Source organism: Nannobrachium achirus, assembly GCF_963921795.1.
Source record: "Nannobrachium achirus genome assembly, chromosome: 2".
NCBI lineage: Eukaryota > Metazoa > Chordata > Actinopteri > Myctophiformes > Myctophidae > Nannobrachium > Nannobrachium achirus.
The window spans coordinates 54,666,177-54,810,355 of NC_137811.1; the positions used below are offsets into that span (position 1 = coordinate 54,666,177).

At 42.5% G+C, this 144,179-nt stretch overlaps 6 protein-coding genes across 7 annotated transcripts; 3 read left to right on the forward strand and 3 right to left on the reverse strand.

Moving 5' to 3' along the window:
- Positions 1-1,730: 1,730 nt before the first annotated feature.
- On the reverse strand, positions 1,731-11,749 carry coq3 (coenzyme Q3 methyltransferase). The gene is made up of 6 exons (XM_080754263.1): positions 11,390-11,749; positions 10,287-10,424; positions 8,297-8,393; positions 6,511-6,759; positions 5,607-5,766; positions 1,731-2,300 (listed from the first exon to the last, which is right to left on the reverse strand). Exons 1-6 carry the CDS (start codon positions 11,590-11,592, stop codon positions 2,113-2,115), a joined length of 1,035 nt encoding a protein of 344 aa, XP_080610389.1. The 5' UTR covers positions 11,593-11,749; the 3' UTR covers positions 1,731-2,112.
- A 1,277-nt stretch (positions 11,750-13,026) lies between these two features.
- On the reverse strand, positions 13,027-21,591 carry pnisr (PNN-interacting serine/arginine-rich protein). Of its 2 annotated transcripts, none has more exons than XM_080754174.1 (12): positions 21,478-21,591; positions 20,837-20,943; positions 20,060-20,236; positions 18,985-19,220; positions 18,431-18,596; positions 17,050-17,246; positions 16,796-16,936; positions 16,574-16,673; positions 15,890-15,943; positions 15,370-15,567; positions 13,983-15,084; positions 13,027-13,395 (listed from the first exon to the last, which is right to left on the reverse strand). In XM_080754174.1, the coding sequence occupies exons 2-12, from the start codon at positions 20,925-20,927 to the stop codon at positions 13,362-13,364; spliced, it is 2,496 nt and encodes an 831-aa protein (XP_080610300.1). In that variant the 5' UTR covers positions 20,928-20,943; positions 21,478-21,591; the 3' UTR covers positions 13,027-13,361. The 2 variants fall into 2 exon arrangements, with proteins under 2 accessions (XP_080610300.1, XP_080610299.1); XM_080754173.1 differs by having other exon boundaries at positions 17,050-17,267.
- A 4,640-nt stretch (positions 21,592-26,231) lies between these two features.
- On the reverse strand, positions 26,232-90,722 carry usp45 (ubiquitin specific peptidase 45). The gene is made up of 18 exons (XM_080754192.1): positions 90,455-90,722; positions 89,152-89,260; positions 86,533-86,702; positions 85,712-85,812; positions 84,553-84,653; positions 60,896-61,047; positions 58,507-58,602; positions 58,070-58,200; positions 39,865-39,952; positions 36,305-36,386; positions 35,041-35,132; positions 34,643-34,699; positions 33,302-33,433; positions 32,195-32,864; positions 31,536-31,633; positions 31,319-31,405; positions 30,893-31,037; positions 26,232-27,994 (listed from the first exon to the last, which is right to left on the reverse strand). The coding sequence occupies exons 2-18, from the start codon at positions 89,252-89,254 to the stop codon at positions 27,864-27,866; spliced, it is 2,436 nt and encodes an 811-aa protein (XP_080610318.1). The 5' UTR covers positions 89,255-89,260; positions 90,455-90,722; the 3' UTR covers positions 26,232-27,863.
- An 830-nt stretch (positions 90,723-91,552) lies between these two features.
- tstd3 (thiosulfate sulfurtransferase like domain containing 3) lies at positions 91,553-97,257 on the forward strand. The gene is made up of 4 exons (XM_080754296.1): positions 91,553-91,838; positions 92,524-92,706; positions 94,146-94,305; positions 96,632-97,257. The coding sequence occupies exons 1-4, from the start codon at positions 91,688-91,690 to the stop codon at positions 96,687-96,689; spliced, it is 552 nt and encodes a 183-aa protein (XP_080610422.1). The 5' UTR covers positions 91,553-91,687; the 3' UTR covers positions 96,690-97,257.
- Positions 97,258-100,339: 3,082 nt separating this feature from the next.
- On the forward strand, positions 100,340-106,021 carry LOC308308151 (uncharacterized protein; the record flags this gene model as incomplete). Its single annotated transcript, XM_080753516.1, has 11 exons — positions 100,340-100,560; positions 101,401-101,560; positions 101,763-101,912; positions 102,359-102,478; positions 102,574-102,669; positions 102,755-102,889; positions 103,080-103,190; positions 103,281-103,391; positions 103,543-103,667; positions 103,767-105,221; positions 105,931-106,021. 11 exons carry the CDS (start codon positions 100,340-100,342, stop codon positions 106,019-106,021), a joined length of 2,775 nt encoding a protein of 924 aa, XP_080609642.1.
- An 8,182-nt stretch (positions 106,022-114,203) lies between these two features.
- prdm13 (PR domain containing 13) lies at positions 114,204-119,540 on the forward strand (the record flags this gene model as incomplete). Its single annotated transcript, XM_080738039.1, has 4 exons — positions 114,204-114,377; positions 115,751-115,882; positions 116,375-116,495; positions 118,033-119,540. The coding sequence occupies 4 exons, from the start codon at positions 114,204-114,206 to the stop codon at positions 119,538-119,540; spliced, it is 1,935 nt and encodes a 644-aa protein (XP_080594165.1).
- Positions 119,541-144,179: the final 24,639 nt, after the last annotated feature.

The window sequence follows — 144,179 nt, forward strand, 5'->3', positions numbered from 1 at the left end:
AAAATATTGACAGAGGTCGGGTTTTTAATAACAGCTTGGCCACAATATCAGACTTAGGTCTATATTCAAAACGACCAAATTAGGCTACTTTGGCGCACTTGCAACAGTTTGGTTTGCCGTTTGCGTAGGCTAAGATTGGCCAAGGGCACATTAATTATAGACTCACCAGGCCAACAAATTCTGTGGATAATAATGCACAAATACATATAGGCCTCGCTAATCAATAAGTAGATGTGGAAAGCAACAGCACAGGTAGGTATAACAAGTGACATGCCTACTCAGTTGGTAACAGATTCTGAGATTCACTTGAGTAAATCATTAATATTTATGAACATATCCACATTATACTTTTGGTATTGTTGATCATTACTCACTATGAATAACTCAATAGTGAAAATGAAGATTTAAGATTTAAGGCCTGTTGCATCACAGTTAACACATCAGTGCCTTCAGTGGTACCTTGTGCCCTTGCTTGCATCTGTGTGCTAGACCAGGGGTTCTCAAAGTGGGGTCCGGTCCAGGGACCTTCTAGGTTCCTAGAGGGGGTTCCAAATGGACCCTTGAAGATCTTCTCTAGAGTGTACAAATGCAACTAAATTAAATGGAACCCTATGGGTCCATTTGTGCACTCGCAAGAGTTATACTTATAGGGTTCCTTGAAATGAAAATGTTTGAGTACCACTGTGATAAACCAAGGCTAGTTCCTTTTGGGACAGCTGCAGACATGCATCAGTCAAGACCTCGCGTTTTCAGGCCTGGGCCACAGAGTAGTGGTCCAGGCACCTAGGCTGGTAATCCAGCCTGACAGCATGTTGCGGGTTCGAGTCCGGACCCCAACGACCTTTGCTGCATGTCACCTTTCTCGTCAACCTACTACCTATCAATAAAGGCAGAAAAGGCCCACCAAAAAAGAACTAGCACATTTTCAGATATATTAAAGCAGTATACTGCCATTACTACTACTGAATCGCAGACTGGGTAAAAGGGATTTCACCATTGGTATGTGACAATGTTTTCTTTTCCTCAGGCAATTGGTTGGACAGGAGCATATAATAATAATAATAATAATAATAGTTACCTACTCCTCCCACGAGGGAAATTCAGATATCGTAGCCCAACCCAGCTGCTTTTTTTTTATCAGCTTTAACCCAGCTGAACTCAACCCAGTGATGCTCATAAGGAGCGCAAGGGGGAAGGGGAGCAGTGATAGCTGAAGCGGGGAATCGTACCTGCGACCTCTGGGGCCTCCGGAGTCCTAGGTATGGACACTAACCACTCAGCTATCACTGCTCTATACTCAGTAAGAATTCAACATTTTAAAATGGACACAAATAACTTTAAATGATCGCGCATCCAGTAGAGGCAAATGCATGTGTCCCTGGAAAGCTCAAAACCACTAGTCTCTTTGATGTCAGGCAGTAATGATGTACAGTAAGTCAGAGGCACGTGTTGGGTTATGCAATACATTCATCAACATTAGACCAATTATAAACTCAGTACAGTGTCAGCGCCAGAGACCATTGCCTTCATGTAATTAAATGGGTGGACAACATCTGAAGGCCTTAGCATCCTAAAATGGCCCGAGGACTCCAGCCAATCACACAATGAACTCAAGTTTGAAAGCTTTCTTATTCTGGTGTCATATTAGAGAATCTGAAGAGATTTTACTTGGCAAGAAGCACAATATTCGAAGAGCACAAAACATACAATAACCTTTTAGATGTCCTTGCTTCTTTAGGACAATGATCATCCAAAACTGAAAAGCAAAATGATAATTATGATGGCCAAGTACAATTTTAGAACAAGTGCATTGGTTTTAGACAATCTTTTGACACAGAACAGTTAGCACAATGCTTAATGGTGCTGAAATAGCTCGAGAGACCATATGTCATCTGTCTGTCAACTCGAACAAGCAAGATGTTGACAAAACCAACTTTCATAATGCTCAGGAGAGCTTTATAACAACTTAACATCTTCTCTTCTTCACAGCTTTTCAGTGCTACTGTAAGTGTGTAAGGTCCATTCTTTCACTACAAAGTCTCATAACGCTGCATCACAGCTGGCTTCTAGGAAGCAGAGATTCCCTCTCTTCTACTGGTTCAGTGGTTTAGGTCAGTGGTGAGTGGCCGAAGCTTGGTGTTGGGGGTCGGGGCGGTCTGCCTCGGCCGTGTCCGTCTGCGGCTCCTCACTCAGCTTGACGGCATGCAGAGCGTAGTTGATGGCCGTACTGTCTGTCCAGCTCCACTCTCCTGACACTGGGTTGTAGAGCATACCCCGCACAGACTGCACCGAAAAACCGTCTGTGAAGAGGAGAGGGGAGAGTGGAGAGAGAGAGAGAGAGAGAGAGAACAGGGTCGGCAGAAGGAAGGTGGGAGGGAAAAATAGATGCGAGGGAGGGACAGAGGGAATGTGAGTCACAGAAGAGAGAGAAAGTTAACATCGTGCTTCACTAAAGTTCACTCTGGTAGAAGTTTTTTTTTTTTCTCTCACCTTTTCATGATGAAAAACTAACAGTAACTTTGTGTTTGGTTTTTGAATTAGTCTCTTTATGAATAAGGATTGAGAGATAAAAATCATGCATTTGGATGCTAGCCTGCACAGTGGCTTTAGTTTAATGAAACACATTTTCTCCAGAATAACAGGTATAGTCAAAACAACCTCCACTATAACCTCAATAAAACAAAGTAAATGGTGTTTGTCTTTTGGGTGCCATGTCATTATTTCCACTCTCCATTACTCCACATCCTGTTGGTCTGACTGGCCCCATTATAACTAACCCTCTGCCTAACAATAACCTAACAATCAGAAAAATGGGAAGTCGGAATTATGAACAGACCCCCATTCTGTAACCTCTGGAAATTCAAGACAAGCTTAATAGAGTAGTGTGGCTCTTTTACGTTTTTTGGCCCTGTCATTGCTAATTTATTTAAATGAGAAATAAATAGAGATGAAATTCTAAGCAAAGCTCAATGAATGATTTTCAACGTAAGAAACATGGTGCACCGTTTCTATTACAATACTATTGTGATAGAAACTAATATATACTGAATACAAATTTGTATTTCCTTTTGTCAATAATTCATTTACATACAGTTACAAAATTCGGCACAAAAATATATCAACGAGTTTACAAAATTCATTATCTTAATTTCCTTTCATGTCAAAACCCCAACCCCACCTAGTACAAAGATCTAACAATGCATGATTCTCTTCTCACAAATATTTGCATAACAAGCATGAACAAATAAATGACAGACTACTATTGAATCTGTCTTTAACCTTTTCTATCGTGGTCTGTAACAGCTCACTACAGCTTAAAAGCCTAGATAGAATATAGTAAGGGAAAGTTAGCCGAGTATTAAACCAATCTGGGAACTAAATCTAAATCAATATCTTTCTTCACAAATGTGTTCATAAAGGTGTCTACTATCACCAATGAACTTTCTCAATCACAACTCCCTTGGGGAACTTTGTGGGAACCAATCAAAGTCGGGGGTATCGGGATACCTGGGCCTGGGATTAAAGGGGATTACACACCTCACACGCACATATTGGCCATTTTTTATTTTTCCCCCTTTAATCCCAGGCCCTCGGGATACCCCCAACTTTGATTGGCTCCCACAAAGTTTCCGAAGGGAGTTGTGATTGAGAAAGTTCAGAGGTGATAGTAGACAACTTTATGAACACATTTGTGAAGAAAGATATTGATTTAGATTTAGTTCCCAGATTGGTTTAATACTCGGCTAACTTTCCCTTATTAATATCATATATGAACCCTGGCTCCCACCCTGCCAGTTCCCTCTTCCCTCTGGGAAAATATTCAGATCCATTAACACAAGACTAGATTCTAAAAGCAACCTTTAGAGTCTGTGCTGTTCTTGACACCCACCTGAAACCACACACTTATCTCCCGTAAGCTAGGCCCATTACTCCCCACCACAAAGGGTATTAAAATCAATGCGGAGACCACCGTAGAAAGGTTAAGACAGGAGATTGAGTACCTCCATCTCCAGTATGTCCTGCTATCAGCAATGTGGATAGATCCCGCAGACCAGGAAGGCTTTGAGAGAGAGCGGACACTATACCACTCCCAACTCTAACTTAGCCTGGTATAACCAGCCTAGATACTAATGCAGCTAGCTACCTAACTGCAGTATCATCCCCTCCTTGTTTTAACATGGGTGGATGATGGTATAGCTGAGCTAGGCTAACTCTGACTATTGGTTCCTTTTGGTTCATGCTCTTGCTGATTTCAAAATCTTTCTTTTGGCAGGTTTTATTCATTTTATTATTTTAATCTTCCATTTTTTGTTTCCATTTTGTTCCATGCATTAATCATTTTTAATTTGGTTGCTGTTTTAAGTCTAAAGAAACGTTCTGAAAAACAATGTTAAGTGTGAAAATAAACCTTGAACCCTTAAATATGGCCAGTTTCTGCCTCAGTGTATATTAGGCTTAGGAGAAAAAACTAAAATACTGACACACATAAAAATGAAATGAAAAATGTATTGCTCGTGAATAGAGAAGGATCATCATGCATCATCTTGCAGAGCAGGGGTGTGCAACTTTGATGATGGAGAGGGCCACTATTATTTTCACACTCCAGTCCAGAGGGCCACAATGCATAATAAAGGCAAACATATCAAAAATAGCCGATCTACAAGCTCAAAACACGTCGCACTGTGACGCGTTTTGAGCTTGTAGATCTGCTATTTTTTGATAATTTTGAATTGGAATCCTGAATTATTTTTCGCTATTCTTGAATTGGAATCCTGAAAAGTAAACATTTTATTTAATTTCAAATGCATTTAATTGTTCTTATGTTAAATTTATGAACTTAAATACATTGGCAATAAGAAATACTAGTAGTAGTAGTCATTAAGCTACTAATATAGACTGAAGTAGTCTAATTAAAGCAGGTCATGTTTGCATGTTTGGAATGGTAACAGCTGAAATCAATAATATACTATTATAGTATTACGATATTAACCTGAGGGCTAGCATTAACTCATACCCTGCCAAAAAAGACGTTTTCTATAATAAAAACGTCTTTTTAACTATGGACCTCCCTGCCAGACGTCTTCTGGACGTCCTTTTTTTTTTTTTTTTATAAAAACAATATATTTTTTTTGGGAAATCTTTTTTTGAAAAAATAAATAAATTTGGACCTCCAACAGTGTACTAGCCATGATCGCGATCGCGAAATTGCATGTTTAACCCCCATACCAACCCCATCTTTCAAACATGGCAGCCATGTTTGTTTACATTTGAAGAAAACATAAGGGCTGCCTTCTCCTGAATGCCTGAACGGATTTCCAAGCGGATTTTTTTGTTTGAAAGCTGTGAAAAGCATGCACACATGCATAGTGCATGATCTGTGCACGAATGTGTGCACCAGCGTGCCGTGCACACTATTTTCTTAACCCTTTGTTGGCGAACCGGCAATATAAGAGGTCCCACTTTAAATATGGCACGAAGAAGTTAAGTGAAGGTGGGGGACGCATGTGGCCCTTGGGCCGCCAGTTGCCCATGTATGTTGTAGAGGTATATGAGAAAGAGGAGGTCTGAGAAGGAAGGATGGGGTTGTGATGAGAAACCAGACTTACTGGACTCCAGCAGGCGCTCCAGCTCCTCAGGGCTGACAAACTTTTCCCAGTCGTGTGTCCCCATGGGAACAATGCGCAGCAGCTGTTCTGCTGCTACAATAGCCAGTGCATAGGACAGGTTGGTCTTATTGATGGTGGTGATGAAAAGCGAACCGCCCGGCTGTAAGCGCACATCCACACACACATTTCAGATTGGAAAATGTGAAGGGAAAAAAATAATAATTATATATATATATATAATAATTATATATCGCGCGCACACACACACACACACACACACACACACACACACACACACACACACACACACACACACACACACACACACACACACACACACACACACACACACACACACACACACACACACACACACACACACACACACACACACGATCAAAAGGTACTAATGGTTTTCCAAGAGTTGCTCCCTCAAGAGTCCATATACTGTATGTGGCTTTTACCTCTAGAGGGCGAAGTGTGGGCAAAATATAACAAGGAAAACCTCACCACGACTCATAATTATGTATATGCATACGATCGCATAATGCGAAATAAAGTTACCACATCGTTGTCAGGTAGAAACCTTGTATCTCCATATTTCAGTATCTCAGCTGTTTTTTCATTAATTCATTCCCACCTTTGACATACAAGTGTCACACAAAAGTACTGCAAATAGCAGATCTACAAGCTCAAAACGTGTCACGATCGATTTTCAACATTTTAATTAAGAATAAATAATTAAAAAAGGAACGGTTTTGGACATACTAAGGTGTCCACCCGACACCTTTGACATGCATGCAAATATGCACAAACAAAATCCTTCCGCAAGCTGTCTGAGAACAGACCACAAAGTGTGTACTTACAGTGATTGAGTGAAAGCTGAAGTGGTCCTGTTACCCACCTTGAGCACATGGCTGCAGCAGTAAGCGAATGTTTCCAGGTCGGCCAGATGTTCCACCACCTCCGAGGCCACCACAGCATCAAACTCGTCATCCTCCTCCCCTTCACCGGTGAGGTCTTCCAGAGTGCAGGCCTGGTACTGGACCCGGTCACGGAGGTCCGGGTCGCGGGACGAGTGGAGCCTCGCCGTGCCAATGCTGTCCTCTACGGGATCAATGCCTAACACACGGGCACCCAGACGACCCAGGGGCTGGTGTTGGAAAGAGAGGTAAGGGGTGCGAAGAGGAGAGACATTCTTAGAGGAACAAACATAATTGTTTTAACAAAGTATTTTTTTATTTTTTTACATCTTACATCTCTACAATGTGACTGACTGGTTAAATTTGCCATAGCTCACTCTTTGCAATTTCATTATTGTACATGACATTTGTACATTCATTGCAATGTTCATGCTGAAACAATACTGTATATTGTGCCAAATTAGCACAGATGTACTGTACAGTACATAAAACTGGTAGAGCTGGCTTGTGAAATTCAGTGCCCTCTGCTGGAGAACTGCTGTGAATACACAACAAAACACATGTGTGGTGGGAGGGAGGGAGGGTGTGTGTGTGTGTGTGTGTGTGTGTGTGTGTGTGTGTGTAGTTGGTTTGTCGCCTAAAGGCGAATTTCCATTCTCCCACAGTTGATTTCTTCCGAGGGGAATAGTCATAGGGGCAGTATTTTGAAAGACACACAGAATTCAAATGCTCACCGACATTGCATGTGTGTGTCTATGTGAGAATGAGAGAGACGGAGAGAAAAGAATCTCTGTCTATATGCGTTTTGGGCACACGTCTGTGCGCATGGATAAATGTGCCAGTGTGTGCAACAGAGACATCTCATACAAGACCTGATTTTGTCTACTCGGATCACACCAGACTGCTGGTATTTGTTCACTTCAAATGAAGGCCGAGACAAGAGCCCTGTCCTCTGACATCTAACTATCAAAACCCACTAACAGATAAACAACCACCTGACTGTCTTCTCCACCAAACCATGACCAGCCAAATCCACAAGACAGTGAAGACACAACGTGACTTCAGCTGACACTTACATACACTGTATGCTAAAGCACTGGTACACATGTGAAAGGGCTAGTATCAGAGCACAGTCAGCACACCACAAGCAGAATCGTATTCATACAGATTACGATTCTGCAAGGGACCACAGACATCTGATTTGAACAGCAGCAATTCAAACAATTGGCGGACCTCATGGCGGGTGCGTCAAACAAGGCTGATGTCCATGGGCTTTCCACACACAGGCAGGCACTAAGTTGAGTGAGAGTTGTGTGGGGGAGGCGGGGGGCAGAGACAGCACAATGCATTCCGGATGGAAGTCTAGTGGTTTGAAGTCTAGTGAGAGTCCTGTGGTTGCACAGAGCACCATCCAACAAGCACACAACACGCACTAGACTTCAAACCACTAGACTTCCATCCGGAATGCATTGTGCTGTCTCTGCCCCCCGCCTCCCCCACACAACTCTCACACAACTTAGTGCGTTCCAGTGAGAGTGCAGCCATGAGATTCACAACTGGCTTATAGCCTGTATATTTATTTAGGACACACACACACACACACACACACACACACACACACACACACACACACACACACACACACACACACACACACACACACACACACACACACACACACACACACACACACACACACACACACACACACACACACACACACACACACACACACACACACACACACACACACACACACACACTTACCTCTGTGAGCAGGCCACCTCCACAGCCAACATCTAGGATCTTCAGTCCTGCGAGGGGGTTCCCTGGCTTCCCTCCATGCACATTGAACAGATTGTCCCTGAGCACATGGACAAGACATAAGTCACATTTAAAGCCTCCTTCCACAGCACCATCTCACCAGTCAAATATTTTAGGAGGATATAATGCAGGCTTAGGACAGGGAATGTAATCTTAAAGGGAAATTAAAAACACCTTAAATATTGTATTTCGTCTAGAAATAGCTAATCTTTTACTCAATAGGGGAAATACCTGTCGCAAGTTGATGATGTCATAAAACCATGTGTGGTCTATCCCTATGGAATTTATGGCATATGCATGTGAAAATAAAAACAAACATAATACTTCCTATGGTTAATATGAGCATTAAATCAATATTTCAAATGTGTGTGTGTTGTTTTTCTTTTGCACATGCAAGGGATAGACCACACATGGTTTTATGACATCATCAACTTGTGACAGGCATTTCCCCTATTGAGTGAAAGATTAGCTATTTCTCATGGGGCTCTTTGGGATAAGAATGTTGTTGGTTGGTTCCCCCAGAAAATCCCGACTTCACCCTGTGACACCCACCTTTCACTGTCACAACCAAGTCACCATCGTCCTAAACAATGCTCAACATCAATTATCCTCTGGAGGCTAGCTGCCAATTCCCTCTTAGACCATTTGTTTATCTCTCCACCTCCTCTCTTTTTTTCACTCCCTTCCCAAGCTATCTGACAGCTGTCTCCCTTAGGCACAAGGCACACATAGGAGGCAGAGATCCGTCCATATACAGTATGTCCCTCATTAAAGTCCAGCTGTGGTGCAATAATGTTGGCACAAGCAGTGAGGCAGCCAAGTTCATAAGCAGATTGTCCAAGACTGACTGATAGACTACTGCTGCCCCAACACTTGTGTAATGGTATGTCCCCCGATAACAATCCACTAAACATGGAAATTAACTACTCAATCTAGTCTGAATAAAGTTTAAATAAAAATACGTCATGAGATTTAAAAGGTACACTGGGGAGCACAAGCAGTTATAACAAAATATGATAAAGCAGCAACAAGGGCAGTGTGTTGTCACATTGCCTCATTTAAACACAGCCAGAGGGCAGAGTGGTATCAGACCCATCCTGTGCCAGATTCAACCTACAGTGGCAGTAGATGTCACACTGCTACTGTAAGGACTCGTCATCTCTGAGACGACAGAGGGGGAAGGGGAGAAAGATGACCGGCTACACACACATACATGGATAATGCAATGATCTTCAATAGCAAAACGTATCAATCAAAATATTATCCCCCCAACCAGCTCCCCAAAACATGCACACGTAGAGTACATAGAGCTGTTTCCAGTGAGAATTCACTTGCTTATTATTGGTTGGGAATGTGTTCCGAGTGTATATGCTGGCATATCATTTTGTTCTACTCCCTTCAGTTCCTTCAGTTCCTTGGCATGTGTTTGGCCACGGTACACTCCCCTTCTGGACATTTCTTGAGTAATCAACCTGATAGTTGATCGTTGACCTGATAGTGAATATATGCATGCACTAGGGATGGGACGATACGCAATATTATCGTTTCTCGCGATAAAAAAAACACTCATGATAATCGTATCGTGGAGATTTAATTCATCGTGATATTGTCCTCCGTCATGCACTGGGATCAATTCACTTTTTATTTGCAGAGCTGCATATCCAGTACCACTTAAACCCTCTATAATTGGTAAAAGGTACTTATAATATACGTACTTGATACAGTATTTTTTTCACTCTCTATCAAATGTCTTTGCCAAAAAATAGCCGAGCTTGTAGATCTGCTATTTTTTGGCAAATGTTCCGCCCAGGATAATGGATTTTGATTATCGCGATAATATCGTAAATCGTAAATTTCTTTTGGCACAATAATCGTGATATGACATTTTCATATCGTCCCATCCCTAGCATGCACTCTAATAGCCTCTACACACCGTATAAAGGGCACTCTCAAGTCATTCATGGCATGCAGAGCAGCAAATTCTCCTTGTTCATCCCACCACTTGCTGGCCAGGGACTGGAACCTCTTCAGCTCATTGGGGTCCACTGTGGTTTGGGAGGCTGATCGCACACTTGAGAAGATAAACAATTTAATTATAAAAGGGAAATATTAGTGATTCACAGTAAATAGCCTGTGTTGATGTATCCATTTGCCATAATGACATTCCATTATCATGTGGCAAACCCATGCTAGTCTCAGTAACAAAAGGTACGTGAAACAGGAAGAGTGGGCACCTCAATGTAAAATTGGTCATTTGGTCCAAAAAATGTAATATTTGGAAAATGGAATGGAAAATTAGGATAAGAAAATGCTTGAACATTTGACAATTACTACACAACCCGTATAGCCTGTCATTTTGGGCATATACCATAAACAAGAAATGTAAGGGTTAATTTAAGTCAGTGGTTCTCAACCTGTGGGGCAAAATTATTTTGGGGGGTCCCCAGATGATTAGATTAATGTGCAATATTTGTTTTATCACTCAACAGTAAACAAACCAACATATTAATGTTTAAGTGTATAGGGTATAAGCTATGAACATTTCTAAAGTGACAATGTAAAGTCTTTTTAATACCTCTAAAATGTCAAATATTAGAGGCATAAATTTTGAAAATAGCAGATTTACATGCTCACGACTCGCGTTGTGAGCATGTAGATCTGCTATTTTTACAATAGAACAGTGTTAAACAAAATGTAATGCCTCAGCTCATTTATTTTGGGGGTCGTGGCCTGAAAAGGTTGAGAACCACTGCTTTACACATGACATGAAGTCAAGACCTCTTTTTTGGGGGGGCAAAATAATTTATTTTACATCGAGCCGACCACTCTTCTTGTAATGTGTGGAAACACTAGTAAAGGTGCCTTGTTTTTGGTTGTATGTTTATTAATGGATGGGTTTGAATCTGAAGGTAAATAGTAGTGGCATGATTGTACTGCCATCATGAAAACTATACAATATCCTCTGATTGATCGATAAGGGTCTATCAATTTAATATTATACCTATAATCTAAATGATAAGCAAGCCTCAAACCTACCTGACATGACAGTGCAGGGCATTTTGATGGACATCCACACAAGTGGTCCTCTGCAACAGCTGTGTGCGGTGTTTACACACAGAGCTCCAGCTGAATACACTCCGTCCTGAAGGACTCTTCAGCTGCAGCACATTCTTCACGTTTGCTTTTGGACGAGTGCAAACTAGTCCAAGCATTAGATTCCCAAACTTCTTGGAATACATGTTGATAAACGTGAAATGTTTGCGTTTACGCGCAAGTGTTTAGCCATAAGAGTATGGTTAGCCCTAGCCAGATAGCAAAAGTGACCGTAACGGACCGTAACTTCCACACGCTTCTTGGGCTTAATGGGCTCGGGTAGAAACGTCCCTCTCCTTATAGTTCCTAGTACTGTTCAGAACAGGACGCAACCGACGCATTGATTGATTTTTTATTGATTGAAGAATTTATTAGGAGTTTGCAATAGAAAAAAGTACAGTTTCATGACAGTACAAATCACTGGTACAAGGTCAACTAAAATGAGATCCTAGAGAGCCGAGGCTTATTTCCACGGGAACCACACTTTAAGTATCTCATATAACATTGAAAGACAGACGGATAGAACATAGTACTTTTATCTAGGTCAGGATAATATCAGTTTCAAAAGCATAACATCAAATACAAAGGCAGAAAAAGGGTGGGGGGGGGGGCATGGGGGCTTAGTCTATTTAGTCACGGGTAGCAGCCGCCTGAAGGTGACTTTTCATACCAATTTTGAAGGAGGCTAGGGATTTGCTCTCCTTTAAGGCTTGAGGAGAACGAGTTAGAGCCTTGTTTAGTGTTAAATCTACGTTGAGACGGTTGCCTCCGCGATTTGGTCAAATGCTCCCAGCATACATTCAGAGATTGTGGAATAGAATGACCGATGCGATGGGCCTTAGTTTAAGTCATAAATATAAAAACACAAAATAAATGTAATAGATTTAATTGATCTCATTTTATCTTTCGGAAATAAAAAACATGTGTAATATGTATTTTTGTCTTCTAGGTTAGCGTTTAATATCCTTTTCACCAGAATGACCGGTGCCATAGGCCTTAATTTAATAAACATAAAAACAAAATAAATGTAATAGATTTCATTGATCTCATTTTATCTTTCAGAAATAAAAAACATATACCATGTAATATTTATTTTTATGTTATCTAGGTTAGCCAAATGGTTGTTCTTACAGTTAATTCCACAGCCAGTCCAAGGACATCATACCTGTGGTTCAATCAGCATCGATTTCATCCTCCAGTCCAAAGATCCCATAAACAGTGAAAGTTACAGGTCCTTTAGTTGAAATATATCACAAATCCATGTGCAAGCTAAAGTTGATGCTTTGTGAATACAGACATTTCTAAGTCTTGTTGGAATATTCAAAAGATATTTGTTTATAGTATTCAAATCATCATAGAGGCACAAACTGTACTATCAAATGTTGCTCAAAATACTTATTTATATTCCAAGGGCACGTGCCCTTGGAATATAAATAAGTATTTTGAGCAACATTTGATAGTTTGATATTGATTGTTATTTATGTTATTTACGTGAAAATTGATTAGTAGCACACTGCAGACAAATTAGTAGCAATTCCTTATTTTGAACTTTTATAGCAAGCATCATGAAAGAAAAAAGCCATGGTACAATCAGTTTATTGGACAATTTACACGATTTGGATACGGTCACTCCTGTTATGGGTTTTAAAACGATACAACTTCAGAGCTTTAAATGTCCACAAATGTTACAAGCAAAAAAAGAAAGAAACAAAAAACAACTAGCATTCAAAGTGTCCTTTCTTTCCGCAGTATTCCGTTTTAAAAAATAACATATTTACAAAGATGAACAGGGGAGAGGGGGAGTACGGGGGTAGGAGTGGCATTTTCACCTACACCGTTGCCTCTATAATGAGACAAGCCTGTTTAAACTCATGGAATTTAAAAAGCGCACAGTTCAGGAGGCACTCCGTGCTCCTCAGCGCCTGCTGCGGCGGGAAGCAGACGTGGACCTGAAAGAGAGTCGTTGGACAAACTTTAGTAATGCACTAGTTACAACTAGCCACGCAGACACAAACACATGCATACAAGCGGTCTCCCCCCCGCATCCACCCCCCAACACACAAACCTAGTTCATTAGTACTTGTGGATAATTAACGCAGCCAAAGCACTTATAAACAGTGCTAGTAATATTCCTTGGCAGATATCCATGATTTATGTTCATTATTTAAACATTTAAATAATGTCCACTGCAGGCAGCCAGATAAACATAAACACATATGTAATGAACTAAAACCGAAGGCTCCACAAAGGCAATAAACTGATTATGATTTTTTTAGGGTAAGAAATCATGTATACAACCTCTCATGTATACAAAATATATTAACATCAGACTTGAGACCTAATAATGCTTATCTAATTGTTAGAGGAAATAGCTGTAATTGCATTTAATATAAGATATGGATAAGCTGCATGAAATTACATCTTTCCTTGGGTTTTAGAATTCATTATAAGCTAGAATTTCTCTAATCAATCATACAGAGACATACACCAATTACATTATACTACAGAAAAAGAAAGAGAAAAGAACGAATACTACCTTGATCGTGACTTAGACTTGTGTTTGCGGCTTGCCTTCTTACCAGACTTGTGAGATTTTTCCGTGGATCTTGAACGACTACGTTTTGATTTCTTAGATTTCTTTTCCTTGCTAACTTCAGGGGTTGGGGATCTACTAGATTCAGAATCGGAGCGCTTCTTGCTAGATTTGGCGGAGCCCTTCCTGCTGGCCTTGCTGTCCTGTCTGGAGTGCTTGTCACTCTGAGAGTCTGTGTGAGAGTCGCTCTCTTTCCTCTTCTTTGACTTGCCATTCTCCTCGGCCACAGCACTGCTTCCCTTCTCCTTTTCCCTCTCCCTTTCTTTCTCTTTAGGTTTTGCCTTGTCTTTCTTCTTATCAGACTCTTTCTCCTTCTCCCTCTCCCTGTCTTTATCCTTCTTTTTCTTCTCTTTGTCGTGGCTGCGGCTCCGGTCTTTCCTCCTCTCTCTGTCCTTGCTGGAGACCCTCTGCTTGTGTTTGCTAGTCCGACTATGACTGCTGTCCCTCCGTTCCCTACTCCTCTTCCTCTCCCGGTCTCTCTCTCTGCTGCGGCTACGGCTCTCTCTGGCCCTGCCCCTGTCCCTGGATCTACTCCTGTGGTTCCTACGTTCCCTGGAAACGCTGCGGCCGTTCTTGTGCCGTCCAGAGCGTTCCACGCTGCTGCGCCTTCTGTCCCTGACCTTCTCACTACGGTCGCTGTGGCGCCTGTGAGAGCTGCGGCTGCGACTACGCCGGCCGCGAGCCTTGTGGGAGGATGAGCGACTGCGCCTCCTCTTCCTGCGTGGAGTAGAGGACCGAGACGAGCTACGGGAGGAGCTTGAGGATGAGGAGGAAGGGGAAGAGGAGCGACTGGTGCTCCGACTTGAGCTGGACCGGGAACTACTGCTGTGGCCGTTGGCCGGGGACTCACTGCCACCTCGCCCTGCCTTGTCCTTCCCTCGCCCCGAGTGCCGGCCCTCGCTGCCCTCCTTCTCGCTACGGGACCTACGCCTCTCTACCACAGGCTCCGCCTCCCTCTCCCTAGCTTCCTGTTTGTGTAAGCTCTCTGCCTGAACCTCGTCATAATCCCCACTTTCTCTGCTCAATCTCTCCTTCGACAGCTCTTCTGTGAACACAAGAAAACAAACTGGTTAGAGGCAAATATATACTGTCCAAAGTTACATTTAAAAGATTCTCATAATAGGAGGCATCACTGTGACTAAAAGGTACATTTCCAGTTTTATTTTGGTAATATTTTCCCCTATTTTATGTTGGTTGTGTCTGCATTTCCACTTAATTTTAAGTGCATTGTTTTGCATTTGTATGAAATGAGCTATGTAAATCAAGTTTAAATTGAACGACTTGATATCAATCCATTGAACATGCTGAGAAACCAACATCCAACTCTCACCACGTGCAAGCATCGAAGCCTCCTGGGCTTGTCTCTCTTGTAGCTGCTGCATCTCCCTCTCTTTACGGCGGAAGGCATCCTGCTTCTCACGGATGCGGTGATGCAACTCCTCCTCGTCTGTATCGGACGACTCAGACCCCCGGGCGCTATGGTCATCCTCATCCTCGCTCTCGTCTGAACCGTAATCACCAAGCCCGCCTGCCACAACAGAGCCCCCCGATTGAGATAAGAAGGGACCAAAATCATATACTCACATGCACGCTAATTACCCTCCCTCTCAAACAGAGCTGTGCATATTTCTAATTCATCAACCCTAAAAATAGACATCTACTTCCCAATATTTCTATAAGAGAGCATGCTTCTATCAGTCAAGTCCAAAAACCCAGCGGAATCATTGACGTTGTCAACTCTGCCCCAATCTACCAAACTACAGCTGCAACGCTAATTTTCAACCATTCTTACCCACCCACCCATTGTCCAACCCTCGTGCCCTTCCCAGTAAAAGAAATGGGATACTCACTGAGACCAGTCAGAGAAGCCAATGCACTTGACCGTGCCAGCTGTTTTGCAGGAGCTTTGATTCACATCAACAACAGGAACAACATGTTAAAACACATACAGCCACCACTTTCTCAAAGGCAAGAGAGTCGCTAGAGTAGGGGGTCACAGACAACGCACTATTCACAAGAGCTGTCTTTGATAACAAGAGAAAAAAATGGAGAGAAGAGAGAGAGTTAACAAACAAGCGGTTTGCCACACAATCCAAGTCAAACAGTCGGACAGGAGGGATAGAAACCACTCTGTACTAATGCACTGTCACTTCAACGGAGCAAGAACCTGTGTGTCTATAGGCGGTAGGTGATCATACAGTCCCTGGTGAGATGCTGGTAAGACTTACAGCCAGTCAACTGGTCCCATAAAGCCAAGGAACCAAAAGGACCTTTTCCCCCTTTTTTTCATTGTGCTCTTAAAAACACCCTGCTCTGCTCTTTCCTTCCGATGCATTAGCAGAGAATGGTTGAGAAAGCATACCATAATTAGACATGATATTCCCAAGTGTGCCTCTCAATTAGCCTGGTTAACAGGTCACAATTGAGTCAATTTTAGAGACTAAGAAACACAGAATGGATTCTCTTCAGACTTAAACACAATGTCTTGGTGTCAGGCACAGATGATGGATGAGCTGGAGAAAACAAGAGCAGACCTTTGGTGGCCTTGCGGTGCGTCTCTCTGGCCACATGCTGGATCTCTTCATTTGTGACTTCTAGCAAGATTTCCGTTAGCAGCGTTTTAGTCAGGAACATCTGGTGGGGGTGGGGGGAAAGAGAGAAACTCAGCACAGTGCTTTTAATCATTCAAGGCAAAACAACGGCCACAACAAGTATAAAACAGGATGAGCCATTTGCTCAAAGACAGGGACACTGACCAGTTGGAACTCCCTTTCCTCCTCGGTCATCTCTGGTTCGCTGTCCTCCAAGGGAGGAGATGGGCTCCGGCTGGCAAACTCCTTCCTAAGGGAGGTCTTTTCCTCGTTTTCTTCTTCATTCCCCTCCTCATCGTCACTGTCCTATTGCAAAAAAAAAAAAAAAAAAAACATTCAATGAAATATGTAGGCACACAGAATTTGTAAAAGTAAGTAGCTATAGTGACATAAATACTGGATGGCCTTGGGTAACTTACAAATTTACTCCTGCGGGGTACACGGGGCTCACCCCCTCCATCATCCTCATCATCCTGCTCATCGAGGCCTTCATCTTTCCCCGATATGATGCGTTCCTTCGCCATTCTTTCTTGCTCAAGTTTCTTCTGCTTCTCTCTGTCCATTTTCTCAAGGCCCTCTCGTATCCATGCAGGCAGTGTGCGCCTTTTCACAGCATCTGAACTCAAAAGTAAGAGATCTACATTTTGGTGTAGGGTTTAATTGTCAACACAGAGGAAAAGGTTTCTTATAGACTGCCACCTTTATTTAAACAATACGTTTTATCATGATGACCCACTTTCTAACCACCTGGATGTTTTCCCACCATGTTTACAGGTACTAGGATACCTACTTTTCATAATAACCACTTTCAAGCTGGCATTACAATTAGGGCTGGGACTGATTCATTTTGATTAATTAATTACAGAAAATTAACGGGATTAAAACAATTAACACATTTTAATCGCACTTAAGTTTTTGCACCACGAAACCTTCAGTGTCGAGCGTACCGATCATAGCGGTGCACCAACCAAGAGACGACAAAACCCAGTGCATGCAATGGGAGAAGAAGCCGATGAGAGCGCTTTGCTTGGCCCAGTGGATGCGAAATTTAGATTTAAAAACGTACTCATTGATTCACTCGTATACCAACATCTGTTTTACTTTTTTTTTTAATGCTTCTCGGGTAAAATATGTATATTCGATTCCCAGCCCTAGTTACAATATTGGGCTTGTCATTATAGGATCAATATTTTATTCAAAAATAGAATTGCTGATCTACAAGCTCACATTGCTCTGAGTCTGCAATGTGTTCTGAACAAAAACATATATACAATTTAGGGAATTGCACGAGAAATAATTATTTAAGAGTTAAATGGTATTTCACTTTTAAACACTTCTGAGATCATTTTAACATCTACCCTGGCTATAGTGTGCTGTGTGTACCCAGGCCCCGACAGTTTTTAAGTTGCTTGTTTCAATATTTGATATTGAGTTGACCAGACCCACCCCCTTCTATATAAGCCCAATCAATTCATTTTAAACACACATTCCTAGTTCTGGTGACTGATATTGTCCTTCTAATTGTGTAATGTTTCTATTTCTTTATGTTCTAATATTAAAATAAAATAATAAAAGATTGTTATCATTTCCTCATGCATTACTAGTACAATCTCAGTCACCAGAACCACGACAGTGTGTTTTCAATTCATCCAACAAGGTTAACGTGGAGTCTGAAGTTGAATGGGCTTAAACAAAGAATTAAAGTGAAATACCAATGTAAGAATAACAAACCGAGTGGAAAAAACAGAAAGACAGTTACTATAGGCCATTACCCCGACGGTTAAAAGAGGGCACACTCACCTAGTGTTGCTGGGGCCTCCTGTTTGACAGGGAGCTGGATAGGGGATCTGGGCCGGTCCCTGAATCCAGGAGCTCTGTTGTCTCGTCTATTCTGACTGGGGATATTCTGCCAGTATGGGGGATGGAAGCCAGCGGGACCGGGGCCATAATTTGCAGCAGCGCCATGCTGTAGAATGGTAGAACACACATTTAAAGTTAACATTTAAACCAATAACACAACTGACCCTGCAAATTGCCACCTAATGGCATTTACAGGATTTGGTGATGTTGGCGTCTTTTCAAGAAGAAGTCAGGTAATATTTATCCAATCCACAATTGTCTTAAGAATTAAAATGTGACAAAGCAAAGATTAACTGATAAAAAATCATACCAAACCATGCTGGATCTTCAACAATCGAACATTCTCTGCAAGGCATCAAGAAAGCACTGACTGTTCTAGAAGGCGCCTAGATTCTGGCAATCAGCACAGTTTCTATGGATCCCACCTTCTCCTTTTACTTGGTCGGCACACTTAAAAACGCAAACCAACAAATCCTACTGTGACATCTGCATACCTGATAATCAAACTGGTTCATGGCCAAGGGGGCCATGGCGTAGCTGTCGGGCTGAGCCCCATACCCATGGCTGTTCGGGGGGTAAACCCCATGGAGGGTGTCAGCGGTGAAATCTATGCTGTCCTGGCTGTTGCTGTCCTCGTTGGGGTTCACCACATCCATCGGTACCGACGCAGGTGGGATCCAGGCCTGGTCCGGGGGAGGTGGAGGCGGCGGTTGGCCGTGCATTCCCCATTCTGTGGATGATGGACGAAAGCCAAAATTTGTCAAAAGGCTCATTCATGTTTTTCCGTGAGAACGGAAGTTCAAGTTAATAATACTGAATGTCATTGGAAGTAAGAATGCTGCCGAACAAGCCTCGGATCAAGACTATCACAGATGTATTTTATCGAGTCCGACCTTTACTTTAGTAAAAAGAAAATCAGTCTGTCAGAAGTTCCCTGTATTCCTCAGTGGGTGGTAGTGGCGGGGCGCATCAGGTGAAAGCCGGCATTATTCTCGATGTAAACAGAATGTAAACAACAAAATAAAATGGCCTTCAGGTACATACAGGATTAAGACGCATATCGAAAAATATGGACCAATACAGTGCACACAGGTTCCTAATGTCGAGTTAATCAACCGCCACAAAACCCCACGAAGAAGAAGAATGTCGAGTTAACATCCACAGGATCAGCTTTTTTTGTACGTGTATGTACAGTGCTTTCTAATACAAGCTTTCTGTGTGGATGTCCTCACTATTGGGGGGTAGAGAGAGACCAACACTAAAGCAAACATCAACATCTATGATAGTCTCTTGATCCAAGGCTATTATTGCCTAACAAATGATTTCGGTTGTTGATTTAAGCCTGATTTACACTGCAGCCAAATCCAGCCTGAATCTGATCTGTGTCACGTCCAGATTGGAATCTGATTGGTTTAAATGGTCACATGGTCATATGAAACCAATCAGATGTCAATCTGGAAGTGACACAGATCTGATTCAGGCTGAATTTGGCTCCAGTGTAAATCAGGCCTAGATATCTAAACCAGAGCGACTAATAGATCACTGTTTAATTTCTATATAATTGTGTACCAGGCTGCCACATTCTGCCAAAAGATGGGTCACCCGGGAAGGCTCCATGGTTGTTCTGTGGAACAGGGTCTAGGCCTGGGATATCTTGACCATTGGGTTGCAGGCTCTGCTGTTCAGGTCCCGTCGACTCCTTTTGTGCAATCCATGCCTGAGCCAGTGCAGCCCAGTCCACTTGACCTGGCGTAAGAGAAGTTAAGAAACATGTCGAACGGGTTTAGAACTGCAACTATTTTTGCTATTGTTATCAAAGGCTGGCTATGATGCCTCAAACCAGATCTGATTAAGGAGGGGAAAAGTATCTAACTCAGGGGTCTTCAACGTTTTCAGACCAAGGACCCCTTAGCTGAGAGAGAGATGAAGCTGGGACCCTCACTACTTAACCTAAAAAATTGTGTTGCAGATTTAAAATGTTCATGGATTTCTTATACAGCTTAGACTTGTTTGACAGCACTATCATCTGTTGGATAAATATATTCAACCACTCGAACTGTCAATACCTACTAGTCTGATCTTTTCCCTCTACACCAAACCGCAGAGCCAAAAAATAGCCGATCTACAATGTGAGCTTGTAGATTAGCTTTTTTTTTTTTTTTAGCTCATGTTCCACTAAGAATCAAGTGATTCATGTAAAAAAACATGATCCTATCACACAAAGATTTGGCGACACCACTGTAGTAACTCTGATGACCACTTAGGGGCCCCGGACGCCCTGTTGAAGACCTCTGATCTAACTGAAGTGAAATACGAGAGCGGATCTGATCTGTTATTCACACGGACCTGGATCTTGCTGGTGTGAAAAAGACTGCATCCACTGCTGCTGGCTGAGAGGCCACTGCGGCCAGGGATGTCCTCCTCCCTGGTCCCACATCTCTGTCTCTGCAGCCCTGCAAAAAAAACACACACACACACACACACACACACACACACACACACACAACAAAACAACACGGTCTTTATTTTTAACACACAACGTCGAAGCAAGAGTACAGCTGCCGCTAGATTTTGCAGCAGCTTTAACAACAACAACAACAAATGAAATCAAACAGAAATGTAGCCGACACTAGCCTAGCAGCTAACAGCTAACATTAGCAGCCATGTCCGTCAGCCTCTGAAACCCACTGTGGGAACCACCGCACGAAGCATTGGGTTAAATGTGGTTAAATGTTGATAATGTGTGCGTTCGCATTGGGCCTCCTGTAGACAAAATATCCGGGCCTCGAACCCGCTGTTTCCGACCTGGAAGGAAGGGGATGGCTAATCTAAATGCTAAAGCTACAGAATAAAACATCTCGCGTTGGTCTCAGCCAGCTAGCTTAAAGAGCTTGGAAGACCGATGTTCAACGACGACATGTTAAACGGCGTCACTTCTTACGAGGTTAGGAACAAAGTCAGGTTTAAATATTCCCTGTTATTCCCACCTTTTGGCTTTTGCGTCTTTCCCAGAAAGCAGCTTTCTTTCCACCGTTTTTCTGACTAGCAGTCAGACAATCAAAATGGCTTCAACAGGGAACTGGCCGCTAGCCACCACCACGGGCACGAGCTGCGAGACGACACGTGCGTGGTGTCGGGGGCGCGTTGTGCACGCGAGCCATGTTGGAGGCGTATGATTGGAGGAAGACTTTCTTTCTCTCACTCTTTTTTTAAACCATAAATAATACATCATGATTCGTGGTAAATAAATAGTAACAATACGGAAGAAAAATCACCTTCAAACACACTAACCTAATGGTTTGTTTGATTGATTGAAGACTTTATTAGAAGTTTGCATAGGAAAAGGTACAGTTCACTGGTACAAAGGTCTACTAAAAGGAGATCCTAGAAAAGACTACGTTTTTTCCACAGGAAACCATTTACGTATCTTTGATTTATCAAACTTTATTAAAACATTTCATGAGAGATCATGACATTGAGGGAGAAACCAAGATTAGGACACATATTTAACATATAACAAGAACAACAAAGACACAATCAGATAATCTGTTATAATAATGGAATGTCGGACTGGGATTGAGCAGTGTTTAGGCCTTAGGGCATTTCGTAGCTAAAATAGATAACAGTAGGCTACCTCAAACTGAGCTCAAACCGTTTCAACAAAACAGAAAAAAAACACGTGACCTACTGTAGCATATAAATTATGTTAAACGTCTGCGCGTGACATCACAGTAGCCTACTGTGTTTTATTTGTCTGTCATTCAATGTTATGAGTTTTCAATAAGCCCAAAAGCTTTCTTGAGATGTTTATCCATTGGCTTTTAGCTAATCTTGTATCAGTGAACTGTATAGGCCTTACTGTCATGAAACGGAACCTTTTCCTAAACCTCTAATAAAGGCTTCAATCAATCAATCAATCAATCAATCAAGTATAGCCTATGCATAAACCTCTTCAAACTAATACATCAAGTAAAGGCCAGCCCAGCCTACACCAATGCAACTCCTTGCAATTATGCCTAGGGTGATTCATACTCATAGTAGATGCAACTATGCCTAGGCCCTAGGGTGATTCATACTCATAGTAGATCGGGTGCAGGCAGCCAGTGTTGCAAGGTCTGGCCTTGTTGTTTTGTTGCAAGGAATTGCAACTATGTTGCATTAGTCATTAGTGTGGTCTGGCCTTAAAGGAGTAGTTCACCCCCAAAATGACTTTTTTTTTCTCCTGTTGATTACTCCATGCCATGGAGACTTGATTTCAATAATATGTTTTGTTTTTTGTCGCATTCCTAAGACAAAAATGTTATTACGAGAAATGTACCCCCATTGATTCTGGATAGGGACCCAAATGTATTCGGTCCCCATCCAGAATCAAAGGGGGGTAAATTTACAATAGGCTAATCACATTTTTGTCTTAGGAACGCAACAAATACAAAAAAATATTATTGAACTCAAGTGTCCATGGTGTGAGTAATCAACAGAAGAAAAGTCATTTTGGGGTGAACTACTCTTTTAAGTCTTCCAAAAAGAATGTCAAGGTCCCCTTTTACACAAATCCCTACCACTGAGGCCAAATCCACTAGTTACACTATTAGTTTACCTGGTTACACCCCGCCATTCCGAAACACCGCTATTCCGAACGTTGACTTCTAACCCTAACCCTACCCCTAACCCTAACCCTAACCCTAACCCTTACCCTAACCCTAACTAACCCTAACCCTACCCCTAACCCTAACCCTAACCCTAAACCTAACCCTAACCCTGCTTCGGAATAGCGGTGTTTCGGAATGGCGGACCGTTGCCAGTTTACCTCTAGTAAGATGCCTCATGGCGCATGCGACCTCGCCCTAAAATTCTTGGCCATCTGGGCAGTGATGTACTATATCGGACCATTTACCCATATATGGAGACCGGAGACCCCTGCATGATAGTCAACAATGTTATGTCAAAACATGCCCATATATGGGCATTACCATACTTTTGTGTATAGTAAAAAATGGATTGACTGATTGAATATTTTATTAGACAGAAATGTAGAACAGCACTTGGTACTAGGGTTTTCCGATTAATCGATTTTTAATCGAAATCGGGATTTTTTTTCCTTTGGACGATTTAAAAAATAAGAAATCGTAAAATAAATTTTCACTTTAATTATGGTAATTCTTACTCATTGGAGCCTTGCACGGGGCAAAAAGTGCACAGCCCGGTCCTCCTAAAGCAGGACGACAAGGTCCGACACCAAATTAATACTACTTTATCTCTGATGTGTAATTTCTTTGATGCACGTGCAGCGCACGTCAGACTGGGCAGGGCTCACCACATTAGATTTTGCTATTTGGCTATATAAAAAATTTAAAAAATAAAACAATAATAAAAAAAAATCATGTCCTTGCATTTTTTAAATGAAAACAACATAGTTGAAACAATGTATTATTCTTTTACCAAAAAATCGAAATCGGAATCGAAAATCGACTTTTCTGAGAAATAAATCGAGATTTTATTTTTAGGCCACATCGAACAACCCTACTTGGTACAATAACACATCAAAGCTAAAAGGGAAAAAAACAACAAATGTTTTGGGATGTCCAGTGGTTGATTTCATTAATAGGCCTAGGCCTATACAAGCTCTGAAGCTCATTCAAATGACTGAATGAGGTGAAGAATGACACTAAGGACAGAGCTTGTTGGTACCCAGAGGCAGTGCTGTAAAAAGTACTGGTAAATGTTATAAGTTAAAGTACAATGTAGAAATACTCAATTACAAAGTCTGAAATGTAAAATATACAAAAGTATTGGCAAAGTACCGAAGAATTCCCATTTCAAGATTTCAAAAGGTTACAATCTTTTGAAAATATACTATCTACAACCTGTGAGCTTGTAGATCTGCTATTTCCAAATAGTCAATACGGTATATAGAGAGCCTAAGTGGTTAATGTCTATGTTTAGTAATAGAAAAGAAGAGTCCCGCACACTGTCTTCACTCACAATAGATTTAATACAACGTTTCGGTCGTTCAGACCTTCATCAGGCATGCCTGATGCCTGATGAAGGTCTGAACGACCGAAACGTTGTATTAAATCTATTGTGAGTGAAGACAGTGTGCGGGACTCTTCTTTTCCATTCATCATTGTCACCGTTCCAACGCACCTGTCCCTGTAGGTGTGCATAAGGCCTTCTCCTCTATGTTTAGTAATACAAATGGTGGAGTAGAAGTAACAGTATTGAAATTGGAAATGCTCTACTAAAGTAAAAAATACATCAAAATTGTACTTAAAGGATCCCAGCACAATTCTTTTCTATTCAGTCTGGGTCTCATAGGAGAGCTGTCAAATCCTTCTACCGGTGGCATCATCGTTTGACAAAAAGAAATTAAATAATATTTTTGAAAAAAAATATTTAGATTTTTATTATCACGAGAACAATGGCTTCCACTTTTAACATTGCAACTTTTTCAGGAATAGAAAGCCTGCAGTTTCTATTAGCTTGCATTTCCCATTGATGATGTCACCGGTAGAAGGATTTGACCAACCCACAGCTCTCCTATGAGACCCAAACTGAGTAGAAAAGAATTGTGATATTTTATCATGAACATTAGTGAGGACCTATTATATGAAGACAGGTTGAAAAGTGGTGGAGTGCCCCTTTAAGTACTTTCCACCACTGCCCAAAGGGAGTATTTATAGATTAAAGAGCAGTGGACTAAGAACTAACCCTTGTTGGTCCACAAGGAAATGTTGACTTCTCCAGATTTGTCCAATCTTTTTAAGACATGAGGAAGACAGTACATGGCCAGAACATCAACTACCATAGCGGATATAGAATATACTGTAGATATACCCTTATAAAAACATATTTTCATGCTGAAACCAAAACAAAGAAGCAGAAAAAGATTATAAAATTACTACATTGTGTTATTTCAATTAGAGCACTCAATATGCATATATCTATTTTATGTCGAAAGTATGTTATTCGTGTCTTGTATCTGCTGCAATTGCTGTCACTGTGTCATGCAATTTTGGTTGCTACATTGTTTCCGGTGTGTCCAAATATTGTGGTGCCGAAAATGGTTTATTGGTCTGGTAAATGACACGCATGCCAAAGCACAGTGAAATGTAACCTTCACCTACTGGTAGATTTGAGCGTTGAGTTTACCATCACACTCTTGTTTGGTTTTGTGGCCATTTAACAGGAGTGCTGGGAGCCTTTCATTAACTGGGATTAAAATCACAGTTAATCCTGAATCAGCAGCATATCCCCAAGCAAAAAGCAGCAGCCTCCTCCTGTTAAAAATAGACTAATACATTTCAAAAAGATTTGCTGTTATGTTGGTGGTGGCTTGACAACCTGTTTTCATGTCGCAACAGTGTGATCCAGATGTCATACTGTGTCGGAACAAGAGGACGGGTACGCTGATAGTTTTAGACGTTGCCCTTTCCAAGCTTCCACACCCACCTCCTCTTCACCAGCTTGCGACATGTTCCGAAACAGCGCTGCTTTGCACCCGTCAGGGCACATAGTCACCAACGACAGAGTGAATATGGATGTACTGTATCTGCAGTGACAAGCCAGGACTTGGCCGTCTTCTACAGATGCCTTGCATTGCGCTTTTGGTTTGTTCAAAATCATTATAATTATCTTTTCCAAGTCACCCCTTTGTACAAGGATGTGCCAAGAAAGACAATAGCCTTTAAGAGTATACAGTTCATAAATTAGATTTATTGTTTTTTTGTATATATAGGCCTATCTGATATACTGTACATATCCTAACAGTTTTAAACAGTTTATAACTGAAATCCAAACTTCCAAAGTCATTTTCAGGAAACGAACCAGAAATGTCAGCCTGGAAGAAAAACCCTGCAAGCCTGAGGCACCATACATACATGTTATATCGTTTCCCCAATAGAGATGAAATTCTTTTGTATTTACTTTTGCATACAGAAGGCTATACCATACATAAATATGCCACACATTCCCCATTGCATTTATTCAATCTGAAGCACACATGTAGGCACTGGAAATTAGCTTGTTTTTGAAACATTAAACCTATTTATCCTAATGTACAGAAAACTCTTCACCTCATTGAATATTTTGGCAATTGTCAGACAAGCAACGAAAGCAACATTATTTTCATTTAAAATATTTTCATATAAAAAGATAAATAACTCACAAGACAGGGGAATAAGAGTAGGCAATAAAAATAGTAGGCATTCACTATACTATTAGCCCATGCAATTTTCATGTAAGATGTTTTTGGTCAGGCTTGGAGTCTTAATAGGTCTTCTCTTTTCTTCTTCTCTAAAAAATCCGATCAACATTATTGATGGTATCGAGAAAATAAATAAAAGAAAGTTGTCTGATTCCCGACATCAAAGTGAGTCATATGTTGCGGTTGCATGTCTAGAACTATAGTTGAAATATAGAGTGAATTGTTGTTCTGTTAATCACATAAGTACTTTAACTGTAATGTTGCAACACTCAAGAACCTCAGTGATGAACTTGACAAAGGAAATATCCAAGAAACTCAATATGAATTAGGAAACACCTTGAGGTGTTTAATTTATAAATTCTGCTAGGACTTTCAATTGCCAAACGCTTCTTTGGCTATCATATAAATCAGCAATAGATATACATTCATGTATTCTGGTATAAAGGAAAAAAAACGACATTCCATTCCACAACAGCAGGTTGCGAATAACTTAGCTTTTTCCTAATTTGTGCTAATCTTTAAGCATGTTCTTTTCTCTGCTGCACACACGTACACGTACACGCACACGTACACGCACCCACACGCACGCACACACACAGACAAAAAGATTACGGCCTTTCAGAAAACAGAAAGACAGCAGAAAATGACCGTCTTCAACCATTCAGTGCTGAGCACAGTCCAACATGCGTTATGTCTTGCTTGTTTCTTGTTGACTAGCAAATCCCTTCATGCAGTGTGCAGCTCAGGCCCAGGTGAGCTGTTAGAGGTACAGTATAAGAAAGGCTTCTCACTCTCTCTCTCGCTCTTCAAATGCTTCAATGACTCGCTCATCTGTCTCTGATGTCCGATGTCCTTGGTGAGCACTTTTTAAAAACATGCTGAAGTGAAAAAAATATACTAAAGCAGCACACTCGAATCACTTCAGCAGTAATTAATGTAAAATGCCAACTTTTCATTGATCTATGTAGTCGGATATAAAGTGCCAATCTCAAATCAAGGAACTGTAAGCAAACGACAACAGCTACATGAAAAGCCCATCTGGCCAAAACTGTGAAACATCTCTTGGTTGTTCTCACACCTCTTATTTATAGATACTAGTATTAAGGATAGTAGGCGCTCTAAAGAGCAGACAAAAGAATGACATCATTAACAGAATGCTCTGCAGTTGGACTACAGCATTTCCTCGTAGAACAGCAGGTATGCCTGAGAGTTGAGGACCCTGGACTCCGGTACGGTCTGAACAGTGGTGTCGCTGACATAGACCCACTGGCCCAGGGAGCTTCCGCTGGCTTCCCTCGTACCTGGAGCACACATACACACAGCAGGGAGTCATTAAGACTTCTTAGAGCAGTGGTTCTCAACCTTTTTTTAATGCCAAGAACCCCCCAAAATTAACGCACACGCACCCACAATATATACAGTACATACATAGAAAATAATTCTAAATAAAGCTTGTAGATGAGCCATTGTCAAATAATCTACTGCAGGGTTAATGTACTTTAGTACATTATATAATAAACTAATCTTGCAGGGGCAGCCTGGAGCCTTCTCAAGGACCCCTGGGGGTCCCTGAATCCCACTTTGAGAACAACTGGCTTAGAAAATGGGAACAACAATCTGATGACCATAATAAACAGGTATATTGTTATTGTAAATAAGGCAGGTATGCAAACAGGGAATTGACAAAGAATTGGTTGGGTCTATAATGCGTTATAACCACATTTATAATGCATTATAATGCACGTATAAGGCATTATTACACTTGTTATAAATGTTTATAATTATGCATAACAACTTATGATAAGGTTTATGGTATATTATAACTATAATAGCATAATTTACTGGGAAGACGCCACAGGGCGACATGCGACGTTCGCCAAATTCTTGGCAATCTGGACAGTGATGTATATCGGACCAGTTACCCATATATGGAGACCCTGTACCCATATATGGAGATCCATGTACTGTATATGGTGTGAGAGCCCAAACATGCTTGCTCAGTTATTCGTTATGTGAAAGTCCTATGACGTCTATGACATCTGACATCAAACCCTTTTATGCCCATACATGGAGATCCCTGTCTGTAGAACCACACAGATATGGGCTGTCTTGGTCAACTGTCTTGACCATATATGGATTCTGTTAGTGTGGTATGTGGCCGATGTGGACTCCATATATGGGCATTCCCATATGAAGTCCTGTTAGATATGTGCTTAATATTGATAACATCAGGGAACTTCATATATGGGCATAAAAGGGATTCTGTTAGTGTGACATCACAGTGAAGCCAGAGCGTGATGTCAGAGCGGCAAACCCATTCTGTTAAGAGTGGTTCCCCTGACATCACAGTGACATCCGAGCATGATGTCAGAGCGACAAACCCATAGAACCACAGTGTCAGGCGTGACAGACAGAGATGCACATACGGACAAGCTGTGACCGTTCACATACTAATCTGCGAACTACGGTCACAATAAGTGCTGGTCATAATGCATTATAAACTCAGTGGAACAGCACATTATAACTACAAGGTAACACTTTACGTACGTTATAAGCATTGTTAGTAATACATGATTATAAACATTAATAATAATTGTTAAAATGTCTTATAAGCACATTATAAATGTGATTATAATGCATTCTAGATCCGACCTCTAAGTAAAGTGTTACCAAATGAACACTCAAGTTTGCAAAAAGCTGAAAAGGGTGATGAGGGCAGATTAAATTTGTCTCTTTAGCTTTGTTCTGTTGTGAAACGATAACATGTCAACAGTGATGGCAGTGGTATGTGTGACCCCTCTGTCACCACCAAGCTGCGGTTTCCTAATAATTTCATGTGAAACTCTACTCTAGCTATTTACGAACAAGGACCACCATCTCCTAGTTCCCCAATCCCCACCATACAAAGTATTTCAATGACATTTCAGCACTAGCTTGAAAAGCAGCAATTCTCCTTGAGAGGTATACAAAAACATACAATAAAAAAAAATCCATCCATTATGTTGTAGCTAACAATGTCATCCTCAAGGTTACAAGGAGTGAATTACTTTTTTTAAATTAATCGAATAATCGAGAAACGCATTTTTGGATAATTGTTAAATAAATAAATACACAAACACACAGTATACTGTATATACAGTATATATCAACGATTATCGTATCGATTCAGAGGTGAACGATACCCATCCCTATCAACGATTTTCTTTTTATAAAGACGATCTTGGGCAAATCGATTTGTCGGATTAAAGGACAACTCCTCCCTAAATCACTTCTTGGCTAATTTTCCTACTTATATTGATCCCAAAAGACTGTCCATGGGGTCTATAAGGCAAAAATGCCCCTGTTGTCCAGTTTCCCCAGCAGAACCCAGCAGCTGCCATAGCAGCTTTTACACTTTTTGTTGTGGTCAAAAGTGATTTTCTTTTTCATGAATGTGTTACTAGTTGTCATTACGAACACATCCATGTCTTGGTTGTCCCACAACAAGTAGGTTGGGAGTGGCTTATTGTCGGTATCAGCCGGTAACACGCGGGAGTCTGTCCCCGTTACAATGCGCTAGACCCCTGGGAGATGGACTGCTGAGGTGGAGCGCCAAACCTACCATCAGCTCCCAGTACTTGCCGCACAGCTTGCCAAGCCGTGCATACGCTGAGTTGGAGGTGCTCGGAATCGAACCCATGAACTTGTGGTCCAAAGGCGAGAGCTCTACCGACTGAGCTACCCGGGCACTTGTTGTCCCACACAAGCCACCACAATCTCATAAATCATGTTTTGGGGTGAGCATTCGGCACAAGTGCCAATCAAAGTCACTGTACTGGCCAATCACAGTGCATCTTTTCCGGGACTTAGCAAAACACATAAAAGCATAACATCTGTTTAGCAGAGTGTGATGGCTTGTGTGGGACAATGATGACATGGATGTGTTTGTAATGATAACTAGTAACACATTCATGAAAAATAAAAAACACTTTTGACCACCACAAATAGTTTAAAAGTGATAGGCTTATAGGCTCCACTCTATGCTATGAGAGCTGCTGGGTTCTGCTTTGGAAACTGGACAACAGGGGCATTTCTGCCTAATAGACCCCATGGACAGTCTTTTTGGATCAATATAAGTAGGAAAATGAGCCTAGAAGTGATTTAGGGAGGAGTTGTCCTTTAACCAGAATTGTGAATGTAGCTTAGAGACGGATCCTTACCTGGCACGTTCCTGCGCTGTGGCTCTGCTCTCCTCAGGGGAGCACGGACTTTGACGTATGCTGTGTAGTGGCCTCCACGCATGGAGCCACTGTGCTCAACAATCCCATAGAGGCTGTAGAGGACTCGATCAGCAGCAGCCAGGTTCTACCAAATAATTAGGATTTTGCATGAGTCGACACAGGTTCACAAAGATAAATGTATGTATATATATATATATGTGTGTGTGTGTGTGTGTGTGTGTGTGTGTGTGTGTGTGTGTGTGTGTGTGTGTGTGTGTGTGTGTGTGTATTAACAGTAATATCAGAAGGTTATTTCATCTAATTTTAAATGGTTGTAAAATATAAACTAAACTAGTTTTATTTTCAATTTTAAAGCTGATACTGCAGTAAAGACTGTGTCTGCTAACAGCAGTAAAGCAGGGATACCTTGCAGGTTGCAGAGCAGAATGGGGAAAGATCCAGGACTAAAGGAAAGTCAACATGGCGGTTCACCTTCCGTAGGTTCATCCCTGCCTTAAGAAAGCAAAACCCCAACACACATTACAACACAGTAGGACACAGCCTGAACGGACTGTAAAATAATTTACATTACATAACATTGTGCATTAATTATGTTGGATTTACAAAGCTTCAAAGTGCTAACCTGGTGGAAGCGTTTGAGATGCAACGTGACAACAGGGGGCAGTGAGGAGATCAGCATCTGCTTCCTAGCACTTGTGTACACCTTATCTGCCCTCTTATCTGTGCAGACAACACATGTACCCCAAGTTCAAGTCCAAACACTGGTGACAGCATTTTATTAGTCTTGAGAAAATGTCACAACAATGTCATCAGAGCCTGTGAACAATTGGAGCAGTCGTTTGAATTTTTGCTTCAATTTGGTGTTTGGGTTTTTATCTAATCTAAGGCCATGAGTTCATTACTGTCAATGCGTACAATTCAAACTAGGGATGCACCAGGGAAATTCTAGACTGATGTTAAAATAACAATTTGACCGACAGCCGATACCAATGTTCGTTTATTTTAGTTTTGTGGTAATTCATTCCCTCTCTTGTGCCACAGAAAATATTCACATAATGGATGTAATCCGAATCTGCAGCTTGGTAGACTGCAAATAGCCAACATTTAGCCAGTGTAAAATTGATTGGCCATCCGAACATCGGCCAATGCCAACTGTGAACGTCAATTTATTTGCCGACATGCCAATGGGAGACAACGGGACGAATATCAGGCGATAACGATATACGGCTGACATATCAGGACACCAACAACACTCCTGGCAAACATATGCAGTTCTCTCACCGGTTGAGCCGCTTTTGCGGAGCTGCTTCTGCCTGCGCTCGGTGCAGTTCTCGCACAGTAGCTTGTTGTTGCCCATCAACAGCTCCACAGAGGTGAACTGATGGAGGCAGGACTGGACGGAGCACTCCTTGGAGCAGGGGGTGTAACTGTGGGAGAGTGCCTGGAAGGCCCCCTGGTGGTGCTGATGATGATGGTGGGACTGCTGAGGCTGCGTCTCTCCCGGGTCCTCAGGAGAACAGTGCATTGTGGGTGAACAGTCCGCAGAGGTAGGGCTCAGGTTCATTTTAGAGACGGCGCTAACCAGCTGCTCCACGGCGCCGCCCTGCCTGGGAGAAGGGGACGGCGAGGGGGATGGGGTGGAGATGGCTGTGGGGGAGGGCGTGAGGGTTGCGGTGGAGGTCGGGGTGGAGCCTCGCAAGTGGCTCTGGCCAGAGGAGGGGGGCCGCGGGGTCCATTCGCTCTCCGAGGCCTCGCTGTCGGCGTCGTTGCTGCTGTCCTGAGGGCCAGAGTCTTTCTCGCTGCCGTCCGAAAGGCTGCCTGCGGCAGCCATCCTGCACACAGAGACGCCGCGGGCCGCTCCACTGGCCACCACCTCCTCCTCTGGTCTGTCCACTCCGCAGACTGGTACCCGCTCCTCCACAGAACACGGAGATCGCTTGCTCTGCAGCTTCTGGCAGGACAGAGTATCAACATGCCGTAAGGATGGGGTAAAAACAATACTCTAAAGCAGGGGTCTTCAACAGGGGGTCCTCAGAGTTACCACAGGGGGGCCGCCAAATCTTTGTGTGATATGGTCATGTTTTTTTACATTAACCACTCGAACCCTAGCATCCCTATTTTGAGTGGAACATTAGCCAAAAATAGCAGATCTATAACCTGTTTAAGAAATCTATGATTTTTTTTTTTATTTGCAACACAATTATAGGCTCTAGTGGGGGTCCCTGCTTCATCTCTCTCTCAGCTAAGGGGTCCTTGGACTTCCTGCTCTAAAGCCCTGAGCAGTGAACAAATTCAACGGAATGAAGAACGTAAAAAGAACATAACACTGTCAACTTTCAAAAAATCCTGTGTGTGTGTGTGTGTGTGTGTGTGTGTGTGTAAACACACCTGGCCACTGAGCTTCCTTGTGTTCCTATTGTGAGAGTGTGCTGCAGCGACCATCTCATCAGTGTGAGACGCATGGCCTTCCTGCTCCCGGGGGATCTTACCCAGCCTTCCAGGGTTGCAGGGTTTGGATATCTGACCATGAAGTACATGAAAAAATTAAGGAAAAAGAAAAGACAACAGCATTTCAATGAAGAAACCCAAAAGATCTGTATACAGTAGTAGAATGTATTTTTCTGTTGATGAAATGGTCTCGTGACCATTCATCATCAATCAACCTAGTAGTTCACCTATTTTTGACATAAAGATGTGTGAAATACTTGCCATTAAAACAGTGGTTAAAAATGTATTAATTGATTATCAGAGTCCCGTGGTCAGAGTTCTGGTCAGTTTTAGATGAATATTAAGTAGTTCCAATGGGGTGGGGGCCATTTGGCGTGGCCCAATCATTGAAAATAGATTAATCCACAAAACTAGCGTCATTTGTATTGTTGGCCTATTTCTACCATATAGAGCGAGGTTTTGTTCTGATCAGCTGACTGCAAAGCACCTTGTTTTGGGGAAATACGTTGCAGCGGCGTAGTGATACTGGACACAAAAAATAGTACCATGTGACAGAGGGGTCAAAGTTGAACGAAAGTTGGTCTATTTGGTAGAAATAGGTCAACAATACAAATGACGCTAGTTTTGTGGATTCATCTATTTTTAATGATTGGGCCATGAGCCCCTGCCAAATCACCGGAACTACTTTATATTCATCTAAAACTGACCAGAACTCTGACCACAGGACTCTGGTAATGGATTAATACATTTGTAACCACTATTTTAATGGCAAGTATTTCACACAGCTTCATGTCAAAAATAGGTGAACTATCACTTTAAGGCCATTCACACAGAGCACTATTAACTTATAGTTACCAGTAAGACTCCGGGACTTATCGGGAGATAAGTGACCATCAGGTCACAATTGTATACACAAATAGGTCCAAAGATGTGTTTGAAAAAATCGACCTGATGCTGGCGCTAAATGGGACAGATCCATGTTGATGACATGACTGTAGACATACTGTGTACCGCTTTGCGTGATTTTTGGGCAGAATCTGTAGGAGCAGTGTCCAAAAATTAGTTTTGCAATAAACGATCACAATAAATATAGATTTAAAGTCAAGTGGATGGCAGAGTTCACACAAACTATTAAAAAAAATACAATGGTGAAAGATATTGTTATAGTTATCTTTATAGTGCTCAGTGTGAATGCCGCTTTAGTCTTTTATTGTCTGTACTGTCTGGCATGAATGTTAGTGGTTATACAGTACTGTAAGTCACTGTCATATAAAGGCTTACCCTCTCCTCTATAATAGGTAGAGAGATGTCTATGAATGCCTCCTTCACAGTGGAAATCTAAGAGGGAGGGAGAGAGAGAGAGAGAGAGAGAGAGAGAGAGAGAGAGAGAGAGAGAGACAGAGAGAGACATTATATACTGTAGGATTCATAATTCCTGCCCTTGCCAGGAACACATACAGCACTGGTAGTAGAACACCTAACCACACACAACCACACCTCGTCTATTTAGGGAGAATGTATTCTCATATTACTAAACGGACGCTGGCGACAGAATTTCAAAGATTAGAATGCCAACAGATATGCGTTTGCAAAAACAAAACAAAAACAGAACCTGGATTAAAGATTTTATAGGTTTATGTTTTTGTTTTTTTATTGTGCTCACATACACAACCACTTACGTGCTCACACTCTTCACACATAATTGTGTTGGTCAGCTCCCCTACAAAGATGCGATCAACAAAGTTCATCTTGACGCCTTCCTTCCCATAAGCTGTTGGAAAAATCAAGAGATTTGTGTAAGCATTTCTGGCTTATAAATGAAAGTTTCATCAGTCAGCATAAAACACAGATCGAACATATTCCATTCCAATTAGTACTCTGACTTCAGTCAAACTACTAGACACTTGTAGATGAATGAGCACTGGAATAGCCTTATTTATTGTAACAGACTCCACGAGAGGTAATTTGCACTGGTCAAGACTAGAGGTTACCAACACTCGAAGGTTTTAGAGAACTGGCAAACACAGAAACATTAACACAACCCCTTTCAAATGAACAAGCATTTATTTTTGGCTTACAGTTGAAGTCTGCAATTAACAAGAAACATTTATTTTATTTTAAAAAATCACACCCGTGTGAAGTGGAGCTGTGTGTGTGTGTGTGTGTGTGTGTGTGTGTGTGTGTGTGTGTGTGTGTGTGTGTGGATCATGTGTACCGATTTTTGTGACATTTGAAGAAAATATGTAGGAAAAGGAGGAAAAAGGGTGTTTTGGAGAAAATTCAAGATGGCGGAAAATCTATCATGGCGCATGGGCGTGGCCTATATGGGGAGATGCGTCATGACCCAAGGAATCCAGGGAAAAAATATTTTTAATTTTCCGACCTACGGTTCAAGAGTTACAGGCCAAAACGTAAAGTGGGGTGTTATGGCGCCACCATGCGGCCAAATGACACAATTATTTTTTATTTAATCCTTGAAATCATTATGAACCTCCTCTCCAAGTCTTGAAACTCTAGCCCCTATGGTTTGCGAGAGACAAATAATTGAATGTGAGTTTTTGCGATTCCCATTATAAGTCAATGGGGAAAATTAATTCACTAATAAATTAATATCAATTAAACTATTGAACCTTTCTCTTAGCAAGTTACTAGCCCACGATTCCCGAGTAAGCCGGTCGATTTGACATATGGCGCGAGTGTGTGGTGGCAAAACTGTGGGACTAGTAGCGTGCCGAAGTTTAGGAAGTTCAGGCTACATACACACAGACACACAGACACACAGACAGACAGACAGACACACAGACCCACACAGCCACGTATAGGGAGCCTGTGCTTCACACAGCTCCAAAAAGGGGGACCAGATTCCCTGCTGCTTGAAATGACCTGAGGTGTATTCCAACATATGCCACAAGATGGGGCTATTGATCCAGAGTGTGTTCGAACCTTTCACTTGGCGTTTGGTCTCCTCATCTGCTGTCTTCTCTGTGGGGTTGTTGAAGGCTTTCAGGATGCTGGCTTTCACTCTCTGGCAAAAGTCACACACAAAAATACACATTGATGCAGACAGAGAATTTAACCTAAATTACTTGGCTTCAAGAGTGGGGAGAAGAAAATGTGTATAAGTGGATTCATTATCTGTGTTACGTCAATTAGCTAAATGTAATTTTAGATAATGGTCAGTTTGACAGGTACACATATTAGAGGCATCATTAAGATGAAGCAATCACTGTAATTGTCTAGTAACATTAGCATTGCAGATCTGTCTGTGAATGTGTGTGCACAGCACAGTATAATCCTTAGTGTAAATATTAACTAGAAACAAATGGAACCGTAGGCGTCCATTTGGTTGCATTTGTACACTCTTCTGAGTTTAGTTAACACTGGGATTTTACTCTGTGTGTGTGTGTGCGTGTGTGTGTGTGTGTGTGTGTGTGTGTGTGTGTGTGTGTGTGTGTGTGTGTGTGTGTGTGTGTGTGTGTGTGTGTGTCATCTCCATAGGCTCCTCTTATTGAAGGTGACATGGTCAGTGAGTTTGTTGGTGAGAGAGTTGTGAAGAGGCACCCCGCCACAGTAAAGCACCAATCAATAGATAATTGGCCGTGGTCTGTGTCTGTGGACCCGACCAGTCGTCCCCCATTCTCCCGGCACCCACGCACTGGAATGACTATTTAGGTCAAAAAAACCTTGTTAATCCCATCCCAGCCCTGGCCGGCCCGCAACCCACTCAGCCAACACAGTCAGGCCACGCAGAGAGGCTCGGCTACTAATTAATTACCAGCACCCCCAACCCCCCCCCCCACCACCACCACCACCAACAGCGCTGTTTGTCCCACACAGAACAGAGAGGGGGGACGAGGGGGGAGGGAGGTCGGGGTGGGGTGTAGTGGAGATGGTTGGTTGGTGGTGGAAGCTAAAAAGAAGATGGGTTGAAGAAGGACAGGCCATGCCCTGAGAGAGTAATACCTACCGTCTCAGCTAATCGACGATAATTGGCTGTGTTTAAAATTAGCATATTTAGACCTCCCATGCTAATGGCCCATCAACACAAACACTTAGGGGCTCAAAGGTTGGCGACACCCTCCGTAGTGCGGACCAGTGATACGGCACGTGCAAGAGGTCGCGTGGGTAATTGCGTGCATATTTACTTTGCGATTTAAGAAAATGAATGAGACAAGACGAGTTTACGTTCACAATGTATCCAAAATGTACTGTTGGCCTAATTGAATTAAACGTGCGTGTATGTGTGCAGAATATTATTTGTACTTGTGTCTCAGATATTTTTGAGCACTACAATGCACTGTGGGAACCTCCATAAGGCATACCGTCCTTCATTTTAAGAATAAAAACATAGGGTAGTAAGTTACTGTATCTGTGCTTGGCTGTATACTTGAGTGTGTCTGAAGTGGATGAAGAGAGCAGGCTTAACCCTGTACCCTGTAACCCCCCCAACCACCCCCTTTTTCTGTTGCCTTGATTAGTTCGGGGAGGGGGGGTGTGTGTGTGTGTGTGTGTGTGTGTGTGTGTGAGTGAGTGAGCGGGAGGGGGACGTGGGTGACCCTCTAGCACAATGGGCCGGCCCCGCAGCTCATTCACCAGCTGTGGGTTTCCCAAGATCACACAATGATGCCGGTCGTGCCACTTGCAAGTCCCCAAGTGGCACAACTGTCTGCGTTCACAAGTTTGAATGGGACCAGGGGAGGCCCTGCCTGTGCCCCCTCCCAGGCCCCGGGGTGACCACTCCACGCACCCGCTCCTCTTACTCCTCCTGGGCTCACTGAGCTTGCTGGTGGGGCTGAGGGGGGCCGGCTCAGCCCTGCGAACGGGGTCCTCTGTGGGGTCCTCCTCTAATTGCCCCGCACGGGGAGGAACACTCTTCACTTGCCAGAAAACATGGCACCATAAGGTTGAAATACAAAGAAAGGCTTGCTGGAAAAAAGGAGAGCGGACATTGTGTGTCTGTACAAATTGTCTCAATGTCCCACATGACGGTTTTCTCACTAGTCTTGAATAACTTTGTGTGAGCAGTGAGCACTGAGCAGATCAGTCGTGATCCAAATGACTGAGATTTGGTCTCAGGTGTGTTTGGATACTAATCCCAGTGAAGCACACCATTACGTGTGTGTCTAGCATAAAATGCTGGATGAGTGAGAACTTTCTCAAAGTAAATGAGGACAAGACAGAAGTTCTCATAATTGGTTCTACTGCGCAGAGAGAATCAATAATAAGTAGACTTGGTAACCTGTCTAAAGAAAGTAACACTTCTGTAAAGAACCTGGGAGTGATCATTGACGCTGAATTGAATTTTAATACACACATTAATCATGTCACCAAGATTGCCTTCTTTCACCTTAGAAATATTGCGCGAATTAGAGCATCATTGGACGATGCAAAAACGCTGATCCACGCTTTTGTTTTCTCTCGGCTTGATTACTGCAACGCACTTCTCTCTGGTCTGCCAAAGAAAACAACTGACAGTTTGCAACTTGTTCAAAATGCGGCAGCCAGAGTTTTAACTAAAGCTAAGATGAGAGAACATATTACTCCAGTCTTAGCGTCGCTACACTGGCTCCCGGTTGTTTTTAGGATTGATTTTAAAATTATTTTACTTGTTTATAAAGCTCTAAATGGTCTGGCACCTTCGTACCTCTATGACTGCCTGCATAGATACGTTCCAAACCGCCCACTCAGGTCTTCTAGTGCTGACCTACTCGATGTGCCTAAAATGAAATATAAAAAATATGGTGAAGCAGCTTTCTGCTTCTACGGACCGACAGTTTGGAATAAACTCCCACTACACCTAAGACAGGCAGCCTCTGTGGATAGCTTTAAAGCACAGCTCAAGACCTATTTCTTTACTCTTGCTTTTAGCTGAATTATTTTTTTATCTCCTTGATGCTATTGACGTCCACACTGTTCTGAAATTGTTCTTCAATGTTTTATGTTTTTATTGTTCTGCTTTATTGTATTCATGTGTATTTTATTTTTTCTGTTAAGTAACTGTGCTTCATTTTCTGCTCTGTAAAGCACTTTGAGCTGCATTTCATGTCATGAAAGGTGCTATACAAATAAAGCTTTATTATTATTATTATTATTATTATTAATGCCACATAAACGTCTGCTGTGTGCTTTCTAGTCCTGATTCGACTGCAATGACTGCTTCTGTCTACAGCATGCACAGAATCAGCATGGATGGTTGTGGTATCATTGTTACATTGATTGTAGTAATTTGTCTGTTCAATTTGTCAATACAGAAAGAAATCTATAGAATGGATATTATTCTTGTACCTATACATATTTTCAGCAATCCAACTGAAAATGTTAAAAGACAACTTCATAGCCAAACTCATAATTCCGAGTCAGATATTAAAGTTAGCAACAAAGCAGTGTCCGTCGCAATAACGACCACCTTTGGGGACATCCGTGGACATGCAATCTGATGCAGGTCTCAGCACTGGCTGAGGATTGAGGCCACTGATGATTATCCAGTGTGTATCCAAGCTCACCTTGGTTTCTTCTACTCGTATGGAGTCCAGTAAGTAGTGCAGCAGTTCCTGGCTGTCCTGCTGCTGGTAGCCCTTGAAGCGTGGAGCCCTAAAGAAGGAGATGAGGGACATGAATAAGAACGAGTGACACTCCTAAACAGCGCTATTCAACCTGCGGCCCGTGCAGCATGTCTAAGCGGCCCGCCATGGTCATAATAATTGAAATATATATCTTTTCAGTGTGGACAAATCATTTCTGATCATTTTTCAGTTACTCTCCAAAACCACCAAGAAACAATTTTTGTCTTGTTTTACACAAGACTTTTTTTTGCCATTTTGTTTGTTCCAAAAGAAGAAACTTCATCATTTCAATAAGCAAGGCAATACAACAATCAATCATTTCAATAAGCAAGGCAATACAACAATCAATGTGATTAGTCATGAGAGTAGCGTTCATCTTATGGATGGCTGACACTTCTCATGGGACTCAATCAACATCAATACATCAAGTGCATAGAGATATCAATCCAGAACAAAGAAACTCAGGTAGACCAAGCACCCAATCAGCAAAAAATCGTATATACCTATAAGAACGCTATCTAGCTTTGTTACTTTGGGTAAGACATAGGACTCAACTAGTGAATAACCCAACCCTAACCATATCTAAGAAAACTAATATTGTACCACTCTTCCCGTTTATTTAAAGAACTATGTACTCTGGACAGTGCACACAGAACAAGTTGGTGAAATAACATTCATGGTGGTGGGTCGTCCCTTTACATTATGCACACCTTTTTAGTTCCTTAGCACAAACTATGATTCCGTTGTTGTGTTTCAAATTACTGAACCCATCATTTACGTTACCAATAAACATGAACATTTACCACCCTCAAACATCAGTACCTAAACAACCTCATAGCAGAAATCACGATGAGAGTGAATTCACGGATATCCATCCATAGGGGGACAATACTTGCCCACAGAAGTAAAAAGGAAAGCAATTAACAGCATTCAATCAAATCGAATGCAGACTACTAAACAATCAATAAGAAAATGGACATTGTTTTCTCAAGGACTTTCAACAAATGCATTTTTCCCCTGGTGCCGGCCACAGTAAGCAGCGCTGTACCAATAGTTGTTGTGAGGCACGCAAATGAACATTGTTACTAGTAGACACGTGCCATAAGGCTGAAAGAATGGCCACACCACTGCACCATGGGCTGCAATGTATTCATGCTTATTAAATGCCTCCCTGCTTTCTCAGGTTTGTGCAGCTTATAAACACTCACTGATGCATTTAATGTGCTTTAGTTAAACCAGTGAGGATGACGTGCCCTGTAATCGCACGATTCGCGCCAAACATCCCCACTCACAGGCATTAACACATAATTGTAGCACTTAGAATGAGTCTAAGTTGAATTTAGGCATTAGTTGGAGGTTTAATTAAGTTTGAGTTTAAGTACTGGCAAAATGCTTGGGTTAAGGAAGTTAAGGAAAGGGAGTGGGGTCAGTTATAGAGATTGTGTTTCATTCAGCAACGCATGCTAGATCCTGCAAACCAATCAACTCTGCTGCCTACCTAGCACTGGTCCATCGCGTCACCTCCATTGACGCTCTGACAGACCCGTCTGCAAATGAATAGACCGTGTTTTCTCAGACCTTACCAGCGCTCAACTTGAGTCAAAATAAACTAAACTACTTCACTACTCACCAAACCAAAGGTAGTTTTGCGTTGTTGAAAGTCTATTCTCCGCAGTGGTGAGCCCCTCAGCACCCCACCTACTCTGTAAAATACATTATTTTTAAAATAAAACGCACCCACCTCGAGCCACCCAGCGGCCACCGCAGATACAACGGTTCACAACCCGGAAATAAGCGGCGGTCGAGTTGGATGCACTTTATTTCATGCCAAAAATAGTGTATTTTACAGAGTGGGTTGTGTGCTGAGAGGTTCACCACCGCGGAGAATAGACTTTCAACAACGCAAAACTACCTTTGGTTTGGTGAGTAGTGAAGTAGTTTAGTTTATTTTGACTCAAGTTGAGCGCTGGTAGGGGCTGAGAAAACGCGGTCTATTCATTTGCCGACGGGTCTGTCAGATGGACCAGAGCTACTGCCTACCCACAGAGAAATTGTAGATGGTCCAAGCCTTAGTGAGTCAACAATGGCATCAAAGAGATATGCAAATCATATAGCCCGATATCAGACTGAATCAATAGCTTCAGGATGTCATTGCACTGATTGCAGTAAAGAGTGTGCCAACTACATACAAATTGGGTGCTCTTAGAATTGCCTCTCCTTGAGTATGTTGCTGGCCCCACACAGTGAGACAGATGTTTGGGGCAGATGGGCACCGCTGGCCAGAGCTATAGCAACCTGTTGGCCAGTACAGACCCCACAGCCACAGAAAAGTACTAGAAATGTTCTGATACCCTGTTTTCCTTTCCGATATATAGATTACCAATCTGATACCAATGCATAATTTAAAATAAATCTAAGAACAGATTCCATTAATAATTGTTAAAGTGCCGCCACAAGTCAGTAAATTGATAATGGACAGTTATGTGTTGCAAAACCGTTTTAGTCATGCGCGCGAGCACACACACACACACACACACACACACACACACACACACACACACACACACACACACACACACACACACACACACACACACACACACACACACACACACACACACACACACACACACACACACACACACACACACACACACACACACACACAGCCTTTTTGTTCTCATGTACCCATTTTCTACCAGCATGGAATGGACGCTTGCCTAATTTAGAACCGGTTGGGAGTGTTTTGACAATTGCAAAGATGGCAAGCATCTTTAACGGAATGTCCCATGTTAAATATGCACAGGTTTTGGTAGGTTTAAAGTCATTTTCAAACAATGAATGATCAAAACGTATGGATTAGCTTTTTGCAAGTTGATTTTGCAAGTTGAGCTTTTACGCTCTGATGCAAGGATGCTCAATTTAACATTGCTTGTTCAAGAATTTGAACACAGAAATAATGTTGTACTGGTACCCATTCAGCAAACAGAAATAACAGGCCCTTGACAAGCAACACAGTGTGCTTGTAGCAAGACGAGATTCATGAGTGAGTGAGAGAGAGAGACGTTGAGAAACAGAGCAAGAGAGTGAGACAAAAAAAGAGAGAAGTAGAGAGAAGCTCCAATGTGATCAGTGGGAATGTGCCAGTCTTGAAGCTCATCCCAGTGGAAGAGAGGCAGAAGGGCCCTGTAGCACTGCTCCCAATCTGGCCCGGGCCCATGCAAACAGCTGCGCTGCAAACACGATTAATAGCCGGATGACTTGGTACCAGACACAAGGCAAATCTCTGCATGCTGTGCCGTGGCAGGCAGGAAGGCAGGCACGCGCATGCACACACGCGCGCGCGCACACACACACACACACACACACACACACACACACACACACACACACACACACACACACACACACACACACACACACACACACACACACACACACACACACACACACACACACACACACACACACACAGTGTACAAGCATGAGCAACACAACGCACCTGCACGAGGGTCACACTTGCCACTCACACACAGTACAGAGAAAAATAGAGCTGTAATTTACAAATGTACACTACAATACCGAACATAACTGTCTTTCTAACAAGGCCGATTTATGCTGATGTTGGGCATGTTTGGGCATAATCCACCCGTCCGCATCTTGGCATTCTTATTTTTGGGCATAATCCCCCGACTTGCGCCGATGTCAACCACTGCCAATTTAGGAAGGCCGAAATCGGGCTCTGACATTTCCGTATTTGGGCACAATAAGGCTGCCCGCCTGCCACAGACACCCCCGCAACTTCAACTTTATTTATATAGTATATTTTACATATTTATCTCCAACCCCTCACCATCCACCATTGCTGGCACTCTGTTAATTGTCAACTGTAGGTTTCAGTTGTGTGAAACCATAAAATGTAATACTGGACAATTTCTTTACCAAAGAAAGGTATTTTTCACTTCGGCAGGTTTTCTTTTCAACTGGTTACTTACAACAGCTAGTGCCCGTGAAAAGCCTCCTCCACAGTGTTCTGTTCGCTGAGTCAATGATGACCATGTACTTTAACTTGTGTACAATGTTGCCGCCACATTAACTCTAGTCTACACATGAACAGCCTTCTTGTGCCTGTGGGTTCATTGTATAGGTTTTCACTACCGACACCTTGTGGTTCCAGACAATAGATAAATAGATCGTCGCACATAGCCTATCAAATCCACCCTTAGGGTTTCTTTTGTTGTACAGCTATACTGTATACAATGCTTGATGTCATACATACAATCTGCTATATTGTGTATCGAGGTGGCCTTGGGTATGCCTTGTTATATCGGAATGCAAATGCATAGATATGCTCTTTTGTCTCTGACAGGCAGCATAAAACAAGGAGGATTTGTATTGACAGGCTAAGCCCACAGTAGCCTGTATTGTGATTATCTAGTCAGTGGCTGTCTGACATTTTGAAACCATCTGAAAAACATCCTTCAGTCAATATATGTGTGCTTTATTTACTCAACTTTAATAAGTCTTCACCCTGTGTACAGCGGTATGTTATCTGTACCTTTGTGTGTATCTATGCATGTTTTATTTTTTATTTTTATCACAGCACTAGACTGGATTCATTGTTGGCCGGCCTCTGCAATGTTCTTGGAAGCCGCCTTTATAACTCAACTCGAAAGGTTTGCAAGAGAGTGAGTGTACTCCTGCAACTGAAAAATGCATCGTGGATACAATAAATGGCCATGGTGGAAAATGAACGGGATTGAAGTCCAAGAGGAAAGCTGGTGTACAATGAATGCTTCAGCGAGGCCTCTTTATCTACTTTGGCACAATTTCAACAGATTAAGCCAACAATCATAACACGTTGAATAGCATAGCAGAATGCCTTTGATTGAAACTTGGATGCTGCAGCTGGCCTTGAAAGTGTGTGCACGTGAAGAGATCTGATTCACAGTGTTTGGCAGACATCACAGACTCTTACGTGCAAAGAACACAGAAAAAGTTCAAGCTACTTTTCATCCGTCTCTGCCACCACTAACTAGCCTTGAAGTCTAACGTGGTGTGGGGAGAGGCTGAGACCTCCCCTGGCACCAGATAGTGTGTGTCTTGTTGACCATCCATGTGAGCGGGCTTGGTGTTGATCTGAATCTGAACCAGGAGGAGGGAGCTCTGGCCTGGCAACAATCCATGGTGCCAGGTAGGGATGGGACGATAAGCAATATTATCGTTTATCGTGATAAAAAACACTCACGATAATCGTATCGTGGAGATTTCATTTGCGTGCGTGCGTGCACGCACACACACGCACGCACGCGCGCGTGTGTATGTCACAAATAAACGCTTGCACTGAGCCTGGTCTAAGCCGGTGAGCCCTATTAACCTGCCTCTTAACACAAACATACAGGGCAGTGTGCAAAAGAGAAAAGGAGCCGTCCCCCTAAAGGTCAAGGTCAGACCCGAGCCTCTCGGCAGCTGCAGCAGTCTGAAAAAGTGACAACTGGGTACAGTGCATCCAGAGAGTATGCTTTGGCTATTCTGAAGGTCATTACACTGGAGAAATGAAAAATAAAAATGGTTTCCGGTAAACAGGAGCAACTCTTGACCTTGATTCTTCCACTCCCAAGCTATGGGTCTGCTGGAACACAGCAGAGGTCCTCCTCGGTTGATTGGGACTTGGGAAGAGATGGTAGGGCTTAGGTTCGAGGGACAACACAATGAACGACGATGTGTACATTTGATATAGTAAACCTTGTAACCTTAACAGTTATCCTAGCTGTTTGTGTTATCTCTTTGGAGGATATACACATATACACTGTATACGGTACATACAGTGTGTATATATATATATATATATATATATATATCTATATATATATATACACTGTATATATATATATATATATATATATACTAGTCCTTCCTTACCCGTTCAAAGATATGAGCTCCGAAATGATGTGCAGTGTGTGGGTTATGGGGTGTGCACACCGTATATGAGGGATGGAAAGTAACTTTAACTGGTGCTTGCATGATAATATGTAGGAGCATCAATGTAAGAAACACCCGTTTCGTTTAATGGCTACAGACATAGTGTGTACCGATCTGCATGATTTTTGGACATCATCTGTAACAGGGCCAGAACCCCCCCCCCCCCCCCCCCCCCCCGCCCGCCTGCCTGCACCCCCCCCCCCCCCCCCCCCCCCCGTGTGTGTGTGTGTGTGTGTGTGTGGGTTTGTGTGTGATTGTGCATGGCCTGAACAACAGCGCCCCTCCCTTAACATGTGTGGTCACAAAAGGTACTGTAGGCTAAATAGATATAGATACACCATAAAAATGCTAATATACAGCAACTTTAACTGGTGCTTGCATGCTAATATGTAGGAGCATCAATGTAAGAAATACCCGTTCCATGTAACGGCTACAGAGATACTGTGTACCGATCTGCATGATTTTTGGACAACATCTGTAACAGGGTCAGAAAGCTTCAAAGAGGGCTTCAAAGCCCTGCCAGATGGTTCTCTCGACAGGACAAAAGTCATCTGCATTTACTGTAAAGCTGAATTTAGTTACCACCGGAGTACTAGCAGTCTGAAGTACCACTTGTCTGCCAAGCATACAGCTGATGCAGAGAGCCCTATACGCCCCCCCCTCCTCGCTTGAGGCAAACCACGCTGGATACGTCTTTGCCACGGAAACAAATGGACTCCTCTACCACCCGTAAACTTTCAACAGCGATCGCCAAATGGGTGGCTACAGCTTGCAGGCCGATTAATATTGTGGAGGACGAGGGTCTGCGTGACATAATACGTATCGCATCCGGTGACTCGACGTACGTATTGCCTTCGAGAGACACTATTGTAGTAAGGATCCACGACTTGTATGAAGCAGAGAGAGCCAAAGTGGGGGAGGCTTTGGGGGGGACAAGCTCACCTTCGCTCACAGGAGACCATTGGACTTCATTCGGTAATGACAGCTACCTCGGGGTAACAGGACATTACATTGACGGGGACTGGGAACTACAGTCACATGCGTTGACTGTTATGAAGACGGAGGAGAGGCACTTCGCTAACGCGGTTGCGGAGCAATTCATACTCGTAGCCCGAACGTGGAACATTGAAAACTAAGTCAGCACGTTGACCACCGACAGTGCGCGCAACATGATTGCAGCGGCGAGGGAACTCCCGTTTGAACATATGCCCTGTGCCGCACACATGCTCCAACGATCCATCACAGTTGCTTTACAGAACAGCCCGTTTGATAACGCTCTGGCAAAGTGCAGGAAAGTAGTGGGGCATTTCAAGCACAGCCCACCGAATCAGGCAGAGCTTGAGGAGCAGCAAGTTGAGCATCGTCTAAAAAAAGAGGCACTCAAACAGGACGTGTCAACTCGATGGAACAGCACCCTGGAGATGGTCAGGAGTGTTCTGAAAAACCAGGAACCTCTCAGAGCTACCCTGGCCCTACATGCAACGAAGGTCACTATGCCTACAGCAGCTGAGCTGGACAAACTGCAGAAGCTGGAGACAGTGCTGGATCCCTGCAGGTAAATTATTGATATTCTAATTTATTGTGTGTGTGTGTGTGTGTGTGTGTGTGTGTGTGTGTGTGTGTGTGTGTGTGTGTGTGTGTGTGTGTGTGTGTGTATGTGTGTGTGTGTGTGTGTGTGTGTGAGAGAGAGAGAGACTGACTTTTTAACAACTAATTCATTCATAGAAGTGTTTGCCACCTTAGTGCTTTAAAACAGTCAATCACAAACTACAGTACTACAGTACAGTACCACAACATACATAGATATAAGTGTGTGTGTGTGTGTGTGTGTGTGTGTGTGTGTGTGTGTGTGTGTGTGTGTGTGTGTGTGTGTGTGTGTGAGTGAGTGAGAGAAAGGGGTAGAGAGACAGACAGACAGAGAGGTAGGGAGAGAAAGGGGGCTGTGTGTGTGTGTGTGTGTGTGTGTGTGTGTGTGTGTGTGTGTGTGTGTGTGTGTGTGTGTGTGTGTGTGTGTGTGAGAGACAGTGACAGAGAGAGAGGTAGGGAGAGAAAGGGGTGTGTGTGTGTGTGTGTGTGTGAGAGAGAGAGAGAGTGAGTGAAAGGGGTCTGGGTGGGAGTGTGTGTGAGAGAGAGATGGGGGGAAGTGAGAGAGATGAGGAAGGGGCAAGAGAGGTGAATCCTCAGCCCTTGTGTGGGTGAATGTAACATATTTCTAACTTTTTTTCTCTATTACTGCAGGTACGTCACTGAACTTCTCGGAGGAGAGAAGTTTGTGTCGTGCTCAGTGGTGCTGCCAGCCTTTTGCCATCTCTCCAGAGTCATGGAGGTCTCCGAGGATGACCCAGCCTACCTGATTAAATTCAAGGAGACCTTGTCAGCTGACCTGGAGCAACGCAAAACCAACACAAACATGAATTGGCTGAAGGTTGCAACAGCTCTGGACCCGAGGTTTAAGGAACTGAAGTGCATGCCAAAACCTGACAGGGCTGAGGTGTGGAATTCTATCACTGCCTTGCTCAGGCAGGAGAGGCCTGCACAACCAGAACCCACACAGGTCTCACAGGTCTCAATGCAGTCCTCCTCTTCATCGTCTGAGCCCCCCAAGAAGAAATTGGCTCTCATGCTTGTCTCAGATTCTTCAAATGATGAAGAGGAGGACTGCATTGAGACTTGTGTGGACCGCTACAAGGCGGAGCCAAGTATTGACCAGGGCGCCTGTCCGCTGAAGTGGTGGTCCGATCATGAAGGGGCACACAGCTTGCTGGCCAGCCTTGCACGCAAGTACTTGGCAACACCTGCCACCTCCGTGCCATGCGAGCGATTGTTTTCACTGTCTGGGCATGTTGTTCAGAAGAAGCGAGCCTCCCTGTCTCCTGAAAATGTCAATAGGCTTGTCTGTTTGAGCAACTGGCTCAGTCCAAAGAAAAAATAACTGTGTTGCTTCATGTTCATTTTGTCTGATAAAAAAAGAGAGAAGATGAGAGGGACTGGATCTTTCAGTCTCTACTGAATACTATGACTATGGGACAGACTATGGATGACTATGGGACAGACTATGGGTGACTATGGATGACTATGGGACAGACTATGGGTGACTATGGGACTGACAATGGATGACTGTGGATGATTATATAGGACTGACAAAGAATGACTATGGGACTGACTATGGGTGACAAGTTGACAACTAAACAACTGTTTATAGGCTATAGAGCCTAACTGCACTATACAGTTATAATTTGAGTCCTGTTTTGTATTGCACTCCCCCTGTTTCATGCACACTTTATTCATTGATTTTATTTTATTTATTTTGTGTTAATGGCTGCTGAAAGACAAGTTTAAGGTGAAGTGCTAGTAACTTATATTTGAGTGTGTTAGTAATCATTACTATGTAATGTTACAGTTATGCCCATCTGTTATTTGTTGGGCTTGAGAACCCTTTTTTTTTTACATCTTTTGTTACTTGGAGATTCAGTACAGAACAGCATTTGTTATTGTTGCAATATAATAATTAATAAACATGCTGTATTTGCAGAAAGAAAGTATGTGTCTCTACTACTCCCATGTTGATATGAGTAAAAATATCTGTTTACGGTAGATTTAGAGAAGATAAAAAATATGCGATTAATTTGCGATTAATCGTAATTAACTTTGGACAATCGTGCGATTAATTCGATTAAATATTTTAATCGATCCCCAGCCCTAATATATATATATATATATTCTTTTTTTGTGTGTGTGTGTGTGTGTGTCTGTGTGCATGTATCAGGCAGCTTTTTTCATTGATTGAATGTTTAGAAGATTTTCCTTCCACAGAATCATATATCAAATACTTTAAGTATTCATCAAGGAAACTATATGGTTTACTGTTGAACACACTGCTAGCCTTAAAGCAAGTTATTTATTTAAGTAAAGTGAATGTCACATTTATTACTCAAAAAAGTACACACAGGTCAAATTGAATTTGAGGTCATTTGAGTGTGTGGCAATGACACACTGAAGACGAGTCTACTCAAATGCATGCCAGTGGAATGGAATGTTATAAATTATGTCTGTGTTAAAATGAATGTGTGTGTGTGTGTGTGTGTGTGTGTGTGTGTGTGTGTGTGTGTGTGTGTGTGTGTGTGTGTGTGTGTGTGTGTGTGTGTGTGTTTGTATGCGCACACACAAGCGTGCAATGTCTGCCTGTCTGAACGCACCAGTGACTGCATATGCACTGCAGGCTGAGGTGGTACCAGGTGAGGTGGCATCTATCTCTCTCACACACACACACGCCTGATGAAAGCCAGGTACCTGAGCACTTGACAAAGCAGAGAGATATCTAGTCAAGTGACAGTCAAACATGCTGTACAGGCAGCAGACATCCCCCCCAATATAGGACAGACCCCAACCCCTCACTCCCACACACACTTAATTGAACTAATAGATAATTTTATACAATATTTGATCATTAATAATCAGGTCCCATCCTCTTTTACAGTACACTTAACTCATTTAGTGCCACCCCTTTCACCACTAGAGGGCGCCCAGTGGCCATAGAAAATCCCATAGAGATATGCTGGTATATGCAGAAGCCCTGCAGCCATGACTTGCCTGAACACTTTCCTTTGTGCATGTACAGGAAGAGGATGAAGTTAGCTTGAAGTTAGCTATTGGCTACCAAGCATTTTAGAAGCCTTATTTTCATCAACTTAGCCATGATTAAACCTTGCACACCTCATGCATGGGAAAAAAACAGAGAAGAATGAGCTCTAAAAAATCCAATGCAATCCTGGATTGCATTGGAGTGGATTTGTGCAGTTTGTTCACAGCTTTCAAACAAAAAAATCCGATTGGAAATCCGTTCAGGCATTCTTGAGATACACTCTAAGAAAGAATTCTGTGACCGAGTAATTAGCACTATTAGAAAAAGTTATATTTACTCAATAAAATCACTGAATATCATGTATGTGATTGTTTGAGTAGGTCACACCAAACAAAATGAGTAAAAATCCAACTGTTCTTTTTGAGTTAGATGTACATATATTATTTGAGTTAATTTCATGAGAATAAATTAGTATTTGACCAACTGATTTTATTCATGAATTATACTCAATTTGTTTTGGTAATTTTCCTTCATAATATTTGAGTATGGAGTACTTATATGGATCAATTTAAAAAGACCCTTAATTATTATTCATTCCAACTTAATAATCTTTCATCTCTCACAACAACTTAAACAATTGAGTAGATATGACTAAGATTCAAAATTGTACACAAGGGTTCATGGGAAAGTTCTACTGGAACATTCTGTCAACAAACAGCAGCAGCACACATCTTCTTCAACAAGAAACCTGGAGAGTGTTTGCAAATATTGGTAAGTAGATTTACTGTATCTTTGTGCATATAGGCTACACAAATGTATTGGGTATAACTTATGTTCTTTACAAAGGTTTGCAGCTAGTTAAGGTTACAGTGAGAGGAATGTGCAAGCCCTCTAGTCATTGTGACTTTTTGCATTTATTACAAGCTATGCACAGCTGCATACAATGGTGTGTACAATGAAGATAAAATGCACAGGTATAGGCCTACATTATTATCTACATGTCTTCTTTTTTACTCTCTTCCCCTCATCTCTGTCTTCCAGGTTAGTGCAACGTTCAGGATGATCACCACACTGAATCTTGAGCCAAAATGTATGGCAATGTTGGACTTCTATATCCCCAAACTACTGTCCATGTTCCAGTCCAAGAAGGGCAGTTTGGGCACAAATGAGTATTGTACTTCAGGTATGAAACTTTCATTTACTCTAACTGCTTTAATTATATTTCACCTGGCTAATGACAATAATTACTATATTAATTTATGCTAAACTCATCTTTATCCCCTGCAACTCTCTCTCTCCTGATTATTCATTTCTAAATGTATGTCTTAATAGCTACTAAGGACAGTCTCCCAGCTTCCGTTGCTAAAACTGGGTTGTGGAAACAATTGTATTGCCAAAGTTTATGTTAGTTATGAAAGTGCAGTCATACTTTTTCTTTATTGTTCAAATAATTATTTTTCTATTCTGCAGAGAGGAATCCCCAATCAACGAACACGAGAGGTCATCATCCGATGTCTCATCGACCATCTGGAAGAAGATAGTGTCAAGATCAAGGACTTTCAAGTTAGTAAAATAAATGTTTTGACGTTTTAATGTCATCGTGGATGAGACCATCACATGCAAAGGAACAGCATAGTGATGTCCAGAGAATGAGGTTGTGACATTGGCTGAATGGCTGTTGCATCCGTTGCATGTCTGGTCCAACTGATTCAAGATTATGCCCAGGGCTGCATGTGTGGAGACAGCTAGGATTGCTCAATGTGTGTCTGTGTGTCTTGTAACATTTAGCCTGAAAGTGAGCTCTAAACAATTATCTTCACAATGTGTGCAGGAAGGAAGCTGCTGGTGCACCTGTCAGAGTAGAAGAGAAGTTGACAGAGGAGGTGATGATGAAGATGAAGATCTACCTGCTGCAGAACCAAGAGGACTCAATGAATGAACCTACTGATGTAGGTATTGTGATTAAGGGCATCACTGCCCTCAACAATCTTGGGGGTCTGCTGCTATCTGTTGGGACTGTTCTATGCCTTTAATCTGAGATACCCCAAGAACCTCAGATATGGTCTTGAGATGTTCCAAAAAGTACTAGTTGAGTTGGATCCTGGACACCTTTCAGCCAAAGTTCAGAGACTGAAAAAATGTCTGCTTGCCGACTACTGTTCAGCAAGATGCTCTCAGCAAGTGCGTATAACCTACTGAAAGTGGATTTATTGTCAAAACAGCATTTTTGCAATGGTATTTGTTGCTGATAGTAATTAGTTAATGTAAAGTGTTTGTTTCTGGTGCATTCGAGTCATAATGCAAACAGGTCAGTTTAGCATATAGACATTACACGTGTGCATAGTCAATATGTTTAAATGTTGAGCTACTGTAAATGCTTATTTATTATTTCATATTCCAAGTTGTGATTTTCTTTCATGCCAAATGGCCTCTGACTGTCTTTAATGTATTTTGTGGTTATGACTTACTGTTCATTTGATGGGCTCATTGTTCTTATGGTGCATAATGTTTGACAGACTGCTTACTTACAGTATGCACAGTTCAATTAGAGGTACTTATATACAGTATTGTGAACACACACTGCTCTTTAGTAAACAGAATTTTAAAAGTGTCAGGGATACCCCTTTCCTGATCATTATCTTTAAACATATTGTTTTTGCAGGCATTGTTGCATGTCATTTACATACTAAAGTATGTTGAATGTTCATACTTGATGTGGTGTTACACTGGTCAAAATTAGTTGATTAAAAACATAATTATCTGCATAATTATTTCATGTGTATTCATTTGACATCATGTACTCCTGGAGTAAAAGGTAAAGTAAATGAAAGGGGTAAATGGTACTATATGAATTAAATCAATAAAAGTAAATGAATAAAGTAAATGTGACATATTTGTTTTGTTAAATCATACTCTAATATTCAATTAGATCTACTTAATATTTCAATGTATTTACTTGTAGTCTTTTGTGGCATTGACTGAATAATTTAATTATATCTACTCAATTTCTTTAGGTCATTGTACTCAATTTTAGTTGTTAACTCATTGAGTGCCAATCCCGAACTAGTTCGGCTTTATTAGCGTATCGTAGTGTGCCGATCCCGAACAAGTTCGGCTTTTAAAAAAAAAAAAAAAAAAAAAAATTTTTTTTTTTTTTGAAAAATTTTTTTTTGATTTTTTTTTTTTTTTTTTTTGGACCCCATCAAATCTGGTGAACATGATTTCAATCGCGATTTTGCATGTTCCACCCCCATACAACCCCATCTAACATACAGGGCAGCCATTTTTGTTTACATTACATGTAAAACATAATGGCGATTATCTCAAGAATGCCTGAACGGATTTCCAATCGGATTTTTTTGTTTGAAAGCTGTGAACAAACTGCACAAATCCACTCCAATGCAATCCAGGATTGCATTGGATTTTTTAGAGCTCATTCTTCTCTGTTTTTTTCCCATGCATGAGGTGTGCAAGGTTTAATCATGGCTAAGTTGACGAAAATAAGGCTTCTAAAATGCTTGGTAGCCAATAGCTAACTTCAAGCTAACTTCATCCTCTTCCTGTACATGCACAAAGGAAAGTGTCCTTTCCTTTGTAAAAAAAGTCATGGCTCCAGGGCTTGGGCATGCATTACCAGCATATCTCTATTATTCTCTGGTCACTGGGCGCCCTCTAGTGGTGATAGGCTGGCACTCAATGAGTTAATAAGTACGTAAACGTTTTGGTTACTTTTACTCAAATTAATTGAGTATCATCTACCTGATTTCATAACAGTAATATTTACTCAATATTTTTGAGTGTAAAAATGTTTCACCAATAAAATTGAGTAGAGCCTAGTTTTTGTTTTTAGAGTGTAATCGCCATTATGTTTTACATGTTATGTAAACAAACATGGCTGCCCTGTATGTTAGATGGGGTTGTATGGGGGTGGAACATGCAAAATCGCGATTGAAATCATGTTCACCAGATTTGATGGGGTCCAAAAAAAAAAAAAAAAAAATTCAAAAATTTTTTTTTCAAAAAAAAATTATTATTATTATTATTATTATTATTTTAAGCCGAACTAGTTCGGGATCGGCACTCTGCGATACGCTAATAAAGCCGAACTAGTTCGGGATTGGCACTCAATGAGTTAAGACATAATAAGACATAATAAGACAGAATAAAGCCATAATAAGAAATAATGTGTTGGTAATTAGAGCTAATATATTTTATTAGACAGAAACAAAGACAGAATAGTAGAAAGCGAATACATTCTCTGGCACCGTCACCTGCCGCGGAACTGCAGCGGCAGACACTGCCGCCCGACCGCTAGTTCGACCAGCAGTCGCACTGCATCGCCGGCGATAGGACCAGCAGTACCACCAGTAGGACCGGCGGCCGCCGCACGGACCGGCAGGTCCCGTAGCGGTAAACTGCCCGTCCGTGCGGTGGTGGCTGCCGCGGCAGTTACCAGCGATGCCGGTGCCAGATAATGTATTCGCTTTCTGCTATTCTGTCTCAGCCACCACCGCACGGACGGGCAGTTTACCGCTACAGGACCTGCCGGTCCGTGCGGCGGCCGCCGGTCCTACTGGCGGGACTGCTGGTCCTATCGCCGGCGATGCAGTGCGACTGCTGGTTGAACTAGCGGTCGTGCGGCAGTGTCTGCCGCTGCAGTTCCGCGGCAGGTGACAGTGCCAGAGAATGTATTCGCTCTTTCTACTATTCTGTCTTTGTTTCTGTCTAATAAAATATATTAGCTCTAATTACCAACACATTATTTCTTATTATGGCTTAAAGTGTACTGTAAAAGAGGATGGGACCAATAATCAATCCCTGTTTTGGTCATGTCATTAGAGGCAAAATGCCCAAAAGATAATCTAAAAATTAAGAAATGGTCAAGTTTACAACGTTCCGTGAAGTGACGCATCGTGAACTTGTAGATCTTCTGTTTTAACTATTTGTGCATTAACACGTTGTGTGAAAAACAAAGTTCTCACACATTTTGAACTACAAATTTTAAAAACGTTAGTATTAAAGTTTAGTAGTATAGTATAGCAATAGTATTTTACCCCATTTCCAGGACTGTAGCAATCATAGGGTGCAATAATGAAGCTCTTACACCAGTGTGCTACCAAAGCCCCAAGACAGACTCAAGCGAAGGTGTCATGTGACACATAAGAACAGATCTATAAGCTAATAAGGCCTAACAAAAAAAAACTTTGGTTTCCGGTTGGCTGTCATTTTAGGGCTGAGTAGGTAGGGAATTTATTTTATTTTATTTTTATTTTTTATTTTTTTGTGGGCATGATGGGTAGCAAGGAATTTTATTTTATTTCCTCATGGGAAGGATGGGTACGTAGTTTTTTATTTTTTTTATTTTTTATTTTTATTTCAATGTTTAATTTACAGTTTTAATTAATCATTTAAAACATATTTTTTAAATTTAATTTTAATGTTTAATTTACAGTTTTAATGAATCATGCAAATCAATTTCTTTTAGGATACTCTTATTTTGAAGAGATTAAGAAGTCGACCACCGTCTGGAAGTCTTATTGTAATAAGAAATCTGGAAGTCTTATTGCTGCTAGAACAACATATCTTATTCTGAAGAGATCGGCTACAGGAAGTGTTAGATTTTCCAGCTTAGATTTGACAAAAGAACACAACTGGACGAGCGAGCGAGAGAGAGAGACGCAGTCGTACTTGCAGACATGCAGTGTCGCACGGGAGTCCGCATTCACTCAAGCGCTGTTGCCGTACAGTCTTTCAGATGAATCCCACGCTGTCATAAATGTTTCGTCTCCAACTCACGTCTCTCTGTGGTGGCTATACAGTTCTCAGCTGTACTGGTGGCTGGGCTGCTAACGTTGCTAGCATGGCTACCGCTGCCAGTCAGTGTTGTTGTTGACTGAGTGGCAACGCAATTTGTCCCCCGATTGTGTGTGTGCTTGTGTGTCTGTGTGTGTTTGGAGGAATACAAGTTGTAACGTAACTCACATTAGTTTAGCCTCGGGAACCGGGGACAGGTCCTGACTTTGCGAATGTGGTCGCACCAAATATATTTTTTGTAAGACGTTTTTGATCGACTCGGTCGGATTTTGACTTTATTTATTTTATTTTTTTTTTCACTCCAAATGCCAATAAAATCATCTGGGTCGCACGTATTTAATAGGGTCGGTCGCCAACCGGAAACCAAGTTTTTTTTTTTGTTAGGCCTAATATATCATGGTGCAACAGTGGGAAGTGGGAACCCTAATCCATTTGTTGATAAATAAATAAAAATACAATAAAAGAATTACACGCTTCTCAATAATGATATGAATTGGTAAAGCAATGGAAAGAATAATCGCTAAGTAAATAATGGATAGTTGCAGCCCTATACCAAACACACACACACACACACACACACACACATACACACACACACACACAGACCAGCAGTGTACCATGTTCAAACAACAAGAGCCCAACCAGCCAACCACTCACACACCACTCGTCAATAAAAGATATAGCCAACCAACCATGCAGCCAGTTCAAAGACGAGCCTGTGGACGGCAACATTTACCACGTGGGGCCGCGTGGGCGTGCCTGCCTGCCACACGGCTGGTTAGAGCCCACTGCTGATCAATCATAATGACACAGGTGCTGAAATAGTTGGCTGCTCCCATTTGTTGGTACGGTACACTAGCCTACAATAGGTTTGCTGTATGTGTGCGTTAGCTTGGGTGTGTGTGTGTGTGTGTGTGTGTGTGTGTGTGTGTGTGTGTGTGTGTGTGTGTGTGTGTGTGTGTGTGTGTGTGTGTGTGTGCCTGCCTCTGTTCTTTATGGAGTGTTAGTGGGTGGACTGGCTGGGACCAGGTGGAGCTGGGCTGGACCAGGTGCTAGCTTGGTCTGGCTGGTTGAAATCTAGCCCTCACTGAAGTGGTCACCATGGTAGGAGGGGGGTATTAAGCAGGCAAAAGCTGTGGCCCCCCAGTGTTGTAAACACTGGGCATGGCCTGGCTAACAGTTGGTGTTCACTTTGATGACTGAGGCTTGATTTATACTTGGTTTGCGCAACTGTGTCGAGCATAGAGAACAGCAGATATGCCAGCTGAAATCAATCATGAAAGCCACTGCACATGATGTTGATGTTAGGTCTACAACAAATTTTGCCCACTAAAAAAATGTATCAATGATTTGGAAAAAGAATAGAGGAGACCTAAGGATAAGTTCATAGTGTGCTGTTAAACATCAGCTGAAATGCTAACACTGTTAAGCAACAATCTCAAATGCCTCAAACACACCAGAAGGCGTTTGAAATCCAGAGAAATCCAGAACAGTGAAAGACTCGTCATCAGACTCATCACACACCGAATGACTAACCTCCGTTGATAACATTCGCTTTTGCCAGACTATTATCACGTTCGGATTTTGCACAGATTACAATCGTACAAATCAAAACAGATCTGACTTGATCTGGTGACGGATTTGAATACTAAACCCTCTCATAAACACATCAACGCAGATCTTGAATATAAATATTGGAGTTGTAATCAGGTTTCAAATGTTGCTGGTCTGTTCCCTGTGCATGACTTGTAATGATGGACATCTTACTTCTGGCAGAGCTGATTGAAGAGGATCTTGGGGTTTATTGGTCCCTTCCCCGAGTCCTTCATGGTGTGGAGGAACAGGAACATGGCCGAGGTCAGTGGCTCTGGGCTGGGCAGGGACACGGTCAACAGACCCTGCATGGGGGAAACAACATCAACACAAATCAAAACACACACTAGATGTAGTGAGGATAGGATGACCCATCTCTACCCCCCCCCCCCCCCCCCCCCCGCTCCACATTACAGGAATCTTTTTTCTCCCCAGCACTGCATGTGAATACCTACAACAGATACACGTTTTTGACATTTCATACTTTGATTTGCTAGCTAAAACTAAACAATGTAACTTTAATATCAGAGTGCTTGATGCAGAGAACAAAGGCAATACTACTTTCATAAAATGTGATTATAGCATAACAGTAATTTAAAATGGGGCAGTACCAGGTTGGCCTCTACAGGGGGGCAGATCCTCAGTTTGTGCCCCTTCTCCTTTACCTCCTGGATAAGGTCGTTTAGCATGTGTGTCTGGGACAGGTTCTATGAAGAGAGAATACAGATACTTTCATACAACTAAGTACAAACTTGTATTAATATCATTTCAGTTATACACTACGATCAGATACAGACGGGTGAAACAAATTCAAGGAAAAACTGACAAAATACATAATGTAACAAATTAAGAGAAAAACCAACATAAAAGCGAGTTAGGGTTTTGGCCCGCCATGGCCCGTTTTTGTGACTTGCTATACCTTCTACAGTCTCTGGAACTCTACTGGATTTTAGAACATTCTAAATAAAGATATTCCTTCATTTGTTGTGTTTTCATGGTGGTGGTTGACGGTGGACACTGGACAGTGCTGTCTAACACATCAGTCCAAACTCTCCCATGGCTGTTATACTAGGTTGAGATTGGTGACTGAGAAGGCCATAGCAGTATGATTCTCATAATTGTCATAGTCATCAAACCAACCACTGGGAATGAGGGGCATAGTATTTCATCATAGAATAAAGGTGAAACTTTCTTTTTATGGGGTGTGAGTAAATACCGCTTTATTTTTTTGTTTCCTACATTTTTTCCCCCAAAGTTTAAAAACAAACTCAAATGTTTTTTATTTTATTTTATTTTTTCAAAAGAGTTACTTACATAAAATAAAAACGTATAAAAGGTAGTTGAAAATAGCCAATCTACAGACGATCTGCTATTTTCACTGGTTTGGTTCCCGGGGAAACTAAAAAGATTTGTATTATCAGCCTTGGGTCCTAATGGGTTAATATTCCATATTATTATATTATATTTCCAGATGTCTTTCCCATAGTTCAAAATGCAGATGTTGCTTCATTCACCATTCCTATTGAAACACTAGCCAGTTGAGTAGTATTTGTGACTGAACTCCTTCCTTGCACTATTAATGAACCCTCTTTCATAGTCACTTAGATCATTTTCTTGACATCTTAATCCAAAATCGAGGTCAAGCGGGCCTGCTCAGTATTTTTATACATGCCACAGAGCATGATAGGATGTTAATTGCTTAATTGTATCATGCAGTCCATCGCATTTGTCAGTTATTCAGGTTTTTCCTTTCATTTGTCACCCGTCTGTGTCATCAACATATGAGGGCAGATGAGCCTTCTGAATAAAATAATCACTCAAAAGAGACTAAATTGCTACTTTCGCTCTGAGCTAGTGGAAATGCAAAAGTGGCCGATAAAAAGTACCAGTGAGAAATGATTCTCGCTTATGTTCATTACAGCCAAGAGGCTTAAAACGAATCTCTGATCTGATTTGAAAAGCAATGAGGAGAAGATCCTTGGTGAGGAGACAACATTGTCCCCTCATGGTAATGGAGCATCTCTTTCTACCCTTTCAACAGATATTTGTTTTGTCACATTCTGGCAATGAAGACAGTTGCTATGGAGAACACACAATAGTGGTATCATTGTGAGCGCCGAGATGGCTCTCCTGCTGACAATTACATGTTTTCACCAGCAAGATTGCAATTTTTCTAAGGACACACAACACAAATAGAGTTGAAAAGCCCTGTTATACTTTGTTGCGCGCCGATGTCGCACGCCGAAAGTAACAGATGTACAAGCTCACAACACGTCGCGCTGCAACGCGCTGTGATCTTGTAGATTTGCGCTCACTCGAATTTCAATCAACGAAGACGACCCTGAGGGTTGATTACCAAAATGGCAGACAAAGACAGTGTTATTGTTGAGGAAGAATGCACCACAACATGACCAGAAAAGGACCAGTGTGGCTGTGTAGCTGTGATGGATGAAAAACACCCTCCGTACCACCTGAGAGCCACTCATCAGTGGACAGGTGAAAGCGTCTGCACCCAGCCTTGTATGTGCTGCTACACGGAGCATGCTTCAAAATGACCTAGAAAGCCGAAGCGCATCACCGCCTAGCTTGTTTACACTCACTCGTCCTCTCCTGCTTATCTGGTTTGCTGCTGCATAATGGACATGCCTTGTAAGAAGGTCCACTTGAATAGAGAGACAGGGACACTCATAGCGGTATGTATGGATCTACAGCAGCGCATATACGTATATGCGTGATCATAATGTCATAGCAACGTGAAAACCCAATTATGTCCTAAGGGTGGCACAATACATTATACAAATCAAATACAAAGCAATGACATTCAATCAACATATTAGCACTTGCTTCAAAGTGGTCAGGCCTGGGTCTGGGATGCATCATAATGTAATTGCAACAACCTTGGTTGCTTATACAAATGCAGTCATAATACACCGGTATCTGCCCATTACATAATGTGCTCACAAAATAAATGCATAGGACTGTACCTCTTGCAATACCAACCTGCATAACAGCGTTAAAGAAGCAGGTGTTGCCCAGGTTGTTGATGCCTTTAACAGGGACCAGTGTGCTATTGATGGCAGGACTCTTCCCTCTGGGTGGGTCTGCATAGTCAAAAGGCTCCTCTCGCAATTTAATGATCCTGGATGATGATCCTGGTAGAGAGAAAAGGCGAGGGGGGAAAAAAAGCTGCATGGTGAACTAGCCTCCACTTTGCAATGGCATGATTAACAGAACAATCAAACACAATGCATATAGACAGATATAAACTAGCTAATAGCGAGGACTGAACAAGTAGGCCTTGGGTTTGTGAAGGACCTATTATACTACATATAGAGTCAGATCTTTGGTAAGGATGGAGGAACTGGCTATAGGGACAACAGGGACTGACACCGTGGCTGGAGTGAAAGATCAGATTGTGGTTTTTGAGACTGAAATCAGGTCTAGGAGCTGGAAAGTCTGTCTAGTATAGTAGCTGGGAGTAGGGTGCTTCGATGACAGCTGTGAGTAGAGGCTGTTCATCTGGGAAAGCAGATGACAGCTGGACAAGTTTCTGTTGGTTGGGGAGGGCGAGAGCTTCCTAAAGCCAGCTGTTACTCCTGAATACTACTGCAAACTAACCTAAAATGGAAACTCACTTAGATGGTCAGAATTCAAAATCCAGTGCTAGGTTATCGGTAGACACAGAAGTACTCTGGAGACATGCTGGACCTAGTAGACCTTTTTCAATGCAGATTTTGGTTTTAGGCCTTCATCAGGAGTAGTCATGCTGGTTGCCACCCAAAGAATGTGGGTAGCTGGGTTCTACTATGGGCCTGTCAACAGGATTGCTTAAGACCTTTTAGATGCCTCCAACTACTAACAAGATGCCCTCCAACTAACAATGTGCTACATTGTAAAGCAATTTACATTCACCCATTCACACACCGATGGCAAAGGCAACCATGCAAGGCACCAACCTGCCCATCAAATGTAAAGAAGAGCTATAGATCGATGACACACTTCCCCAAAAAACAACTCTGAATTTACACAATTCATCTTTCATGCTTCAAGAGACTACAAGCTGTAAACACTTGCAGACGCACCTCATGCACAGCTGCAGTAGCTACTGCACCACTTACAGATATCGAGGTCTACTTTATGTAGAAGGTGCATAATATAGCACCCTTATCCAAGGCGCTTTATAATAGTTGTGCATTACATTCACCCATTCACACACACATTCACACACCAATGGTGGAGGAAACCATGCAAGGCACCAACCTGCTCATCAGGAGCAATTAGGGGTTCAGCGTCTTGCTCAAGGACACTTTGACAGACACTAAACTCTGGGAGCCCGGGATTGAACTGGGAACCTTCCGGTTCAAAAGCTGCCGCTCTACCTCCTGAGCCACTGTGTAAGCAATGTAGATGATTTTTACAATTTGATTGGTTATATCAGATGGGAAGGACTTGGGAAGTTAAAGGGCCACTTCACCTCTGAGACAACCCTATCTTATTTTATTGTTGTTTGGGACACGATCAACACAATTTTTGAGATATTTTAGTATTTCAGCATGTACTAGTGATGCATTCTACTGGGTTCATAGAACAGAAAAAACACGGTTTACAAGAATCTATATGAAAAACTCCCATAATTTCTTTTTGCTACATATTACCTGCTTATTGTAAGTCGCTTTGGATTAAATGCGTCTGCTAAATGCCTAAAATCAAAATGTAAATTGTCCAAGATTTAGGTTGTATTAAACTAATCTGTAACACTATGTGTGATAACAGTAGAGAGGAAGCAGCAGTGAGGAGCCCTTACATTCCGACCGCTGACATCAGCTCTTTACAGTACAATGTGTGAAATGGTTTTCGTCTTACACTACACTTCACCCTAATACACAGACACGAGAGCAGGTTTGCCGTAGGGTCCCTGGTCTGAACCCACCTGTGTCCAACTCCAAACCTGGGGAAAGTGAACCCAACCACGAATTCTTAAAGTCATCATTAACAACGTGCCCTTTGCTCTCACCAATCCTCCCCTCGACATGTGTCTGTCCTTGCCCTTGCTTGTCCTCCCTGATTCATAGAACCACTCCGCATGCACAACACATTTAGTGAAAGGCTGTTCAATCCAACAGTCCAGTCATCAGCCCACTACTGGCCTCTACCCAGCAAGCTTTTCTTCTCCAAGGACAAGGACCTTGACAGGAGTGCCCTGGCCACCCTAGCAACCGTGGGCTTTTACTCGTCGTGGCCCTCTATACACTTAAAACACATTGCATTTTCCCCATAAGAAGCCATAGGAAACAAAATGGCAACTCCCCTATTGAACTGGAACTCAGTTCATAAAAATCCACATTCAATTGGGCACACACATTTCTTTATTACATTTTTCAGTCATAGAAAAATGTTTTGCTTTAAATCCACGTTTCAGAAAATGATTGTACTCAAGGCCAAGTTTGTCTTTTCTTGCCTAAACCAATGAAATTGTTTCAACACTGTAAAATCCTCAGTGTCAACTCCATTTAGGCATATTTGTACACTTTATTTCAGTGTTAAATTAACACTGTGGATTTAGCTGTGTCTGAATTCTGCTGCATTTCAAAATGAGTGGGAAAAACGTTAATCAAAATCGACCAAAAAATAAAACTCAACCTAAAACCTGCGTTCATCCATTTGTAACTCAGAGTCTACAAAGGAAATGGCCATTACAGGTCCTGTTTTTTTTTTACTCAGGATCAGTGAACATCTGCTGATAAACATGCAATCAATTACAGGCTCTTATGCCTCAGCAGGATATGATCAACATAATAATAAGTCCATTAACTGGTAATGTTTCTCGCTCATACGGTGGTTGTTGCTGCCACTGACAAGGTTAATTCATACTTATGTTGAAAATATTGATAAGAACAAGAAGCACATTTTAATATAAATGTTATTATGAACCACTCTATTTCATACGCCGTTGTACAACGGTGTCGTGCACATATTGTGAAAATGCTTTTGTTTGACACTGTACTGTGATCAAGTAGGGTGTCAATTTAATTTACAAAAGAGACACAAAAAGTCACAATATGGAAATAAGAGGTTTCTGCCCGACAGCAACGATAACCTGTGTCCAGTGACACTTGTTGAAAGGACATAAACGAAGCCGGGGGAGGGAGAGATGCGGTACAGCTTGGCGGGACTGTTGGCTGTTATGGCGATCCGCCCAGTGGTGCCAAAAGCATCTGGCCATCCACGATGGCAACATCTGGGGGCCTGTTCCCTCATTCATACCTCCACACCACAGCCATATGGGAACACCCATATGGCAACGCTTACAGAACGCATAGATAGAGAACAAGTGGAGAAAGGTTTATGGGAGCCGAGGTGGGGGATCACTGTATATTGGAATTTGTGTAAAACGGGAGTGAAATCAAGCGTGGATATTTGTGAGAGTGAGTGAGTGAGTGAGTGAGTGAGTGAGTGAGTGAGTGAGAGTGTGCATGCATGTGTGTGTGTGTGTGTGTGTGTGTGTGTGTGTGTGTGGTGTAAGAGTATGTGTTCGTGCGTGCGTGCGTGCAACATGCGTACAACATGTCACAAAGCCTTTCATCAATTCATTGCAGTGAGCAATCTGTGAAAGCTTCCGACATTGGAAACCAACGTAAATATTATACAAGCACATGCAGTGACAGTGTCAATGGCATGACTAGAGCGTTGTGGGAAAGACGTGATGGAAGAACTTGGTGAAACATGGCTGGCAAGTGACGTCCTTGGCTTAATGAAAACAGTAACCATTGCAGTAAAAAAAAAGAAAGCTGATAATATAGGCTACTATGTAAAGGTTGAAATTTGAAGGAGATGCAAAGCCGAAACATGCTCAGCCTTGTATGTTTATAGATGATGTCACGTACAAAAACGAGCAGATCTAAATTACTTGAGCCTACACAGCACACAATGCGGTATAAGCTTGTAGATCTATCTTGTAGATAAATCACTTGTCTGTCCTCACTAGTTTCTGTTCCTTTTGGTAAGCTACACATCTGAGGGGTGGAGAAGGTCAATGATAGTTTAGGAAAACATAAATGCAGGAACAGCGCAGTGCATCCATGTATGTCAGAAGGAAGGGGTTATATATCAATTATATCAAAACGTGTGTGCTGATGGGTGCCCGCTGGCCTGGTGGTCAAGGCACATACCACATACAAGGCTGTGATCTGCTGGCGTCAGCGGTTCGATTCCCGATCCGGACAACCTTTGCCACACGTCATTCCCCATCTCTCTCCCCATTTCCTGTCAGTCTACCATCCTATCAAATAAAGGCATAAAAAGCCCAAAAACAAATCTTAAAAAATAAAATAAAAGATTAAATAAAAAAACGTGTGTGCTGATCTGTAGACAAATAAATCTGTCTGGGATTGTAATATCTTATTTTCCTGGTTTTAAAGACTGCATTACAGTAAACTGATCAAATGATCCGAACCTACCTGATAATTTCAGCTGTTCTAACTTCTATTATTTTACTTTTTTATTAAATAATTATGCATTACTGATGATTATTTATCAAACATCTCATTGAGTAAATATTTAGTGAAAAGCACCAATAGCCCTCCCCACAAATAATGATATTTGATTTTGGTAATATTGCAATTAGTGCTGGGTGATGTGGACAAAATCAAATATCACAATATTCTTTCGATAACGCAATACTCCTCTGGTCTTACAACAGGTACTTATAGGATACATATACAGTACTAGGTGTATATGTAAGTATTGTTGTTGTTTATTGATCTCTCTCCCATTCTTCCCCTTTGCCGCCCTCCTTCTTCCCTTTCTCTTGGAAATACAAAATGATGGAGCTTGCACAAAAACTAATTTGACTCCGACATTCTACACTACAGTTTACAGTTTAGGCCTTTAGCAGAATCCAAAGTGACTTACAATAAGCAGATAATACATCACTACATCTACAGCTGCAAACCTGTGATGTGACAAACAGTAGATTCTGATCCGATTCAGGATTCTAAATCACTATACAAAGTAAATGTGGATATGATGACCAGCTAGAACAGTCTAATTACACAAATGCTACCAATTTATACTGTAAATGCAAGCCTTTAAGAACAGGAAAAGATAATAGTTCAGAATGTGAATATTAATAATGGTGATATGTAGACAATATTATGGGTGCAGTAATTAATTACTCTTTGATTATAACAATTTAGTTACAAAAAAGGATTAAAAAGAAACAGCAAATAGCATATCTACAGGCATTTTGATCTTGTAGTTCAGTTATTTTCTGTATTTTTGCACAACGCCATTGTTCTTAAATTGTTATTCAGACTTTGTGATTTAGTCGATTATAAAAATATTTTTATATATAAAAACTAGGAATTTAAACAAACTACCGGATTATTCCACAAACTAGTCCATAGAATAATCTCAAAGGAAATTATGGATAGTTGCAGCCCTCAGCGATAGCTAGAACCTTCGTATCACAATATTGATATTGCACGGATATATCGCCCTGCTCTGTCAGATTAGAGACACTTAACCCATTTAGGCCTAGAAATGATTGAATGCTTTAACCAGTGAAAAATAGCAGATATACAAGCTCACAGCGCGGCACCGAGTGCCGCGCTGCGAGCTTGTAGATCTGCTATTTTTGAAAAAGTCGTGAAAATGTGTGCAAATCTTTGAATATATGTATTTTTTAAAGCGAACGTTTGTAACTCAAATTTTGCTTCTGGGTTGTCCCTAGAACTAAATATTTTGAAATGGGGGTCCGTGGCCAAATAAATATAATTTTGGGGGTCCTTCACATGAAAAGGTTTGAGCACCACTGACATAGTAGTCTCTCAAGAACAGACTAACTGAGCTCCAGTTAAGTGAAAAGGACCTTTTCTTTGACGATGGCTGGCCAGATTGCCGACTTAGAAACATAGGTTTTTTCAAAAAAATCTTAGAAGGATTCAAAAGACACTTATAGAATCGGGTCAAAATTCTAATTTTCACGATTTTTCCAAAAATAGCAGATCTACAAGCTTGCAGCGCGGCACTCTGTGCCGCGCTGTGAGCTTGTATATCTGCTATTTTTCAATAGTTAAAGCATAAAATAATGAAACGCAAAATGTGTACCCGTTCTAAATGGGTTAACCAATAGAAATGCGCAACCTGAGTGGAGTGGGCTCTTCTGCCAGGAAGTGGCAGAGGAATGGGGGAACAAGCAGAGCGGAATGAGGAGGATGCCTATGGTCACACTCTGCATCTGGGACTGTCTCCCAAGGTAAACAATGTTCAGAGAGCCATCTGGTAGGGAAACGAGGGGTGGGTGGAGGGACGAGGTTGTGACGAGCACAAGCATATGGAAAAGCAGATTTTTCCTCTCCCTGCAGCAGTTGGGGAAGGCGAACGTCTGGATGCACTGTGTCCACGCTTGACTGTGCTGCACTCGGCAACCACCACCTGGCCCTCCCTTGCTCACCCACCCAGCGTGGACAGCAGTAGCACTGTGGAGCCTCTGTCCCCAGGGCAGAGCAGAGCCTTGTGACGCTCGCGCACACACACGTGCCGTGCCGTACGCCCAAATACTCGCGAATGCTCCACTGCCTGTCCTTTTTCACACATGCCATTCAGGAAGAAATAGGAATTGGGAATTGTGTTGTTGTTGAAACTTAAAAAAATAAATACCAGTCACACAAGTAATAAGCAGAGGAAATTCTGTGCAATGTCCAATTTGTATTGGTTTTACATTTTTAATGTTGTCTTAACAAAAGCCCACACCAGACAAAGTCTATTACAGTGGGACTCAGTCAGACAACCCCATACCTATGACATTACTATTAGGTTTGTGAAGAAATAATCAAGTAAAAAAAAAAATATATATATGAGCGAATTATCATACTCAAACAAAGGTATCAGTTAATAAGATATTGTGGACTGTCGCTAGGCAACCGCCTCACAGGTGAGCCCCACAGCACACTGGGTCAGTGGAGAGGGAGGAGAGCTGGCTCTCAGAGACAACACCCAGCCCTGGGGCAGGTAATAGAAGGGCGTTACCTGCCGAATTACCTGTTCAATCAGCTTAATCTGAGCACAGCTGCGTGGCTCAGGGCTGGGCCCTTTAGGGAAACAAAGGAGCCTTCTCTCTCTCAGTCTGCACTGGCTCACTGTACTGGCGGTCGGGCTGACGGCGGTAAGAATGCCTTAGATATTAAGCTACACTCCACACGTTCTGCTCCTAATTGTAATACAGAGGAATGCAATACTAACACAGCGTGTCTATTTTCCACCAGGCAATATAGGAGACGCTGAGTCTGGTGAATGGAGAGCCGCACGATGGCGAGTGCGAGGGTTTTGGAATTGTACCTGTAAACATCTCGTACTCTATGCGCACTGCCCGTGAGTGTGACGGCTTTGAAACTGTGCCTTGAAACATATCTGAACTACGAAACACATGCAAGTATCACTAAGCGAGGGCTCTGGAATTGTACCTGTCAACATCTAGTACTCTATGCGCACTGCCCGTGAGTGTGACGGCTTTGAAACTGTACTTTGAATCATATCTGAACCCCAGAACACTCGCAAGTTATCATTGTGCCCCGGGCCGGGGATACCTTTAGTTGTACGTTATACATTGAGTTATGTTGACTAGCTCTGACTAATATGAGCAACTGTTTCTTTGAACAAGTGATGCCTAAGTTATTCTGAAGACATTTAAGAAAACGCTATACTTTGTGTTGTAAAAGTACTTGCTTTATCGGAGCGAGGCTCTGCTGCTGTTAATTTACCCTTGTGTGTTATAAATAAAAGTGCCCAAAAGTGGCTTAAACTGTCCATTTGTCTGGTGTTGGTTGAGTTTTGAATCTGGGACCCCACATTTGGTGGAGAATCGGGTTTCGAACCTCACCAGCGACACACAATGGAACATGCACAGGCGCTTACGGCGCTGTTAAAAAGCCAGGCTGAGTTACAGACAGCCGTGCATGAGCTCATACGTAAAATGAATAGGGACACAGCAGCAGCGCGAGCCCCAGCCGAAATACTCACTAAATTTGTCCCCGCTGACGATGATATCGAAGCTTATTTGGAATTGTTTGAGCGCACAGCTACTCAGGAACGGTGGCCTCAGGCTGAGTGGGCCGCGGTGCTGGCTCCGTTCTTGACTGGCGAGGCGCAGCGGGCTTGCCGCGACCTCTCAACAGCAGACGCTCGAGATTTTAATAAGTTAAAAGCAGCAATATTAGCAAGTTATGGTTATAGTATCCCGGCCCGGGCACAGCGGTACCACAATTGGATGTATAGATCTGACGGGCCGCCCCGTGCCCAGCTGGCCTCCCTGCTTCGTCTGACGACTGGCTGGCTGACCAGCCCGGGGGATCCCCCCGCTGTGGAGAGACTCGTAATCGACCGCTGTATCAGAGCATTGCCGCCAGACGCCCGACAATACGCATCTAGAGTGAGCCCCGGTTCGTTGGAAGAGCTGATAGCTTTACTGGAAAATCATCATGTGAGCACTGAGATGATGAGGCGGGAGGAGCGCGCCGGCCGAGAGAGACAGCGGCGGCCAAACGCTCCCCGTTCGCCACCACGTCCCCGGAGCGCGCCGCCGGAGAGAAGCGGACGAACTCCCCCTACCCAGCGGCGGTGTTACGTCTGCGGCCAGCCGGATCACCTGTCCTGGTCCTGTCCGGAGGTGAGGAGGGACGCGTCCATGCCCAGTGCGTCCGCCTCGGAGGCGCCCCGGCCGTGTCTGCACTCCGGCACGGGAAGACGACGGCACGCCGAGGTACCGGTGCGCATCCGAGGCGTGGACACCCACGCCCTGTTAGACTCGGGCAGCGCTGTCACACTAGTTCACCCTGACCTGGCGGGGAAGGTGGGCGACGTCACCGTTCCCGTAACCTGCGTCCACGGCGATCTCCGCTTCTACCCCGTCACACAGATCAAAGTGCTCTCGCCGAGGGGAGACCTGCTCGTGACGGCTGGTGTGGTTCCCAACCTCCCTGTCCCACTACTCATCGGCTCTGACTGCCCGCTCTACGATCAGTACTGGCCGCCGAGACGAAACCTCGAGGGGCGAAGACGACGCCGTCCCCGCCACAGCCAGCCGAGAACCACCTACCGCGCCTGCCCCGTGTTCGGCCCGAGCGACGAGGCCCACGACGACAGCACCTCCGCGGAGGAAGGAAGAGGGGAGGAGGAGGCGCTCGAGAGGGAGAGCGAGAGAAGTGAAGACGGGTTGGCAACCAGTGGAGCGCGGACCCGGCGGGGACGCCGTGCGGCCGTAGAGGACAGCGTGACGCCGGAGGGAGATGAAGTCCCCGGGTTTTCGGCATTGGAGCCGGACCGTGGGCCGAGGAGCGGGAAGTACGCCGCCGACCAATGGGCGGACCCGAACCTGAACCTAGCCAGACAGCGTGTGGTGGCCATAGATGGCAAAAAGTGTGAGGGGGTGAGTGAATACACGTTTCCTTGCTTTATAGTGAAAAATGACCTATTGTACAGGCTAACTAAAGACAGGGCAGGTGACACTCTAGAACAATTGTTGGTCCCTAAGTCTTATGTGTCACGGGTACTGTATTTAGCTCACACTCACCAACTGGGGGCTCATTTGGCAGTAGAAAAGACTTCCGAACGTATTTTGGCCCGGTTTTACTGGCCCGGCATAAAGCGGGCAGTAGAAGATTTTTGTAAAAGCTGCCCAGATTGCCAGAAAACGGCCCCACGGCCCTACTATAGGAACCCCCTTGTACCTCTACCCATTATTGAAATCCCATTCTCACGTATCGCCATGGATATAGTGGGGCCCCTACCAAAATCTGGCCGAGGCCACAAGTACTTACTTGTAATTATCGACTATGCCACTAGGTATCCCGAGGCCATTCCACTGCGGGCAGCTACAGCCAAGGCCATAGCACACGAACTAGTCATGCTGTTTAGCCGGGTGGGAATTGCCAGTGAAATTTTGACTGATCAAGGCACCTGTTTTATGTCGACAGTTTTGTCGAAGTTATATCAGTGGCTTAAAGTTAAACGTATTCGTACGTCAGTCTTTCACCCTCAGACTGATGGCCTCTGTGAACGCTTTAACGCAACATTAAAGAAAATGCTAAAGAAAGTAATTGACAAAGATGGGAAAGATTGGGACCAATTAATTCCATATGTACTGTTTGCCATCCGAGAGGTTCCCCAGTCCTCCACGGGCTTCTCCCCCTTTGAACTGTTGTATGGGAGGAGTCCCCGTGGACTACTAGACATTGCAAAAGAAACTTGGGAGAGCCAACAGCCCGCCCACCGAAATGTAATTGAACACGTAGACGTTCTGCAGGCCCGGGCCAGGAAAGTGTGGCCCATAGTCAAAGAGCATATGCAGCAAGCCCAGCGGGAGCAAGCTCGCACCTATAACCGAGGAGCCACCATTAGAGAATTCAAAGTGGGCGAGAAAGTTTTGGTCCTAGTGCCCACCTCTGAATGTAAATTTTTGGCAAAATGGCACGGCCCCTACGAGGTGTTGGAGAAAGTGGGTCCTGTGAACTACTGTGTGAGCCAGCCGGGCCGCCGGAAACGGAAACAGATTTACCATGTGAACCTTTTGAAGAAATGGCATGTGGCGGAGCCTCTGCCGTCCTCTGTCCTATTAACGTCCAGTTCTCCCCAGTCTTTCCCCGAAGTGCCCATAGGAGAGGACCTAGCCCCGGCCCAGAAGCAGGACGTAAAAGAAGTGCTGAGTCGGGCCCGTGACGTTTTCTCCGCCCTGCCCGGACGGACCCCGGTCATTCGCCATGACATCATAACTACACCCGGGAGGGTGGTCCGGCAGCGACCATATCGCATTCCAGAAGCCAGGCGTAAAGCCATCAAGGAGGAAGTGGAGATGATGTTGGAGCTCGGAGTGATCGAAGAATCTCGAAGCCCATGGTCCAGCCCTATCGTCATCGTCCCGAAGCCAGATGGGTCTCTACGCTTCTGTAATGACTTCCGAAAGCTGAATGAAGTCTCCGCCTTCGACGCATACCCCATGCCACGAGTAGACGAGCTGATCGAACAACTGGGGCCGGCGCGGTACGTGAGCACCCTCGACCTCACGAAGGGGTACTGGCAGGTACCCCTGACGGAGAGGGCCAAGGAGAAGACGGCCTTCTCCACCCCGGAGGGGCTCTACCAGTACACAGTCCTACCTTTCGGAGTCCATGGGGCCCCCGCCACCTTTCAACGGCTGATGGACTGCGTGTTGAGACCCCACCGGGACTACGCAGCCGCCTACCTAGACGACATCGTGATCCACAGTTCCAGCTGGGACCTGCACCTCCACCACCTGGAAGCTGTCCTAGGGGCCCTTCGGAAGGCTGGGCTCACGGCCAACGCCAAGAAGTGTCGCGTCGGCCTCACCGAGACTAACTACCTCGGCTTCACGATCGGTCGGGGGTGCGTGAAACCCCAGGAGAGGAAAGTGGAAAAAATAAGGAACTGGCCCCGCCCTGTCACCCAGAAACAGGTGAAGTCATATTTAGGTTTGTTGTCATATTACCAAAAGTTTATTAAAGGTTATGCTACTGTTGCAGCCCCCCTATACGACCTGACGCGCCAGTCTCTACCCCGGCTGGTCAGGTGGACGCCTGAGACGGAAACAGCTTTCCAAACGCTGAAAGACGCCCTGTGTGAAGAACCTGTGTTGGTGGCACCAGACTTCGGAAAGCCCTTCCTACTCCACACCGACGCCTCCAATACCGGGTTGGGAGCCGTGCTCGCCCAGGTGGTGGATGGAGAGGAGCACCCCGTCCTATATGCCAGCCGGAAGCTGCTGAAGCATGAGAGGAACTATGCCGTCGTGGAGAAAGAAGCTCTGGCCGTGAAGTGGGCCATACATCACCTGAGATATTACCTGTGGGGCCGCACCTTCACCCTCATCACGGACCATGCGCCCCTGAAGTGGATGTCTCGTAACAAGGATAGGAACAGCCGAGTGACGCGCTGGTTCCTGGAGCTCCAAGATTATCATTTCCATGTGGAACACAGACCCGGGAAACAAATCCCCCATGTCGACGCCCTTTCGAGATTGTATGAGGATGAGAAGAGTGAAGCTCCCGGTAGCAACGGCGAGCTTAGGGGGAGGATGTGTGGACTGTCGCTAGGCAACCGCCTCACAGGTGAGCCCCACAGCACACTGGGTCAGTGGAGAGGGAGGAGAGCTGGCTCTCAGAGACAACACCCAGCCCTGGGGCAGGTAATAGAAGGGCGTTACCTGCCGAATTACCTGTTCAATCAGCTTAATCTGAGCACAGCTGCGTGGCTCAGGGCTGGGCCCTTTAGGGAAACAAAGGAGCCTTCTCTCTCTCAGTCTGCACTGGCTCACTGTACTGGCGGTCGGGCTGACGGCGGTAAGAATGCCTTAGATATTAAGCTACACTCCACACGTTCTGCTCCTAATTGTAATACAGAGGAATGCAATACTAACACAGCGTGTCTATTTTCCACCAGGCAATATAGGAGACGCTGAGTCTGGTGAATGGAGAGCCGCACGATGGCGAGTGCGAGGGTTTTGGAATTGTACCTGTAAACATCTCGTACTCTATGCGCACTGCCCGTGAGTGTGACGGCTTTGAAACTGTGCCTTGAAACATATCTGAACTACGAAACACATGCAAGTATCACTAAGCGAGGGCTCTGGAATTGTACCTGTCAACATCTAGTACTCTATGCGCACTGCCCGTGAGTGTGACGGCTTTGAAACTGTACTTTGAATCATATCTGAACCCCAGAACACTCGCAAGTTATCATTGTGCCCCGGGCCGGGGATACCTTTAGTTGTACGTTATACATTGAGTTATGTTGACTAGCTCTGACTAATATGAGCAACTGTTTCTTTGAACAAGTGATGCCTAAGTTATTCTGAAGACATTTAAGAAAACGCTATACTTTGTGTTGTAAAAGTACTTGCTTTATCGGAGCGAGGCTCTGCTGCTGTTAATTTACCCTTGTGTGTTATAAATAAAAGTGCCCAAAAGTGGCTTAAACTGTCCATTTGTCTGGTGTTGGTTGAGTTTTGAATCTGGGACCCCACAATATCTACAAGCTCACAACACGGCATTGTGTTGTAAGCTTGTAGATGCCAATTATATTATATTATTATTATACACACACACACACACATACACACACACACACACTCTTTATTATTCAATTTTCAATTCAAAACATTTATCGATATCTCTAAGATAGTTGCTGGCAGCCCTAATCCTACAAGGATCATGAATTATGAACAACAAGGTGTTCATTATAATCTGGTCGGACAGGCATATCCACATTGTATGGCCAGTTGCTTTCATGTCCCCATGTTCATTTACAGTGCAGCAGTGTGGACAGCCAAGGCCAAGGCCCCTCATGCAGCAAAGAACGGCCAGTCAAGAGGAAGACCAAGCAACACCAAATGTCTTATTAATTTGTTAATTTGTTGTGACTGCGGGGCATGAAAAGCCTGTTTCTTTGCCATCTGAGACCAAGAGACTGAAGCAGCATATCACACACACACACACACACACACACACACACACACACACACACACACACACACACACACACACACACACACACACACACACACACACACACACACACACACACACACACACACACACACACACACACACACACACACACACACACACACACACACACACGCTGCCCACTATGTGGCCTACTTCCGTGTGCGGTGGTGGGAATAAAGATGGAATCACCCTTGATTACCTCCATGAAAGCACCACCAGGGGACAAGCTTCTTGCTGGCTGTTGACTGATAACCAGGCCTAACTAACAGGCAGCTTCACGTGACGTGAACAATAAGCACAAAAACATAGTCTTCTCTAAAGCCTGCGTTATACATGGTTTACGCGTCCCAGCTCAACATGATGTGACCTTGTAGAGCTGCTATTTTCGGTGCGCAACACCAGTCTTCCAAACGCAGCACCAAGAGACATTACCATACAGCCATTACAACAACAATGTATATCCAAGGCTGCTCAAAAAAAATGTATATGCATGTATGGTATGAAAGGGCTGAAGGTCATGGATAAGCATCATATATACGTGCATGTGGGTATAGTTCCTTGTGTGTTGTCTTCCTAGTGTATTCCCCTCATTGGTGTATGTGTGATTGAGATGATGAGTTGCTGATTGACTACCAGCTGAGTGCCAGTGGATGGTTACTAGATGGACCCTGCTGGTGATTGGCTCCTGTGACCAGGCTGTGGACTATAAACCTGGCTGTCACCTGTCCACAGGTGTCTTTCTCCTGTCCAGCCTCCAACCACACCAGTCCTCTGTTTGCCAAAATCTTAGCTTTTGCCAGCGTTAACTCACTTACTGCCAATTTAAAATGCCCCTCGAGTGGCACTAGTGCCAGAAGCCTCCATAGACTCCCATGTAATTTATAGTGCACAGATCATGCACGCCCATGCACAGATCATGCACCATGTTTGTGCAGGCTGTTCACAGCTTTCAAACAAAAAAAAAAGATTGGAAATCCGTTCAGGCATTCATGATTTATCAGCCATAATGTTTTCTTCAGATGTAAACAAAAATGGCTGCCATGTTTTAAAGATGGGGTTGTATGGGGGGTGGAACATGCAAAATCGCGATTGAAATCATGTTTACTAGATTTAATTGGGTCCCAAAAAAAAAAAAAAAAATGGCACTGTATGAGTTAACGTGGGTTAGTTTACCGACCTGTAGGGGTGGGTGGCCTTTCTTGTGTTTGTTATCAGTTTGTTCCCCATTTTTAGTTTACTGTGATTTTCTGCCGTACTTTTTATTTCTGTTTTATCTATTAGTTTGGTCACTAAGGTCCACAGAATGAGAGGCCTGCTCTGCCGGAAACATCGCGAAAAAAAGTTATGGCCATTTGTATATTCACTGTCCCATTGACTCCACTAGAAATATTAAAAAAATAAAAAACATCTGCTTTAATTAGCATGTGAGGGGTCAAATTAGGGGTTCTTCATGATTCTGAATCCATTGCAAGCATTTGTTTTGCATAACAAACATTGCTTGGGTTACTTTTCGGCAGCCCAAAACTGTGAAAAGTGGAAAAAAAGTGATGACTCATCACTTTTGACTGTTTTGGAGGGTTGATATCTTGCCCAAGGAATGTTTTTTATGCAAAACAAATGCTTGCAATGGATTCAGAATCACGAAGAATCCTTAATTTGACCCCTTACATGCTAATTAAAGCAGACTTTTTTTCTTGTTTTAATATTTCTAGTGGAGGCAATGGGACAGTGAATATACAAATGGCCATAACTTTTTTTCGCGATGTTTCCGGCAGAGCAGGCCTCTCATTCTGTGGACCTTAATGACCAACCTAATAGATAAAACTGAAATAAAAAGTACGGCAGAAAATCACAGGTACCCCTCTTTTCTTTGAGCTTTTGGCCATGTGGGTCCTCGACTAATTTGCCTATGTTTGCAACTTCTATAATAAATAAATCATTGTATTTTGGATTTGAAACTGATGTCACAACAATAAGAAAACAAAAGGATAAACAGTCATGAATTATAATAACTAACTGTATATCTAAGAATAAGAATCAAATGTTTTGCCACATCACAGTTTACAGGTGTAAAAAGAGCATAAAGTTTGTTTTTAGTGCAGACTTCAGAAGTCTTACCTTGATGGAAAACTAAAGACTTCTTTTAATTCACTTTTCAAAACCTATTATAATGAACAGCCAGTAAGGATAGGGCAGGAACACACTCCATCCTAGGGTCAATCAAAACACAAAAAAAGTATCTGGGCTGATGTTGATAAATGGTCTGTCATTTCTATAGCGTCTTTATCCAAAGCCCTTTACAATGTGTTCCATTCACACACCAACAACGTTAGCAAACTTGCAAGGCACCAACTTGCTCAAGGACACTTTTTGGTTTTTGAAACTGGTGTTGACTTGGCCGTGTTTTTGGACTGAAAACAAGGAGGGGTTCCATTTTTTTCCCCTTTTTTTGTGTTACACCTGGTTAGGCCAGGTCGTAACATTAAAGCAAAAGGACAGACAGTTGTACATTTTTGTTACCTGTAAATCTATCACAGCCACTCATACTTCAGAATCTGAAAGTACCGTTTTTGTCACATCAGTTTAGAGACGTACAAAGTGGGTGAAATTCATTTTTTGTGCAGACTTCAGAAGTCTTACCTGGATGGAAAACTAAAGACATTTTAAAATTCACTTCAAAATCTGTTATAATGAACACCAAGTATAATAGGGCAGGAACACGGGGCTTTTGTGATTGAGTGTCCACACTCTGGTCAATAAAAACACAAAGTATCTGGATTGATATTGATAAATGGTCTGACATTTCTATAGAGCCTTTATCCAACGCCCTTTACAATGTGTTCCATTCATCCATTCACACAACGACGACGGTGGCAAACCTGCAAGGCACCAACTGTTCATCAGGACCAGCCTTGCTCAAGGACACACAACGCAAGGAGGAGCCAGGGATTGAACCGGGAACCTTCCGGTTGTCAAGCGCTCACTCCACCTCCTGAGCCGGCGAAGTGAGGCAATTGATAACAAGAATAAACACGAGGAAAATAAAATGCAGAAACAGGCCCAGCAAGCTCTGATGCCTATTCAGTGGCAACATTTTAATTTTCTCCACAAAGACACCCCAGCTGTGTTACAAGACTGAGCTGGGCACCCAGAGGTCAATTTGCTTTTTACCTAGACTCTGATACTTGAGCTGAAGGCCTTGATGGTGAGAGAGCACAGTTAATAGAATTTCTTTCTTCCACGAGCTGTTGTTGCACAAACTATTATACATTCTGAAAAATTCCTTTCTGGGGCTCTTTTGTGCCTGAGGTCTATGGGAAAAAAAGAGAGTGTAACAACAGCCTCTGCCTAAAACCTGGCCTTCAAGCTGGAATGCAATTTCACAAGCTCCCCAAGACAGTGACAGTCAATTTCAATACAACAATGGCTGCCTGCTTCGTTACCCAGTTAGCCAGACGGTGGAACAATCAGGTGCAGGGTAGGTGACAGGTAATTCAGAGAGGTAAAGAGGAAGAATGTAGGTACTAGATAGTGGGTGACCATCACAGCAGACGTTCACCACTTAAACCCTATATATATTATTATTAATTATATATATATATATATATATATATTTATTTATTATTATTATTTTTATTTATTTTTTCATGTGAAATTGTCTAATAAGTGCTATTTACAATTTCACCAAATGTACACTCCAGCTTTGATACAACAAGGTTACTGCCAATGTTTTGACTTGGACAAATAATGTCTTGGGGTTAGTGTTTGTTTACTTTTCCTTTAGGCCCATTCAGCCAAGGTCAAAACACCTCAACACAGGTCTGCATTCATCTACATTTCTTTTCTGACTACTGAATAAATAAACTAGAACAATTGCTCCTTGAAGCACAGGTCTATGCCAGCCAGGTCAGGTAGGTTATTGTGGGATAGCAATTTAGCCATGACAATTTAGCCATGACAATATAGTCATCATGACTATAGCCATAATGTGTATTGTTTTGCATGATGTTTGGAAAAATGTCTAATGAGTAATATTTAAAAAAATGTTTTTTCAAACATCGGCCTGCTGGTGGTGCTAGAATAGGCCAATGTGAAAAGGGTGGCATTTCTTCCTCTGCCTTTCACAGCAATCGGACGTTGCGTTCATGATTTGAGGCATTTTGTTCAAAGTGAATCACTCCTGCAAACTTTAGTTGCCAATCTTAGCAAATCAGGATGGAATATCAAAATCTTACAGATCCATCTTGATCACATGACTATAGAAATAAATGTGTACCAATTTGCTTGATGTTTGGAAGAAAAAAAATCGGCCCGCTCTGTCATCCAGGGAGAGTGTGCGCACAGTTTACGGCCTGGCGGAGACAATTAAGAAATTTCAAGGTAAAAGGTGAAATAATTTACCTGGCTGTCGATATGACAAGTAATGTCCTGTCTATACTGTCTCCGACCACCAAACTTTCTGTACAGCTTTCCGAACTCAGACAAAAGGTTTGGTGGTCGGAGACAGTATGGACAGGCCTTTATTCTACCCTTACGTTAGGGTCTAAAATTAATAACAGTAACTGAATAATTGAATAAATAATCATAGGAATATGAAAATAATTGTTAGCTCCATGTATCGAGAGAGTGTGAACGTGTGTGTGTGTGTGTGTGTGTGTGTGTGTGTGTGTGTGTGTGTGTGTGTGCAAATGTGTGCACTCCAGCTGTTGGGACCTTGACTTATCAAGGACCCTGGATCCCACAAGTACAGCACACACAGGCTCAGAGGTGGCAGAACAGAGTGACAGTATGACAGACAGAGAGAGAGAGAGAGAGCGAGAGAGCGAGAGAGCGAGAGAGAGAGAGAGAGAGAGAGAGAGAGAGAGAGAGAGAGAGAGAGAGAGCGCAACAGAGTAGTGGCTGGAGCCCACAGCCCACACAGCTGCTCTCGTTCTTCAGGGAACCCAGCCGGGAAGCATCGCTCAAGCGCCTAATTCCTCTAATATGTGCAGCCATGCGGCAGGTGGAGGACGGGCGGGGGCTGGAGTGTCATGCACATCTCTGCAGTCTGGCTGAGAGAACGGAGGGGCACCAGTCTGACTGGGTCCGAGACCAGGCCCATGCTGGACACTGGCTACCGGGCAGGAGGCTGAGCGCAAGTAGAGAGGGGATGCGAAAAGACACAGACGTAACCCCACCGACCAGATTACGGGCCGGAAGAGTCCCATCATGCCAGCACAAGGCAGAAGGATAGAGATGCAGGCAGGGGTCGGACAGCAGGGGGGGGGAATGTGGTGGGGGCATCTGTGGATATATTCATATGGTTGGATGGTTGAGTGTAGGGGGATCAGATGGCCTGAGTAAGGTGAAAGGGAATGGAACTGAAAGAAAGTAAGCCATCAAATCGTAATGGATGTGTATGAGAGTTGAAGAACTGGACATTCTATGTGAGATCTATGACATCCCAAACTGCTGTAACTCAGTTCCTGATATTTGTACAGGAAAAAAAGCTAAATTTCTGTGTTGGGCCAAACATATGGAAGCTATTTTCCTATTGAAGTTACAATTTACTTTTCTTTTCAAATACATCAGATTTCAGACAGCACAGTGGAAGCATATATGAAAAAGCCTCCTTCAAAACCTATAGAATCTTTAAAATGTGGAAATATTACTTTGTAAAAAGGAGCGTACATTGTATATAAAATGTAGAATTTTCCAACAGCTTGAATCTTTCTCAGCACCAAAACAATGGCTGTGCAATGCATTATTTTACAGTACAGTATATATCCGTCCAACTTACACCAGAGTCACTTGGAACAAACAACGATATTCTCACTTGATGGAATTCATTATCTACTCAGTGAAAATATGACTGGAGCATGAAAACTTGCCTGAGGGGATTAAATGTCAGTTACCACCAGGGGGGGTAGGTGAGCTGCAATCGCCTCTTCACTTAAAAGTAGTAGACTGCTGGAAAGTGCCATCTCTGTTCCCAATAGTCATTTAACATGCCCTCCATCACTTCCTCTCAACACTTTGTGTTAGCTTAAGTAAGTGGTCACTTACTGGGAGGGGTGGGGCATTTAAATGGGACACACTTCCCACCTAAATCCACTGTTGTGCAGGTACCTTTGTATGGGATATACAAACTTCTGGTCAAGCTGCCTGGGCCACTATATTATGAAGTCTCACTGCCTCTCAACACAAAACCTGTTTCTAATCCATTTCAGATCAGAAATGTTCAACGGTGGTATGCACCAAGGCCTGACGGCGTGTCGCAGTTTCAAGCAAGCCCCCAGAACCCAGGAGGCGCCCTGAAACCAAATGGACATGGTGGCCGTTTTGAGGTACTGCAGTTGGGTCTACTAACCACATGAACGCGCATAGGCTTCTTTGTATTGACGCACGTTCATGCCGGAAGAGCTCGTTCATGAATTTGAGCCCAAGCGCGTCCATGAACACAAACTATGACGAAAAATGCGTCACAGTGGCCCCACTACGTCACGGTTTTACTATGCGGAAGGAGGGGTGAAAACGCCTCACGCGCTGGGTGAGCAACTCAATGCAAGTGGACGGGCGGGGATATCTGGTATCCTCTCTATTCTTATTATAACTCTATGGTTTCAATTCCCGATCCCGACGACCTTTACTGCGTGTCACCTCCCCCCATCTCTCTCCCCATTTCCTTTCAACCTACTGTATACCTATCAATAAAAGGCAGAAAAAACCCAAAGAAATATTGTAAAAAGTGATATGCAACATTTAAAAACGAGAGAGATAAATCATTTACGTCACCAAAAGTTCTGTACTGGTCTGTGTACATTTTCCATCAGCTATGGACAGCTATATTGAGCTCTCATCACAGTCTACTTCACACTTCCTCGGAGTAGTTCAACCCCAAAAATATTTTTTTTTCTTTTGATTATTCACGCCATGGAGACTTGAGTTCAATAATATCTTTTTGTTTTTTATCGCATTCCTAAGAAAGAAATTTGATTAGAGTAAATTTACCCCCATTTATGCCGGATGGGGACCCGAATCCATTTGGGTTCCCATCCGGAACGAATGGGGGTACATTTAGTCCAAAAATCTCGCAAATCGGTAGACATTATCTCTACAGTCATGTGATTGACATGGATCTGTCTGATTTTCCATATTCCATCCTGATTGGCTAAAACTGGCTTCTTAAGTTTGCAGGATTGGTCCGTTTTGAATAAAATGCCTGAAATCATGAACGCAGTGTGCGATTTTGATGAAATTGTGCATGCACATTCCCAATAGGCAGAGGAATAAATGCTAATTAAAAAAAATCAAATCAGCCTCATGGTGGCGCTGGCGCTATAACAGTTTGATTCGTGGTTTTACCTATAACTCCACCGATCAGTTTCAAACTTTGTAAGCGCACTCCCTGGATGCCAATTCAGAACCCCTGCCCCACATTTTTCACAAAATGCCTCAAATCACAAACGCAGAGTGCAATTAACATGAAATCGCACACACACGTTCCCACTAGGCCGAGGAAGAAATGCCACTTCAAATTTATTAAATCAGCCTCATGGTGGCGCTATAACAGGCCAATTTGTGGTTTTACCTATAACTCCACCGATCAGTTTCAAACTTTGTAAGCGCACTCCCTATAGGCCAAGGAAAAACCCTTTCCTTGCATTTTTTACATCAGACTTTTATAGCGCCACCAGGAGGCCGACTTATGTAAGACACATTTTTGGATATTACTCCTTCAGATTTTACCCACAATTAACACAAATCAGTACACAGTATCTCTACAGTCATATGACCAAGACGGATCTGTCGCATATTAAATATTCCATCCTGATTGGCTAAGATTGGCCTCCAAACTTTGCAGGATTGATCCGTTTCGAACAAAATGCCTAAAATCAAACACAGCGTGCAATTGTAATGAAATTGTGCACGCACATTCGCAAAAGGCCAAGGAAGAAATTACACTACAAAATGTTCAAATCAGCCTCATGGTGGTGCCATGAAAGGTCTAAGATTGGTGAAGAACACATGCCACCCTTTTTACATTTGCCTATTATAGCACCACCAGGACGCGTGGCCTGGTGGAGACCTGTGCTCGGAAAAGCACTTCTTCTAGTTGTGAATTGTGGAGCAGAGTAGAAAGACGGAGACGAGAATAATGTATCTCTTTTACAGCACAAATGCGTGTTGTTTGTTATTTCCACAGGTTGTATTGCACAGCGCTGCTGTATCAAAAGAGCCATGTTGCCAATCTGGTGCGAGACAATAAAAAGAAAACAGTTTGCCCATTGCTACTCCTACTCCTAAAGTGAAAGTGTATCACGCTGCTGCTTCTTGGCCAGCTCTAGCTACAACAAGTAGAATAGCAACACGTCGATGCATTTCCTCTCAAAGCGGTTAACTTCAAAATAAGAGCTCCCTGTAATATGATCAAGGCAACATTCAAGTCACGTGAACTGGTTTTATTTTTAAGTCTAGTTACAAGTAGCAGGAAGTAAGACTCAGTAAGAAGTACATGACAGTCTAGTAGGGTTGCAACGGTATGAGATTTTTAACACCGAAAATATAGTCTGTGTCAACACGGCGGTTATCGGTAACACCGTTTCAACCACCATTGCGTGTCTTGTCGTCTTGTGAGCACTCAGTAGCAGCCAATGCTACCTCAAGCTACAGTAAAACAACAACAACCATCCGACCATATTAAAAAATCTGCTTTGTAAAAAAGCAACAACACTGTTAGTGTTACAACAGCCCCGCGTTTTCTTGTTTGGCTCATCGTTGTTTTCCGCCTCCTGCGCGCTGTGACATTATAAAGCCACAACTAGTCTCCTGGAACGTGCCCTACAAGTGGGGGCGAGACATCATGCAGTCTGATGGGCTGTGCCTCGCCCTGTGGATGATCCGTTGATTCTGAATTCTGATTCTCGACACGCCCACACAAGGAACAGCTCCCGGCCTCCCGCGAATGAGAACCGAATCCCATCGTTAATTTAAAAGAGATGTTCAAAAGAGCGGAATCGTTGGCGAACGTCACATCTCTACTGCGCTCCTCTGGGCAGAGCAGAGCAGCGGATGTGTTTCTTTTTATTTAACGGTGTTATCGGTGTGCAAGTAAAGTACTCTGTGTTGTGCTCGCTCACCGGTAACACCGGTAACACCGGTAACACCGAGTACCGCTGCAACCCTACAGTCCAGTCCAGTGCTCTCATAGCGCACCACAGTAACCGGTGTGATAAAAAATAATATATTTTCGACGGCTCGACTCAAACAAGAAGTCGATTCCGGGGGCTTAAAACAACGCGTCGATTCGTCCATTTTTAGAAGACAGCCCTAGTATTTACCCCTCATCTCTACCAACACTAGCCAGGACGGCAAACGACTGAACATGTTCAGTTCTTCATCAACGGGTTCCAACAGCGCTATTGACGGCAAGCATCTCTTGCCGACAAACTTCTCTTAACCGCTTTCCGACTTCTTCCAACGCCGAGTCAGGCCAAAATCGGTGCTGTAGAAAACTGCCTTTACACCCACACACACCCTTTTACAGATTTTCCTTTTTTCATTTAAATGTGTTAGCCTTTTCTTTTCTGATTACTCTAATTTCTATTGTATTTTTCTTGTTAAATGAGGTAACTTTATGAACCCCTCTGGATTTTCAAAATCTCACCTGCACAACCATGCTGTTAATTGTTAGAGGAGTAGTTCACCCCCAAAATGACTTTTTTTCTATTGATTACTCATGCCATGGAGACTAGAGTTCAATAATATTTTTTGGTTTTTGTCACATCCCTAAGACAAAAATTTGATTCGAGTAAATTTACCCCCATTGATTCCGGATGGTGACCCGTTTCGAAACGGGTCACCATCCGGAATCAATGGGGGAAAATGTATTGTTATCACATTTTTGTCTTAGGAATGTGACAAAAACCAAAAAGTATTATTGAACTCTACTGGCATGAGTAATCAATAGAAAAAAAAAAGTCATGTTGGGGGTGAACTACTCCTTTAAGTCAAGTGTTTTTAAATGTGCAAATAAACAAGAACAAACTACAAAACTAAAGAAAACGCAAGTATAAAGTCCCTGCTGTGCGCTTAAACAAAAAGCCTCTTTCACCAGATGTAGAGGTGCCAAGGCCTTACGTCCACAACCAAACAAGTTACCTGATGCTGCCTTGACAGAGTGCTTTTGTAGAAAGTCTAGGGTCTGGGCCAAAGCCTTCTTGTTACAGTGAGTGGAGAGCTCTTCATTACATTCAAAACACCTGTTAAAAAGACAGAAGGTCACAGAGAAGACTAACAAAACTGTTTCACTGTTTGGGAAAAACATGATTAAAGGTGATACACCATGCATTTAAAAAGTATTTATGTCATATTGTTTATGTCCCAAAAACGTTTTTCAAAAGGTTTGAGGCTAAATTACCACTCCTGAATAGAGAGCCTCTCATTTTTGAATGGCTCTCAGAGCATTTTCAGCTGCAGTACCACCTTTGGCCTGAACTGCGCCTCCACCTTCCCAAAACCAGAGAAAGACACAACGGTCTGAAATGGGACTTTGTGAGGATAGAAGGTGCTAGTGGGACCCCAAAAAAAGGTTTTAAAATAGGAAAAGTGAATTTTCATGGTGTATCACCTTTAAACCAAAACTTACCCAGAAACTATTTTCTCAGATAAACAGACAGCATACACAGCTGTGTGAGACTATATAGTCTGCCCACTTTGATGCCTGATTTATACCATACTTAATGCATGAGGTATTAAGATGCCACAAATTACAATGAGCAGGCGAAATGCTTCCATAGAAGACATGTTGGTTTCAAAGGAATCTAAAGGCCTGTCCATAGTATCTCCGAAATGTTTTGTGAGTTGGACTTTCCGACGTGCACATTTCCGAACTCTCATTCAGTCTAATGCTTTTCAGAAGTCACGAGTGGCGTCATTTTGTAGTCGAACCGGACCTTTTGACCGAAAAGGGCGGTTTTGGTCAAAGTATGGACAGGCCCTTAAGGCCCCATTTACACTGGCAGCCAAATCCAGCCTGAATCAGATGTGTCACATCCAGATTGGAATTTGATTGGTTTAAATGGTCACATGTTCACATGGAACAAATCAGATTCCAATCTGGGTGCGTCACAGATCTGATTTAGGCTGGATTTGGCTGGCAGTGTAAATGGGGCCTTAATGGCTGAAATCAGTTCTGGCGACTGATAACTTTAATCCATGTAAATATACGTACATGGGAGCATTTACAATGTTTACTGAGCTTGCTTTTTCATTGCAGATCTGAACAAGGCTATGGTTAGAAATGTCTAAGGCTTCTCACCAGGCCTTCCAGGTATTGAGGCTGATAGTGATGCAGTGAGACTCTGAATGGAGCGCTTGGTGATGCTTGGCAGAGTGCTGGATCTCTGACTGGTTACAGCCCTGTAAAAGAAGGAACCAAGCCTAGACTTTAAAACAAAACAAAAACATGAATAATATTTGTAAACCATCGTGCACACAGTGGATAAATAGTTATTTCTGTAGCTCATATCAGCACAATATATGAATATGAATATGAATAAATAAAGCACAAATGAGCACAAAGGGTTATATTATTCCAGGAATCTAGAGATCTTTCCACTGGTAACACTGGTGATACCAACTTTCTCAGTCGCACCAGATATGCTCCCACCCATTTTTTGGTACAACATTTTATTAATCAATTACTTTGTATGTTGATGAATAGTTGTCTTAATTGCATTGTAGTTGACACAGTGAATCGAGACTTGATATTTGCAACATATTTGAATCTTTCTCTGCCAGTAGTTGCTGAGATAATAGCATATCTTCAAAATAATATATAATATTAAGAGAAAACAAATAACAAAAATGTTATAAAATAAAAGCAAAGAATAACAAGAACAATTAGCTACGTTTTTTTAAATATACTCTATGTTTTGCTTTTTATTATGTGTTGCATTTAATTGCCTTGGGTGTTTGATCTTGTGTTATTACAGTTTTTACTTCTCGAGACAAATTATATCTAGACATCAGTACTTGAACAGTGCGAGCGGTCAAGCCACCCATCTCAGTATTAAGAGAACCTACAAGGCCAACAAGGTTAAAATATAATTAAACATTAACTTTAGGCTTAACTCTGACCTGGAATCCACACTTGAGACAAACAAGGATGTCGTGGGAGCTGGTTGGTTCTCCATCAATGAGGGCCCTGTCTCTCAGACACTCTGCGCACACCGCCCACAGACTGGAGCTCACCGACTTCTTCACTGAACTCAGGTCCACCGCCTTGCTCACATGTTGGCACGTCAATCCTGCAAAACAAACCAAACACACACACATAGGGCTGTCACAATTATTACATAATCGTCAAATTGTGATTATTTGACATAATCGTGATTATTTTTCATAATCGTCATAATCGTTTCCATGTTGAAAAACGTTCATATATATTTTTTAGAAATAGCCAAAAATAGTGGAAATAGCAGATCTACAAGCTCACAACGCGTCACATCGCGACGCGTTGTGAACTTGTAGATCGGCTATTTCCACTATCAATGTTCTTTTTTTAAGTATAAAGTTGTCAAATATGTCAGTCATTTCTTTGTATATTTAGGTTATGTGTCAAATCTGCCATGTGCAACTTCAAAGCCTAAAAGCCAAACAGAAATGTAATTGTCATTGATAAAAACACAATTAAATCGTTAATCACCAATTATTTGAGTGACAATTAATCGTCATGTAAAATGTCATATCGTGACAGCCCAAATACACACACACATGTGAAACTCATTCATAATTATTGTTATTTTTTTTAACAATCGCAGTTCAGAATTCCTGTGTTTCCCTGAGGTGGCTCTTGGAAGCTTCTCTGTATCGGTCAGTTCTTGCCCCTTGTACGCCCAAAAATGGAGATCCCTGATGTCATCAGTTTATGCTCATATATAGGCCTGGCCTCTTTTGTGACCTTTTACTGATTTGTTTGCACCAGAGGCCATGAGGACACATCGGGTTTAACTTTAGACAACACGCTCCATATTTGGGCGTAGCTGCATTGACAACTCCTAAGGGTGTCAAAATATATCGACATGAATCTGTTATTGGTTTTAACATTAAGGATGCGACTGCATGGATGCGCGTTTACCCGGATCGGTCAAAATAGCGCCTGAATCAGTCGATGTATCGGTCCTTTTCTTTATTCTTTATTAGGATCCCCATTAGCTTCCACAAGTGGTCGCTAGTCTTCCTGGGGTCCACACAATAATTCATACAGTCCTAAAGTTATTAATCGTTAGCATTAAATAACAAACTGCTGTAGAACTCTGAACTCACTTACTCAGCGTTTACCATTACAAATAATTGCTTCAAAAGTGAGTGCTGCTGAACACAGTACAACGAAAAGGAGGAAAAAATAAAAGACATGCCTGCTCTGTGTGCATTTGGTTAGATTGGTACACTCGGTCGGGTGCAAACAGATACTACTAAGATTCCTTAGTCTTTTATGAGTTATATATTATTTGACGGTCAGCAATGCTACTTTATAGATCTAGCATCTTAATTAAATTGAAAATTAATGTTTAATTAAACTTGTGTATCAGCTCGCACCGTATTGCATCAAATCGACTTCAAATTCCACAAAATCAAAATCGAATCGCACCGAATCGAATCACATCGAATTGTTCTGTATGTATGTCTGTAAGGATTTATCATCTCAGAATCGAATCGTAGCCCATGTATCGGATACGTATCGTCTTGGAAGGGACAGATACACACCGTTAGTAACTCCTTATATGGTTATGGCTAGTCATGGCGACATGAGCGTGACGTCATCCAGTCAAGAGGCTGCCCGCCTCTTGACTGGATGGATCATTACATTGTTTTGTACACTACTAATTAAATGGATATTACACTTTCAAACAAACTTTTAGGTCTAATCAGGCTTGTATGAACACCCTGAACAGTTTTTAATTTGCTTCATTCAGTATTTAGATATTTGATGTAAATGTTACCAGCTCCAACACGCCCAGGCCCTCTCCACATACACACCCATTGTAACTTCAAACTCCATTTTAACCATGATAGATTCATTAAAAACACACATTATTTTTTCTGGTGACTCATAATACCCTCCTAATACGTGAGCAGACCGTGTTTTTTCAATAACTTTTTTCATTTATTTGTAATAATTCTTTGGGAAAATGGAAAACATTAAATACAATAATATTTTATTGAAAATAAATGAAAAAAGTTATTGAAAAAACACGGTCTGCTCACGTATTAGGAGGGTATTATGAGTCACCAGAAAAAATAATGTGTGTTTTTAATGAATCTATCATGGTTAAAATGGAGTTTGAAGTTACAATGGGTGTGTATGTGGAGAGGGCCTGGGCGTGTTGGAGCTGGTAACATTTACATCAAATATCTAAATACTGAATGAAGCAAATTAAAAACTGTTCAGGGTGTTCATACAAGCCTGATTAGACCTAAAAGTTTGTTTGAAAGTGTAATATCCCTTTAAAGCCCCCGTCTTGTTTTTTTTTGCTTTACTGCCTTTATTGATAGTATACAGTGGAGATATTGACAGGAAACGGGGTGTAAGAGAAGGGGAGTGACAAGCAGCAAAGGTCGTCAGGATCGGGACTCAAACCCACGCCTGGACCACTAGGCCAGGGAACCGTATTTTCTAGTGTGAAGTTTGAACTGTGTGGAGTGAGCACCAGTCACTTCATACAGGTGTGATTTTATCTCTTATCAGTAACTTACCACTGACTTCATCCGATGACTCCTCATCTCGAGGTTTCCTCGGCTTGTTAGACCGCTTGGTCATGTCGGCAGCTTTCAAGGAGAAGGGGTCCTTTAGTCGCATCTGGAGCTGTGCAGGCCACGTAAGGACTCATTCATTATCAACACAGATCAACACGACAAAGCATGGACAGTACTAGATTATATTTGCATCTCTTATTGCAGTGGTTCTCAAAGTGGGGTCTAGGGACCCCATTGGGGAGGTTCCAGCCTCCAGGGGGATCCTCAGCAAAATTAGTAAACATTAAACCAACTAAGCCTATACACATTGGTTATCTGAAAATAGCTGTAGATCAGCTTTTTTTATATCTAAAAAAAGTAATGATGTATCTGTTTGCAACCGAGTGTACCAAGATTTGTACATACACACACTGTACCAGTGTTTAGACATAACATGAGTAGAAAAGCACCAGGTGTTACCAAGAGTAGTAGCCTTCGACCAAGGCTATCAGAGATGTCTTTGATCGATTATTTTACACATTTGTATACATCTCTGACACACACAAATGTCACAATCGACAAAAGACTCTGACAGCCTTGGTCCAAGGGCAAGGCTAACAGAGTAGTCTGTCCAGGTTAGGCAGGTGTTTAGTAAGTGGTTCTCATTCTTACGTTTTCATGTCGATTACCCCTGAATTTACACTTATTAGCCCGCGGACCGTTATAATAAGAGAATAACTTTACAGCTGTAGCAGTGATTTTCAACTATTTCAAATTCAGGGACCCCCAGTTTGACATGCATTGGGCTACGGAGCCCCAATGCTACAGCATATCCATCTCTGTGACGTCAATTTATATTGTAAAATCAATGTTAATTAACTCAGAGTGTACAAATGTGTAAACTCTCAGAGTTACATACCATTAAGAGTCAATTTGGTGGGGTCCAACCTATGTTCCCCAGGTTCTATGTTCCCCACCTCACAGCATTAGTTTAGTGAGGTTATGGTTAGGGGTAGGGGTAGGGTTAGGTGGTAAGAAAGTGGGGAACATAGAACCTGGGGAACATAGAAACTGGGGAACATAGGTACGGTCCCAATTTGGTTCCTAACTATCATTTAGCTGGGGACCCCCTGGAACTCCCTCAAGGACCCCTGGGGGGACCCCGTACCCCACTTGAGAACCAATGGTTTAGTAATCACATATGAGGCCTCGATGTAGATAAAGCAGAAAAGGCCTCTTTGGCTCAACAAAAACAACTCAAAACAACAAAGGACAGAAGACGTTTACAGCACACAATCACGTCTCAGACCTGTCTCAGACTCACCTCGTTCCTTGTGCTCCTGTTGTTGTTTTATCAGCCAATATGAACCAACAGTTGAACTGTCAACACTTCCTAACTAGCTACCAAGCTAGCTAGTAAATAGTTTCCCAGCAGCGGTGGAGAGTAGACAGATAGGAGCGTTCAACTGGCCCAATCGCAGCGATTCAACACCGTTACATCGATTGACGACGTACAGTAACCAACTGCGACACGGCGACGATCAGAAATCAAATCGATCGCGACTTTGTAAACCTGTCAGGAGGAAGCAAAATAATCGATAGCATTACAAAAAAAAAAAAAAAAAAAAAGGAACAGTCACATGGTCACCTCACCACCGTCAACATGTGACGCACTACGGTTGCTCAGGGTGGACAAGCCGTGCCTTTTGGTTCGAGCTCCAGAAACAGCCTAAATGTTGATTTGAAAGGGGCTTCGCTCACAGCGGCCCAGTGAGGAGCACAACATAAATGCGATTATTCTATATAATAGTATGTCGTTCTAAGAGGATGTTTTAACGTGTGTGTTGCGTTCCAGATAGCAAGGTGGGTGTCCTTGACGTGACCCGTAGTTCAAAGCACGCGTCGCGCATGTCAGAGTCAGTGCCAACAACACTGGCGTGCGTGTGAAGCAACGGGAGAGTGTTTTTTGCAGGTCTTTCAGTCCGAGTGTATACAAAAGCAACTGGGTTAAGGCACAGTTGGTCCCGTCCAACCAGTTTTACATTCACCAGGTTAGCATTCTTCAGCGTCGGCAGGTTAGCATTCACCAGCGTTAGTTTTACAGGGGTTTAGGGAGGGTTAAGGTTTGGTCGACTTTCGGCCAGTGGCGTCAGTTCAGCAAAAGCTAAGGCATGGCAACATGACTGGTGTAAGAAGACACAAGTCATGATGAATTTGTTTTAAGAAGTACATTTTATTTGTTTCCCCTTTAGCTGTAGCCAAAGAAGGTAAGGCAGCTGCCATACCTTGCCATACCCAATTTACGCCTCTGCTTTCGGCACCTCCTCGCAGCCAATCACAAGCTTCCGCTGCCTTAACCCAGTTGCCTTTTTGAGACACTCGGACTGAAAGACCTGCAAAAACACTCTCCCGTGAAGCAACATTGCAAGCTCCTGCAGGCTGCTGCTGTTGCTCCTCCACCATAACAGTCGATCTATGTGTGTATTGTAGTGATCTGGCTATCAAATCCGTGTACGTAGGTCTACAACTAGCGTAGAAGTAGAAGTATAGTGCTGCTATGGCTCTCAGAAAGTGCCTGAGGGCTTCGGGTGTCATTCCTCGTCTGCTCTTGAACACAGATGTTCGTCGTTGTGGTGCGTGTGCCTCGGGAGGACGATCACTGTCCACCGTGTCCAGTCTGGTCAGCAACTCTCGCGCACGTTGTTCATGTAAGTGATAAAAAGCTAAAGGCAGATGTTCTAGCCTATCATATCACTTTAATACGGTATGCCTATACTATGCTATGCCTATGTATCAAGGCGTTGTCTGTAGATGTTATTCTAGCGCAAAATATAGGCTAGCTGGGATGTCGTTGTGATGATATGAGATGAGACTACTAGATACATAATATGTAGCCTATAGATCTTTATTTGCATTGCATAATTTGCATTCCTGTTCTGTTCTAACTGTATAGATACTCCTGGTCAAATGCAATGCTACTAAAAGTGAAGTTTGCTCAGTCAAATGTGTATTTCACTTCATTATATTTTTTATGGGACTCAAGTGGTTAATTTATAATCTACTTTTTTCCTTCCTAGACATGTAGTGGAGTCAAAAGTACAATATTTATCTTTGAAATGTAGTGCAGTGAAAATCATATAACCAAAAATACTTAAATACTCAAGTAAAGTAGGCTACTGATTACTCAAGTGAATGTACTTAAGTACTGCCCACCACTGGTTATTATACAGTAGGTAGCCTATAATTTTCAAAATCATGTGAATGCACCAACAGTCGTCACCACAATGGTCATAACATTGATATTGAGGTATTTGATCAAAAACATTGATATTTGATTTTGTCCACATATATAAATGGAATGTGTTTATTTTGCATTCTTTGTTTACATTCTAGATGCACTGACCTCAAAGACAGACTTGTTGCTACGGTGTTACAGCTCGCCTCCAGAAAACGCAGACGTGACCTATGACCAACTGAAGCAGGTCCTGGCCGGACGGACGGCAGTGGTCCTGGATGTCCGGGAGCCCTGGGAGCTCAGAGAGTATGGAAGCATCCCGGGGTCCATCAACGTACCCTGTGAGTGTGTCCTCTATTGCAGTGGTTATCAAACTGTGGGTTGGGACCCCAATGGGGGGGTCCTCAAATCATTTCGAGAACATTACTGTGTCAAAAGTAATCAACAAACCATGCTATTTAAAAAAAAAACATTGTCCAAAATGGTCAAATATAACCTAAGAAAGAGGCACGAATAGTGAAAATAGCAAGCTCACCTTGTAGATAAGCTATTTTCACAATACTTATCTGTGGAACTGAGTAAAACTAAATGTAATGCCACCACAAGTGCTTGTCAGGGTGAAATTTGATTATTTTGGGGGGGTGCCCAGTTGAAATGATTATTTTGGGGGATCCCCAGTTGAAATATTATTCTTTTTTGGGAGGTCCACTGTTGCAATATGATTATTTTTGGGGGTCATGGCCTGAAATGTTTGCGAGCCACTGGTCTATTGTATGTTTAATCAACACTGAGGATTTTACAGTGTATCCTTATGATTATGAAAGGGGAAGGTGGAATTGTCATTGCATTTTGTGCTTATAAAAACATTTCATAACTGAGTCTGAGACCCATGTGACATAATGTTGCTGATAAGCTATCAGATGATTCCACTTCACAACTACTACTGGTAATACTTGTAACTACTTGTAACACTCAATGACCATAGAGGAAGCTAGTTAGCATTTGTTTTTTAGGTTTTTAGAATCCTTTTTTTCTTTACTGATTATATTGTTTGTTATATTGTTTTTTTTAGATTGATATTCATATGCATTTGTTATATTGTTGTTGATGTTCTGACATGTTATCTTGTTTATTATAGTGATGTATTATCTGCTTATTGTAAGTCGCTTTGGATTAAAAGAGTCTGCTAAATGCCTAAACTGTAACTGTAAACTGTAATACCATAAATACCAGGTTAGCGCAATCCTATAGGAGAACACATGTTGACAACACAAATACAAGTGTGCTAGTCAAGCCTGTTACTGAGACAACTTAGTATTTCCCACATGATGTGTCGAAGCACACCATTTGTCCCTCTCTGTGCCTTGCGATTTAGTTAGTGACAACCACACATGATTGCAATATTCTGTGTATAACTATACAAATTGTCAACATTTTAAAATCTTTTAATTTACTATATCAGCTCTCATTTAACACCATCCAGGGGCAAATTCTACATACCATACAAATATATATACTATATATTTGAACATTTCATCATAGGGGAGCATTTTAAATGTTATAAGTTTGTATTTTGTATCCTCAAATGTTCTAACCCATTTAGGCCTAACCTATAGAATAGGGCTAAATCAGAAATTAGCCTACAAAACAAATATGTTGCTACATACTGTACATGTACTGTAAGCCCCTCCCAAACAGCAAAATGTGTTCCCGGCCTGAATGGGCTAAAATAGCAGCTGTACTAGCTTACTAGCTCAAATGTGCTCCTTTGACTTTGCAGTGGGACAGGTGAACCTTGCACTCCAACTGGATCCAGAGGAGTTCAAGGAGAAGTATGGTGGAAACATGCCCCAGCCGACAGATAACATTGTCTTCACCTGCCTGGCTGGGATTAGGAGCAAGAAAGCCCTTGACGCGGCCACCTCACTGGGATACAAAGAGTGAGAATGACTTGCTACTAGGGTTGGCTATCGTCGTCAATACTTTTAATGGTATCGATCGCATGACGTCATTACTACCGAATATCGGTTCACGTAAAAACGAACGGTACCTCGTTTCGAACGCACCCGTCCCCTGGCCGATCGCATCTGTAACAGTTGGGCTACTGAGAGTTTAATGACTGCTTTAGTAGGCTACACTCGTTACTAGGAAAATAGCAGACAATAGCCTATAATGTTTATTATTATGATGATTATCCAACGTCTCCGCTCCGCAACACTGTGTGATCATCATCATCACCTCTGCTCTCCCGCAGCAGTGTGTTGAAGTTAAACACTTAAGAAGCCTTTCTGTATCGTATCATAAACATGATTGGCCATCGCGGGAAGCGTAGAATAGATACATGTGTCTGTTCTTTCGTGGCTTAATAACCTATTTTAGTGTGTAAAATAGGCCATAGAAAAAGGCAAATAATAATTATAATAATAATTAAAAAGTATCGAAAATGGTATCGAAAAGGGTATCGTATCGATTCCCAGGTATCGAAAAAGGTATCGTATCGATTCAAAGGTGAACGATACCCATCCCTACTTGCTACACAGTTCTCAAACCACTGTCCATCATCAAAATAATTTGGTGTCATATCCGTTGTTGGGGGTCACCATAAAAACTACAAGAATGTTGTAACTACCTAAAACCTGACATAAATAGAACATCCAAGGTCGAAGGTGTTCTTTATTGTTAAGCCTTGTGCACAGGTACTTTAGAGTAAAATTATTTTGTTCTGGTTATTCACAACACTGTAGCAAAGCAACATTAATAATAATAGTAAACATGGGGCACCGATGGCCAAGTGGTAAGGTGCGTACCACATAGCACTTACTGTAGCACTTGCCCAAGTTGCCCACCCTCGATGACCATACATGTCATTTAGGTAGCATTGTTACAGTATATAAACCGATGTCAGACATTTTCAACTTGGTATCCTATCGTTCATTGAAGCTATGTATCGTGTATGTACAGATTATTGATGTTTTGATTGTTTTAAAGTGACCTGTGGCATTGTTTTAAAGTGACCTGTGGCAGTGCCTATGGCATTGCTCAACACACGTGTTTTGATGAGATTACATGTATCCGGTGATAACAGAGAGGTGTTACCAACCAGCAAAGTAATATGCACTTTGGTGCTTTGTTGTTTTGACATATTTTAGCTGGATTCTCTCTTTTTGATATATTACCTTTATGGATACATTTGGCAAGCTGGCACTGGTTTCCCAAACTATGGGTCCCGACCCAAAACGGGGTCGCGGGAAGGTGCCATTGGGGTCGCCAATTAGCTACCAAAAGAATAAGCAATATATTTTTTATCAAGAAACGGTAAAGAAATGGGGAAAAGGGAACGTCGTTGCAACCAACGTGAAGACTGAAGCGGTCGCCTTGGCTCCTCTCTCTCACACACGCACACACACAAGGGTCCGCCTCTAACACTGAGCGAGTGAGCAACAACAGGAGACAAGACGACACAGAGAGACACACACAAGCAGCAGGTTGTAGGCTGAGGCACACAGGAGCTGATTTAGGCTCATTTGAGTTACTAGTTACTTTGTACATTTTGATTATAATTACAAATCACTTCAACCTTATATACATTTTGGTCATATATACATTTCTGCCATTTGAAAATAGCCGATCTACAAGCTCACAATGCGTCGCAACTATTTTCAAATGATATTTCTACATTTTATATACTGTATTGGAAAACCTGTGAAATGGGACATTCTGCATAATGAGTACTTTCTACTTTTGGTACTTTTTGATACCAATACACTTGTACTCAAGTACATTTAATTCCGAACTTCTACTTTGTTTTTTAAGTAAAAGTATCAACACTGCAATGTAGAAATACTCAAGTAAAGAATGTACTCCCCCTATTTTAAAAAAAGGAATGGCTCCCTATAATGCGAACCGGATCCCATCGTTCATTTCAAATAGCCGTTCAAAAGACTTGATTCGTTCGTGAACGTCCCACCTCTACTCTGGGAGAGAGTGGGTACCGGTCTATTGAATCCGCATGGTTACATCTGTACCCTCCCGGAGTTACAAATAATTGGCGACTGAATAATCCCTCATATTATGGGTGGAAAGGTTTGAGAACCCCTATTCTACAGTATCTACTTAGTTGTTTGCCAATGTCATAAGAGAGCTGCTACAACTACATGCTGTAGGCCTATTCAAGGTCAGGTTAGAATTCTTTGTTATGTTTAAACTCTGTCATTGACTGGAGTCAAGCATTATCACTATATTCACAGTCATTCTTCTTTCTTTTAGTGCACAGCATTACCCTGGCGGATGGCAAGAATGGGCAAAAAATGAACAGCTGATCTGATGGAGGCCCTACAGAGAGCTCTCTCAATGGTTGAAGTCCCACCTGATCAGTCTATACCTGGAATCTCTCTCAAAGACTCTTATAAACAGGTTTTCAGATGGGTTGTGCACTTATTATTATTATATAATACACAATTGTTAAGGCATAAATCTGCTGTGTGAGTGAATGCCAAAGACTTTTAATACCCACAGGGATTTCCCCACAGCTCAGCGACAACCATTTGTTTGCTACCAGCTGCTATAACTGCTGCTGTACTGTTACTTACAACCATTTACAAGCGCTGAACAATGGGTAGTCATAGGCACAACTAAGTATGTAAGTGTCAGTTCTAGACTGTACGCTTTGGGAGCTAATGTATATACAGTGCTATAGGACAAAATGTGAACATTTAATTTTAGATTCTTAATTTAACAGCATTCAGATTTTCCAGACAATCTATGCAAAGGACTAATCAACTGTGTTCTGAGACCATTCAATGCAAATTGCCAAGAAAACAATACATGTTTCAGGTTGATATATTGTAAATATTTATAGTCTGATTTGCATATGAGCATCAGTTAATACAGTTTTTGCCAACATAATCAAAATAAAGTAAAAAAAAAAAAAGGTTTGCTAGTCTAATTTCTTTTGTTTTTAGTACAGCACCCAATTTGGTTTTGATATATACAACACACACACACACACACACATACACTATACTACACACACATACACTATACTACATAAAGTAGTTTTGCAAACTACTTGACAGCCTGAAGGTGAGGGTTTGTCATTTTCATTTCGTTTTTATAGACAAACATGTGTCTCTGTCAGGTGCTCTTGACAGGAAAAAGGAGTGTGTGTGTGTGTGTGTGTGTGTGTGTGTGTGTGTGTGTGTGTGTGTGTGTGTGTGTGTGTGTGTGTGTGTGTGTGTGTGTGTGTGTGTGTGTGTGTGTGTGTGTGTGTGTGTGTGTGTGTGTGTGTGTGTGTGTGTGTGTGTGTTGTATATATCAAAACCAAATTGGGTGCTGTATGTATCAAGAAATACCTAGTGAAATTGACAAATAGCTCCTGTTACCAGGTTGTTACAAGGTTTTAACCTGCCAGAATGACACACAGAATTCTGTTATATACAAAGAGCTGTTTCTTGTATATAACCACTTGAACCCTATATAATAGACCAGAGGTCCCCCTGGGTCTATACTAGGTGCCCTCTTCTTCCCCTCTACAAGCTGACAACGTGTCACAATGTGACACATTGTGAGCTTGTAGATCGGCTAGGGTTCATGGTGATGTCACTGGCAGCTAAATAAAGAAACCCACCAAATATTTATCTGACAAAGGCTAGGATGATCTATAGTATTCAATTACCATGTCCAATATCCACCGCATCTCTACAAATTTGTCACTAGCCCTCCAGAGAACATTCACAGGTTCATAGCTTATAATGATGACGAATGTGACAATTGTTTTTCCATGATATCACTAGTCTTGCTTGTATGATCATAGTAGTAAATCTGTCATCCTCTATGGCCAGGGAATGTAAAAAAATAAAACAAGTAATACTCCCTAAGGTCGAGTAGCGACCGTAGTGAGTACCAGCTAATTTCACTATATAGACGTACCTAAGATTTAAAAAAAATTGCAAAAAAGAAACACGTCAACATATGCATATGAGACATGGTGGGGGCGGACGAAATCTCACCCAAAGAGAGAAAAGTTATGGCGCCTACGCCCAACGTTGTTACCATGGTAACCAAAGCCGATATGTTGACGCAAGGCACTTTGGTTTGAAGTTGTTAAAATCAGTTTTAACTGTATCAACAAATTAATGTGGGACTTTCTACAGTATGAAAAATGAAGGCAAAAAGAAACCACAAAGAAAAGTGCCCCAGACAATGATTTATTATGTGACATTGTATGCCAACAAGTGCTGGTGATTTAAGATAGACTCTGGTCACATCTCTGAAACATGTAGCCACCTCCTACAAGAGTGACACACAACTGCAAGATCTGAGGTCAATGGAAGGAAAGGACATTCAGTCAATCCCTGATAGTAGAGACTGGAAAGGCGTTTTAAACAATTCCAAGCCTGAGGTGAATGGAATAATTCAAACAGCATAAATCATAATTCATATTACAAGTTTATTTCCTCACAGCAACTGATATTTACAAACACTAAAACACTAAATAAGAACCAATTTAGAAAGTGTTAAAAGCTCTATTTCACAGCTGAACTGGCCTTACTGGACAAGAGAGCTCTGAGAATCATCTTTTTCCCTGTGTTGCCTTCTACTTCAACCACTTTTTGCACATGTTCAGATACTGGATTCTGATTGTCTTAAAACAGTGGTAAATCAGTCAACAACCTTGAGTTGGCTCATGGACCCCTAACTCACTGAAACCCTTATCACACTGTTTACAGATGTGTCTCCTTGCTGCTGGCCGGTTACACAGCTGGTGATTGCCCGACAGGAAGATGAGGGCAGTTGTCCATTGTTCATCATTAACGGTAGGGGTTGTCGTGGCTGACTCTCTGACTCTCACAGTACACTCTGTTTGTAAAGGCTTTCTCACAGTCGTACTCAGACTAAATGTGACGTTTAGAAACTGCGTCACATCTTATTCAGGTCGACCAGAGCTCTAGTCTGGTCTGACGTCACAACACAAACCAGACACGCGGGCGTAGATTTTTTTCCCTAATTTATAGATAGATAGTGTTTAAGGATAAAGAGAGTTCATGGTGGTTGCCAGTTACGTTATGTTTAATTGCTAGTGTTTGTCAGAGACAGTTGGCTAAGTGTTTGCTGACCTTTGTCAGAGTGGCCCTGGCCTGTACCGTAGGTGTCAATGGAGCGTTTGGTTGGACAGGCCAGTAGTACACTGTTTTTTCCTCTCAAATCTTTGTGCCATGTCAACCGTGAACTCCAGACTACAGCCAAGACCACCCCTCCCCCCTCCCCTGGCTCCTCATTTTCTCTCCAAAGCACTTAATTCCATTTTCTTTTCCTGCATACCAATTTTTTAATGTAGAAAACAGACCAGACTAATAAGTACTAATTTATGTCAAGTTTCGCAGGGGTCCTTTGTCCCTCTGCCATGACCTCATCAGGTCACTCTCTCTAGCTTCTGCTCAGCTAGCAATTAAGGTCCCTCATGCCATCACCACGGATCACATCAACAGTGCACCTACTGGCTTCCGTGACAGACCGAACCCTGCCTGTCTGTCACCCGATGAAGCCATGGATGCTGAGGTTTTGGGAAATTAGACCGATTTGTGGGTACTTTACATGTTATATGAGACAAAGCCAGAAACTGACATGTCAGCTACGTTGATAGCCTCAACTGCACTATTGCCTCCACCCACCCGTTTCATGAACCCAGCTCAGCTCTTCACAAGGTGCTGACAGATATCAGACAAGCAGGTCAAGCCCTTGGTGGTGTGGAGGTTAGAGATTCCAAAGGCTTTGGTTCATGCACCACACACTGCCCAGCCCAATCGTCACGGCCCGGCTGACTTGGACAGCAAGTATAAAAAACAGAGACAGGACCCGAGCGAACATTGTGAGAAAGCTGCAGCAACAGTAGTACCACAGTAAAACAGGAGCCCAGGGTTGAGTTTGCTGTCCACTCTATTCCAGAGAACAAGAGACCTCACTGCTGCCAGCATCATGAGCCGCAGCCCGGAGAGGATTTCGTCCTACCGCCGTCACTTTGAGGACACCAGCGCATCCTACCAGGTTATGGTGACCAGTCCTTCCCCCACCAGGAGAGAGCCCCGCAATGCCTCTGCCAACGGCCCGCGTAGCGCTGGGAACGGCAACATGCGCATGGAGACAATGGGACGGAGGACGGCCTCCGCTGCACGCAAATCCCGCATGGTTGGAGCCAGGTAAGCCGTGTCAGCCAAAGGTCAAGCCACAAAGAATGGCTAAATGGGGACAGTTTTTACTGTCTGGGAATCTAATTCATAGCCTATTTTAATTTGTTTTCACCTCTCTATTTATTAACCGATTTTGATTTTCAAGCTTCCTTTGTATTTTTTATCATTTTGGTAAAGCTTTCTATGAAGCCCATTTCTATAATGCATTATAAGCATACTTGTAATGCTTTATAATCTGCTTATAATGCTGTAATTAGTTACAAGCACTCATAAATATTTATAATTCTTCATAACAATAATTACACGCATTAAAAAGCATAGATCTAAAGCAATTTCTTCCACTTTAGAGCACCCAATGACAACTTAATAGTTACTTAATAATCACACTATTGTATTGTAACAGTGAATATAATGCAATATCAAGATGTAATGTACAACTATGAGGGAGAATCTTAATACAATATAATCCTTGCCAAAAGAAAGTTTGTGAGTAACCAGCAATTATTAACTATTATGAAACTTCACCTTATAATTCATTATAAGCATGCCATACATGCTTGTGTTTTGATTGTTACAATTATGTTTATTTATGTAAACTACATTTACATTTATAATACATTATACTTATAGTATACTTATAGTCATATAAAGTGTTACCACAATTGTATGAGAATGTAAATATTACTTTATATAAAATACATCCACGGCTTTCATGCCTCAGCCATTTCGGAAGCCATTTAAGAATTCAAATCTAACTGGCATAGTATCTGTCTATCATTTACACTGAAATCAAGTTTTTTGTCCCATATGCCAACTAGTCATTTGATGCTTTTTCTCTTGTCATTGCAGTGCCGGTGCAGGGGCAATGGCATGTGTGGGGTATGATGGACGGCCAGCTATGGATCTGGAAGTGGCTGCCGCAGAGAATCAGGAGTTCCTAAGCACCCGCACAAGTGAAAAAAAGGAAATGATTGTGCTCAATGACAGGCTGGCCGTATATATCGAAAAGGTACAATCCCTTATGAAATGAATCAACCGTTGTTATCTAAACATGAGTGCCAAGGGACCACCAGACCAACTGAATGACTGACATTACCATCCTTAAAAAATAATTTTCACTACTATTTGAGACAATGACATTTTAATGTCTGTTCCAGGGACAAATGAGACATTCCAACAGAAATTGTGACTTATCTTTCCCACTGTCACAGGTTCGGTCCCTGGAGGCTCATAACCTAATGCTGGAGGCAGAGATTAATGCCTACAGGAACCGCTTTGAGAAGCCATCAGCTCTCAGCGCCATGTACGATGAACAGCTGAGGGAATTACTGAAAATTGCTGAGCAGATGAAAGTTCAGCGGGTGAGACAGAATTCATCAAGTCTATTTATATTTCTTATATACAGTACATTTAAAACGATCAATGGAGCATGAAGACTGAATTTGTTTGCCTCACTGAACACCAGAAGATCCGTCCAAGCAACGATACAAGACGTAAACTTGGTGTTTTCAAGGTTTCTTACCTGGTAACAGGCTTATTTCTGGGAGGCAAATACATACAGAGGTGCCTGAGTGTGTTAAGACACTGTGGAGTGCAGCTGTCTTCAGCTATATTCTATGCACAGAAGTAATGAGGTGTCTTCATTACACTCAAGTGCGCACACACGTGCAACAGACACAGGTCTTAAGTACAGTAGCCTACATGCTTGGAATGCAATATAAACTGATCTAGGTTTTACACATCTAGGTCTTTCTCAAAGAAAACATCTGAGTGATGATGGTATTACCATTGGTTTCTTGGTCCTCAGAATGGTGCCATTGCTGCTAAGGAGGCCATGGATGGTCAATTGGTGGCAATTAAAGTCAAGTATGAAGAGGCACTTGAGCTGAGGCAAAGAGCTGAGATGGAAATTGAAGCCTTCCGTCCAGTATGTTACCATTAAATTGGCCAGACAATTTTTTGTCAACAAAGTTCTTCCCTAACCTCAGTTCACACATCATGACAATGCTGTTCATTTTCCAGGATGTTGACAAAGCCACCTCTTCACGAATTATCCTGGAGAAAAATCTGGAGCAGCTGGAAATAGAAATAGAATTTCTGAAAAGGGTTCATCAACAGGTGGGTCCCATCTTTTATCTAATGATTTTACCTATATAGACATTGTTCAATATTTTGCTGATTGCTTCATCTTTCTTTCTCTCAGGAAATTGATGAATTAATGAAACAGATATACTCAGCTCATGTCGCGTCCGAGAGTGCATTCACGTTGCCTGACCTTTCTGGTGCATTGAAACAAATCCAAAGTCAGTATGACGACATTGCAGCCAAAAATCTCCAGGTAAAATAATAACACAATATCTGCACAACTGATACTTTTAATGGTTGATTAATGAGTATGAGTACATTATTTTGCTGACCAATGTCTAATAATAATAAGACTAATAATAATAAGATTGCAGCATACAACCAAGCCAAAAGTGTTTTTGATTTTCCAACCAATTACCAAATATCCATTGTATATGTTTTAGGAAATGGATTCGTGGTATGGAAGCAAGTTTCAAGACATGACCAGCAAGTCAGCGAACGTGGTGGATAAAATGCGAAGCGGCAGGGAAGAAATAACAAACGCCAAGAAGGATGTGAGTGTAAAAAGCGACGAAGATTAATTAGAACTGTTTATTTCAATGTCATTTTAAATGTTAGCATATTAAAATATTGCTTTCCTCCAGATCCAAAATAAGGAGCGAGACCTGGATGCCATGAGGACTCAAAATGATGCTCTTGAGGCCAAGATCCTAGAGATGCAAGAGAAATACAGGAAGGAATTAGAGGCATTGCAGGTAAAGATATTATCATGCTCGCAGAAATCACATGTACATCATTCAGTGTAGGCTACAATTCCTTATGCATTTTAACTTCTACATTCAGATACACACAGACAAGATGGCAGTCTTACTATTTATTTTTGGTTAATAAACATTTACATAACAGGCAAAGATTGAGGACCTGCAGCTTGAGCTAAAAACCATCAAGTCAAAAATTGCACTGCATCTGCGTGAGTACCAGGACCTTCTGAATATGAAGATGGCGCTAGAGATTGAAATTACAACTTACAGGTGAGGGAACAAGCTGAAGTTATGCTAGCTTGGTGCCATGAACTGGTACATTGACATTGCTTTATTATGCCAACATTTCTTATCTATTTTTATTCACAGAAAACTCATTGAGGGAGAGGACTTGCGACTTGCTGGCATGGTGCAAACCATGTCCATTACAAGCGGCGCCATGGGTGGTGGCATGGCCATGGGCATGGGCATGGGAGGAGGAGGCATGGGTGGTGCTGGTGGAATGGGTATGGGTGTAGGAGGCATGGGTGGTGCTGGTGGAATGGGTATGGGTGTAGGAGGCATGGGTGGTGTTGGTGGAATGGGCATGGGTGTAGGAGGGATGGGTGGTGCCAGTGGAATGGGCATGGGTGGTGCTGGTGGAATGGGTGGAGGAGGCATGGGTGGTCCCGGTGGAATAGGTGGAGGCATGGGTGGTCCCAGTGGAATGGGTGGAGGCATGGGTGGTCCCGGTGGAATGGGTGGTGGAATGGGTGGAGGAGGCATGGGTGGTCCCGGTGGAATGGGTGGAGGAGGCATGAGTGGTCCCGGTGGAATGGTTGGAGGAATGGCTGCTGGTGGCATTGGAGGCATGGGGGGTGCAGGGATGGGTGGGGGTGTTGCAGGAGGGATGGGCGCAGGACTAGGTGGCTCTCCCGGTATGGGAGGTGTAGGAGACATGGGTGGTACAGGAGGAATGGGTGGTGCTGATGGATTCGGTGGTATGGGTCCTGGTGCTTATGGGGCAGGGATGGGGGCTGGCGTTGCAGGTGCCGGTATGGGTGTTGGTGGCGCTGATGGTGTCGGTGCCGGTATTGGTGCTGGTGGTATGGGTGCTGGTGGTGTTGGTGCTGGTGGTATGGGTGCTGGTGGTGTTGGTGCTGGTGGTATGGGTGCTGGTGGTGTTCGTGCTGGTGGTATGGGTGCCGGTATGGGTGCTGATGGTTTAGGTGCAGCTAAGGGTGCTGGAGGTGTTGGTGCCGGTGGTATTGGTGCTGGTGGTATGGGTGCTGGTGGTGTTGGTGGTATGGGTGCTGGTGGTGTTGGTGGTATGGGTGCCGGTATGGGTGCTGATGGTTTAGGTGCAGGTATAGGTGCTGATGGGGCGGGTGTGGGTGCTGGTGGAGCAGGTGCAGGCACAGGCAGGGGTGGTGATGGTGGCCTAACGGGGTCAGATAGCACGGGAAGTAGTGGAGAAGCCGGCGGCGCGGGTGGAGTAAAGGGTGCTTCAGTGACAGGGCCTGGTGGGGTAGGAGGAGTGGGAGCCGGCGGCCATGACAGAGCAGGCGGTATGGGTGGTGCAGGTGATGGAGGAGATGCGGGCGTGGGTGGTCCTGGGGGTTTAGGCTCTGGGGCAGGGGCTGCAAGAGTGGGTGGTGGTGCAGGAGGAATAAAGGGAAAGGGCGGAATGGGTGGAGACAGTTCCACTGTTAGTAGAATTGGTGCTGGTGGTGCAGGAATGGGTGCTGGAATTCTGGGATTTTCATCTGAAGGATATGATGCCACCCTCGAGGGCTATGCAGGACAAGCTGTGGAGCTGACAGAGCGGAGAACGGTACTCATTAGGTAAAAGCAACATCAGGAATTTTGTTCTATGCATTATGTATGTTTTGTTGTTTGTTTGTTTTTTCAGCAATTGCTCTTGGCATCAGGGACGTGCTGGTCATTGGGAAAAGCGGGACAACTCCCGAACGGCCGGTTCATTCCCGGCCGGTCCAGGCCGGCCATTAGGAAAAATTAAAAATAAAATGTCTGCCTTTGTTCCATTTTGGAACTGTCAGGCAGAAACCTTGTATCTCCCAGTTTTGAATTTGTAACTTTTTTCGCAAAGCAAAGCCCTGCTTCATCATACAAGGCCGTCGCACAAACGTAGTGAAAACAGCAGATCTACAAGCACACAACGCCTCGCGGTGCTAGACGTTGTGTGCTTGTAGATCGGCTGTTTTCACTAGTTTAAATCATTTTTAAAATGATAAATACAAAACAAACAGTTTTGGACATACAAGGTTTCCACCCGACAACAACGAAATATAACTCATGTAATTGGCCCACTGGCTTGTCACTTTGTCACAAATCTTTGAGTAGCAGCAGCGCTATAGAGAGAGATCTCTCTCCATAGCGCGCAATGAGGGCCTCTACAACTCTTTTTCCCGGGCTGAATCAGGGGCCCAGCATGTCCCTGCTTGGCATCATAATTATGCACGGCTGTTTTTTCAGCACATCACTCAATTCAAGTGAAGACATGCTTATATTAATATAACGATATCCCCTCCAGAACTGTCAAAACTGAAGACGTGCTGGAGACAGACCACCAGGAACAGACCTACATCATCACTGGAGCAGGCGATGAGTCGGACAGTGAATAAAGCAAGAGTGGCCGTGTGACCTTCTTTCACCCTTAAACCCCCACGCCCCCCTTTGAGCTTTGCATTGACCAAACCCCCATGTCTGGGCACCGACCTTTAACCCTTGACCTGGACATGAAGACCATGGATGACCCCTTTCTACCGAGTCGTGCCTTGACCATAGGCCTGAAATGTGATCTCTAAACTTGTGTGTGCTCTCACACACCCCCTATCCCTTTTTTTCTATTAGCTGCAAATAAAGCAATCAGCATTCAATTACCTTGTCTTATGTGATATCTCATTCATGCTGTGTCACATTTTGAACCCTTGCCTTAACCACTTTAAGCCCTTTTTATACATTGTCATACAACAGTGTCGCTCGTTGAAAATAGCAGATGTACAAGATCACAAAGCTTTACAGGTTGTGAGCTAGTAGATATTTTCACAATTTTGATAACATTTGAAATTATATTAAACTGTTTTGAAAATGTCCAACTATTATGACATGCCCAATATGAGGGTGCCAGGTTGACTGTTTATAGATTACTTTTTATGCTTTCTAAAATGGTTCTCAAACATTTTCATGTCAAGGATACCAAAATTGATACGTATAGACTGCAGACCCCCATTTGAAAAGATGTTGTCCTAGGGACCCCCATGAGAGGATATTTGTGTTGTTCGATTAATATTACTGTCAGGTGGGGAGATAAAAATGTCAGCGTGCCAAAGCGAAACCTGCTGTATGATCTGAATAGTCATTCTTATACATTCTCTTATTGAGAAAACTTTGACACAGTGAAATAATAGTGAAATTTAACTGTTTCTCATTTTGGAGGGGTAAAAATATATGTTCCCTTCATAAGAGTGAGACATTGTGGGAACAATATAGGCTAAAGTACCCCGAATGTATTCTTCCCATGTTTGAAAATATTCTCATGCCAGGGAGCTCCATAAGAGAAGAAAATAACAAATCTACAAGCTCGCAACACATCACATTGCAACACATTGTGAGCTTGGAAATCATCTATTTTTGAGAAATAAATAAATGAAATGGGGCTTAAATGTCTTAACTGTTCCTCATTTTGCTGGGGACCCCCCAGAGGACCTTGAAGGGTCCTCTGGGGGTCTCCAGACCACACTTATAGTACTACTGGGCTAAAGGAGTGAAAGGAGGTGAAGGTCAAAATGAGGGAAGAAAGAGTGTGTGTGTGTCACCTGCATGGCATCCTGATACTTGGAGAAGAGAGCCATCAGTCGGATACAGCGGAGTGATGGCAGCCGTCTTCTGTCCACATTCTATCCACATCCACACCTTTTCTTATTTGATCTTAGCAGCAGCCATATGCCAACATGCTCAATGTCCTTCATACACGGAGAGATGACGCAGGATGGTGATGATAATTCTACTGCAAACCAAAATGTAATAAAAGTCTAAAAGATGACTGTTATTGATTTATTTGTTCTATGACACATATATAGGCCTAAATATAGATTTACCTAATATACCTTATGTTCGTAATCATAACAGCAGCCTATGGAAATAATCACAAGGAACATGTATACCAGTAAGACTCCCTAATCGGGAGATAAGCGACCGTTGGTCGCTTATCTCCATAAATAGGCCAAAAAGTAGTTTGTGCAAAATCGTCCTGATGGTGGCGCTAGATGGGACAGATGCGTTGTGATTACATGACTGTAGAGATACTGTGTACTGGTGTGCATGATTTTAGGGCAAAATCTGTAGGAGCAGGGTGACTGTAGAGATACTGTGTAGTGGTTTGTGTGATTTTAGGGCAAATTCTGTAGGAGCAGTGTCCAAAAATGTGTTTTTTAAAAATCAGCCAGATGGTGGCGCTAGATGGGACAGATGCATTTGATGACATGACTGTGTAGTTATGAACAATAGCTAATGTATACAATTGAAAGTGAAAGAGATGACCTTTTTAACATTCCAGCATTTACAAAAGCAGTTTCTGTTAGCTAAAGGGTGGGCATCTGTATTTATGGTTGCTGTCTTCAAATCTTGTGTGTTGTCTTCATTGAGTTTGGGAGAAATGCCAATACTAGCATGCAAGATGCAAGCTCTCCTGCTAAAAGTAGACACACCCACAGGCAGATCTTGATAGTGGACCCAGGTCTGTTTATTTAAGCATGGAGGCTCATCCTTCCTGGACTCCCTGGTGTGAAGGGGTGTGTGTGTGTGTGTGTGTGTGTGTGTGTGTGTGTGTGTGTGTGTGTGTGTGTGTGTGTGTGAGAGAGAGAGGACAGTGGCAACATTCCTTGCCACTTGGCAGGTCACACATTATGTTTGAGAGAGAGAGAGAGAGTGTGTGTGTGTGTGTGTGTGTGTGTGTGTGTGTGTGTGTGTGTGTGTGTGACACAGAGAGAGCAGCCCCGTTGGGGTGGTCATTTGGTCATTTTTGCACATTTGGTAATTTTTTACACCTGGGGGTCCCCCAGGGACCTGGGGGTCCCCGAAACTCCGGGGGTCCTTGGAGGTTGTAGTTTGGCAGGCAAGGAGTGTGTGTGCAAAATCTGGCATGGATCGGGGCAACGGTTGCAGAGATATGAGCAGGGCAAAAGTGTGACGTGTGACGTGTGACAGAGGGAGTGACGGAGGGACAGCCGGTGGAGGTTTGGATAGTGTGCAAGTAACTGCGACCTACGGTCGCAACCAACATGCCAATACATACTTCTTGTTGCTAGGATATATATATATATATATGTGTGTATGTAACGGAGGTGATCCGAACCTCCCCACCCGGCTTCAAACCCGGGTCTAACCGCGTGAAAGTCCAATATCTTAACCATCACTCCAAAGGGATATCCCCATGGAACGAGAGCAGATACTAGACTTTTGAGGCTTCAGGCTGGGGCTGCGACTCTCTCCGCCACACTCACCCCCCTTTGACCTCCTCCTACGGGGAAGCCCGGATCCGGGTCACGGCACCAATGTAACGGAGGTGATCCGAACCTCCCCACCCGGCTTCAAACCCGGGTCTCCCGCGTGAAAGTCCAATATCTTAACCATCACTCCAAAGGGATATTCCCATGGAACGAGATAAGAGCAGATACTAGACTTTTGAGGCTTCAGGCTGGGGCTGCGACTCTCTCCGCCACATATATATATAATATATATATATATATATATATTATATATATATATATATATATATACTGTATAGACACGAAGATAATAGAGGTAGACACATGGTTCTATCAATAAAATAAAAATGTCTATTATCAATTAATTGTCAGCTTCAATTAACCTTTTTTTTTCATCTTTATTGAACTAAATTCAATAAAGATAAAATGGTATAAGAAAATATTAGTATATCAAATATTAGCCAACATATAGTCCTCCTAGCTCTCCCACTCTCAAATCTTGCGTTAAATTCACACATGTATGCATTGTATGCACTACTGTAAATACCCAAACAACTGTAAAGTGTTAGGCCTGCCTATAAATCATTTAATGAAGGATGTATTTTAAATTATCATTAGACTCTCTCTATAATTCTATTGTTAGTCTATTCTTTGAACTACAGGGTCATCGTTTCCACAAGCACATGCATCCCACCCGAAGATGCAGGGACAATTAGTCGCTTTCCTTTTTTCCGCTTTGTGCAGAAACGCAACACGGATTAATCGAATGCAGGGCTGTCAAACGACAACAAGACATTCTATTCCGTTTAGCCCCGATTCATATCATTAGATTACACTTTAATACCCTCCCTCAGTAATGTGCAACCAACCAAATTGTAGGCCTAGTAAAGAAATTCATGGGGAAAAAACATAGCCTATATGATGAGATGATTTACCAATAGGCCTATTAGACTGCAAATCGGGAGCTGTCCATGGTGCTACTGCTGTCATGTTCATTTTAAAGTCTGGTGATGGGGCCACTGCAAACAGGAAAATAAATAGCAGGCTCATAAAAATGATTTGCTAAAAATCGAAGATATCTAAATACAAATTGCCACTTTGAACGTAACATTTAGTAAATCGGTTTACGTTAAAAGTTTAAAACCTCTAAATAATTAGGCATGTCCTCTAAATATAATGTTAAATCACCAAAAATGCACCGCATTTTGGAGAAAGAAATTGTGATATTTTAATTGAGCTCTTTAGGTTCTTGATTTGTATTATAGGATATTGTCAAATTAGACCAACTAGCCTACAGACCTTTCTGTTTGCAACCTAGAGAATTAAACCTATGTACAAGACCTTTAAATCAATATAAACTGACAAAACAGATGCAAAGGAATAGGCCTAGAAAAGAAGATCAGACTCAAATCTGTGTCTGAATATCAACTCCAACTTTGTATAAAATATAGCAGGTCCTTTTCAAGCACAGGCCAATGTTTCTAGTCAAGGTTATGTCATTGGCGTGGGTTGTTTGCCGAAACAAGTTGCATTGCCACTTGGGTCAGTAACCCTCGCTCCGTAAGAAAATGCTGGTTAAAATACTATAAGGAAAAGACATTTCCCATATTCAACGAGGAGGGCAAAAGTTTTGACTTCTTTGGAACCTGTGACTCTCTGTCACTTTATGCATATGCTTTAAGTGCCTAAATCCCAATTAGGGTCGGCTGACACGCTGCTCTATTCATGGCGAGCCCCCTTGCATACATTTGCCTAGGAATGAACTTCACAAATAGACCTCACGCTAAATGCGCTCGACAGCAGAGAGAATCGAATGGAGTGACAGTTTCTTTCTGAGGCGGTCGAGTGAGAAAAGGTATGAATTTATAAGGTACACCGAAACATATCAATTCACACGACGTTACACGCCATTGTCCGCGTCTTCTCAGCCGGAACAAGTGAGCTGAAGTTAGGGAAATCTTCCTGAAAAGCCCCGTCGCAAACTTTGTAGGGACTTTGAATACCAAAATGGAGCAGCCCACTTCCCCCCCCCCCCAAAGAAAGCATTGAAAATAAGAGCACGCATGAACAGCGTTGAATCGGTTGCCATTTATTTGGCTGCTCTCTAATGCGATTTTGAATATTAGTCTGGGTTAAAATCCCAATCATGTCATCTGGTGGGAGTCCCATACAAGCATAATTACTATTCAAACGCGCCAGCAATGTCCCACCCGCACCAACGCAGCTGGTTGGTTGGCCCTTTGTGAAGCTAGGATCTCCCAATGTTTTAAGAAAGTAAAATACATTAAAATACGGCGAACAACAGGGTTCCGTCTAAAATAAGCCAATGCAAAAATTTGCATTAAATATAGACAAATAAAATACCCTAATGTTCAGTTAATGACAGTAGGCCTTCAGTTTATTTGTAATGATTTTAATTATCTTTATTCTTTTTTATTTGTTTTTTTGTATTGCAATATAAACTGTTCAATATGACCATGTGTGTGTCAAGTGCACCTGGGACAGGGAAGACGTGGCCCTTATAAAACGTGGGAATCTTCAACAATTGGACCATACTGCATGTGGTGGGACAATGATTGGACTGGGCCCTTTTCGAAAAGATACAAACAACGTTTTATGGGTCGACATAAAAAATGTGTTTTCTTTCTAAGCTCAGAGGGGTTTTAAATGGTAGCCTATTGAAGCCAGTCCAGGAGAGGTGGTGGTGGACCCTTGGCTCGCCAAAGTAGTTTGGGAGCATGAATGGAGAGATCCCTGGTGGGGCATTACTCCTTGTATTTACCACGTTGCTTTGCAGGCAGGTTGTTCCTCTATATTCATGGCTCATTAATGGCCAACCAGTCAAATCGGAGCCCCAGAGACGGTCAAATCCAAGCGAAGCGCTGGCAACTTCCAGGCACAACAGGGGGAAAAAAGGCCAGCTCCATAAAAACGTCCTCCTCATGCTCAAGCTCCGATTCTTCAAAGGTCGTTATTTAAGTTCATTAAAGAGATGGGGAGTTCATTTAAGAGAATAGAACTTGTGGAATGCTGTGATTGACTCCGCAATATTGTTCTCGAATAAGGATCCGACCATGTAATTAATGTGTCTTTTAAAAGGATGGGGACAATGCCGCCGGTCAAGCCATTTAATTTCATTTAATTTTCCATCCCATTTGCTTCGAACAGTGCTTTCACTTTGACACCCATCCTTTGACTACTTCACACCGTGCTTCAGTGCGCGCATTGGAGCGGGGATTCACTTATACTTTTAGAGGGATCGCAAACAGAAAGGAAATGTCTCCCTTTTCCCCTCCTCGAATAATTAATTTCGCTTTGGTAACTGTAGGACTTTCAGCAGCCACATAAGGATGCGGCCCGGCGGCCAATGTGAGAGAGCTTTGGGGCCTGGAGTACCCGTTCATCCTGAGCGGATGGGAACCAGCCACAAATGGGCAACACGTTAATAAATAACCATCCGCACAGCCGGCGATAACATGCGCCTATTGATGAAATTGTTCGCGTGTCGTTCACGCTCTTTGACTCGTGAAGCGGAGAGGAGAGAAGCCCCAGAGAATGAAGCAGTGGGATGCCTTCACTATGGATGGAGAGAGAGCGAGAGCGAGAGAGAGAGAGAGAGAGAGAGAGAGAGAGAGAGAGAGAGAGAGAGAGAGAGAGAGAGATAAACAATCCTTTCCTTGCTCTATTACTGCCTAGTGTCATGGAGTCGAAGGGGCAGAGGTTAGCAAGACACGTTCATGGCCTGAATTTATCGCCCACAGGTTCTTGTTCTCCGCTAGGCTTCCAACGCCACATGATCAAAGGGGTCAAACACAGTTTTAAAACCTGCGACCACAAAGCGACTGTCACCACCGCACTGAGATCCCTTTTAAGCTCTCTGTGACAATAAGACACAAACCACCTATTGGTCCCATCATGCATTGTCCATGATGGAATGCCATTCAAAAATGGCTATATATATAGGTCTATATATTTCTTTATTATTACCCATAATTGTTCAATTATTAGCAATAATTCGGCGCATATAGCTATTCAATATTCAGCCAGGCCACATCTAATAATTGTGGGCCTACATTGTGTTTTGAAAAATATTAAGAATCCATATTGCACCAATGCAGGTGCCATAACATATTAGAAAGGATTGCATTCACACATAAGCTATTTTATTCCGTTATAACCAACCGTTTTGACAATAAATAAAAAGGGTATTAACTATTAATAAGCATATATATATATATATATATATATATATATATATATATATATATATATATATATATAATGTATATATTATTGTGTACAACGTATTATGGATTTTCCAGAAAGATTTAAATATTAAGAATTATTTGTCTTGCTATAAAATCTTAAATAGAGACGACGCGACATGAAAATCGATATGAAATATTAAGACGGTGTGGTCGGTTATATTTTTCCCCCTGGTCGTTCTCCCGTTGAGTACCTGCCTGATCTCAACCCGGCACACGCCGAGAGTCAATAGAAGTTAACAAGTCCTCTAAACATTCCTGCTGCCTTTGTTCGGGCGAGAACACAAAAGGAGGAGAATAAAGTGCTTTGAAGTATATAAAAACCAAAAGAGGGCCAGCCAAGTAGATTTAAAGTAGTCACTGATTTCCAAAAACAGGTTTGAAAGGGAAGAATGAAAAGGGGGAGAATTTATGGATAAATTATACAGTGGATTTGTCAGTTAAAATATCGGAACTGTCCGGCGGACAAAGCCACATGCTGAGGATTAATGGTCGCTCCAGACCTTTGATTCTACACTCTCTTTTCTCTGCCCTTGACAAATTGGATTTTGGGGATGGGAAGGTCGCCTGGCCTATTGTCTCTTGACCGTTTTGGTGCAATTCATTATGTGCTAGGGGTGAGGGAAAGTCTCCATGTGACCAAACCCCGGCCCGTTTTCTCTCCACACAGCTGCTGGGAGAGCCAAAATCTCTCACACACACACTCGCACACGCACACGCACACACCCACACACACACACACACACACACACACACACACACACACACACACACACACACACACACACACACACACACACACACACACACACACACACACACACACACACACACACACACACACACACCCTCCCCTCCTGCTCGTCCTTGCGCGCTAATGTGTCGAGGGGATACCTTGCTCCCCTGCTCCGTTAGAAAAGCAGGACCACATACGCCACCGCGTCACTTTGCGGGCGGAGATCGGCCTGTCCTCGTCTCTCTCTCTCTCTCTCCCTCTCTCCCTCTCTGTCTATCTAGTCTACTTGTCTCAATCAGTCACTGCTGTGGTCTTCATGGTTCTCATCTCAGCGCACGCAGAGCCAGCCATGCAAGCCACGCGGGCGTCCACTATCAGTGTGTTTGCAGACTGCAGCATCTCTGCCGGACTCCGGATAGGACCTGTGCCGGGCATCTTCAAACTAGGGAAGTACGTGTCGGACCGTAAAGAAGTTGGAGCAAAGAAAAAGGTAGGATTTAAAAACTTTTCCCTCCCCCTCTCTCCCTTTTCATTCGATTGATGTCCTAAGTTGTGAATTGACGTTCTATAAGAGGTTGACAGTCCAGTCCAAGTACAACGACGGGCATTTTATAATGAATAATATATTTTGCCTATTATTAATAATAATGTATTTATTAAAAGTCAAAGTTACCGGTAACTTTAATTATTCGATGATTTTATGAGCGTAATTGTTTATAACAGAACATGTATTGCTGCAATTATTATGCAATTATTACAAGAGATGCTTATATGAGAAATACATTCCACATATCGAAATAAACTAGATATACTTTCAAATAATAATAATAATAATAATAATAAACAAAGTAAAACGAACGAACGGAATAGACATTTTCTACATTTTACAACAGAGCTGTCACTGTCCATTGGACCTTCGGTTATTAATTGGTTTGTGCTGTCAAGTTGGAAATAATTGAGTTCTATTAGTGGGCTGACTGTCAAGTCTGTGTTTCTACTTAACCGGCCTAATGGGCGACCTGGGACGTTGTGTGGGATTTCATGCCCTCGCCCGCCTCACATTTCACAGGCTACGGGGCTAGTTATTCCAATGAGCCATTTAATTTTAATGTGATCCGGCCATCGAAAGATGGCCACATAGCCCCGAGCTAAGAAAATCAAGAAAAGGCTAAAAAGCATTAAGAAGAACATGCATTGATGTTGCAATATAATTGAATAGGATTTTTCTTTTCTTTTTAAAGCCACACAAACATTTGAGCCATCATCACTTATAACAGAAGGATTTATTTAATTCATATAGGATGCGACATTTTTCAACCTAACTACATCATAAATACACCCCTCTTATTGTTAAAGCTGTCAGCGATTGTGATTGATGCGTCTAAATGCATGGCCCCGGGCTATACGTGATCATCAGGTGCAATTTCTGTGTCAAATGTCACGCTTCAATCTTTAATTTGCTTGAACAGTTTAGAAACGCTTTGACACTCCTCAAATTCGTTTCCCATATCAACTCAATTAGGCCTGTATATGTCATTCCCCTCAGTAAATTATAGCAGCGGCCTAACAGAGCGGATAAAGACGCATTAAACGGGGTTTGGCTATGGGCACACCTCCAGGTATTATTGAAACGAACGATGTGAATTTTAAAATATATAATATTGGTGTATATGCAATAATCCCCAACAAATGATGGCGTATATGCAGAGTAATAACTAAACATTAGTTGGTCTCAAAATATATTTTGTTGAAATAGGCTGTATTCACAAATAAAATAACATAAAATAAATTCTAAGATGTGATCTGGTGGGATGTGGAAGTGTGTTTAATTCCTGGCCCATGCATTCATTGTGTGTCCTTTAGATTCGTCTGATCAGGGGAGAATTCGTGGATGAATCGGGCTGTCCTGTCCCAGACTGGAGTGGCTTCATACGAGCCGCCAGGAACAGCCAAGAGCAAAACCTGGAAGCGGTCTCGGATTTACCTGGCGGACAGGTGGGTTTTCCTTCAGTGGAATTTTCGCATTCTTTTTTTATTCTATCTTATTTATTTTATTTTATCGGGCCTATTAATAGTAGGTACAAGTCTGCTAAACCAGTGGTCCCCAAACTTTTAAGCGCAAGACCCCAAAGAAAAATTAGACGTTTGCTCGGGACCCAAACGAGTGAAAATAGCAGATCTACAAGCTCACAACTCCTTGCTTTTTGCTGTTGTGATCTTGTAGATCTGTTATTTTCACTATAGGCCTATACTTCTGAAACTTTCCTTTTTAATGGAAATGCTTTTTGAAAAAATATGTTGGAATTAATCAAATTGGTGAAAAGTTGAAATGTATTTATCTAAAACGTCTTTTTAAAATATTTTTAAATAGTAATATATTTTTTTAATGGAAGACAAAAAAAGGGCGATATAGGCTATACACGCGACGAGCTGTTTTGGTAAACGGTCTGCTAAAGTCCATCTGTGCTCTTCCTCCACCATATATAGATTTTCTACCGAGTGCTCAGAGAGATCCCTGCAGGAGAGGAGCTGAGCGTGTGGTATTCCAACACTCTGGCCCAGTGGTACGACATCCCAACCACCGCCACTCCAACGCACGACGAGAAAGGTATATAGGACTGCACATATTATCTTGTTGTTATACATCTTAATAACATGTTTTGGTACGTGGGCTATATTTGTGTTGTATATGCCGGCAAAGCATGCATGGGACATTGATATTTTGAGAGGTTCATCATTGCATGTTAAAGTGCCTGTCAATATAACGTCATGTCAATCAATTGGCCTGCTACATTTTCCCATGCAGCGATGCACTTTTCAAATTCCCAAAGCATATCGAAGCATTTAAAAATATATGATAGATAGGCCTATACTGATTTGTCTTGAGCAGAAAATAATTCCTTTAATTCTGGCCACTGACATGTGTAATAACACTATTATCAGCCCCCCGAAGATGCATTATTGTATTAGTTGATGGCCTGATGTTATTATAAAATAAAAAATAAACTATATATTTTTTTAGTTTAGTTTTTTGTTTTTTACACATTACCATTCCTATGTTTTTTTTGTTCACATTAGGTAGGCCTATACTTTACATAACCAATTATATAGGCTAGTCTAATAAACATTTTGTTTAGGCTGATTCGGGGATTAATCTTAATTGTCTTGTTATCAGACTAATCCGGTTATTAGATTTGGAAAGATAATTCTCAGCGGAAACCCTTCAGGGGGGCTGCTGTTTACTGTTTACAATAGAACCGGACATGATACAGGCTATATGCAGGCCTGACCCCCATATTATTCAGAACTATAAGTGTGTAGAAATAATTAATTACAGTGGATGATGAAACATATAGATTAAAACCAGCAATTAAAAAGCGGAGATTGATGTGCTCAATGGCCATCGAAGTAACGGATGGTTATTCAGTTGCGGGACACAGGGGTTAACACATGTCATCGCATCATTAATATTCATGTATTCAAAAGCAAATAAATTCAAACAAGGTGCTTCACGGTAAATTAGCTGGGAGCGTAAGGTATTGTTGCTTAATGAAAGCTAACTTTTATGTGGGGTGTATATTGCCCTGATTTGCGACGAATCCACAGTGTGCGCCGCTCCGCGGCCAACACACCGTGCGCTCCTTGACATACGCTTTCCTATTATTTGGCGTCAACAGATGGGCAAGCGCCATTGTTTCTGGAGACTTGCGATTTCAAGGAACAGCTGCCGTCACTTCCACGGGAAAGAGCCCAGAGAGAGAGAGAGTCCCATATTCAATGCATTGGTTTCTGAGCGCCAGATTGGGGAGGGCGTTTGCTCTTTTGATGTGGATATAATATACAATGGCCCGTATGCGGATTACAAAATCATTAGCCTACATCTATATTATTAACCGCTCAACTGGTGTCATTTACGCGGTCTTGATGGAGATTTATAATTCTAACGGTTTATATTAACTGCGAGTTTGTATATGATCATATACAAATAATAATAAAAAAAAAACATTCAAGAATGTTTTTGTTGAATCTCTCTCTATACATATAAACTTTAGTGTTTACTAAATATATATTATTTTATTGTTATCATCACCATCATCATCATCATAATTTGTATTTATAACAAATATGTGTTTCTGTTCCATCAGGTGAGGAGCGTTACATCTGCTGGTATTGCTGGAGAATATTCAAATACCCAAACACACTGAAGGCCCATGTCCACTTCCACTGCGCTCTGAGCAACGGCCGGGGCTTCGTGAACAGTGAGCAGGCGAGGGGTCCCGAGAACTTCAGCAGGTCACCGAAATCCGGTGACCTCCCCAACACCTCGACCTCGCCGAGGAGCGGCCAGAACACCTCCATCTCAGACTCTGGCAGGCGGCTCGTGGTGTCCTCCTCCTCGTCGCCTTTTAACCACAAAGTGGGTCTGTCAAAGAAAAGCAGCTCTGAAGAACAGGACAGAGCGCTGGACATGAGCGTTACCTCAGTGAGGAACCACGGCCACCTCCTCGGCCTTGGCGCTGCGTCTTCGGTGCTAAGCAACATGGGCTTCCATCCAGGCGTCCGCTCTGCATTCAAGCCGATGGGCATCTCCAAGGTCCCGGTGCATGCCGAGCCTTCCAGAGAGGAGCCCAGCGGGAAGCACAGTGCACTGGGCTTCAGCAAACTCATAGGGAACACGAAAACCCCCACGCGCCAGTTGAGCGACTCTCTGGAAGGCGGCGGCCACCCTCCCAGTAAGTGCGCGCACCCCATGGAGCCTACGTCTCCGGCGGGGCCGTGCGCAAACGCCATGCGGGGCTTCCCGTTGCTCCCTCACGTCGAGGAGAACTCGGCCTTCAAGCACGTGGAGAGTCGCATGCACTCGGGGGTGTCCCCGTCCCGCTACCCCCAGATGCCCTCCGGACTCCACTTTGAGAGGTTCTCTCTCCCGCAGTTTGACGGGGTCAAGCCGTACGGAGGAGACTGCAACATCCCCCTCATGCCGTTCACCGTCTACAACGGCGAGCTCCTCTACAGCCCTCCCTATTACCCGCTCAAATTCCACTTCGGAAACCTCCTGAAATACCCCGAGTCCATGTCCTACTTCGGCACGTCGCCGTCTCTGAGCCAAGACCTTGGCTCCATCACGAACATTGACAGGGAGATCGCCATGCACACGCAGCAACTCTCCGAGATAGCCGTGGAGAAGAACCGGGCCAGGCTCGACGCCTCGATGCCCTCCGGCGGCAACATCACGGGCGGCTCCACCAAGCCCAAGAAGGGCCACCTGTGTCTGTACTGCGGCAAGCTGTACTCCAGGAAGTACGGCCTGAAGATCCACATGCGGACTCACACCGGCTACAAGCCGCTCAAGTGCAAGGTGTGCTTCAGGCCGTTCGGAGACCCCAGCAACCTGAACAAGCACATCAGGCTGCACGCCGAGGGCAACACGCCCTACAGGTGCGAGTTCTGCGGCAAGGTGCTGGTGCGCAGGAGGGACCTGGAGCGCCATGTCAAGTCCAGACACCCCGGGCAGACTGTCAGGAAGGGCGCCGACGACAAAAACGGGGACCTGTTCGAGGACAACGAGCAAAAGAGCGACAATGACAGCGACGTCGACGTGTGCTTCACGGACGACCAGAGTGATCAAGAGTCGGGCAAAAACAATGATTGAGAAGAATAGAATGATTGAGAATGGCCAAGGGGCCAAGGGCCTGTGCCAGTGGTGGTAAAAGTAGACCTACTCAATTTATTTTACTTAAGTAAAAGTATCAATACCACAATGTAGAAATACTTTACAAGTAAAAGTCCAGAATTCAGAATTGACTTAAAAGTAAAAGTACAAAAGTATTGGTATCAAAATGTGCTTAAAGCACCAAAATTAAAAGTAGACCTACTCATTATAGAAGCAGGATGTCCCAATTTCATGTTTTCAAATAGCAGATACAAGCTCACAATGCGAGCTTGTAGATCGGCTATTTTCAAATGGCCAAAATGTATATAGGGCTGAAGTGGTTAATGTATGTTTTGTAATAATAATCTAAACCTACAAAGTAACTTAAGTTTTCAAATAATCTTGTGGAGTAAAAGTACAATATTTTGATCCGAGATGGAGTAAGTATTGGAAATTGGAAATACTCAAGTACAAATACCTCAAAATAGTAGTACTTGACTTGAGTACATCTACTTAGTTACTTTACACCACTGGCCATGTGCACAGCTCAACCCATGATAAATCGGGGAGGATTTTGATGTTCGCTGTTTATGTCTCGGATTGGTTCAAATCGTTGTAGAGGCAAGATATTTATGGTGTTTAAAAGCTACCGATATAGGCCTAATTTTGTTTGTTTTGTTTTTGGCCTTCATTTCAACGGGTTATGGTTAATATGATTTTCCTATATGAATTAGTACATGTCATGTCAATGGTTATCGAGACCGCCTACATTGCGAATTTGTTTCCAATTTGTCCCAGTTGCACTTTAAAACAGCAAGGACACTGACTTTCCTCAATCCAGCTCAGTTGTATATTGGCGTGATAGAATTTATAAACTGTTTTCGTTAATTGATACTTTCCAAGCCTGATTGAATAACATTGTACTTAAATTTGCACTTTCTTGCCGAGGCATGCACGCTGTTCTTAAAGAAGCAGCTGTACACGATTATTTAAAGACTTTTAGAAAATGTACTGAACATGATGTAATTTTTGTAAAGTGTACATTTTGATATAAGGTTCAGTGGAGTGTTGTACGTTTGTTTATACCCTAAGTGATATAGACTATTGTAAATTGACAATATTTTCCTCCTGTTCATTGAGTCGTTCCTTTTTAAATAAATCTAATTTAAAATATCAAAGCGTTGTTTGATGCATTGACAATATTTCTATAATACAAATAATCAATCAATCCATGCTCGAAAGAAAGTGAGAAAACGAAAATGATTTTATAAAACCTGTTATTATTAAACCTGTCAAAAAGCATTCACAATTGAGTTCCGACAAGATGGCGACCGAGTAGGACGCGTTTGTTGAGCTCTGTGGAGGTGCATAGTTTTCACATTTTTTAAGCCCATTTTTTACTGCCTTTATAGTTCTTTTGAGACTTTAAACGCCCAAAACACTGGTGAGCGTCTGTTTTTGCAGTTGTTTCGTGTTTCATGCCGAATACGATTAACACGAGGTCGAGGAGTACCAGGTCTCCGACCGCAAACGCCGACAACATGGCCGGCGCAATGCAGGGCGACGCTGACGCTCCGGTTACAAAGAGCATGCTGCGCGAGGTCCTCAAGGAATCACTGAAAGAGTTTATGGATGGTTTTATTCAACCCATGATGCTTGGCTTGGAGAAGAAATTACTGAAGAAGATTGATGACTTCGGAAAGGAGCTGCGTCCTGCAGTCGCCACGCTGAACACGACCGTGGCTGAACAGGGGGAGGCCATTGAGAACTTTGGTTCCTCCATGGACAGTTTGCAGATGTGTATCACTGAATTGGAGAGAAGATGTGCTAATCTGGAGGAGAAGCTCGTCATAGCAGAAGACCGGAGTCGTAGGAACAACATAAGAGTGATTGGGATCTCTCCTGGGCTAGAAAAGGCTGACCCAGTGGCCTTTATCCAGTCTTTTTTGCAGAAAACATTCCCCGACGAGTTTCCCGACTCCCCCCCGGAGGTGGATCGTGCTCATCGGACCGGCAATCCACGTTCTGATAAGCCAAGGGCTTTCCTGGCAAGGATCCATTTTTTCCGGGTAAAGGAACGCATACTCCAGCTCTCCAGGAAAGCAGGCCAACTGACATACAATGGCAAAAAGGTGTATATTTTCCCCGACTGGTCTGCTGAAACATCAAAGAGAAGGGCAGCTTTCGGGCCAGTAAAGGAATTCCTACGTTCCATCACCGCGGAAGGGGTTAAATACGGAATAAGGCACCCGAGCAAATTCTGGATAACCGTGGATGAGGCGACTTCTACTTTCAACTCACCCAAGGAAGCTCTGGCCTTTTGCAAGGATAAGTTCAAGACTCCAGGTGCTGCGGACGAGACTCTAGCTACGCAGGATGATGAGACGACAGTTACAGAGAACTAACTTTTACCAGGGACACTTTTGCTTTCGTGATCGCGTGCTTTCAAACACATTCTGCCGATGTGATATCCTTTTGCCTTTAATGGACTGTTGGTAAGCTGGCTGGGACTTTGGAGATGACTTTTACGCAGCGTCTTTCTTTCCTCACTCTCTCCTCCTCCTCCTCCCCAAAGGGTGAGTTGTTAATGTAAGCCTACTTATTGTTTTGGACTCATCATCTGACTTGACGTTGTGTTTTCAAGTGTTTCGTTTCATAATACCTATTTTATTTGTTTTATTTTTTAACAAGATCTGTAAGCAGATGGGTGTTACTCGTTTTAATTTAGGTTACCGCAAGGAGAGAGGATTTAGGGCTGCTAAAGCTATAAGCATAATTCACTGTCTTTTTTGTTTGAATATAATGGACATTGTTCTTGTTATTATTGTATTCCTTTTCTTTGCTCTTATTGAGCGTTGTGCTGCTTACTATATAGGTCTAGAGGGTTTTATCTCTCTCTGTTAAGCTTTGTCTAACGTGTTCCGTGTCGCGGTTCGGACGGAGCCTGCTCTCTCTATCGTCTTCCCTCTATGTCTCTCTATCTATCTCGGCTTTCCCTCTCTCTCTCTCTCTCTCTCTCTCTCTCTCTCTCTCTCTCTCTCTCTGGCTCTCTCTCTCGCTGTGTGTGTGTGTGTGTGTGTGTGTGTGTGTGTGTATGTGTCTTTCTCTCTCTCTCTCTCTCTCTCTCTCTCTCTCTTTCTGTTAGGTAATGGCGGCTATGTTGGTTGTTAGTTTATGGTTCGTTTATGCCGCCTAAAACGCTACTTTTTCGGGTAGGAGGGCGAGACTGGGCTTTGGCCTTTGTATTGAGTAATGTAGCCTACTGTTTAAGGTGAAACAGATATAAATAATATGGTCTAAATTGTGAAGGCTCCGCGGTTCCAGAGACCACTCGCTCTCCCGCCCTTTCTCTATGTCTCTCTACCTATCTCTGCTTCTCCTCTCTCTCTCTCTCTCTCTCTCTCTCTCTCTCTCTCTCCCTGGCTCATTGACTCGTTCTTTTTTTTCCTTTTTTTTCTAATCTCAATAGCTGGCGGATGTACGATCTCGTGGCGCGTTGGCTCTACGTGCTTGTGGATCCGCTGTCTGGGGGGGGGGGGGGGGGGTAGTTATTTACCTACTTTACTTGTTAAAATGTTAATTTACTTGTTAAAATGTTAATTTCTTGATGGGGGGAGAGGGGAGCTCTGTATTGGGATATTTATTTTGTAGTCGTGATTGGGTAGGTTCACTGTTTGAAGTATGGTAGTTTACTGTTTAAGACGGAAACAGACTTAACTAATATGATTGACATTTATCTAAGTTTGCACTGGCCTTTTGGGCATGTACAGGGAGCTGTATATGGCGCAGTATGCATTATGTGTGCTGTGTTGTATATGGTTTCCTGATCATACATAACTGTGTTTTATGTAAATACTTATGTATACAGACTTTTCTTTTCTTTCCTTTTTTTTCCCCCTTCTAATTAGTAATTGTGGTTTGTATGCATGGATGCATGGGGGGGCTGTATGTGGCGCAGTATGCATTAACACTGTGTGTGCTTTGCTGCATATGGCCCCCCGGATGTGCTTTTAATTTCTATTTCTAACTACATATGTAAGTGCATATATTTTTATATCATATACACTGATTTCCTTTTTTATTTATTTTTATTATTAATATTATATTAGTGCCTTGTCGTGGTGACAGCCTTATTTCCACTTATCTGTCACAAGTGTTTGGTTATTTGCATTAGCGTGGCTTATAGGGCTTTATCACATTCTAAGTGGGCCTAATGCTGGACTGATTATTATTATTACAGTTGTTATAGTCCCCTCAATTTTTTTTTTTTTTCCCTTTATTCTTTTCTTTTTTCTCTCCCCCTTCTTTACTAGAAATGTTAACATACCATTCTCATTTATTTAAGTGATATGAAGTGGGGAGATTGATCATAATTTGAGCTGATGGAATGTTTGAGAGCTATTCAGCCACAAGAAGGCACTTTTTTGTTGTTGTTGTTTTTACTTTGGTGATCTGTTATATATTTACATAACCACCAGAGGGCAATGTATGGTTACTTTTGGGCAGTTACTTGTTTGCACTCTCTGACAGAGTGAAATGAAGGTTGACTAATAGGTTGATGGGGTGGGGAACTGTTTTTGTGCACTCTGATGCTAATGGGGTTTTCCCCCTCAAGCTTCAATGTTATGTGTTTTTTTATGTTCGTTTGATGTTGCTTTTTCCTTTCTGTTCCTTTTGGGGTTGTTTTGTTTTTCTGTTGGGAAGGTTTGTTGTGAGGGACCAACTAGGAAATTCTAAAATGTTCTACTGTGCTTGCTGTGCGTATGGTTTGAACCACAATTATGACAGAATATAAATTTCTAAGTTTCAATGTAAGGGGAGCGAATATACCGCATAAGCGAACCAGCATTTTGGGGGTTTTGCGATCTAAATCAATTGACTTTGCATTTATACAGGAGTCTCATCTTTTAAAAGAGCATTCCAACCGATTGGCTAATAAACATTATCGTGTTTTAGCCTTTTCAGCTGCTTCTTCCAAAACCAAGGGAGTAGCCATATTGGCTAGACGTAACCTTAGGTTGGATTCTTTGGGTGATTGGTCTGACAGTGACGGGAGGATAGCTGTTGCTAAAATCCGCTTGGAGGGTAAAATGCTAGCACTAGTCTCTGTGTATGCTCCAAATGTTTTAGACAAAGAGTTTTACAAATTACTAACTAAAACCTTATTGGAACTGACGGATTTCAAAATCATTGTTGGTGCTGACTTCAATGCAACATGGCAACATAACCTAGATAGATCCACTGGGGTAGAAAGCAGAGAACAAGCACTAGCGTCTGCAGAACTACGTGCTTGGGCAAACTCAACTGGCTTACTCGACATCTGGCGTTTAATGAACCCAACGGTTAGAGATTTTTCTTTTCTGTCGGGTAGGCATGCTTCATTCTCTAGGATCGATTACGTTTTTGCCCCTGTTAGCTTGTTTCATAAAATTGCCAAGGTAGAGTTGCTCCCAATGTCACTCTCGGATCACAAGGCGGTGCTGTGTGTTGCTTCACTGAAACAGGTTATAGATAGAGCTCCTAGATGGCGGTTTAACACCACACTGCTGCGCGATGCGGCATTTGTAGCTCAGTTTCAAACTGGTTTGCGTGAATTTATAAATATCAATACAGGCTCAGTTGAGGATCCCAGAATTCTTTGGGATGCAATTAAAGGCTTTATCAGGAGTAATACAACCCTCTATGCGTCCACTCAGAGAAAATTAAGGTCAGCCAAACTGGTGGAATTGGAATCTCGGTTTTCTACTTTGGATAATTCTCTCCAAAATAACTTTGATGTTAGTACAGCAACTCAGAGGGAGCTAGTTAAGAAAGAAATTAACTCCATTCTCAAGCGCCGCTCAGAATTTCAAATGAAACGCACAAGGCAAAACTACTATTTTAATAGTGCAAGACCCAGTCACTTACTGGCTTTACGTCTTAGATCCAATGAGCATTTTGCTGATATTGTTAGTGTCAAATCAACAACGGGAGCCATGGTTACAGAACCCAAAGAGGTCAATGCCACGTTTCGTGCTTTTTATGATGAGCTCTACACCTCCGAGGTCATTCACGATGATGCAGTATGCAATAATTTTTTATCCAACATACAGTTACCAACCCTTAGCGAGGCGGATGCGGAAGCCTTAGATAGACCGCTCCATCTGGCGGAATTACAGGAAGCTGTGCTCGCAATGCGTAGGGGCAAGTCGCCTGGTTTGGATGGGATACCCCCTGAACTTTATGCCATCTTTTGGGAAGATCTAGGTCAGCTGATGCTAGACATGTTTCGATATGCAATTGAAAGTGGCTCTTTCTCCAGGGATGTGAATGTAGCTATTATATCATTATTGTTGAAGAAGAACAAGGATCCCACAGATTGCGCAAGCTATAGACCGCTTTCACTTTTGAATTCTGATCTAAAAGTTTTTGCTAAGGTGCTTGCGCGTCGCTTGCAGGGTTTTATGACCACCTTAGTACACTGTGATCAGACAGGTTTCATAGGAACTAGACTAGCCTCTGATAATGCTAGACGACTATTGCATATCATCGATAGGGCTAAGGAGCTGAGGACCCCCGCCGCAGTGTTGTCGCTCGATGCGTTGAAGGCATTTGATCGTCTGGAATGGTCTTACCTGTGGGCTGTACTAGATAAAATGGGATTTGGTGCTTCATTCATACATTTTGTTAAAGTACTTTATTCTAATCCGTCAGCGATGGTCCTAACCGGTAAGATCTGTTCGCCGCTATTCACGATTGGCAGATCTTCGAGGCAGGGTTGTCCCCTTAGTCCTCTCCTTTTCGCACTTTCACTCGAACCCTTGGCTCAGACAGTGCGTCAGTCTGCAGATATTACTCCTGTTTCGATTAACAACACACAGCATCGCATTTCCCTATATGCTGACGATATTCTACTGTTCATTGAGAATGCACCACAGTCAATTACTCATGTCCTTCAAATCTTTGATCAGTTCAGTTCCATTTCCGGCTACAAAATTAATTGGACGAAGTCAGCCCTTCTACCTCTAAATGATCAGATGAGATCTGCTATCCTGCCGCCCATAATCCCAGTAGTAAGCCAATTCAAATATCTTGGCATAGATATTTTCCCCTCTCTTCAGGCTATTGTTAAGAACAACTATGGTGACACTCTAAATAAGATTTGTCTTGATTTAGATAGATGGTCATCTTTGCCCAACTCTCTCCAAGCTCGAGTTTCAATCATAAAGATGAATGTTCTTCCTAGGGTTAACTTTGTAAGCTCTATGCTCCCTTTGCCACCACCGCCGCAATATTGGAATAAGCTTCACTCTTCGATATCTAAGTTTGTGTGGAAAGGGAAACGCCCTCGTCTTAAACTTTCTCTATTACAGCGTGCTAGAGATGATGGCGGCCTTTCATTGCCCAACTTTAAATTTTATTATTGGGCCTTCACGCTCCGCCCCCTTTTAAATTGGTTTAACCCAGCAAATAAGGTTTCTTGGAGAGAGCTTGAGGAGAGTTTAGTGCAGCCTGTTGAATTGAGAGATCTTATCTATTCAAACATAACTACACATCAATGCAAAGTTCGCTTTGGACCTATCATTTCTCATTTAGTGGCAGTATGGAGAGCAGCTGAAAAGATGTGTAAGATTGATTGTAAATGGAACTTATTTTCCCCAGTGTTCAATAATCAAAGACTTTTAATCGAGGATCGCCCCATTCGCTTTCCAAGGTGGAGGGCTAAGGGGATTCGTACATTAGGGGACTTATTTGATAGAAATGGTTTACGACCTTTTCGAGATTTGTGTGACATCTTCAATCTGCCTGGAAATACCCTTTTTTTCTACTTCCAACTGAGATTGTCCATGAGGACCTATGGGGTCCCATGGCAAGCTCCCCTTAGATTGCACCCCTTCCATGAGTTTATCTGTGATGGTAACAGAACAAGAGGTTTGGTTTCCACCCTCTATGGTTTTTTATTAGACTGTAGTTATGGGCCCCTATCTGTTGATACTGTTTGGAGGAATGATGTACCAAATTTGGACCCTGACTTTTGTTGGGACACAGTGTGGTCTAACATTAGGCTATCTTCTAGAAATCCAGACCATCAACAAATTCATTTAAATTTTGTTCATCGGACTTATTTAACTCCCCGCAGACTATGTGCTATGAGGATTTTGAATAATCCCAACTGCACTCTCTGCGCCTCAAATAGTATTGGTACCTTCCTTCACATGGTTTGGGAATGCCCAAATGTGTCGTCATTCTGGAATATGGTTGCCTCAAAACTTTCAACTATTTTTAGTATTAATATCATATCTTCTCCTTCTTTATTTTTATTAAATGACGTCTCACAGTTGCAACTAAACAATATACGCAAGCGCATCTTCTTTGCTGGATTAACGGCGGCGAAGAAGATGGTAGCTACGCGGTGGAAACCTCCTCATACGTTAACGTTTCGCCAGTGGGCCTTAACCTTTCTAGATATAGTATATTTAGAGCAGTCGATAGCAAGGTTACACGGAGCAAAAGAAGAAAACATTAATATGTGGTCGGACATTGCAGATAAGCTTAAGGCTATGATTCAAGAAATCACTATATAGTGGTAACAGCCTAGCACAGGCATGCACTATTGTACATTCCGTGTTGGTCCGGGGAAAGGGGGTGGGTGGGTTTTCTTTTCCTTTTCTTGTTTTGCTATTGTTTGTGTTTGTCTGTTAATTGCATTTTTCTTTTGATTAATGTTTTACTTTTTCTTGTTCTATTCATATGTATGTCTCTAATTTTATGTTATGGAAAATAAAAATAATTGATAACAAAAAAAAAAAAGCATTCACAATTGGGGCGCCCGCTGGCCTAGTGGTCAAGGCGCGTACCATACTAGGCTATGATGCCTGCTGGCGTCGCTAGTTCGATTCCCGATCCAGATGACCTTTGCCACATGTCAATCCCCCTCTCTCCCCATTTCCTGTCAGTCTACTATCCTATCAAATAAAGGCATAAAAAGCCCAAAAACAAATCTTAAAAAAAAAAAAAAAAAAAAGTATTTACAATTAACCACCACCACAAAACCACGACCACCTCAATTCAAAACCGAATGTTTTCTAGTCAGCTTTCTAGAATAGATGTTTCTTATAAAGTTGTAATTGAGCTAAATAGTCGTCACCAGACGAGGGAAACTATAAACTATAGGTTAAAATTTTAGCACACTGAAGATGGTCAATGTGTTTAGGGCCTGTTGCCATTAAGAAATAGCCTATATGTTATAGGCTATTCTCACTCCCTGCTGAGTCGGAGGCTTATCATTTATTTGTTGTAATAATTTCTTAATAGCGCATTGTTGGGGGTCTAAAAATGCAATGATTGCAAGTTTAAACAAGTTTTGGCGAATCTTAATTAATTCGTTTACTATGCATATATCTAAAATTAATGTCTCAAGAAGACACCAGCTTGATACATTTTATCTCAGATAGGCATACGATTTCATTTAAGGTAGGCTATTTATAACATTGCTGTGCTTCCTTATTTGTCCACAAGACAAAAAAAAGTTCTGCACATAATCACTGGTTAGTAATAATTTGCAGTTTTAATTTAGAATTTCACATTTGAGTTTATTTAAGATCAAACTAGAACATCAGGGTGCGCTCAGTGGCGTGCAAATCTCAGGCATCTCTTTCAAAACAAGCTTGTGAATTAACAGTGTTTTTACTAGATTTTTGTGTTTCAACTTTTATTATTTGTTGGAATGGGCAGCTTGTTAGCAGGGCAATCGCTTTCAACAGAGGTGTAAAAACCCATGATATGTGTTGGCAGCTGTAAGATCCCCAGACCAACACAGTCTCAACTCAAGCCTTACCTAGTGACGGGATGGGACACATCCTGACTACTAATTGAACAAAAATCGCATGAAAGAGGTCTCACAGCACGTGGTTGGTTCTACAGACTCCAACTTTCGCATGCAGATAGCTCAGACCATTGCCTACATTCTCAGCTACTTCCCCTGCCGTTACAATACTAATTCTTCAGTAGAACCGCCAATCCAGTCAATATATGCCCATAAAAGGGGATCCTGACAACTAATTGAAGCCAAGGCCGAATTGGCCCGAATCGCATGAAAGAGGTCTCACAGCACATGGTTGGTTCTACAGATTCCAACTTTCGCACGCAGTTAGTTCAGATCTTTGCCTGCGTTCTTAGCTACTTCCCCTGCTGTGACTGTACTTGCATGATGTACAGTTGTACAAAACAACATTTTTCAGTAGAACCAAAAAACGGGACAAGGACTGAGAGATACAGAGATCTCCATATATGGGAACATATCTGTTTTACATCACACTGACAAGGACTGAGAGATACAGAATAATAAATATATTATTTTTAAACAACACCTTCTTATTACCATATGAGATACAATAATCCATCACAAATAAATAAGACAGGAGAGTGGTTCAGAGTGAGAATGGAATGTTTACTATGGAGAGAGAGAATTCAAGACAGGTACAGTACAGAAATAATGGTTCAATGGTTTGTGCTCTCTCTGACAAATGATGTCTTGACATGAGTATAAGTATGGTCATTTGGTCAGTCAATGGATGACGTTTCAACAGTTCATAGGATGTTTCCACAAATGACAAGACAAAGAGTTCATAGGTTCCTGAAGAGATGTCCTTCGCTTCCCTTAAAGCTTAAACTAGATACCAAGCTAAAGAGCCTGGGTCTAAATCCAAGCCTTCGTCGCTGGATCCTGGACTTCCTGACACAAAGACGCCAGGTGGTGAGGATGGGAACAAAGACCTCGGCCCCTCTGTCTCTCAGCACAGGAGCACCTCAAGGATGCGTCTTGAGCCCCCTTCTCTACTCCCTGTACACCCACGACTGTGTGGCCCTGTTCAGCTCGAACCAAGTGATCAAGTTTGTGGACGACACCACAGTCATTGGCCTGATCACGAACGACGATGAGAGAGGTGGATAACCTGGAATCATGGTGCCAGGAGAACAACCTCGCTCTCAATGTGGACAAGACAAAAGAGATCATCTTTGACTACAGGAGGCCTCCTAGAGACCCCCCACCCCTCCAAATCGGGGGCGCTGCAGTGGAGAGGGTAAAATAATTCAAATTCTCTGAGGATCTTACCTGGGCAGTGCAGACAGAGCGGGTTGTCAAGAAAGCACAACAACGCCTCTACTTTCTCAGAAAGCTGAAGAAGGCTGGGATGGGCCCCAAAGTCCTAAGAGCTTTCTACAGAGGCACCACAGAGAGCATCCTGACTGGCTGCTTCACTGCATGGTACGGCGGCTGCACTGACCTCAACCGCAAGGCCCTGCAGAGGGTTGTGCGGACAGCCGAACGCATCAGCGGATGCGATCTCCCACCAATCCAAGCCCTGTACGACGAACGCTGTGTCAAAAAAGCCCAAGGAATCATCAAAGATCTACACCATCCCAACCACAGCCTGTTCAAGATGTTGCCGCATGGAAAACGGCTACGCAGTCTCAAAGCTACTAGCAACAGACTGCAAAAAAGCTTCTTTCCACAAACAATCAGGCACATGAACAAACTGTCAAAGATGAGAACGGTCCAGAGCAAAAAGAATAACTATCCAAATGTACAAAAGATGTAACAATAAGTACAACCTTGAACCTTGAACCTGGTGTCTGTATGACACCAGGCTGAGCCTTATAAACCAAAACAATTCTCATTGTTTTAGGTACAGGCTCCATGGCAGTAGATAAGGCCTCATTTCTATCAGACAGAGACCTTGTGGGTATGGTACATGACATTAAAGCATGGCACAGTCACGAACTGTGCCTTAGGGTCAGGTGGTCAGTTGGTCATCAGTATGAATTGATAAAAAGATGAGTAGACCACAACAAAATACCTAACACAGAGATCTCCATATGGGCACATATCCGTTTTACATCACACTGACATCACACTGACACAAGCGTGTGACTCGGAGGATGACTTGAATTATGCAGATTTCGATGACTGTACAGCTTTTGCTTAAGAAAGGAACAATAATCAGGTGAGATCTGAGTTGGCTGAGGTGCAGACGGAGGAGATAAACATAAGACATAAAACCATGGAAAAGAGAGCCAGGGCTGTAAACATTTCCATTGTGGATAATGACAAGGGCATTACTGACAACATTGTTTAGTGAACTCCTTTAGGATAATGGTAACCTCGCCTCACCAGGCTTTCCCCTGAGAGAAAGCCTGGTCTTCGTTTACTAAACGAGCCATTTGATCCGGTCGGGAGCGGAAGAGCTCCTACGTTTTTCTGTAGTCCAAAACGGACTACACTTTGGCCGGAAACAACGACCGGAAACAGTTTCAACCCAGTTTAGCGCATGCGCAAGTAGTTAGCGCATGCGCAAGTACGGGTTAAAACTGTTTCCGGTCGTTGTTTCCGGCCAAAGTGTAGTCCGTTTTGGACTACAGAAAAACGTAGGAGCTCTTCCGCTCCCGACCGGATCAAAAGCCCGAATTTGGAAGCCAGCCCAGGCTAGGATAATGGGCATAAAGGGACACAGACAGGTACAATAATAATAATAATAGTCCCCTCCAGTTTTTTGAGCGTATGTGTGCATTTGCACATGCATGAAATATGTCCTCTGCCTTTAGCCCATGCAGTGCCTTGAACACAGCACCCAGGGAGCAGGGGTTAAGTGGCTTGCTCAGGGGCACTTCAACACATAGACTAGACAGGCCGGGGTCAAACCGAGGACCTTCTGATTACCAAAGCATCTCTCTCCATGTCTCAGTGACATCAATGTTGACTGTTTGACTTCAGAGTGGTCAGAGTGCATCATGTTGCGTGGAAACCTGAGCAGGGAACAAGAACTGTGATGGTTTCTCTCCATCTCTCTCCCTCTCTCTACTCATTTTTTGTCACATCACAGTTTAAACATTTACAGTGGGTGAAATTGTTCAGCTCCAACATTGCAGTTTTGAGAAAGGTGGACAGGCCTATATACAGTATATGTTCATGGTACATATTATTTGCATAAGGTTTATGAGGCAATAAAAAAGGCAGATGTAATGACAGATACAGTGCATTTTGTAAGGGAAAAAAAACAATGAAAAAAAAGGCAGTTAAAAGAAGCAGATTCAACTGTGACAGTCTCTTTCTCCTCTATGTAAGAGGCTAACCATGAGAGGGGTCTGCGTGTGTGTGTGTGTGTGTGTGTGTGTGTGTGTGTGTGTGTGTGTGTGTGTGTGTGTGTGTGTGTGTGTGTGTGTGTGTGTGTGTGTGTGTGCGTGTGTGCGTGCGTGCGTGCGTGTGTGCGTGCGTGCGTGTTTGTGTTTGTGTGTTTCAATTGTTATATTTGTTTATATATAAGTCCATTTGTTTTTTCAAATACAGTGATTAAGTTTGAATATTGTAATTACACATCGCCGATACCTTGTGCTGATATACTGCTTGGGTTGTTTTCTGTTAACAGGTAATTTAACAAGGTAAGTCAGTCTGTTCTATATTAGCTATATACATGCCTCAGTTAGGGCATCGGATTGCCTGATTGATCAACACATCAGCTTTGTGGATAGGCCAAGCGCTGCATTACGTTTGTATCACTGTATCAATGTATGTAGTGTTGTGCACAATATTTATTTTACTTATACATATATTAGGGATACTACATAGATCCTTTTTTATCAAGGTCCACCTGGTGTTTTAAATGTTGCACTGGATGGTGCATCTCAAAGGAGCACCAAAAAACTCCTTTGATTGCGACCGTCAGGTCGCATTTACTATCAAAACCTCGACCAGGTGTCCGTCTGTCAGTCAGTCAGTCAGTCAGTCTGTCAGTCAGTCTGTCTGTCACACGTCAAACGTCACACTTTTGCCCTGCTCATATCTCCGCAACCGTTGCCCCGATCCATGCCATATTTTGCACACACACTCCTTGCATGCCAAACCACATCCACCCATCAATTCTCACACGGCCCTCTTCTAGCGCCACCATGAGGCCGATTCTTGCAAAACACATTTTTGGACGCAAATCGGTACACAGTATGTCTACACTCATCTCATCAACATGGATCTGTCCCATTTAGCGCCACCTTCAGGCTGATTTTTTAAAACACATTACTGGACACTACTCCTACAGATTTTGCCCTAAAATCACGCAAATCGCTACACAGTACGTCTACACTCATGGCATCAACATGGATCTGTCCCATATAGCGCCACCATCAGGCCGATTTTTTCAAACACATTTTTGGACACTGCTCCTAAAAAATTTGCCCTAAAATCACGCAAATCAGTACACACTTAATCTACACTCATGTCATCAACATGGATCTGTCCCATATAGCGCCACCTTCAGGCCGATTTTTTAAAACACATTTTTGGACACTACTCCTACAGATTTTGCCCTAACATCACGCAAATCGCTACACAGTATGTCTACACTTATGGTCTAGTTCCCAATAGACCGTTTGTCAGCCTTCTGATTGGTCCCTGAGACTCCCTGACTGGCCAACCAGAAAAAATCATTCACTTTTTGCTATCGGGGGTGGAGTTGTGCAGTGGGAGAATGTTGCTTTGTCTTTCAGCACGGTGCGCACTGCGGAACACGGCGAGCGTGCAGTACGAATAAGCTTCAACAGACTAGTACACATGAACAATATCAATGTAACTAAGAGTTTCGATTGGGTACATATATTTTAAATGGGCAGAATTACGACAGCCAGCCTATTTTGCAGTGGATTTATAGGCTGGCTGACAGAATTCCTACCCAAGATGCACTGCGCTTTCTCTCTCTGTAACTCTAAACTAATTAAAACATTTTTCCCCCATTCATTTCCAATGTAAAAACAATCTGCCATGGTGATCTGTCCCACTGGGATTAAACAAATTAAAACATATATTTTCGGGGGAAACCCCCTGTTTTGCAATGTAACTACTGTACCTTTGTCTTCCCTTTTTATTAATATCACCTAGATGTTTTTCCTTTGGTACTTTAAATAGCAATAATGAGGCAATGAAAATACCCCCTCCCCACATTCACTGCCACTATAAAAACAATCTGCCCTGGGTATTTTGTACTACTTAGTAACAGAGCAGAATGGGGCGGGATTTGACAAACAGTGTATTGCAGCCACCTGTAAGTGCTCTTTTAGCGCAGTTTTAAAGGAGGGTTCACGCTTCTTTATGACTGTTGTTAAGGCATTCCAGATTTTTGTTGCCTAGCAGGAGAACAAATTTAACCCTTTGTTTGAGCCAAATCTGGGTTTTGATTGATTGATTGATTGATTCATTGACTGAATACTTTATTAGAAGTTCGCATAGGAAAAGTACAGGACAGTACAGTTCAGATACAAGGTCTACTAAAATCGTTTAAACCACAAGAAAGCTCAATGGCTTGTTTGCATTGGGGTCCTTTTGTACTCAAGTTTGAACGTGGTATGTGGAGATCCCTCTGGTGTTGTGATTCTGGACGTCTTTGACGTTTTTGAAGTGGTTAGATACTGTAGGTACACGGGTGTCAATGAGGTGTAGTGTATCTTGTAGAAGAGGCCCATTCCAATATCCTATACTCATCATCTACCCTGAGCCAACCCACCCTGTCAAAATGAACAGGGTTTAAATGAGTAAGGCCAAGCAGTAGCCTAACAAGTTTGACACCACCACTTTGGTCTGGTCTTAAAGAGGTGGTGCCATGATTTCCCCCCCTCTAAAACATGATTATCAGGTATTATGATTATACTAGGAGGAAGATTTTTTTTCCAAAAAAGTATACAGAAAGAGTTAAAATTGGGTTTTTATGTTGCCACACCCCCAGTTCATTAAGTATGCATGGATGGCATGGTGGGTGGTGACCCAGCTGATATAGCCACACCCCACAGTGTTGGGTGAATGGCAATTGGGGAGGAGTTGATACTGTGTGTGTCACAGTATCTGTGTTTTTTAACTGACACTTTTGACCACAAGGGGCAGCCTCCAAGAGAAAACAAACAAATACTAAAAGAATACATCATTTCTAAAAAAAAAACACATCAGGGGGTCTAATGAAGTACTTTCAACCAGAAAACAGAAAAAGTACAAAACTATGGCACCACCTCTTTAATTAACACCAGAGGCTCAAGGACAAGGATGAATTTGACTATCATAACATCACTGTGTTTGACACATTAACTGTTGGTTGAGCATGCGTTCTCCACAGCTTCTTCCAGGAGAATGCAAGAGTCATTCAGCCTTTGCCTAATGGAGAGCTGTACTTGCTGGTACCTGAGACCTCCTGGAAGAACGTTTGGGCCAAAGGGGAAAGCCCTGTGTTCATGGATGTCTAGGATGGACTGTTGCATGGTGGGCGATCGCATCATCCTCTTTAGAAATGTATTTTTCGTTATATCTTGATGTTATGAAAGCTAGCAGTTTATTCAGTATGGTCTGGAGCAGTCAGGACTCCCACACAACATCAGATGGGAACTGGCCACTATGACTACTAGCTTTTTACTATGTTTTCCAACTGTCTTAAGTTATGATGATTCTTCTTTTTTGTTTTTGGGGGCTTTTTCTGCCTTTATTGATAAATGTATAGTAGGCTGACAGGAAACAGGGAGAGAGATGGTGTGTGACACACAGCAAAGGTCACCAGGATTGGGACTCAAACCCGCGACGCTGCAAGGCTGGTCTGGGTTACCAGCCTATAGGTGCCTGGACCACTACCCTGTGGCCCAGGCCATGAGGATTCTTTTTGCATAGTACCGTGTTTTATTAGTGTTGTATATGAATTGAGCACTAAGGGAAACAAGCCTAGGCAAACAAGCCTAACAGTGGTATTTATCTTTTTAGTTGAGCTTATATCAGTGAACTGTACTGTCCTGTATTTCTTCCAATTAACACTTCTAATAAAGTATTCAATCAATCAATCAAACCCCCTGAAATGCATATAAAACTACATTTTGGCAGAGTCACAGACACTCAGACAGTTCTACCTATAACACACAATACAGTTTACGATGGAGGTAAAACGATTATTATACAGTATATCCTTCTCTCAGGTTAGTTATTAAGCTATTAAAACAGAAACATGTAGGCCTCTGCTCTAATGAAAAACGTTTCAAAACCAAGATATAACTATAATAATGCATATCTAACCTTCTTTTGGTCTCACATTGCAACTTGCATTCAACTGTACAGTATGTGGCATATTTTCAAATCTGTTGTGTCTTGTGTGTGATCTTAATTTGATTGCATATTAAATAATAAGTCGTTTTTGGATAGCAGGAGTGGGCAACTTTGATGATGGAGAGGGCCACTATATTTCACAATCACTCCAGAGGGCCACAATGCATATAGTAAAAATAGCTATTTACAAGCATCGCAGTGCGATGCGTTTTGAGCTTGTAGATCTGCTATTTTCACAAAAAATAAATAAAATCAAATACATTTATTTCTATTATTTAATTTGCATGTTTGGAATTGTAACAGCTGAAATCAATTAATATACCAGTATTCCGATATTAACCTGCAGGCTGCATTAAGTGAAGGTCTTGGCCACATGTCAAGAGGGCCACTTCACACTCACTTCAGAGGGCCACAATGCATATAGTGAAAAATAGCTGATCTACAAGCTCAATACGTGTTGCAATCTTCTCCCTGTGATGTGGCCCCCTTAGTGGTTGTGGCCCTAAGCGACCGCTTATGTTGCTTATGCCTAGAACCGGCCCTGTCATGATCAGCTCTAGTGTTACAGTTTCAATTTATTACACTTATTTAACAAAAGAAAATCAATACTGCACCTTCAAGAAAGAAAAAGAATCCTTTAGCAAGAAGGATAGAACAACAATAATAAAAACAATGAAAAAAAGCTGTAACTGATATTAAAAAGGTGCTAGTTACAGATATATGTTGGTTACATATTCACATACAGTATGCTACTTACCTGCTACCTTAGTTACTTTGTAGCAAGTGCACCTGTTTTCTACACACTAGTTACTTGAACGCTTACCCTGTTGCTGGTTAACTAGAGTACATTTACTTACTAGAGTATTTCACTTCTGAGGATTCTGAGGATCTGCACTTTACTTGAGTATTCGATTATTTCGATACTTATTACTCTTACTCAAGTACATTTCTAAGACAAATATTTTACTTTTACTCAAGTACATTTCTAGGAAGGCTGTAAAGTACTGAGTACTTTTAGGTTGTCTGTTGTTTTTCCTTTCCTAAAATGCAATTGGCCACACATCTGCTCTCACACTAGCCTTGTCTGTGGCTTCCCCCTCCGCTTGCCAGCGGCAACAGGGCTCTCCATCTATTTTCGATGACAAGAGGTTATCGAAGCAGAGTCGAACATGGCTACTACATGGCACTCGACCCCCTTGTATTCCTTCCTTTAACACTTCTGATGCAAAAGAAGTACAGTATCCACAAGTTTCCAACGTCCCATCGTGCATTGCGCAGAAGGCGTGCAGCATTTACGGTGTCGCAGCCGAGTGTGATCTACAAGCTCACAGCGGTTGCATCTGTGACGCGACGTGAGCTTGTATGTCTGCTATTATTCGGACGTGTCCCACACATAATTCTACAGTAAACTTGCTGGCGGAAACAGGTGGATACATGCTAATGTGAATTCTGTCTGAAGCTAACTGTCCATAATGTCTGACAATGATTTAATCCACAGGAGTTAGAGTAGGCCTAGTAAAGTTAGACTGTTAGAGTATATTCACCATCAGCAGGATCGCAGCTTAGATAGATACCTTTATTATCCCAAGGGGGAAATTCAGTTGTCCAGTTGTAGCACAGCAGTATACAGTTATTTACAAAGTTACAGAGAAGTGAGAAAAAAAGATAGATAAGAGGGAAAAAAACAAGAGCAGTAGGCTACAGTACCAATAAAGAGAAGGTGCATCAATAGAGGGGGCGAATAATATATAAGTATATACACATAAAGTGTCTTACAAAAAGAGACCGTAGCAGTCAATGCTAGTTAGTGCAACAAGTATCTCACTGTCATTGTTAAACAAAGCAAAATACTCAGAAACTACCAACACAACCTAATAGTGCAATGTCAAAAATCAGTGCAAAAAAAAAAGAAAAAAGAGAAAAAAACAGCTCAGAGAAGAAGAAACTAGGAAGCGTGTCACCGCAAGACGCACATGAGCACTCTCCCTTCTGAGCTTCTGAGGGCCTATGCCAACCGTCCCTTTATGTATCAGCTCCCTTGTGTTCACTCTACCACTTATTATGTCTTTTGTACGTACAATGCTTGGGGCTTTCTGCTGTGGGCAGTGTTGCCAAATGTTGCGAGATAAATAAGCGAAGTCTCTGAAAACAAGCATAAAAGAAGCGACAAGGCTACAGGCTATACGGCTATTTGGAGATAGACGCTCACACAAGCTCACAAACATTGTTTTTGAGCGATGCTAACCACTCCAATACGTGACCTTTTTTGTATATGTCCGTGTTTTTCCAATGGTTTTCCAATGGTATCAAATACGGATATTTGGGTCTTTCATCATCCAAAAATGTGGATATATTTGAAACATTTTAACAACACAAATCTTGTATGGTGGTCACTGGAATAAAATACAAAATATAATGCAGACAATTACAAAATAATTTGGGGGTCCTTGATTTGAAAATGTTTGAGAGACAATGGTTTAAACAACATCAGGATACAAGCCCAAAGTCGCTTATAATAAGCAGACATGGAAACACTGGCTGTGGGCCCCTACAATGGTCTGGTCTGAGTCCAGGGGCTCTCAACACTCACTCACACTAACATCCTGTTCAACGTAGCCCCCCCCCCCACACACACACACACACACACACACTTCCCATCCTCTCCCACCAGCGTTTTCAATCAATTAGTGCCGTTCATTAGAGGGAACATTGTAAAAAAGAGTTTGATTGAGAGAGTTTGATTCGTAGCCTAGATTTTCGTCCAAATCCAGACTCCACCGGCTGGCCACACCAGGCCAACCACCACACCAAGACAAGCCCAGTCTCCAGGCTACAGTTTTCTAAAGCCTGCATGGCAAGGGACCCATAGGTTTTGTTATTTTGTGGAGGAAACATGTAAAAACCACAACCACCAGCCTTCAGGTCCTTCTCACAAAGTTGTTTACACTTAACAAGCGATGGAGGACAACTTATTAAGTTATCTTGTGATTGCCAGAAAGAAGGGTGTGCAGTACAAAATCCCTGGTAACGCTTTGGGTGCTCTATAAAATGTGGTGTTTGGCATGGCCTCTTAACAGCCTGCGAGGGAATTTGTCTTTAAAATTACATAATTGTTTCTTTCAGTACATTAGGCTGGATGCGAATTCAACAGAACTAGATTTATATGCAACTCAATCAATAGTTCCTGTCATGTGAAAGGAGGTAGATGACTACACATTTTAAAGTGAGAGCAGAAAGCTGAGAGGTTATGGGCATATCCCACACAGTACAGTTCTGGGTTGGTATTATTGCGATGTTGTATCTGCTTATTGTAAGTCGCTTTGGATTAAAAGCGTCTGCTAAATGCCTAAACTGTAAACTGTAAACTGTATCCCAGCAGTAAGGCACCTATCTGGCTTGCTTGAATTCCAAAAAACAATAGTAATTTCTCGCTACTTACTTGGGGATTGTTTACTTGTTGCTGCATTGTGACTCCTACTGGTTGTTCGGGGAACCTGTTCAGTGGGCAATGGGAGAAATAACTTAAACCTCTGCAACACATTTCACGTTCTCCCGATGAAACAATGGTTCCCTCACTCACACCAACAATGGCTTGACAGTGACATTGACCACAGTACTACACAGGGAGGTAACGGGCAGTGACTAAAGTCGGAGAATAGAGAAAGAAGTCGGAGAATAGAGAAAGATAAAAAGTCATTTAAAACAAAGGACATACTATAAGCCTGAAAAATGTAGTACCTTCTCCAGTTTCTGGAGACATTGGAGATAGGTTTCCTTTAATTTAGTTTTCTGTATTTTCTTCTCTGGACCAAATGACTCCAGAGTTAAATATAGTCATACTACATAGCAATCTATCCTTTTCTTTTACATACAGGATTTAGTTGTAAGAAATGAACGCTACAACATCACTATGACATGTACAGCATATATAGGAAATGAACATTCTTCAAAAATAGATCAACACATTTGTGATCCATCCAAGTCTATGCCACAAACCTCAACACATTAAAATGCTATTATTTGTATGAACAAAACATTTTGTGAACATTTAATAAAATAATTGATTTTAACATGGACCATGAAAGCACACTTAACTCAGTCCTCAGTGCCAGTACAATCCACAATGTTCCACACTCCCTTCTCTCTCCCCAAACATCTGCTGAACAACAGAAACATAGAAAGATGTCACAATGTGTTCATGATACTCTGTATAGTTAAATAAATCAAATCAAACCTCAAATGAAAAACAGAAATCTTTATTTGGTGAGTGACCTTGGATTTAAAGTAAAACAAAGAGGGGGAGATCAGATGATTATAATTGTGCATACATGTTTTTCTTTCTTTTCTGTTGACTGTCTTGTGGTGTGAAATCACATACGCACATGCCGGAGTATATTTTAAATTTGTCGACCAAATGACACATTTCGATTCATGGGTATTTCCTCTTCCACAAGAGGCAGCGACAGTCACACACTTACAGGGCACCACAGAAAGCCTCACTGGCACTTCAGACTTATTTTTAAAGTCACAGTCAAAAAGCAAAGAATCACTTCCTTGATGTGAAAAAAAAGGAAGAGCAACACCCGCTCACTCCCCAGTCACTATCCATTACATGTCTCAGGAGCACGTAGATCTATATAGATTTTAGATCTAGTGCACTCAGGTTGTCATTAACGCCAGAGGGAGCTCAAAATGACCTCATTCCCCCAAAATTCAGCCCCAAGATGAGGAAAACTACAACGCTACACACCCAGGGGATGCTACTACCAGACGTTCTTTTTGGTTAGTTTTGAGGTTGGGTATGAGAGTCGAGATCTTTAATGGCTTTTGGTAAGGCATTGAACAATTTGTTGGCACCATAGAATACAGTTTTCCCCATGTTTAAGCTGAATTTTGGGGGAACAAGGTAATTTGAGCTCCCTCTGGGGTTAGGGTGTGTAGCGTTGTTCCGATGTCTCATTACTCCGACGTTGTGTTTGTCTGACTTTCCCCATTTACTAACACTATCTTTAACCCTAACCCTAACCGCACGCCGGACTAATGAGACATCAGACTTTCATAATGCTCCGGCATCCTCTGCCCCCTGCCCCCACCCCTCTTTTTCTGTAAATATACCTTTTGCTGCTAATGGAGCTTTTACTTATATGTATCATCATCATCATCATCATCATCATAATCATCACCACCTTTATTTATACTCAGGAATACAGTTGAGAGGCAAGCCCTCATTTCCAATGTAGCTGAGGTTACAAAATAGTCACAGTCCAAATCCATTACATCCATTACATTCAATTTTACAATCATGCATAGCAAAAATTTAAAAACTTAAGGATCATTGCTTTAATCTGACCAAATAAAGGCAAGGAGCTCAGCTTTGAGGACTATCAGAGTTCATTCCAAGACGTCGGGCTGACTTCCTCAACTCTGTGGGAGTATATTAGGAACCTTGAGCATTAAAAATGCTAAGATATTATAGTGTATTGTTGAGACCGAAGGTCGCAGTATACCATGAGAAATGTCGCAGCTTGTCTCCGTCTGTCTGTCTGTCTGTCCATGTCAGTCCTTCCAGTTAGTACACATTTTTACAGTCTATTGGTTCCCTTGTCACTGTGACATCATGCTCTGATGTGAATGGGTTTGCTGCTCTGACATCACACTCTGGCTCCATGTCCCTTTTATGCCCATATAGTTTATGCCCATATATAGTTGACAATGTGATGTCAGAACATGTCCATACTGTATATGGGCATTCCCAGATCTGGGAATGCCCATGGCCCATATCTGTGTGGCTGGTTACATATTATTATTAACAAAGGTTAAAATAAAATAAAAAGTCCATATATGGTCATTCCCAGTAACAAAATCCCTTTTATGTCCATATATGGTGATTTCTGATGTCATCAATCCCAGGCCCTAACTGGCCTAAGAGCCGGCTTTACCCCACCTTCCCCGAAAACGTTATATGTACATTAATAAAAGATAATATTAATAAAATGTCCATATACAGTGGGCATTCCCAGATGATGCCCTGTTAGGTTACCCCCTTATGCCTCGTGCACACTACAGCTATAAAGCTAAACGTTTAGCTTGGTAATTCAATGTTATCTCTATGTAATCCAGCTTCCATGCTTGGAAATGAAAAGTTTGCTTTTTTCACTAGTCCTCAATTTTATAGCAGCTTGGTTTTATTGTTCACACTGGAAAGGAGCTTGCTTTATTTTGCCCAGCCAATCAGAGCACAGCATGATCTGTGTAGGCGGGGATTCAGCCCCCCAAGTCAATTCATCTGACCACAGACATGGAGCTGCAGAAATTGCGACATAAATATTTTCACTTTTTTAAAATAACGGCTATATATGTAATATTAATGATGATTTGGCATATATATGGACTGAAATGAAAGGATCCTCCTCGTGTCCTCCCGTGAGACCCCCCTGCATCCAACCCTCTCTCTCCCCCAGGGAGAGGAGACAGGTGTGTGTGTGTGTGTGTGTGTGTGTGTGTGTGTGTGTGTGTGTGTGTGTGTGTGTGTGTGTGTGTGTGTGTGTGTAGTCTGGGATCACTTCACTTTTCGGGCTTGTAACCGGTCTGGAGCGGAAACCACAAAACGTCATGTTGTAGTACTCAAAGGACTACAATTTGGCCGGAACTATCCACCGGAAACAGTTTTAACCCAAAATATTCCCATGCGCTCAAGGACATACTTTTAGGGCCTACCTAATAAACTTCTTGATGCGGAGTAGTTTTGCTTTTGAAAAATTCGTTTGGTGTATGCATCTTTTAGTCCAACTGTTTAGCGACTGGCAAGACTACACTAGGCTACTCCAGCATTTTAAAAGGGATTGGGGAAACAAACGGAGGGAACCAAATCAAAGCGACGCCGCTTCTTCTAGTGGTTTCCGCGCTTTAGGCGGAAACCAAACGGCCTGTTGTGAACGAACACCAGGCTTTCTCTCTGAAAGCCTGGTAGGCGAGGTTAGTGTGTGTGTGTGTGTGTGTGTGTGTGTGTGTGTGTGTGTGTGTGTGTGTGTGTGTGTGTGTAGTGAGACCGGTATCCCAGGCCACGTACAGGCAGCGTTTGAATGTTTGAATGTTCTATTCTTATTTTTTAACCAGAAAAAGCTTATGTAGTAAGTAACTTATTTCCCATCTAGAGAGGCTATTTTATATTATAGGTTTCCGAATGCGCTCCTGTTAAAACGACCTGTTTTCTCTCGTCGAAAACAGGCTGACTGTCTGGCATAGAGTTGAGTGACAGGTACCTTGGACACGCTCATTTGCATAAAAATAAAGCTGCATGGTTTTTACCAAGCTGCCTGGTTGTTTGGCTTGCTTATTTTTATAACTTTATAGCTGTAGTGTGCACACGGCATTATGCTCAAATATGGAGATCCCCAGGCATCACAACCAGGCCCTAACTTGCCAAGGCCCTGCTTGGCTTTACTAATTGTCTCCACCAGCCGAAGGCATGGGGAAGAGTATGTTTTCGTCTCCGTCCGTCCGTCCGTGCGTCCGTCCGTCCGTCCGTGCGTGCGTGTGTG

Excerpts from the sequence above, each read along its gene's own strand:
- tstd3 (XM_080754296.1), top strand. The coding sequence starts at position 91,688 with ATGGCTCTCAGAAAGTGCCTGAGGGCTTCGGGTGTCATTCCTCGTCTG. Across the intron at positions 91,839-92,523 it reads CTCTCGCGCACGTTGTTCAT|ATGCACTGACCTCAAAGACA; the intron begins GTAAGTGATAAA and ends TTTACATTCTAG. Across the intron at positions 92,707-94,145 it reads GGGGTCCATCAACGTACCCT|TGGGACAGGTGAACCTTGCA; the intron begins GTGAGTGTGTCC and ends TTGACTTTGCAG.
- pnisr (XM_080754173.1), bottom strand. The coding sequence starts at position 20,927 with ATGTGGGACCAGGGAGGAGGACATCCCTGGCCGCAGTGGCCTCTCAGC. Across the intron at positions 18,597-18,984 it reads TGAACCAGTTTGATTATCAG|CATGGCGCTGCTGCAAATTA; the intron begins GTATGCAGATGT and ends ACCATTCTACAG. Across the intron at positions 15,944-16,573 it reads GCACCGCAAGGCCACCAAAG|CTCCTGCAAAACAGCTGGCA; the intron begins GTCTGCTCTTGT and ends TGTGAATCAAAG.
- coq3 (XM_080754263.1), bottom strand. The coding sequence starts at position 11,592 with ATGTATTCCAAGAAGTTTGGGAATCTAATGCTTGGACTAGTTTGCACT. Across the intron at positions 10,425-11,389 it reads GCCCTGCACTGTCATGTCAG|TGTGCGATCAGCCTCCCAAA; the intron begins GTAGGTTTGAGG and ends TATCTTCTCAAG. Across the intron at positions 2,301-5,606 it reads GGAGCGCCTGCTGGAGTCCA|ACGGTTTTTCGGTGCAGTCT; the intron begins GTAAGTCTGGTT and ends TCCTCTTCACAG.
- usp45 (XM_080754192.1), bottom strand. The coding sequence starts at position 89,254 with ATGCGACTAAAGGACCCCTTCTCCTTGAAAGCTGCCGACATGACCAAG. Across the intron at positions 61,048-84,552 it reads CTCTGTCAAGGCAGCATCAG|GATCATCATCCAGGATCATT; the intron begins GTAACTTGTTTG and ends TCTCTCTACCAG. Across the intron at positions 58,201-58,506 it reads CCCCTGTAGAGGCCAACCTG|GGTCTGTTGACCGTGTCCCT; the intron begins GTACTGCCCCAT and ends TCCCCCATGCAG.